Below are 112,174 nucleotides of genomic sequence, written 5' to 3'. Positions count from 1 at the left end.
CGACTGGAATACAAGGCTAACTGAACATTACTATAATCAGAGAACATCAAGGAACCATAAAAAAATCAATGAAATACAAAGAAACATAAATTGTCAAAATTACAAACAGTTGAGGCTGACCTCAAGCCAGCTTCGAACCCATGTGAAAAGGGAATGCTGGATGATACACTCAGTCTGTTTAACCATGCAGCAGGCTGGGAAATAGGTGAACACATTAGGAACTTAACTAAGGAATACTAGCAGAACACAGAGCAGGCTGGCCAATGGCCAAACAGGGAAATGACAGACAAGGCTGGGATAGATCCTGACAATGAGATTCTTCCGGTCATGCAATTAATTCAAAAGGCCAGTTGTTACCATATAGTGAAATTCATGAAAAATGTCAAATACACATTAAGCCAAAGGAATACACTGTGGTGTTTGATGTAATTCCCAGAGGCATATTGTCCTTTTTGACCAATTCCACTTTGTCTGATTTATATTTGTATTGCATTTTTGAATCTTTATTGGGAACAAGGATAGCAAAAGTTAATGATAAAGTTATTAGAAATATTCTTTGCTATGTCACACTCCCTGCAGCAAGGTTTTTTGGTCAGCCTTATTTGGTGATGTTCAATGGAAAAAAAGCATGGGATATCCAAAATAAATACTACATCAATAACATATAAAGTGTTACACAGAATTTTCTCAGTGAAACAAATTTTAAAAAGATGTAACTTAGATGCTATATTTAAAACACCTGTGCTTTTTGTGGGATTGAAGGACAAGATGTTGAAGACTTCAAACAATATATAAATGCTATACAAATGTCCAAAAACAAGAAAGCACAAAAGACATATAAAATCATGAGTTTCATCCATCTATCCATCCATTTTTTATGACCGCTTGTCCTGTTCTTTTCTGTGACACTTCTTTCTGAGTACTCAGAAAGTGAGGCTATTCTTCCAACATGACGTGATGTCGTGCAATATAATGCGCTTGCTGCAAATCGGGTAGCGTCGTAAAACACAATGATGTGCGCACGCGCACAACGGTGCACACTTGCGCGCTGCAAATCAGGCAGCAGCCGCGCGCGGGTTTAATTGTGGAAAAGCTCTGCAGTCTTTTCATGTTGCATGATGTCGGTGGTCCCTGAACCCGATTTACCCACAAATCTTGCGTGCCTTAAAGTAAGTCTGACAGAAGTGTTCAGCTAGCTTTTATGTGTGAAGTGTTTAAATTGTCATCTGATTTTGCGTTGCTATGCTAGTAGCTGGATTATGTTTGAGGTTCAGGACGATGTGGGTTGATAATGATTTATAACAAAATTGTAATTCATCTACGAGAAGGTACCCTGTAGCGTTTTTGCATATTGACAGTTTGCGCAGTTACCTTTTTGTACCATTTTATACCAATTTTATTTTTTGTGCTCTGTTGTGTTCCACTCAGCTGTTGTTTTAGTCCGGTTGTGTCGTTCCAGCCAGTCGATGCCCTACTCCGCTGTCCTGTCTGTTTTGACTACATGAATGTTACTATAATGAATAATAATAAAATGATTAATTTTATTGTGATTTTCTTTTTTGTTGCTGCGTTGCTGTTCTGACCCGCATTGCCGGTTCAGCCCGTCGATGCCCTACTCCGCTGTCCTGTCTGTTTTGACTATACGAATATTGCAATGATGACCAAGTGCTCTCATAACTGTAAGTCATGGTACTGATTGCTCTGTTCACCTTTTTTCTTGTCATTGTGAAACCAAATTACTAACTAGGTAGTTACTGTATAAATATTTCAGATGGAAATTGTACTCTACGGTCTACCTATATTTGAGTTTTTTTTAAGTTTGAAGTAAACCGGTTGTAAAGTACAGTTTGCATTAAGTCACTAATTGTTTCTAAAATGTGTTATGCCTTGGTTTCAGTTTGTTCTCTGTGCATAAGGAAGTTCCTCTCATACAAGCCGCAGTGTCCTGTGTGTAATTCTGTAAGTATACTTGTGTTCAGCATCCATATATTGATAATACATTATGATGTTTCTAATGAGCACTGTGTCATTCTCTTGAACAAACACTACTGAGTTTATTTTGGTATTTTTTTTAGTGGCTAGCTGTTTTTATTTATAGAGCTGCTATATTTGTGTATATATATGTTGCATATTTCCTTGCATAAATATGCCATGAGTAACTTAATGGATGAGAGCTATTGAAGTAGTTTAAAGGAAAGGTTTACATATTAAGATTTAAGAATATGTTTATTCAACTAATGCAACAGATGTCTATTTTAAGCGTATGAGTGCATGTATAATTTCTGTCCCTCTTTTAATAAGAGATGCTAATTTTTATTAAGAGACTGCCTCCCACACCTGCTGTTCTGAGGCATACTGCCATCCAACCTTATTTTGAAAAGGAAAATCCATAAGCCCTCAGTAGGTTTGAGGTAGGGGGTGATGATGGCCTCTCTCTTTATCCCTATAGCATCCAAGGAGTCAATGGTGTCCTTAGCAGCATATAATCATGCATTGTCCTGCATGAACATCATTTTATTTTGGAAGCTGAAGGGCAGATTTATGCACAGCTGCCAGCCTCTGGACCAGGGGTGTCCAACTCCGGTCCTGGAGAGCTACTATCAAATGCCAGGAAGGAGAGAGAACCCACTGGATAGTGGCTCTCCAGCACGGAAGTTGGAGACCCCTGTTGTGGAGGATCCTGCATCGGGGTGTTCTTGGGAATTTCAGGGACTCCAGCACTTTCAAAGATCTCTTTGCCACTTAATAGTGGATTTTTAAATATTTTTTTTACAGCGTTCCTTTTTGATGAGATTAATTTTTCTGACTGAAAATTCCCATGATGCTTCTTAATCTCCTTAATCTTACTTTGCCTGGACTCCAAATTGCTTACACATTTTTGTACTTCTGTTGATCTCAAAGTTTGTCTGTTTCATACCTATTACAAGATGTTACACTTTTTCATGCTTTTCAGCAGCAGAAAGATCTTTCTTCCTTCCAGTACTTAATGAGAACTGTGACTTGCATAATAACGTGGGATATGACTCTATGCAACTGCTTTTGAGTAGGTTTACTAATAAATTTTGACAGTCTCTGGGATTGGTGCAGTTTATTTAAAGATGCAAGAAAATGAACCAGCAACCAAAAGATCGCAGTATGTTTGTATTTTGCTGAAAGGGTTACTAATATGCCTCTTGCATAACACTTTGCAAGGCAGCCCCTGTTCCTTTTTTGTGCAAAACTAAGTTTTCTTTAGGGATTAAAGTACATCCCTCCATCCAATATTTTTTATTTTGGGGGAAATGCTAATTGTGATCTGTTTGTCTTTTAGACTGCAACAGAGTCAGATCTGAGAAACAATCGGATTTTGGATGATCTGGTCAAAAGTTTCAAAGATGCAAGGTATAGCACAAACTGGACCTTCTCTCACTTTGTGTTTCTTTTACCTCTGTATGCTTAAATTCTGTTGCTTTAGGTCCTTCCTTCTAAAGAACATGGCATGAAAGTGCCAAGGAATGGGTCAGGTCTATGAATGTTTGTCTACTGATTTGGCTCATAACATCACATATAGCAGAGGTGTCAAGTAACCGTATTTACAACCAACAGATCTGCGGGCCGACCAGGGCTTATTTAGTTGATAACAGTATGACCCAAACTTTGTAGTTATTTATTTGGTTAAAATCTTTAGCATATGTAAGTAATAATTACACATGTGAACTTTGAGGTAAACGTTATTCCTGAAAACTGTCTTTTTTAAATACAACTTATTAATGGTATACAAAAATCTCTCTGAAGATGTAACATTAAATCAAATGTGTCCATGGGCTTAAATGATTATCTGCTTTAATCTGACATTCACTGGATCCTTCTAAATGAAAAATAGGCTGAATTTAGTCCCAAAAAATCAAAACAACCAGGTTACAACTAGAATGATATGCTGAATTTTATGCTTAATTGCTGCTGTTGAACTTGGCAGTGAGATAGCTTCAGTTAGATTTTGTTATTTAGAAATGTCAATGCTAGAGACATTGTCTTTGGTTTACAATGGTTCCTAATTGGGTTTAATTTAGCAGTTTTTTTTAATTAATAATTTCAAAACAAATTCAGTTTTCCTCTTGTGTACTGTTTATAACAATGCATTATGTAATAACACTGCATTATGTAACAACTTGACAAAGTATAATACATTTATAGCTTACATTATAATTTTATTTTGCAGCTTTAACCTGATTATGATCTTCATCATTATAGTTATTATTACATTTAAGGCTGCCACTAATGACTGTTTTTCTATCAATAATCTATTGACTATTTTACTGATTCATCGAATAATCTAAACAAATTTATTCCTGCAAATAAAATCGACCATTTCTTTTAAGCAAATTTTGTTTTGACAAGAACAAACTAATTCTCATTGCAGGGCTTTAGATAACGGTCGCTGGCTTTTTGGCATTATACGTACCTTACTTGCGCCCACAATTCAATAAGGAGATTAGTAGTACAGTGGAACCTCGGATTACGAGTGTTCCGCAAGACGAGCAAAGATTTTTAATAAATTTTGACTTGGAAACCAAGCAAGTCCTGGTTTACAAGCACCAAGTATCATCAAAAATCTTATGGCACACATGCGCTCCTTGTTTTTCTTGTTTTTACGTGCGCTTGGCTTCAAAACAGGAACGCGCGGGGAAATGAGTCATGCGGCACGTCTTTCAGCGGAAACAAAGGGTAAAGCTTCAGTCTCAGCCTAGCATTCGCTGTGATAGCATTGTGCATGTTTACATTAGCTGAATACATACAGTATATTTAGACAGTAAACATACATTTAGACAATGATAGACAGTAACAGTAATTATTATTATATAATAAAATACATATAAAAATAAAGATTTATTTTTATATTAATAATAAACCATTAATACATTTAATTATAATAATATTGTCGTGCCGAGCGGGGACGGAACGGAGACAAAGGCGCAGAGGACAGGGTATCGGGGAATACGGGGTTTAATTACAGATAAGGCAGGCAAAACGCAGACAGACAATACAATGACCGGATTGGGGAAACAAACTGAGACGCAGACGAAATACAGAGGGCTAATAAAAACAACCAGAAACAGCTGATCACACGTGGATTCCACACGGGGTTAACGAGGGGGTGTGGCACACGGAAGGCGTGGACGATCGGGGAAGGACACGTTTTTTTTTTTTTTTTTTACACATTGTTTGGATACATTTATTTTCTTACTTTACAAATTACTGTTTTGATAAATGTGCTTAGATGTGTTTAGTAGAGTATATGCTTTTCTTGTTTTATCCGGTTCATTTTGTGTTTAAATGCTAAAAAAAACATATTTAGGTGTAATTTTTTGGGGCTGAGAACCAATTAATTGGTTCCTTTATTTATTCATTTCCTTTTATTTCTTATGGAGAAAATTCGATCAGAACTCTAACTTTTTAGGATTCGATCTGGAGTTCTGAACGGATTAAGTTCGAGTTCTGATATATCACTGTATTCTGAAGTCCTAATATGCGTCAATAGAATTCATTTTGTCTAATTGCTGCTCATAAAATGATTTTAATGCTGCACTTTGGTTGTATTTATTAAATGTGACATTTCTTACTCACCTGTCTGCTTTTCTTCTTCTGTTAAACCTAGGCATAAATTGACACAGACAACTTTTGAATCCCCACCTATTTCCCCGAAGACCCCCGTCTCTTCTGTAAGACGGAATGCCATGAAGCCAGGGCTCTCGAAAGTGGGCGGCACCATTCTGAACCACTTTTTCCAAAAAAGATCTCCCACCGGCTCAGAACAATCAAGAACACCCAAAGTCCAAAAGGACAGCAGGCAGGGTCAGCAGAATAGTGCAGCGTTGGTTATGAGTGTGAAGGAGGAGCAGGTGGAGGTGTCTGCTGGGGGACCCATGTCAAGCTCAGCCTTTCCCTCAAGTTCAGCCTCCCCTAACCAGAAACCTGCGGTCAAAGGTGACATTTACCTCTGGATTTGTACTTTGTAGAAATGTTGTCCTTGGCTAAGAAGTAAATTGTTAAAATTAATTTCCATATTCTTGCCAAAACATTTTCAAGGTTTAAATAGAACCTGACAAGTAAATAAAACAAACTTGTGTGTTTTTTAGTGGAGTGTCCAGTGTGTAACGTGGGTGTTCCAGAACAGTTTATTAATAAACACTTGGACAGCTGTTTGAGCAGAGATGAGAAGAGGGAGAGCTTGAGAAGGTACGGTTTATTGTATTCCTTGGACTCTGGGAAATATGTATGGTTTTGGGGCTGATTCACTGCCATGGATGTTTTGCTTAAGACAATTGCTCAAAAACGATCTGAAGGATCTGTTTCAAACTTTGCAGAGGCCTTGTATTGTTGCTGCACTGCAATTGATTAAATTGTGAGACAGGTCGCCCTAAAATTGAAGCAACACCATTTAGTGGCATCAAAGGGAAGGGTGAAAGCAGACATTTGAACTTGTGAATGTGATAAGTCAAAAAGTATTTAATGGATCTTATTACTGCTTCACAGAAACATTATATGGATGAAGATCTATGCCTGGTTTCAATTTCAGACAGATTGCCCCAAAATGAAGCAGCAGTGCTTTATGTCAGCAAAGGAAGGAAACAGAAGCTGTAGAAGATACTTGGTCTTATGAACACAGTAACTCTAAAAGTATTGCATGGATTTTTCTGAAACTTTGCAGGCACATTGTAGGGATGACGTTCTGGAAGAGGTCAAACTTTGAGACAAATCGACACAAAACTGAAGCCACACCATTTAGAACTGGAGCTGTTCAACGTTTGAGAACTGTTCAAGTTTGTCACTTAGGGTCAGCAAATGGAAGGGTGAACTAAGAAGAAATGTGACTTTTGAACATAACTCAATAAGTATGTATTGAATCATATTAGCACTTCACAGAAATATTTAAGTTCTTGAATCTGGTGGTCAGTGTTCTGATGCTTCTAAATGACCTACTGGACTGCAGGAGGTTTGTGGCTGGGGGTGGTCTTGAATTATAGATTGAATCTTAGTATGGCAATAGTTAAGGTACAGCTGGTCAGTGGGCGATAGTTCAGTACCTGTGGTCATCTACCGATGGCCTGCACTGTGCCTGGTGCCTTACTGTTGTGCTTTCAGGATGGTCTGTGCTCTACATGACACAATCCAAGCATGTTTTCGGTTGACAACATGACGAACACCTGAAACTTCTAGCCAGAAATGATTTTGCGTTAGTCTAGAGCTGTAGCCTTATATTTTCACTTGCTTGCTGTTGTTTGGATTTAGTGATGGTTATATTGGTCTTACAACATTTTAGGTCTTAATTTGTTAAAACCTTTTACTTGTTCACTGTGGAACAAACTGCAGTAAACTTGCAAACCAAAGATTTTAAACAAGCTTGTTGCTGTTTTAGTGGCTGGCTAAGGTCACACATGAGAAGTATGTAGACCTCATTGGTTATGGACTCCTTCAGAGCTGCATGTTTGTGTTATTGGTTAAAGCAACAACTTTGGTCAGCGCGGGGAGCGGTTTTTTAATTAAGGCTGGAGCGGTCGCTCTGTCTCGCTCCCATTTCACTCCGATACCGCTCACACTGCGATTCTGAGGCGTGCCCAAATCTACTCTGTTGTTGCCTATATGTTGCTTAAAAATAAATATTTCCTGTTCTGACTGGCAATGTTGCCGTTGCTCATATTTCTTTATGACATAAGGCTTCGGTTTAAGGTGACATTTGTTAGGCATGCAGATTATTTGTCCCTCTTTTAAATTGGAGCGAGCGGGGAGCGATTTGACTGGAGCGGGAGGAAATTTTAGTGGAGCGAGGAGCGATGTTGAGCGGAGCGGCGTAGTGCGAATTAGAGCGGAGGAGTGGGCGGAGCCAACAGTCTCGTGAGCGAGGAGCGGAAATTCTCACCGCTCCGCTCCGCTCACATGCTCTGCTTTGGACTGCCTTGACCAAGGAGTTAACATTCTGTAATGTTGAAAATCTTGCTTACATGGGCTATGTATTCACTTACCCTAATGCAAAGTGGTGCATGAATGGTTTAAAACGAATAAATGAATATGAAGGATAATGCATTTGTTTTGACTGAATAGCAGAAGTATTTGGGAACCACGATGATAAAAAGTATATAAATGGGTCAAGTAAGACTGCAAGTAGATGTCCCAGTTAATGATGATGTGGTATATTTTCAGTTCCATCGTCAAGAGGAAGCCGTTGCCGAAGTTAGTATACCACCTGCTGTCCAGTCAGGAGCTGAAGAAGAGGCTGCGAGAGCTGCACCTCTCTACCCAGGGCCCCCGGGTGCAGCTGGAGCGGAGGCACCAGGAGTTTGTGCACATATACAACTCCCAGTGTGACTCCCTGAGCCCACAGTCAGGTAACAGCCAGTGTCACCATGCTGCAAGCAGACCAGTGTGCCTCATCCATTTTAATAACTTACCATTAAACATTTGCCATTATCATTTCACCAAGTGTTTTTTGTTGGTCAGATCTGCTTTTCCTGCATTTCTAAGCTGTAGAAAAACTGAGACAAATTCCAAAAATCAAGTTTTGGGTTTTTTAATCAGGCATTTTTTGGGGTAGTTTAGTGTAGGCTTGGTGTGTCCCCATGTCTGAAAGGGAAAGCCATGTAGCTGCAATATTACAAAAGTTACAGGTCAGATGCAAACACTAATATTTATTTATTTAGCTATCCCTGGTGTAGGAAAGGTACAATATCTCAACAGGAATTAAAAAAAAAAAAACACTTCTGAGCAGAATGTGTAATTCACACGCCAAATTTCATATTCAAAAATGATGGTGCCAAAGTCATTTGAGTTAAAATGGAATGACTCAATTTAAAGCTCTGTTAGGACTCGGCAGTCACAGAAATTAAATATGTATTTTGCGTTGTTTGCAAGTGCTATCCTGGGTATATTTATAAAACAAACTTGTATCTGACCCATGTTTCTTCAGAACTGTTCCTGTACCAAACATGCAAGTCTTTCCTAAAATCCAACCGTCATCTTTGACATTACAAACATGCATTTTTAACACTGCAGGCTTCTTAAGATTCTCTCCATGTAAAATGCAGAATCGTATATCAATGTGGCCAGTGACGTCACTGTTAACGCCTTTGCTTGGCACGCTTTGTCATATGTGGTGATGCCACACTACCTGCAGGAACGCGGGCATTTTGGGGCTCTGTAATGTGCGTCCTGAGTGGCCAAAGGCAAGAGAGGAAAGACAAATCCCTGCTACAGAAAGGAGGAATTGCTGGGGCTGCCCGTGAAGGACGCCGAGCACTTAGCATAACACTCTGCTTAACACTAATGGGTGTAGATGCCAAAGACTGCATGCAGTACAAGTATCCGCTGGGTTTTGGGGAACTATGATTCTAAGAAGAGATTTTTCTGTACTCTGAGGAGGTACACTGCTGCTTTTACACTAACCTGTTTTGATATCCATCAACAGTGGAAGACATAGCGAAGGAAGTAGAGAGGGATGAGAAGCTCAGGAATCAACCGGAACTGAAACATCCTCCTGTACGTTCTTAAATATTACTTACAGACCTGAGTGTCATCTTTTGAATTCTGTATTTTGTTATGAATTTACAATTACTCTAATTGGCAAAAATGATAAAAAAAAAACACTTTTTATACCATAACCATTTATTAACTTCCTTTCTAGGCAATGGTTTTTTCAAAAACTCAAACTGAAGAAGAAATAGAAGAAATCCATGCAAATTACCGTAAGTTAAAAGGCCGGAAAATGCAGTGTTGACCTTGAATGTTAAGAGCAGTGAATGTTTGAAATTGATTGTGTTCCGAATTATGATTCTTCAATGTGGCGATTTTAATATCGCTGTGAGAGTTAAATTGATTTCTAAACCTCAGTTTAAGCATGGGTTACTGATTGTTGTTCACATTTGGTACTGCTAATATACAGTACTTGCCCAGTTGCCCACAGCTTGATTTGTTAAGGAACTGACATGCAGAACTTCGGCACAGTGCCATCTCTTTTCCAGCACCATCTTAATTTAAAGCCACGACTAACCGCAAGTGTGTAAAATGTAAAATTCCGTTGAATGTACCTCTTCCATGAACACAGTTTCTAAACAATTTGAATTATTTATACCTTTTCTTAACCCTTTCAGGCTCAAATTAAGTTTTAGTAACGACAGGACAACCAAGTCCTGCAGTGGTACTTCTGAGTAAAAAAAATGTATGTGGGGTAATAAGGTAGTTAGTTTTTAACTGTTGCAAATCAGCAACACCTGCCTTGAGAGGGTTAAAATCCTTCTCTGGGTTTCACCTCACCCTGTGTGATTGCCTGTAGCTCATCATCGCACTCATTACCAGTCACAACACTTTTCACACCTACAGGGTTTGAAGTCACTGAGACGTCCAAATATTTTGCCTGCTAGATATCTGATGGGCGTCTGCAATGCCTTCACGACTGTCCAGTTGCATCTTTGAACTAATAGTGATCAAGTGCCAATCAACACCTCTTATCTGGGATCTATCTAATCTTTTTGTTTGTCGAAAAGCAGACGGACGCCTATAGGACTCATGGTGTTCATGTGTTTCTATTAATGACAGCAGTCAATATAACAATTGAACTAAATATCAGAACATTTATTTTTATGACAATAATCCACAGTGTGCAGCTTTTGTCACTGCAGTGTATCTTTCTGGGCTTCTGGAATAACATTTCCAGAACCTCTTGATATGGGAAGTCAGAAACATCTGGCCCATTTATTGAGATCCGCATGCAGGCTGCAAGATGGTCTTGCAGTCTGTTGCGGATGTTTGTCTTGACCTGCAAATACATTAACTGTTAGACTTTAAAAGTGATAGCTGATAGCTTAAAATAGTGGTAGTTTAAAGCAGAAAATCCCAGAAACTCTGGCTGTTACTTGCAGGAGAGTGAGTATTGCCATCATCACCGCCCTGGGAGCATTTAAAAAAGCACAGATATTTTTGTCTGCTTTTCAGGTGGTTGACGCAACATATTTTCCGACGCGCACTCACTTGTGTGTGTGCACACACGTGTCTGTGTGTGCGCATCGGGGCATAACTCCACCATTTGTGATACAGAGAGCAGAGGAGAATTGTAAATCGCGACCGTGTAGAGAGAGACATGACAAGCTGTTGTGTAAATAAGATAAATAACATAAGGTAACATAAATAACATAAAGTTTGTTTAATAAAAGGACAATATATAGACCTGTTCTATAGGAAAGGTAACCTTAAATGAATTCTGTTGTGATCTGGAGCTATATAGAAAATAAAATTAACTTGACCTTCAAGGGGGGGGCGGGAGGTGCTGTTGGGGGGGCGGTGTTGGTAGAATTTGAGTTGACACAAATGTGGAATTAGTTTGCTTTATGCAGTGAGTAAAGGTTATTTTGCGATTGCTGTTTACCTGTGGTTGCTTTGCATATTCTAATTCTATGCCTGTGTATATGTTGCATCTTCCCAAACTGAAAACGTCGCAAAGGCAGAAAGATAACATTGGACTCTGCAGTAAAAATTGCATGCAGCTTTATGGCAGAATTTTCTTTCTGCTATAAATATGATTTGATTATATAGTATGTGGAAATAATTGCAAATAACTTTAAAAACCAATTTCTCCCTTATAAATTAAATGTTTAACATGAGCTTGTTTTTCACTGGCTCGATTTCAACTTGCGCCTTTTTCTTTTGGTCTGACAGGTAAACAGCACAGTGCTGAATTTTCCCGCCTGATTTCCCAGGTTAAAGGTCGCTGGAAATCATCCAAGACAGCAAAGGTAAAAGAGGAGACGCAGGACGGAGAGGAAGCGAGAGGAGAGCATTCCCCAGGTACGGACGCATTCACTTGTAAAGTCATTATTTAACTACTACTAGCATTTATCTCAGGCTCATTGGGTACCTGGTTTAACAGAGTCTTGGTACTCGTGATAATGTCTGTGTGTCATTCAACAGTAGGGTTGCAAAGAGAGAGAAAATTTCCAGCAAATTTCCATGGAAATTTTAACATGGGAATTTTAACATCAGCTGCCTCCTGCATGCAATAAAGAATTGAATCTTGAATTCCACAGACTGAACAGAGTCTGACTTTCATCATCAAACCTCTCGCCATGTGTTTGTGGTCAGTAATGCTAGCAAGGCAATTGTATTCATGGTCAATAAAGTATAGAGTTAAATGTAAATGTCTTGAACATGTTTTTAATTACTCACTTCTTGTGTTTTTATTACTTAGTTCTTGTGTGTTTCACAACTGTAAATGCACTGAAAATTCACGGAATTTGCTTACCAATTCTATAGTTAAATTCTGTGAAAAGTTTGCTAGTGTCAGCATTCTTTTTTCTAATTGAAATGATTGATGATATGTTTTTCTTTTCCACAGCTCTGAATACAGAGTGTCTGAATGACTTAGGGTCGTGCTCATTGGTGACAGCAGAAGCTGCTGTGATGTCAGAGGTCCCTCCCAGGTCCCCCAGTCCTGCCCTCAGCAGCATCTCCATCAGCAGGTAGCATTACTGAGAAAAATGGCTCTTTGTTGTGCCAGCAGCCCAAACCCTTCAAGCTGTGTGGTGAGCAGTGCAGCCATGGAAACGGGAATCTCTACAAGGATTAAAATTGCCTGCAAGGGTCTGAGTAGCTTGTCACGGGGACCTTCTCCCTTACTGGGAACATGTATTGGGCATTGAACCCATCAGTGTTACCTTAGTCTCCACAACAAACAAGGTTTGTTTTATTTCCAGCTCCATTTCAGATGTGTTCAGCCCAGAGCCAAAAAGAAAGCACGAGTAAGTTCTTCGAAGTTCTCCATCTTTCTTAAACATGACAAGTGCTTGGTGCCCTTTTTCAGGGTCTGTTTTTCTGAAGCCTCAAACGTCTTTATAAAGCTCCAGATAGGATTGTTATTGTTTTCAAAATATTTTTTTTCTGTGATAGTTTATTTTAAGATGCACCGATTGCAATTTTCTTGGCCGATCCTGATTACCGATTTTTTTTTTTTTTTTTGGCACGTGCGATCAGTGCAATCAATACCGATTTTTGCTCTGAGAACAGCAAATACAAAAATCACATTTTCTTCACCTCAAAATTTTATTTTCATGACAAACTCTTATTAAACTTTACAAATTCAAATAAATTAAACTAAAACACATAAATAAAACCCCAACTACAACTAAACATTAAGATATTCTTTAAAATAATAATAGGTGCAGCAAGTAAACGTGTGTGACATGACACTAAACAACTCCGGTAGCTTGCCGTCCAAAAAGTAACGCCTACTCGGTATTCTATATTTTGGCCTGAGGTAATTTATCAGATTTCTGAAGCCTCTATCCTCAACTACAGAAAACAGCTGGTCATCCAGTGCCATGAATTCCATAATTTTCCTCCTAATTTCTTTGCTCTTTTCACTGCTTATACCAACGAAAGAGAGCACAGACTGCTGGCTCATAGATGGCTTCGAGCATGCTTTGCTAGCAGCTTTCGCTTTGCTAGCTTGTTCAAACTGAGCGTTTTCACTGGGGTGATATGTCTTTAAGTGTCTAATTAAATTTGTTGTGTTAAATGTCTTTGTATTGGTTCCCCCACGGTGTACCTGGTCCTTACACTTGCTGCAGATAGCGAATTTTGCGTCCGCTTGCCTCACGCAGAAGAATTTCCAATTTATGGACATTGTTGCTTGTCTTAAAGTGCGTGCGACTGCACATATGATTTTTTTTGTGCATGCGCAAGATCGGTTCGTAATCGGAAATATGGCTACGTTCACACTGCCATGCTGAAGTGACTCAAATCGGATTTTTTGCTTTAATGTGACACAGATCTGATCTTTTTAGGGCTGTGTGGACACGCAAATCTGATCTTTTCAAATCAGATTTGTGTCACTTTCGTATATGGTACTAAATCTCATACGTATCCGATTCGCGACCATGTGACCTGAATGTGAATGCTCAGATCGGAATTCATGTGGCTTTTTGCTTGGTGCATGTGTATAGCATCATCAGTCTGCACTGGCAGCGCGGGAAGGTAAAAATGGGGGAGAGCTGCGATAACAGCCAGTGGAAGGATGGAGAAGTTGGGGATTTAATTGATATTTGGGGAAATGAATCTGTTCAAGTTAAATTGAAAGGAACCTATTGTAATAGAATAGTAATTAAAATAATTGCCAAAGAAATGGCACAGCGCAGACACAAACGAATGTGGCTACAGTGCCAAAGAAAAATAAAGAGCCTGAAGTCAAAGTTTAAGAAGGCAAAAGACTCGAATCAGCGCAGCGGTCATGGCTGCACAACGTGCCAATTTTACGACCAGCTTTTCCCCCATGTGAAAACGTATCATTGTGCGCATGCGTGACATTTCGGAGGACCGATGTGTTCACATTACAGTCGGATACAGGTCACTTGTGGTTATGAATGTGAACCGTCAAGATAGGCTACGTTCACACTGATCAGATTTGTCTATGTGACACTGATCGGCCGATCACTGATCAGGCTGAATATCGGCCCATTCTGATCGCTGGCCGATCGATCGGTGCATCCCTAGTTTATTTTAAACTACTACAAGGATTATCACTGTCATACCATCTAATCCAGGGGTGGCCAATCTTATCCGCAAAGGGCCGGTGTGTTTGCGGTTTTCGCTGCAACTCCCTAATTAGATTGGCTGAAGAGTCCTCACACCTGGGTTTGAACAGCTGACCTACAGGTTATCCCAAAAACCTGTATACACACCGGCCCTTTGCGGATAAGATTGGCCACCCCTGATCTAATCACTGGCTGTGGTTCTGCTTTAACTAAATCTGTTATTCAGACACAGAACAGTGTTTGTAATGACCAGTATTAACAAGTCACAGATAATATTAGTTGTGAAATACAGAATACCATGTTACCATGAAACCATGATATTTTCTGAGATGGTTATCATACCATGAAAATCTCATACCTTGGCAACTCTAGTTTCTTCAGGGTCTAGTCCTGTTAACTGAGCAGGCTGAGGTGGATTTTTAACAGGGTTTAAGAAAAAGGTTCACACTTGCTCTTTGCATTTATTTATGCATTAAAAGAAAAACACTCTGTTCCTCTGAATCTGTGGCTCTTCCAGGATGCGGGAGAGTACTCCCAGCAGGAAGCGCACGGCGTCCAGCCCCCAGGATGCAGACCTGGCTCCGCTCTCCACTTCGGATAAACGGGCACGTTGGCACTGAAGGGGCCGCAACAGAAACTCACGTTTTTCAATTAACTTTGGTGGCACAGCTGGCAAAAGGCGACTGAAATCTGTTTCTTAATCTGTACTATCATTAAAGCTTTTTGTTTTATGTATATTTTACACAAGTTTTCATTCTTGTAACTCATTGGCAAAGGTGACAAACCTGTCGGACGCTTTTGAAGTCCTTGCACATTTGTGGAACATTATCAGGCACGAATGGATAGGACAGCTCTCTTCAATACCTGCTAAATCCAGTGTAACACCTGCCTTGCGCTGCCTGCGTCCAAGTGCTTTACTGTATAAAGTTTGAAAGTATTAGTTTGAACAGGCACGGCTGAAATATCTTTGTAACAGTGAAATGAAATGTTTTTCATTTAATTGTCGTAAGGTGTGTTTTGTTTTAGAGAACTGCAGTGCTTTGGCAAATTCTTTTAAAGTTGTGTGTTGAGCGTTGTATTTTGACAGCACTCTCAAAAGCCATATACTGTGGTATAACATGGGGAGTGTGACTAAATGAAAAGGTAAATACAGTGGTACCTCAGTTCTCGAACTCATTATAACTCGAATTTCTTCAGTTGAACCAATCAATTAGAAAAAAAATTACCTAGAACTCGATCTGAATCTCAGAAGTCAAACCATGAACGCCGACCTAAGATAACTTGTACCCACGGGGAAATGAGTCACGCAGCGGAAACAAATGGTAAAGCTTCAGTCTCAGCCTCGCATTCGCTGTGATAGCATCGTGCACATTTACACTAGCTGAATACATATATTTGACAGTAAAAATACATTTAGACAATGATAGACAGTAACAGTAATTATTATATAATAAAATACATTTAAAAATAAAAATTTCTTATTTTAATATTAATAATAAACCATTAATACATTTAATTATAATAATATTGTTGGGCCGAGCGGGGATGGAACGGAGGCGCAGACATCAGGGTATAGGGGAATATGGGGTTTAATTACAGGTAAGGCAGGCACAACGCAGACGGACAATACAATGACCGGACTGGGAAAACAAACTGAAACGCAGACTAAATACAGAGGACTAATGACAACAACCAGAAACAGCTGATCACACGTGGATTCCACACGGGGTTAACGAGGGGGCGTGGCACACGGACGGAGCGGACGTTCGGGGCAGGACACATTGTTTTTTTTAACTTTACACATTGTTTGGATACATTTATTTTCTTGCTTTACAAATTACTGTTTTGATAAATGTGCTTAGATGTGTTTAGTACAGTATATGCTCTTGTTTTATCCGGTTTATTTTGTGTTTAAATGCTTAAAAACAAAAAAAAAAACGTTAGATGTGATTTTTTTGCGGCCGGGAACCAAATAATTGGTTTTCCATTATTTCTTACGGGGAAAATTCAATCACAACTCTAACTTTTTAGGATTCGATTTCGATCTGGAGTTCTGAACGGATTAAATTCGAGTTCTGAGGTACCACTGTACTTTGAGAAATTGGTTGAGGGTTTGCATACCCCACCATGTTCTCCACATACAGGTGAAAGCAAGCTTGAGGTCAAAGCACAGGATCAGCCATCAGCTCTGGTTGGTGCTAGGGGCCTTGGTCAAGGGCCCAATGCTGATATCACTCCAGAAGCCACAGGATTTGAACAAGCAGCCTTCTGATCACGGGCACAGCCCTAAACTACAGAGCCACACTGTTCCTGTTAGCGTTGCTGGTTGAACCCTCTTTGTGATTGTTGTCTTCCTTACCAGGAAAATATCCCTTTGTGGATAAGATTGGCCACCACTGATATAGAGGATCAGTTCAGTTATTGTTTGTTCATTTTCTAGTGCCTGAACCTTGTGGTTATGGGAGTCTGCTTATGTGATTGAAGGTTACTGTAAACGTTAGGAAGACCTGTGATATTTTCTGTTAGACTAGGCACAGTGGTGGGATAACATTTACTTTTAATTGAGAAATGCACCAACGGAGCTCTTGAGTTGCATTATTATTGTGTATATTGGTTACCCAGAAGAGAGAATGTCCTGTGGCACTTTGTTAAATAGTAAAATGGATCAATCATGTACGATGTATGAATCTGTGAAAGCAGTCAGCAGTTGGGGTCCTGGACCTGAGGGTTATTCTTTATATTTACATAGAGGTACTGGGGTGGTGCTCGGTGATCCTGGAAGGCTGCTCCGAGCCCACCGTGCACGCTCTACACCTCCTTGTGCAGAGTCATTTTGATGCTGCTGAAGATCTTTCCCATAGCTTCACAGGGCGGGTCGCAGAAGGTGTGGATGCAGAGTCCATAAACACGGCTGAGGCACTGTGTCTCAATCAAGTAGCTCTTAATACAGGGCACAACGGCCCAGATGTGGCAGAAGGAGATGCAGGCGAACAGGAAGCCCCACAGCAGGGACATGGGGATGCCGAAGACAGCAGAGAGCAGCCGGTAGCACCAGTACTTGGAGACGGTGAAGGTGGTGTAGCTGGCCTTCCACACAGTATCCAGGCTGTGGCTGCCATCTGGCTCAGCAATCACATCCTCAAATTCCACCTGGGCAGCAAAGAGGTGTTTATATCATACAGAAGCACATATCACTACCTTGGGAATGACAGGAGTTTCTGACAATGGCCAGGTTTCCATTTGAATAATTAATATCTGAACACTAGTAAAGACGTATAGTAGTTTAGTATATTCTTGGCAAACCTTCAGTGACCCTCATTTCTCTTAGAAATGACTTAGCTGCTGCTAAGGATGCAATGTTCACATAAAAAATATACTGCTACTTGCTACTCTGACTCAGTAGATGGCAGTATGATGCAGGACATGAACTCTGCCGGCTATGTATGGTGTTACGTTGTACACCCCCTCACCCCCCCAGAGCGATATGTTTGAGCAGGATGGATGCCCTCATTTGGCAAATTGGGAAACGGATAAGGTCCATTACAAATAAATGTGAAAGGCAGTTTTATAAGTAAATACTAATTTTTGAAAAGTATGTGAAAGTATATTCCCATATCAAAAGCTGGTGTGAAATTAGTTCACTGCTGACAGATGAACAATTCAAATCAGCATGAAAGAACAAGAAGGTCTGCTGGGTGACACTGTCACCTTACACCTTTAGGATTACGGGCTTAAATCCCACTTCAGCTGTTTGTGGGCCGATAGGTAACACCGTCACTTTATACCTTTTGGATTATGGGTTTGAATCCCACTTCAGCTCTTTTTGGGCTGATAGGTGACACTCACCTTACACCAGGGGTGGACAGTCTTATCCGCAAAGGGCCGGTGTGTATGCAGGTTTTCACTGCAACTCCCTAATTAGGTCACTAATTAGAGGACTGATCGGCTGAAGAGTCCTCACACCTAAGAACATAAGAAATTTACAAACAAGAGGGGGCCATTCGGCCCATCATGCTCATTTGGGGAGAACTTAACTAATAGCTCAGAGTTGTTAAAATCTCATCTAGCTCTGATTTAAAGGAACCCAGGGTTTTAGCTTCGGCTACACTAGAAGGAAGACTCTTCCATACTCTAACTATACGCTGTGTAAAGAAGTGCTTCCTCAAATTTGTTTTAAAATGTTCTCCCACTAATTTCCACTTATGGCCACGAGTTCTAGTGTTTAAACTAATATTGAAATAGCCATTTGGCTGAACAGCATCCAGATCCATTAGAATCTTATAGACCTGGATCATGTCCCCCCTTAGTCTCCTTTGCTCAAGGCTAAACAGATTCAGCTCAGCTAACCTCTCCTCATAAGACATTCCTCTAAACCAGGAATCATTCTCGTAGCCCTCCGTTGCACCTTTTCTAAGGCAGCAATGTCCTTCTTAAGGTATGGTGACCAAACCTGCACACAATATTCTAGGTGGGGTCTTACCAAGGAATTATATAAATATAACATCACCTCCCTTGACTTAAACTCCACACACCTAGAGATATAACCCAACATTCTATTGGCCTTTTTTATTGCTTCCCAACACTGGCGAGAATGGGACATGGAAGCATCAACATACACACCGAGATCTTTCTCGTAATCAGTTACCTTTATTTCAGTGGAACCCATAAAATATCTGTACTTTATATTTCTGCTCCCTGCATGGATTACCTTACATTTATCTGTGTTAAATTTCATCTGCCAAGTATCAGCCCAGTCGCTAATTAAATCCAGATCCTGTTGTAGCCTCTCTGCTGCTAGATCAGTATCTGCTACACCACCCACCGTGGTGTCGTCTGCAGATTTAACCGGTTTACTGTATGTATTGGTGTCAATATCATTAATGTAAATTAGGAACAATAGTGGTCCTAAAATTGAACCCTGCGGTACCCCACTATGAACGAAGGCCCACTGTGACATTGTGCCTCTAATAACTACTCACTGCTTCCTGTCAGTTAACCAATTTTCTATCCAAGCTGCCACAGTTCCTAAAATCCCTGCAGCTTTGAGCTTTAGCAAGAGCTGTTTGTGGGGGACAACATCAAAGGCCTTCTGGAAATCTAAGTAGATCACATCGTAGGCCTTTTTGTGATAAATTTCACTTGTAGCTTCCTCAAAGAACTCAAGTAGATTCGTTAAACAGGATCTACCTCTCCTAAATTCATGTTGGCTATCCCTCAGAATGTTATTTGCATCCAGGTAATCTACAATTTTCCTGGGTTTGAACAGCTGACCTACAGGTTATCCCAAAAACCTGCATACACACCGGCCCTATGCGGATAAGATTGGCCACCCCTGCCTTACACCTTTAGGATTACGAGCTTGAATCCGGCCTCTGCTCTGAGTGTGGTCTGGGGGATGGCACTCATTTTGCACCTTTAGGATTATGGGTTTGAATCCCACTTCAGCTCTTTGTGGGCTGATAGGTGACACTGTTGCCTTACACCTTTAGGATTATGGGTTTGAATCCAGCCTCTGCTCTGAGTGTGGTCTGGGGGGTGGCATTCATTTTACACCTTTAGGATTATGGGTTTGAATCCAAGTTCCCCACTCTGTGTGATCTGGTGGATGATAATGTTACCTAATGTGTTTAGGATTACGGGTTTGAATTCCACCTCCACTTTGTGTATTGTGCGAGCTTCCTTCCTAAGTCCAATGACATGCATTCATTTTGATTGACATCTATAAGTTGCCCATAGTGTCAGGGTGTATGTGCAAGCCCTGTCAGTCTGTCTATAATAAGCAGCTACAATACCAGTTGCACAAACTTAAATCTCTAGATTCATCTAGTAAATGTTTTTAATAGAAGATTATACCTATTATACTGAATGTACATTTTACAATATCGTTAACATTTGCAGTGCTGTAGTCACTACTGTCACTTGTTCTCTGGTATTCTATAGACATTTTATGATGATAATGGTGCCACAGGTTTTACAGTTAATATGCTGTTTTATCTCAAAACATTTTTTTCTGGCATCACTGTATTCAAAAAGTGTAAGTGCTCCCTAGTAGTTTGTGTTCAAATTAAAAAAAAAAAGTTTTGTAACTACCTCTGAGGATCTGCAAATGCAAGTTCCTGCCAAAATTTCCTGGTTCTGGAAAAACTTTCTGGGTTGGGTTATTGGGTTACCAATTCACCTAACCACTAAATTGCCCATTGTGCATGACAGTGTGTACCCTGTGATGGACTAGTGTCCTGTCCAGGGTGTCCTTTGCTTCCAGAGTCCAGGTTTTCTATGGCTTTTTACCATCGAAATATTTAGGGAAGATGGATAGATAAGTTGCAGTAGGCTAATTGTTGAAATGTTCAGTTTAATTTAACGGGTAAATATTAAAATGATTAATGCTGTGCAGTTAGTGCTAAGAAGTCATTTGTTCTATATGCTTAATACATTGGTTTGTGGAAAAGAGCATTAAAACAGTTTAACAGCTGCTCCCATGATGAAACTTATCAGATCTCTTCCTACGTTTATGTGAAGAATAGTCATTTGCTGTAGTTAGATCAGGCAGGATCATATGGTTAGTTGCGGGTGCTTCAGACGGTGATTTAACGTGATCAACTCGGGTCAGCTGGAGCAGACTTTTTAAATTACACGCTGTGTTCTCCTCCTGTGTCATAATGATACTTAATGAGCATTGCTTTATACATTTACATATAGTAAATGATTATAGTGGAAAAACTTGGGTATAGTTTATGTAATTTTAAGATTTTTATGTTTTAGCGTCTTGGTTTTTGTGGAATTTCCTCTTTTGGAATTTTTTTTCCTTTAGTCCGTCAAGTGTGGTTTAACATAATGAAAGTGATGAATTTCTGATCCTGACACCTGCTCAGACTTGGTTTGTTGAAGATGATATTGCAGTATTCTGAAGTCCTAATGTGCATCAATAGGATTATTTTTGTTTAATTGCTGCTCATAAAATGGTTTTAATACTGCACTTTGGTTGTATTTATTAAATGTGACATTTCTTACTCACCTGTCTGCTTTTCATCTTCTGTTAAACCTAGGCATAAATTGACGCAGACAACTTTTGAATCCCCACCTATTTCCCCGAAGACCCCCGTCTCTTCTGTAAGACGGAATGCCATGAAGCCAGGGCTCTCGAAAGTGGGCGGCACCATTCTGAACCACTTTTTCCAAAAAAGATCTCCCACCGGCTCAGAACAATCAAGAACACCCAAAGTCCAAAAGGACAGCAGGCAGGGTCAGCAGAATAGTGCAGCGTTGGTTATGAGTGTGAAGGAGGAGCAGGTGGAGGTGTCTGCTGGGGGACCCATGTCAAGCTCAGCCTTTCCCTCAAGTTCAGCCTCCCCTAACCAGAAACCTGTGGTCAAAGGTGACATTTACCTCTGGATTTGTACTTGGTAGAAATGTTGTCCTTGGCTAGGAAGTAAATTGTTAAAATTAATTTCCATATTCTTGCCAAAACATTTTCAAGGTTTTTTTTATGGCTGGGTAGGGCTATAATAGTGTGTTTTGCTACATCATTTGAGTTTAAATTGCAAATGCTTTATATTGTGATTTACAAAAGTATTAATCAAACAAGCTGATTTATGTTGCTGTGTCCTCGTATATTTATTGTTGCCAGTTGTAAAACAGGCTGAATAGGACAAAATGGAACCTGACAAGTAAATAAAACAAACTTGTGTGTTCTTTAGTGGAGTGTCCAGTGTGTAACGTGGGCGTTCCAGAACAGTATATTAATAAACACTTGGACAGCTGTCTGACCAGAGATGAGAAGAAGAAGAGCTTGAGAAGGTATGGTTTATTGTATTCCTTGGACTCTGGGAAATATATGGTTTTGGGACTGGTTCACTGCCACGGATGTTTTGCTTAAGACAATTGTTGAAAAATGATCTGAAGGATCTGTTTGTAACTTTGCAGAGGCTTTGTATTGTTGCTGCCTCTGCAACTGATTAAATTGAGAAACAGATCGCCCTTAAAATTTAAGCAACACCACATAGTGGCATCAAAGGGAAGGCTGAAAGCAGACAACATTTGAACTTGTGAATGTGATAAGTCAAAAACTATTTAATGGTTCTTATTACTGCTTCACAGAAATATTATATGGATGTAGATCTATGTCTGGTTTCATTTTCAGACAGAAGGTATAGAAGATACTTGGTCTTATGAACACAGTAACTCTAAAAGTATTGCATGGATTTTTCTTAAACTTTGCAGGCACATTGTAGTGGTGACGTTCTGGAAGAGAAAACTTTGAGACAAATCGCCTCAAACCTGAAGCCACACCATTTAGAACTGGAGCTGTTCAACTTTTGAGAACTGTTCAAATTTTGAAACAATGTCACTTAGTGTCAGCAAAGGGAAGGGTGAACTCAGAAGAAATGTGACACTTGAACTTGATAACTCAATAAGTATGTATTGTATTATATTAGCACTTCACAGAAATATATAAGTTCTTGAATCTGGTTATCAGTGTTCTGATGCTTCTAAACGACCTACTGGACTGCAGGAGGTTTGTGGCTGGGGGAGGTCCTGAATTATAGATTGAATTTTGGTATGGCAACAGCTAAAGTACAGCTGGTCAGTGGGCGATAGTTTAGTACCTGTGGTCATCTACCGATGGCCTGCACTGTGCCTGGTGCCTTACTGTTGTGCTTTCAGGATGGTCTGTGTTCTACATGATTCAAGCATGTTTTCGGTTGACAACATGACGAACACCTGAAACTTCTAGCCAGAAATGATTTTGCGTTAGTCTAGAGCTGTAACCTTATATTTTCACTTGCTTGCTGTTGTTTGGATTTAGTGGTGGTTATATTGGTCTTACAACATTTTAGGTCTTACATTTCTTAAAACCTTTTACTTGTTCACTGTGCAACAAACTTGCAAACCAAAGATTTTAAACAAGCATGTTGCTGTTTTAGTGGCTGGCTAAGGTCACACATGAGAAGTATGTAGACCTCATTGGTTATGGACTCCTTCAGAGCTGCATGTTTGTGATATTGGTTAAAGCAACAACTTTGGACTGCCTTGACCAAGGAGTTAACATTCTGTAATGTTGAAAATCTTGCTTACATGGGCTATGTATTCACTTACCCTAATGCAAAGTGGTGCATGAATTGTTTAAAATGAATATGATGGATAATGCATTTCTTTTGACTGAATAGCAGAAATATTTGGGAACCACGATGATAAAAAGTATATAAATGGGTCAAGTAAGACTGCAAGTAGATGTCCCAGTTAATGATGATGTGGTATATTTTTCAGTTCCATCGTCAAGAGGAAGCCGTTGCCGAAGTTAGTATACCACCTGCTGTCCAGTCAGGAGCTGAAGAAGAGGCTGCGAGAGCTGCACCTCTCTACCCAGGGCCCCCGGGTGCAGCTGGAGCGGAGGCACCAGGAGTTTGTGCACATATACAACTCCCAGTGTGACTCCCTGAGCCCACAGTCAGGTAACAGCCAGTGTCACCATGCTGCAAGCAGACCAGTGTGCCTCATTCATTTTAATAACTTACCATTAAACATTTGCCATTATCATTTCACCAAGTGTTTTTTGTTGGTCAGATCTGCTTTTCCTGCATTTCTAAGCTGTAGAAAAACTGAGACAAATTCCAAAAATCAAGTTTTGGGTTTTTTAATCAGGCATTTTTTGGGGTAGTTTAGTGGAGGCTTGGTGTGTCCCCATGTCTGGAAGGGAAAGCCATGTAGCTGCAATATTACAAATGTTACAGGTCAGATGCAAACACTAATATTTATTTATTTAGCTATCCCTGGTGTAGGAAAGGTACAATATCTCAACAGGAATTAAAAAAAAAAACACTTCTGAGCAGAATGTGTAATTCACACGCCAAATTTCATATTCAAAAATGGTGGTGCCAAAGCCATTTGAGTTAAAATGGAATGACTCAATTTAAAGCTCTGTTAGAACTCAGCAGTCACAGAAATTAAATATGTATTTTGCGTTGTTTGCAAGTGCTATCCTGGGTATATTTATGAAACAAACTTGTATCTGACCCATGTTTCTTCAGTACTGTTCCTGTACCAAACATGCAAGTCTTTCCTAAAATCCAACCGTCATCTTTGACATTACAAACATGCATTTTTAACACTGCAGGCTTCTTAAGATTCTCTCCATGTAAAATGCAGAATCGTATATCGATGTGGCCAGTGACGTCACCGCTAATGCCTTTGATTGGCACGCTTTGTCACTTTGTGGAACGCGGGCATTTTGGGGCTCTGTAATGTGCGTCCTGAGTGGCCAAAGGCAAAAGAGGAAAGACAAATCCCCGCTACAGAAAGGAGGAGGAATTGCTGGGGCTGCCCGTGAAGGACGCCGAGCACTTAGCGTAACACTCTGCTTAACACTGATGGGTGTAGATGCCAAAGACTGCATGCAGTACAAGTATCCGCTGGGTATTGGGGAACTATGATTCTAAGAAGAGATTTTTCTGTACTCTGAGGAGGTACACTGCTGCTTTTACACTAACCTGTTTTGTTATCCATCAACAGTGGAAGACATAGCGAAGGAAGTAGAGAGGGATGAGAAGCTCAGGAATCAACCGGAACTGAAACAGCCGCCTGTACGTTCTTAAATATTACTTACAGACCTGAGTGTCATCTTTTGAATTCTGTATTTTGTTATGAATTTACAATTACTCAATAGGCAAAAGTGATTAAAAAAAACACTTTTTATACCATAACCATTTATTAACTTCCTTTCTAGGCAATGGTTTTTTCAAAAACTCAAACTGAAGAAGAAATAGAAGAAATCCATGCAAATTACCGTAAGTTAAAAGGCCGGAAAATGCAGTGTTGACCTTGAATGTTAAGAGCAGTGAATGTTTGAAATTGATTGTGTTCCGAATTATGATTCTTCAATGTGGCGATTTTAATATCGCTGTGAGAGTTAAATTGATTTCTAAACCTCAGTTTAAGCATGGGTTACTGATTGTTGTTCACATTTGGTACTGCTAATATACAGTACTTGCCCAGTTGCCCACAGCTTGATTTGTTAAGGAACTGACATGCAGAACTTCGGCACAGTGCCATCTCTTTTCCAGCACCATCTTAATTTAAAGCCACGACTAACCGCAAGTGTGTAAAATGTAAAATTCCATTGAATGTACCTCTTCCATGAACACAGTTTCTGAACAATTTGAATTATTTATACCTTTTCTTAAAATTCTTCTTTGGGTTTCACCTCATTCCCAGATTTTGCTTACCAATTCTATAGTTAAATTCTATGAAAAGTTTTATAATATCAACATTCTTTTTTCTAATTGAAATGATTGATGATATGTTTTTCTTTTCCACAGCTCTGAATACAGAGTGTCTGAATGACTTAGGGTCGTGCTTATTGGTGACAGCAGAAGCTGCTGTGATGTCAAAGGTCCCTCCCAGGTCCCCCAGTCCTGCCCTCAGCAGCATCTCCATCAGCAGGTAGCATTACTGAGAAAAATGGCTCTTTGTTGTGCCAGCAGCCCAAACCCTTCAAGCTGTGTGGTGAGCAGTGCAGCCATGGAAACGGGAATCTCTACAAGGATAAAAATTGCCTGCAAGGGTCTGAGTAGCTTGTCACGGGGACACCTGGTGCAGTGTCACAGCAGTGACTGTGTCCTGTATGCTCTAACCTGTGAACATCTGAGACCTTCTCCCTTACTGGGAATATGTATTGGGATTTGAACCCATTAGTGTTACCTTTGTCTCCATGACTTACAAGGTTTGTTTGATTTCCAGCTCAATTTCAGATGTGTTCAGCCCAGAGCCAAAAAGAAAGCATGAGTAAGTTCTTCGAAGTTCTCCATCTTTCTTATTCATGAGCAGTGCTTGGTGCCCCTTTTTGGGGGCTGTTTTTCTGAAGCCTTAGACATCTTAATAAAGCTTCAGAGAGGATTGTTATTGTTCTCAAAATGTTTTTTTCTGTGACTGTTTATTTTAAACTACTATAAGATCTGTTATTCAGTCCCAGAACAGTGTTTGTAATGACCAATATTAACAAGTGAAACGCAGACACAGATCATATTCCCAGTGGTAACATTTTTGTGTTTCTGTCACCCTGCACCTGAAAAGCTGTGTGAAGTTCTTTGAAAGTGAACAAGCACACAAGTGAACATATACTGTGTAATATCACGGCATTCAGAATACAAGGCACTCCTAAGACTTCATTTTTTCTTCATTACATGAGAAAGCAGAATGTCTAATGCATGATTTTCTCAGGGTCTGTTGGAAGAGATGGTAACAATGTAGTTAATTTTTTACATGTTTATTAGACTGCTGCTGAACTAAATATAAATTAGTAATGTTTTATGGATTATATCCATATATTTAGCTTGATAAGAATTGTTTCATTGGCATGTTTTATTAGACTAATAATGTATATTTAGCTTGATAGTGTAATTTTTATTAAAGATCCTGATCCTTTTTTCCTCCTAATTTCTTTTGTTCAAATTTGAGGTTTACAGCTTTCCAATTTATTTGCTTTTGTTTGTTTGGTTTGTTTGTTTAGTTATTTTCAAAAGGGACACTTTTTACATATACTTCCATTAAAAAATGTTTTAAGTTTCAGCTATAATGAAGCATTTGTTCAGCCAAAATAACCCTTGTGTTAATTCCTGTCATGGTCACTGTCACTGATATTAGTTTACCATATTACCATGAAACCATGATATTTTCTCAGATGGTTATACAGTACCATGAAAATCTCATACCTTGGCAACCCTAGTTTATTCACGGTCTAGTTCTGTTAACTGAACAGGCTGAGGTGGATTTTTAACCGGATCTAAGAAAAAGGTTCTCACTTGCTCTTTGCATTTATTTATGCATTAAAAGAAAAACACTCTGTTCCTCTGAACCAGTGGCTCTTCCAGGATGCGGGAGAGTACTCCCAGCAGGAAGCACATGGCGTCCAGCCCCCAGGATGCAGACCTGGCTCCGCTCTCCACTTCGGATAAACGGGCACGTTGGCACTGAAGGGGCCGCAACAGAAACTCACGTTTTTCATTTAACTTTGGTGGCACAGCTGGCAAAAGGCGACTGAAATCTGTTATTCCAGCTGTTTCTTAATCTAAGCTTTTTGTTTTACGTATATTTTACACAAGTTTTCATTCTTGTAACTCATCGGCAAAGGTGACAAACCTGTCGGATGCTTTTGAAGTCCTTGCACATTTGTGGAACATTATCAGGCACGAATGGATAGGACAGCTCTCTTCAATACCTGCTAAATCCAGTGTAACACCTGCCTTGCACTGCCTGCATCCAAGTGCTTTTCTGTATAAAGTTTGTAAGTATAAGTTTGAACAGGCAAGGCTGAAATATATCTTTGTAACAGTGAAATGAAATGTTTTTCATTTAATTGTCGTAAGGTGTGTTTTGTTTTAGAGAACTGCAATGCTTTGGCAAATTCTTTTAAAATTGTGTGTTGAGCGTTGTATTTTGACAGCACTATCAAAAGCCGTATACTGTGGTATAACATGGGGAGTGTGACTGAATAAAAAGGTAAATACTTTGAGAAATTGGTTTAGGGTTTGCATACCCCACCGTGTTCTCCACATACAGGTGAAAGCAAGCTTGAGGTCAAAGCACAGGGTCAGCCGGCTCTGGTTGGTGCTAGGGGCCTGGGTCAAGGGCCCAATGCTGATATCACTCCAGAGGCCACAGGATTTGAACCAGCAGCCTTCTGATCACGGGCACAGCCCTAAACTACAGAGCCACACTGTTCCTGTAAGCGTTGCTGATTGAACCCTCTTTGTGATTGTTGTCTTCCTTACCAGGAAAATATAGTATCCCATCTAATGAAGCCTTCTCTGAATACGGATTCCGTTTTGTGTTTTGTATGTAGTGGATAAGCTATAGTTCTCATTTGCTGGTAGAGATGAAGGTATATCAACATATAGAGGATCAGTTCAGTTATTGTTTGTTCATTTTCTAGTGCCTGAACCTTGTGGTTATGGGAGTCTGCTTATGTGATTGAAGGTTACTGTAAATGTTAGGAAGACTTGTGATATTTTCTGTTAGACTAGGCACAGTGGTGGGATAACATTTACTTTTAATTGAGAAATGCACCAACGGAGCTCTTGAGTTGCATTATTATTGTGTACAGTATATTGGTTACCCAGAAAAGAGAATGTCCTGTGGCACTTTGTTAAATAGTAAAATGGATCAATCATGTAGGATGTATGAATCTGTGAAAGCAGTCAGCAGTTGGGGTCCTGGACCTGAGGGTTATTCTTTATATTTACATAGAGGTACTGGGGTGGTGCTCGGTGATCCTGGAAGGCTGCTCCGAGCCCACCGTGCACGCTCTACACCTCCTTGCGCAGAGTCATTTTGATGCTGCTGAAGATCTTTCCCATAGCTTCACAGAGCGGGTCGCAGAAGGTGTGGATGCAGAGTCCATAAACACGGCTGAGGCACTGTGTCTCAATCAAGTAGCTCTTAATACAGGGCACAACGGCCCAGATGTGGCAGAAGGAGATGCAGGCGAACAGGAAGCCCCACAGCAGGGACATGGGGATGCCGAAGACAGCAGAGAGCAGCCGGTAGCACCAGTACTTGGAGACGGTGAAGGTGGTGTAGCTGGCCTTCCACACAGTATCCAGGCTGTGGCTGCCATCTGGCTCAGCAATCACATCCTCAAATTCCACCTGGGCAGCAAAGAGGTGCTTATATCATACAGAAGCACATATCACTACCTTGGGAATGACAGGAGTTTCTGAAAATGGCCAGGTTTCCATTTGAATAATTAATATCTGAACACTAGTAAAGACGTGTAGTAGTTTAGTATATTCTTGGCAAACCTTCAGTGACCCTCATTTCTCTTAGAAATGACTTAGCTGCTGCTAAGGATGCAATGTTCACATAAAAAATATACTGCTACTTGCTACTCTGACTCAGTAGATGGCAGTATGATGCAGGACATGAACTCTGCCGGCTATGTATGGTGTTACGTTGTACACCCCCTCACCCCCCCAGAGCGATATGTTTGAGCAGGATGGATGCCCTCATTTGGCAAATTGGGAAACGGGTAAGGTCCATTACAAATAAATGTCTGAGAATAGAGAAAGACAATCTGAGTATTATAAGTCAATACTCATTCTTTAATAGTATGTGAAAGTATATTCACATATCAAAAGCTGGTGTGAAATTAGTTCCCCGCTGACAGATGAAGCCAAATCAGCATAAAAGAGCAAGAAGGAAGAAAAAAATGTGGTGTGGTGGTCTGCTGGGTGACACTGTGACCTTGCGCCTTTAGGATTACCGGTTTGGATCTCACTTCAGGTCTTTGTCGGCAGATAGGTGACACTTTTAGGATTATGGGCTTGAATCCCACTTCAGTTGTTTGTGGGCCGATAGGTAACACTGTCATTTTACACCTTAAGGATTATGGGTTTGAATCCAAGTTCCTCACTCTGTGTGATCTGGTGGATGATAATGTTACCTAATGTCTTTAGGATTACGGGTTTGAATTCCACCTCCACTTTGTGTATGGGGTGTTTGCATGTTCTCTCTGTCTTGTGCGAGCTTCCTTCCTAAGTCCAATGACATGCATTCATTTTGATTGGCATCTATAAGTTGCCCATAGTGTCAGGGTGTATGTACAAGCCACCCTGTCACTCTGTCTGTAATAAGCAGCCACAATAGCAGTTGCACAACTAATGTGGAATTTTCTCCAATAGTCATATTAGTAAATCAGTCATGTTCCATTTCATTGTTATTTTGGCACATTAGTAAAACTTTTAATCATTATAATGATAAATGAATAATGTTCTCTTTAATGGTTAGACTGGTAACTCAGTAACGTGTGATGATACCACATAAAAGCTGAGTATACATTCACTGACCACGTAATTAGGTACACCTACAGTATGTAACTGCTCATTGACGCAAATATCAGCCAATCATATGTCAGCAGCACTATGTATAAAATCATGCCAATACAGGTCAGGAACTTCAGTTAATGTTCACATCAAACACCAGGATGGGGAAGAAAGAAGATTTTAGTGACTTTGAACCTGGCATGGTTGTTGGTGCCAGACAGGCTGGTATGAGTATTTCAGATACTGCTGATGTACTAGGATTTTCACACACTTTCCGGTTAACCAATAATGGGCTGAAAAAGAAATAACATCCAGTGAGCCTTGGTTCTTTGGGTGAAAATGCCGTGTTGATGGTAGAGGTCAGAAGAATGGCCAGACTGGTTCAAGCTGATAGAAAGATGACAACAACTGAAATAAGCACTCGTGGAGGATATTTTGCTGCCACACTTTAAGCCCCTTACTTTCAGCTGAACATTGTTAAAATGCCACAGCCTACCTGAGCATTGCTGCTGTCCATGTCCACTTTGTGCAGGATAACCTGCCGTGTCTCTAAGCTCATAACATGTCACACTGCTTTCTTCAACATGACAATAAGTTTACAGTCCCTTTAGGATGTGGTGGGGTGGGAGATTCGCATCGTGAAGATGCAGCTGACAAATCGGCAGCAGCTGTGTGACACCATCATGTCGACATGAACCAAAGTCTCTGACGAATGTTTCAACTGTCTTGTTGAATCTATACCATGAGGAATTAAAGCAATTCTGAAGGCAAGAGGGGGTCCAGCCCGGAACTAGCATGGTATACTTCATAAAGTGGCCTGTGAGGGTATGATGCTGTTAATGGCTTATACAACACAGATAAAACATGCCAATTTGACAGAATGAAAAAAGCTCAAATGATTTCCTATTCAGTTATTCACTCTTTCAGTGTTTCCCTCATTATAAACTGTATAGACTGCTCAGCCATTGAAAATGGGAAAGTCCTTCAATAACATTAGCCATACAGAATTACAGTAAAACCGGTCTAAGTCGACACTCGCGGGACCAGCTTAAAAGTGACAACTTAGAGAATTGACGAGATATACCTAAGTCGACACTTTGGGATGTCTATCTCGCCGTTTTGTCGACTAGTAAATATAACTCGCCGTTTTGCCGACTTATAAAGTCGACACTTCGACGACTTATGTCTATCTCGCCGTTTTGCCGACTAGTAAATATAACACCATACCTCTACTACACCGCACTATACACGCGAGACTTAAGACCAGGGAGCGACTAGTGCGATAGGTGGGGATTCCCCGTTTCTACATTGCCGTGGTGACAAGCAGGCGGTGTGAAACAGGCGGCGGGAATGCAGCGATTGGGGTGTCGACTTACAGGTAGGAAAATCCATTCATTTGTGTTCTTCGGGACCGGTGTTCCGGGCAATTCGGTTTCTATGGCGTTAAATTAGTGCCAAAACTCGCGCGCATAAAAACCAAGCGCGCGTATGCGCTCGCGAGCAGAAAACTACGCTGGCCCCTAGAGACAAAACACATACAAAAGAAAAAGCAGAAACAAAATGAAAATGCGCAGCAAATTAAAAAAACACACAAAAGAAAAAGCAGAAACAAAATGAAAATGCGCAGCAAATTAAAAAAACACACGCAAAAGAAAAAGCAGAAACAAAATGAAAATGCGCAGCAAATTAAAAAAACACACACAAAAGAAAAAGCAGAAACAAAATGAAAATGCGCAGCAAATTAAAAAAACACACGCAAAAGAAAAAGCAGAAACAAAATGAAAATGCGCAGCAAATTAAAAAAACACACAAAAGAAAAAGCAGAAACAAAATGAAAATGCGCAGCAAGTAGACAATCCCAAACCGGAAGTGCTCCACCACGCTAGGGGGCGCGGTGAGCTCATGTGGCACAGTCGCTACACAGTAGTGATGGGAAGTTCGACTGAATTAACTGATTTGATTCTTTCGAGCTGTCCGTTGTAATGAATCGATTCTAAAATCGATTCTGTGATTCACTTTTTTTCCGTCTTTTTTGCGCCTGACCGTATGAGTCAACGAATCATGGGATCGGATAATAAATCAAACGGTGTCTCAAGGTTACGTTATTTGACTGAAAGATGGGGCTGGTGTTAAACAAAAATGTTCGGCTTGACTATTCACAATAAAAAAAACAATATATAAAAAGCAGAAAGGGTGTCGATGCTGAATAAACACGCGTGTATATATAGTTCTTATTTTCTTGACTTTAGCCAAATTCATGTGCATGAGTATCAAGGACTACATCACAGTTAACAACTGCAATATTACCAATACAATCACACACACATACAATGAGCATGAGTAAACTTGCATACGTTGTTGTGTAAACGTCAAAGTTAATAAATATCTTTGGTTTTTGATGAAAGACATATGGTTTTATTATGCAGAAATGCAATAATTTACTGTTGTGAACGCCGCAATGGCTCTTGGGATCGGTTAGCAAACCATCCGTTTGAGTCGCCGACGGAGTGTCCGAGAGTCCGTTCGATGAACAAATCGAACTTACGGTTTTCGGACACTCGGTCGGTGACTAAAACGAATGGTTTGCGAACCGATCCCAAGAGCCCTCGCCGCCTCGCGGCATTTGCTGCGGAAATGCAGTTACGCTGTTGAAAGGAATAAAATTAACGCAGCTGTTCACAGGGCTGTCAACTTTGGTCAGCCGGTTGGCCAGAGATTTTCCATTTCAGACAAGTCCGCACACGCATTTACACCTTTGTGACAGTTTTATTCCCTTGTAAATGGTCTGTAGGGTTTGCAAACTACCCCAACGCTTTTGCTGCAGCTAATTTTAGGTTTATAATGTAATAATATAAATTTGCAGTAAGATTTCTTGCACGAGCGTGAGAATCCGAAAGCGTGAGTGTCACGCCAGATGCGTGAGAGTTGGCAGCCCTGTGTTCATTTATCACAACAGTAAATTATTGCATTTCTGCATAATAAAACCATATGTCTTTCATCAAAAACCAAAGATATTTATTAACTTTGACGTTTACACAACAACGTATGCAAGTTTACTCATGCTCATTGTATGTGTGTGTGATTGTATTGGTAATATTGCAGTTGTTAACTGTGATGTAGTCCTTGATACTCATGCACATGAATTTGGCTAAAGTCAAGAAAATAAGAACTATATATACACGCGTGTTTATTCAGCATCGACACCCTTTCTGCTTTTTATATATTGTTTTTTTTATTGTGAATAGTCAAGCTGAACATTTTTGTTTAACACCAGCCCCATCTTTCAGTCAAATAACGTAACCTTGAGACACCGTTTGATTTATTATCCGATCCCATGATTCGTTGACTCATACGGTCAGGCGCAAAAAAGACGGAAAAAAAGTGAATCACAGAATCGATTTTAGAATCGATTCATTACAACGGACAGCTCGAAAGAATCAAATCAGTTAATTCAGTCGAACTTCCCATCACTACTGTGTAGCGACTGTGCCACATGAGCTCACCGCGCCCCCTAGCGTGGTGGAGCACTTCCGGTTTGGGATTGTCTACTTGCTGCGCATTTTCATTTTGTTTCTGCTTTTTCTTTTGCGTGTGTTTTTTTAACTTGCTGCGCATTTTCATTTTGTTTCTGCTTTTTCTTTTGTGTGTTTTTTTAATTTGCTGCGCATTTTCATTTTGTTTCTGCTTTTTCTTTTGCGTGTGTTTTTTTAATTTGCTGCGCATTTTCATTTTGTTTCTGCTTTTTCTTTTGTGTGTGTTTTTTTAATTTGCTGCGCATTTTCATTTTGTTTCTGCTTTTTCTTTTGTGTGTGTTTTTTTAATTTGCTGCGCATTTTCATTTTGTTTCTGCTTTTTCTTTTGCGTGTGTTTTTTTAATTTGCTGCGCATTTTCATTTTGTTTCTGCTTTTTCTTTTGTATGTGTTTTGTCTCTAGGGGCCACCGTAGAAAACCCATGCTCTCTACGCGCTCGCGTTTGCACAGCACTCGCTCGCTCGCTCGGCGTTGCCAAAAGTCGAACCACGCGCGCGTGTGCGCTCGCGAGCTGAAAACCTATCCGCTCTACGCGCTCGCGTTCGCTGGACCCTATCTACGCGCTCGCGTCTGCACAGCACTCGCTCGCTTGACAGGATGAATTTTGACACTTTGGAGGCGGGAACAGTGGCTAATATCTCCGCTCATTTGATTGGTTTTTTAAAATTTTGACTAAGATTGGCCATTTGCTTTGGTAGAAGATGAAGATAACTTGTCACTGACCGCGGTTAAGTTAGCCTCATATTCGATATTCAGTTTTATGGCTTTAATAACTTTTAACGGAAGGTTGGGCGTTTTTAATGACAGAATCGTGATGTCCAGTACATAGGCAACGATGCACACCGATTATTTTTGCACTTCAAACCATTTCGTGATTTGTGCAAAATCGTGTTAATAGCTAATATTATATGTTCTTTCAGCTGTAATTACATGGTGGTTAGCATTTTGGGCTCATATGGCGACTGTTGCACACCCCTTTGTTTCCCATATTGCTTTACGTACGAATTTTAATTAATTTCTTAATGTTCGAATGTATCCGTATAATGTGCAATGGGACAATAGATGAATGGGTTAGTAACTTTAAAACTAGACAAGACAGGCACATCTAGTGGAGTGTGCTTTGATCAGTGGACTACAGGGAACAATGCACACCCCTTGGATTTTCAGAATACCTTTCTCTCTAACAGTTATTAACACACTGTATGCATATTACATGCCATTGCTCAATTTCATCCATATTAACAGTTAATTGATAACACAAATTAATCCATAAATAAGTTGTAAAGTGTGATTTAGGCAGTGCACCGTGGGACAAAGCAAATGTACCGCAGTTGAATTGTTTGATTACGTGTTTCGTCACATTTAAAGTGATCTTGAAAATCCAAGGGGTCACTCAGAGTCCACTGATGAAAGCATACTCCATATGACATGGCTGTCCCATTTTGTTTTAGAACTATTAACCCCTTAGTTGTTGTTCCATTGCACTTTAAGTGGATGCAATATAATAATTAGTAACTATTACAGACAAAAATAATCGGTCAGTGACAAGTTATCTTCATCTTCTACCAAAGCAAATTGCCAATCGTAGTCAACATTTTAAAAAACCAATCAAAGGTCAAAATTCATCCTGTCGAGCGAGCGAGTGCTGTGCAGACGCCAGCGCGTACATAGGGTCCAGCGAACGCGAGCGCATAGAGAGGATGGGTTTTCAGCTCGCGAGCGCACGCGCGCGCCTGGTTTGACTTTTGGCATTAATTTAACGCCGAGCGAGCGAGCGAGCGAGTGCTGTGCAAACGCGAGCGCGTAGAGAGCATGGGTTTTCTGCTCGCGAGCGCATACGCGCGTGAGTTTTGGCACTAATTTAACGCCATAGGTTTCCATTTGTTTCTCCTGTCGCGCGCTGATTTGTACACGGTTTCACTGTTGTTTTCATGTCTTTCTACGAAGCTTTTGAGGTAAACAAGCCATATATTTTAAAACATCACATGTTTTTTGTTTTTACAGATAATAAATGAAAGTATTTTATTCGCTGGATAGAGATATTTCTTGATGGAAACGGTATAGTATTGCTTATAAGACTATATTATGCGTGACGATCTACTGTATTCACACATGTATGTAATAATGTACCTGAGTGATTTTCAGACATCTCACATACATATTTGCCTAAATATTAGGAGAAACATTATTTCCTGACACCCAGGACATTTGGTTCCCCCCTGTTAAAACAGGTATACAGTAACTCTGGGCCTCGGTACTAATAACAATACAGTATTCACATGTAATAATGTACTTGAGTGATTTTCAGACATTTCACATACCTCTTTGCTTTAATATTAGGGGAAACATTATTTCCTGATAGACAGGGGAAACATAGGGAAACCGAATTGCCCGGAACACCGGGATTTAGGTGACGACTAAGGGAATTTGACGACTTAAAAGCGGCGATTTACACAAGGAATTTTAAAGGAAACATCATTAGGAAAAATCGGAACTTTTGCTTGAGCGTCGACTTGTGCAAGCCGGCGATTTAGACCAGTTTTACTGTATGTTATAAAAAGAAACATGTACATGTATATACTGTGCAAACTGCATTTTAGGACCAATAACACCACCTAAACCCACTGTTTGTTACACCCATTTCCCTCCTAGAATTAGGCTCAGAAAGTCTTGCTGTTGTAGGAGGGGAGGCTGCTGGCTATTTTGAGAAACTGCTACTGCAGAACTATATTGGATGCAGGTCTGAAGTTTCCAAAATGCCACTCTTACAGTCCTACAGCATGCATGCTCTTAAAGCACACAGCCCCCTCACTAGCATTCAGAGGTACCACCTACCCTGACAACATCTTCATTTATCTGTTTGGGGTCCCGGTTGATTAGGTCGATCTCCTTGGTGTTGCTGTCCTCCACCAGCTTCTCCTCCATGGCATTGTACTTCTCAACCATGGTATCACCAGAGACCTACTTCAGCTTGAGGAACAGAAGGAGCGGAGCACTACAGTGCAACACTAGGAGACTGGAGTCTGGACTTTCTTAATTGTCTGTTCCTAGACTGACGCCAGGATTAAAATACTATCCGACAGCTGCTGTAGCCTTCATTTCAGTCACACATGGGGTGGGGTCACATAAACAGCCAACCCACGTGGGCAATCAATCACACCAAAAGTTGAAAGGTATTTCTTAAAGGGCAATCCGGGCTTGAGTCCCCACCAATCGCACTATGGCTGGAATTATTAACACCACATGGACGATTTCTGCTTATAATTCCTGTCCAGACCAAACGAAACACTGGAAAATAATCTTTCATTTGAGTGAAAAATAAGGCTTCTGGAGATAAAAGCCTTTACCTTTAAGTTTGCATATACAGTATCTCATCATGTATGAAATTGTTCTAGTAGCAATAATTTAATAGTGTGTGTGAAAAGGATTAGTCTCTGTGGATTAAAACTCCTCACCTGACAGTCTCCATAACCAATATAACTCAACTCCTCTGCTTTTACTAGGCACACACTGTACACCACACATACAGATGTTTGCATATTTGCCATGATTTTTCAGTGGTGAGTGGAAGAAGTCAGAGGAAGCAAAGATAATTGCTGATCAAGGGATATTTAGTTGTAAAGCTTTACGTTGAGAAAGTACTCAAATATATATTTTTAGAGATTCAAAAAAGATTTCACAAAAAATATTATGGAAAGATTTAGAACTTTGTATACATTTTTAAAACCAAACAAAATACTGAGAGTCACGGTGGCAATAGCTTGAGGAAGAAACTATCCACTGATGAACCTTATCACTTAACACTTCATCCTGTCAGCTTCCCGCTACCCAATAAAATCTGATCCATGGCCAGAAATAAACTTTATATTTACCTCCTGTTTCATAATTATGGTTCAGCTCACTTTATGGGCAATTTAAATTTGTTTATTTATATTCTCAGTTAAGCAACTAAAACGTTTTAAAATTCCATATACAAAAAAACATTGTTTTATTGTTACTTAAATAATTCCTTTTAATTAATCCCTTGATAATACAGTAGATAATTAATTGACAAGTCCAGGCATCACCCGTGCTCCCCAGTACAATGAAGCTCTGTAAACAAACTGCTCTAATGAGGAAGGATGAAGCCGTTCTCCAAAACACCTCAGAAAGCCACCTTAACCGTAAACTCCCATAGCAGGTAAAAAGACAGCACTCACTTTAGTAGTAGGTGTTGGTGAACAGTGGCTTGTGGTACCATAGCGATTATGCACCATTCCTTGTTGACATAAATGCACAACCCCCCGTGACTCTTACTGGATTCTGATGTTTCTTTGATCATGTGGAAGGTGCTCAGACCATGTATCTGAATGGCAGGCTATGTTTTTGTAAAAATAAAAATGTAGCAATTCCTCATCTACTTCTAGTCCGTTGAACTGCACTGCATTCCAGCAACCTCCACAGGAGAGAGTACACATAGTCCTCCCTCTGTACATCTGACTGTGCCTCTAATTCAATCAAGTCTCTTCAGTAGCATTTTTCTGAATTAGATTTGGTGAACTTTATTGATCCCAGTAGGAAATTCTTGTGCATACAGCATGTAGAAACCAGACGAACATACATGGATCAGTACTTCCATGTTGTTTATGCCAAATTTAGACCTGAATGTTGCAGCAAAAATTGAGACTCATCTGACCAGGCAAATGGTTTTCCAGTCTTCCATTGTCCAATTTTGGTGACCATTGCCCACTGTAGTTTTGACAGAAGTAGCACCTGGTGTGGTCTTCTGCTGCTGTAACCCATCGGCTTCGATGTGTTGCGTGTTCAGAGATTAAAGCAGATTGTTATACAGTGATATTAGGATTATGAGCAATAAAAATGATGTGTCTACCGGGGATGCAGTGGGACATTGTTGCTGGCTCTTCTGAAAATGAACTTGAGATGGTGGAATTAGTACAGGATTGTTTTTTTACTCAGTTTGTTAACACCCCTACCAGGGGAGATGCCATTCTTGATCTTGTTTTGTCTAATAACCAGGACAGGATTGGTAAATTAGATGTTTTAGAACCACTTGACAGTAGCGATCATAACATGGTTAAATTTGAGGTTCAGTTTAGTGCCCGAAGAGCAAAGTCCAAATCAAAAATATATAATGTTAGGAAGGCTAACTTCAATTGTATGAGATTAAAACTAGAAACTGTGAACTGGATGGAGTTAATTAACAAAACTGTTGAAGAGGCATGGGAATTTTTTAAAAGCACATTATTGCAAGTACAAGAGGACTTCATACCTGTTTCTAGCAAGAATAAATCTAGGAAATTGCAACCTAGGTGGTTTAATAGGGACATAAAGTATAAAGTAAGGAGGAAAAGGGCTTTGTTCCAGAGATGGAAAATAACTGATGATGACATAATAAAGCAAGAGTATCTAAATCTACAGGCTGAATTAAAAAATGACATTAGACGAGCTAAAAGGAATGTCGAAAGGAAGATCGCATTGGAGGCTAAGGATGACGTTAAAAGTTTCTTCCAGTATTTTAACTCTAAAAGAGCTCTAAAAGCTGAAATTACTAATCTGCAGGATAGTAAGGGTCTTATAATTGAAAACGACATTGACATAGTAAATGAGTTCAATGATAGTTTTGCACGGGTATTCACTGTCGAGGACACTAGTAACTTACCAGTTCTTATTACTAATCCAACATCATCTATAACTAATATATATATAACTGAAGCTGATGTTTTGCAAAGCCTAGCTAAGCTCAAAATAAATAAATCACAGGGCCCTGATGGCATCTTACCTATAGTGTTAAAAGAGATGAGGGATATTATTTGCCGACCCTTAACATTACTGTTTCAAAAATCCTTATCTGAAGGTGTGGTACCTTCTGATTGGAAGCATGCCAACATAACGCCCATTTTCAAAAAAGGGGATAGAAGTAATTTGTCAAACTATAGGCCAATCAGTCTAACTTGTATAACTGGTAAAGTTATGGAGGCTATAATCAAAGAGAAAATGGTAGATTACCTGGACTCAAATAACATTTTGAGGGATAGCCAGCATGGATTTAGGAGAGGTAGATCCTGTTTAACAAATCTGTTGGAGTTTTTTGAGGAAGCTACTCAGGAAGTTGATGATAAGAAGGCCTATGATGTCATCTATTTAGATTTCCAAAAGGCTTTTGATGTTATTCCCCACAAGAGGCTCTCACTTAAACTCAAAGCGACAGGTATTTTAGGAACTGTAGCGACTTGGATTGATAACTGGTTAACGGATAGGAAGCAGCGAGTAGTTATAAGAGGCTCGATGTCACAGTGGGCCTGCGTTCATAGTGGGGTACCGCAGGGTTCAATTTTAGGACCACTTTTGTTCCTAATTTACATAAATGATATACAGTAGACACCAATATATACAGTAAACTGGGGAAATTTGCAGATGACACCAAGGTGGGTGGTGTAGCAGATACTGAACTAGCGGCTCAGCAGCTACAGCGGGATCTTAATTTAATTAGTGACTGGGCTGACACCTGGCAGATGAAATTTAACATAGACAAATGTAAGGTACTCCATGTAGGGAGCAGAAATATAAAGTACAGGTATTTTATGGGACCTACTGAAATAAAGGTAGCTGATTATGAGAAAGACCTTGGTGTGTATGTTGATGCTTCCATGTCTCATTCTCGCCAGTGCGGGGAAGCAATAAAAAAGGCCAATAGGATGTTGGGGTATATCTCCAGGTGTGTGGAGTTTAAGTCAAGGGAGGTAATGCTAAGATTATACAATTCCTTGGTGAGACCTCACCTAGAATATTGTGTACAGGTTTGGTCACCATATCTTAAAAAGGACATAGCGGCCTTAGAAAAGGTGCAGCGTAGGGCCACAAGAATGATTCCTGGTCTTAGAGGAATGTCATACGAGGAAAGGTTATTTGAGCTAAATCTGTTCAGCCTCAAGCAAAGGAGACTGAGGGGGGACATGATCCAGGTCTATAAGATTCTAACAGGTTTGGATGCTGTTCAACCGAATAGTTACTTCAGCATTAGTTCAAATACAAGAACTCGTGGCCATAGGTGGAAATTAGCGGGAGAACATTTCAAACTGGATTTAAGGAAGCACTTCTTTACACAGCGTGTAGTCAGAGTATGGAATAGTCTTCCGGATAACGTAGTGCAAGCTGAATCCTTGGGTTCCTTTAAATCAGAGCTAGATAAGATTTTAACAACTCTGAGCTATTAGTTAAGTTCTCCCCAAGCGAGCTCGATGGGCCGAATGGCCTCCTCTCGTTTGTATATTTCTTATGTTCTTATGTTCTTATGTTCTTAACTCCTGTGTACCTTGGTTGTAATATGAGGATGTTGGTTAAATTGGGCAACATTATGAACAAGTCTGCCCATCCCCTCCAGGGAGTGCTACTTTGGGGCACCTTTAGCCTGCAGCTCACCCCACCACAGTGTACTAATAAGCACTATTGGGGTTATTTCTGCTTGCTGCCATCAGGTACTACAGCACCTCCTCCTGACGTATCACCCCTGAGGGAGTGCTCATTGCATTAATAAATCATGATGCATCTTTTATCTCAAGTAGCTATAATATTTGTTCATGATTTGTGCTTCAGGAGTTACTACTAGATATTTGTGCCCTCTCAAGTAAAGTATTACCAAATCATTACTACCGAACGTGCCCAAAGCAAATATAAATAAATTAAAATGAAGGTGTAACTAGCTAATCACATTTGCTAGATCATTAAATCCATTATTCTATTGCAATATATAGATGGCATGGTATATCCTGTCTAAGGCATATATACACTTCCAGTAATTCTTTAATTTGCCATTCACTGCAGTTAGCACATGTAATGTTAATGATAAATTACATTGCATGGTGACAGACTAGCTACCTGTGTCACCTACTTGACACATGAAGCTAAATGTTGCTTTTGATTAAACATATCTTTTACTGCTTATATCATTCCATGTGTCAAAATGAGTCTGGTTGCTTGCATTAGGAACATTCCAGAAAGAGTGTGTATTATACAACGTTTCAATAAATATATAGGAAATTTTCACGTTACTGATAGTAATTTCAATATGGTAGAACAATATGGTAATTTCAATATGGTAGAACAATTGTCTGTGGCAATATGCTATTTACATGACATTCAGTCTCATGTTTGTGAGTTTTTTGAGAGTATTGTCTTTTTTTGATTGACATGCATTAAATTAAGAGATGCTGACTAAACCTCTTACTCAATTTCATGAGCTGTTTAAGGTGAGAGGTTGTTTTAAAGTGCATTTTTGGGCAGATTATTGTAGTTATTAACAACAGAGCATGTTTGTCGTTAGAAAGATAGGTGAACACTTTGAAGATGAACACAGCAAAGCTTTCCCAGGTGAGCAAGGACTCCTTATGGTATAATCATTCTGTAGTAATGTCATCTAGATATATATAAATAAGATATACTGTATATATAAATAAGGCAAGTAATATATCATTATAGTAATGGCACATGCATTCAGCTTTACAGTACTCCATACTTCTTGTACGTGTGATTTGTTTGTACGACCCCTGCAGATTGTAAAATGACATTAGTCTAAGTGCAGAATAGTGTTTTGCTAAATGTTGCAAAGTAAGAATACAGCAAAAGCAAGGCAATGTGATGGAATGAACATCGAAATGTGGTAATTATAAATCAGACATTTCAGTTTACTTAATGATATTTGCTTTAGCTGGCAGGAATGTTCCTTTGAACCATATGCCAATAAAAGGAAAGAAGAAGAAGAAAGTAAACTAATCAAGAACCAATAGCTGGGGCTATAAAAAGGACTGGGTTATCCATGAGTGGGGCTATCCATAGGCTGGGTTATCCATGGGTGGGGCTATCCATGGACTGGGTTAACCATGAGTGGGGCTATCCATAGGCTGGGCTATCCATGGGTGGGGCTATCCATGGGCGGGGCTATCCATGAGTGGGTCTATCCATAGGCTGGGCTATCCATGGATGGGGCTATCCATAGGCTGGGCTATCCATCTGTATGCAGTTTTCATGCTGGATTCCTCTGGGTACTCACAGTGTCTATCCCACAGGCCAGAGACCTGCAGTTAGGGGAGGTGTACAGTATGTGTGTGTGTGTATCTATATCTGTATCTGTATCTGTGCTTGTCTATGTGTGCTCTCCCCAGGTTGGTGGTGGTTCAATTCAGTCCAGCACAGAACAAAGAGCAATGGGTGTCTTATTAATCCTAACTATTTTCAAAATTATTTTATAATTAGGAGAATAACAATGCACACATTTATTTGTGACATATTACTTCTTTATTTACTGATTTGTCACTCATTCATCCATTTTTTATAATAAAATAAGCCAAACACAATAAATAAATGTACCATTGTGTAAATGCTTTTAATGTTGTGTATGACATTTCTTTTTCTATTTTATATTGTATCTATATTGTGGTAAAAACATTTAAGCTTTATCTTAAACATTTAAGATAAAATGAGGGGGAAATACATAGAAGCTGTTTAAAATTAATGTGTAATAAATTACATTGCAACCCTGACCTGGAGAAGTGGTATTTAAGATGAATATAATAAATTATACATAGTAAAAGTAATATGCAAGTTAGGTTTTGAAACATAAAAGTTTTACAAGGCAAATGCTTTCAGAAAATACATAATTTCCCTCAAAACTCTTCAGACCTTTATTATAAAGTAGTAAAATATAATTTTTAATAACAATAATGATGTCTGTGTAATAAATTGTTTTAAAATTATTACTAGTACTGTTAAACTTAAAGCATGCTTAGATATAAGTTTTTAAGACTGAGTTTTTATTTGACACCCCAAATATACAAAATAATATTATATATCTATACCTTTGGAAAATATCTGAGGGGTGGTTTTCAGGATGAAATATTTATTTGCATATCTGGGTCATTTGATTAATCCATAACAGTACCAGATGTCAATTTTTATATTCAGAAAAAGGAGAATAATTAACTTGATTCAAAATAACTTTTCAAATTTCCCAAGTCAGGTCCGTCAGTCTTCAGATCAGATTGCATGACTCAGGTGAACTCTGAATGAGATGAACAGTCCCATTGATTTTCCGATATCATGAAATAATCGATTCATTTTCACAGCTACCAAACACAGAGGCAGTCAGAGCTGGACACGCACAGGCAGTTATATGGAACAGTGCTTTGGAAGCATGCGGGGTAGTTCAACTGTGGAATGTAACACTTAAGCCTTGATCCAGTATTAATGAATAATGTATTGCAATTACAAATTTCAAATACAGTATGTCCATAAGTGGATGACAAGCCAAAATGTGAGCAATGCAATCCAAAAGAGCTGCATTTCTAATCAAAGTCTTCTGGGATCTGTCCAGGGATTCGGACTTCCTGGTGCACAATATTCCTGGGGCTGGAGTTCACGCAGATGGAGCGCGCATCTGTGGTGGTCCGTTGGAGGAACTGCAGGAAGTTTTCCTGGGCTGAGCCCTCGTGACTGGAGCCCCCCAGGTCTGCAGGGCGTGTGGCATAGCACCTGCGCAGCTTACCGAGCTCCTCGCGGATCTGCCGGTTGAGGAGGCCGTAGAAGAAGGGGTTCATAGCAAAGGAAGAGTATGCCAGCCAGGTGACTGCCTCTTCCAGGTCCTCTGGACTCTTCAGCGATGTGTTGAGTGACAGGTGCAGGTGGAAAGAGAAATAAGGCAGCCAGCAGACAACAAACTGTCCCACAATGAGCACAAGGGTGAGAGCTGCCTTACTGCCCCCAAATATCCGCTCTGGGGTCAGTCTCGGCGCTAGGGTCCGAGCAGCTATGATAGTGGTCTGGCTGTTGATGGAGTCTGAGCGCTGCTTCGGGTTTGTGGCCCAGGAAGGCATGGGCACATGCTGAAGGGCAGCCAACCTCGCCACCTTATACACATTGCAGTACACAGCAACGATCACAATGGATGGTACCAGGAAACACAACACACTGAAGATGATGGCAAAGACCTTCCTAAGATTGCTGTGGCTCCAGTGGAGGGAGCAGTGGGCCGCACTAATGGAGCTCTGGTTTCCATATGCTGGCCAGCCAAACAAAGTGATCAGGGCCAATAAAATAGACTTGATCCATATGAAAATCATCACAGCGATGGCAAGGTTGAGTGTCATTTTCACCTCATACCTCATGGGGTGTATTATGTAGTAATACCTCTCGATGCTGATGGCGGTGATGGTGAGGATGGAGGCACAGATCAGAAACACATTGAGAAAGATGTAGACCTGACACTCCAGTACGGTGAAGACCACGGAGCTGAAGAAGGGGGAGCCGGAAACGATGCCCAGGGGCATCAGCAGCACAGCGCACAGGATGTCTACAACGCACAGGTGACAGACAAAGGCAAACTTCCGCAAATGAGGCGCTTTGACGATGGCCACCATCACGGCCACGTTGGCCACAAGAGCCACAGCGTTCAGGGTCACCATGAACGATATCCCAAGCAGGTCTTTGAGGTGGGACTGCGCACTGGGAAAAACTCCGAGCTGCACGCTGGGAGCTGTGGGGTGGCCATGCAGCCCGGGGCTGTTCACTGCTGAACGGTTGGCTGCCGGACTCAACACTGGACCCAACTTTTCCATGGCTCAGGGTAGATACTTTGAAACTATAATTCAGGAATTTCCCATGCTTCTGAGTTCTTTCTTTGGAAGGTTAACCCAATTGTCAAGAATACCACTGTGGAAAAAGTAAGGGAAGAGATAGAAATGACAAAACTATCAAAATGGTTAACTCTTGCCCAGGAAATTCAAGAAGCCATATTCACCATTCATTCTAAAGCAGTGTGGCAAGAAAATGCGATTAGGTCTGTAATGGGTATAACCAATGCACAGCAGGGTTGATTGAGTTAGTGGGGCACGCCACATGCTGCTGTTTTGGTAATATGGAAGAGATAAGCACACCCTCAGAAGGAGCTTCAAGTGTTGGTGAAGAACGCGACGGCTCAGCAGCCACAACATCTTTTGAAAAAGGAGATAATAAGGACGAACAAGGTACAGCAATGTTGGTGATGTGGCAGTACTTTTTGCAGATTAACACACAACACACTGGTCCTGTGTACTGTAAACTCTGTCGAAAACTTGGGGCAGGTAAACTGTAGATAAAGCAAACTTATTTCCCCACTTGAAGCATTGCCAACCGGTAGAACAAACAGAATGCAAGTGCTTACACTCACAAACACCAGCAATTGGGCTTTCCATTTTCAAATGAAATAAATATGAACATAAGAACATAAGAAATTTACAAACGAGAGGAGGCCTTTCGGCCCATCAAGCTCGTTTGGGGAGAACTTAACTAATAGCTCAGAGTTGTTAAAATCTTATCCAGCTCTGATTTAAAGGAACCCATGGTTTTAGCTTCCGCTACACTAGCAGGAAGACTATTCCATACTCTAACTACATGCTGTGTAAAGAAGTGCTTCCTCAAATTTGTTTTAAAATGTTCTCCCGCTAATTTCCACTTATGGCCACGAGTTCTAGTATTTAGACTAATATTGAAATAGTCATTTGGCTGAACAGCATCCAGACCCGTTAGAATCTTATAGACCTGAATCATATCCCCCCTTAGTCTCCTTTGGGATAAATCATGTCCCGTATCAGTTAAAAACAGGACACAGCATTCTATTTTCACTGTGGTGTGGGGACGACTCTGCCAGTAATGTCAAATTAGCCCCCTGGAATGAGCAGCGAGGCAGTCAGAAAAAGAACCCAGCAACAAACCGTACTGGCAGCATTTCCTAGTGTTATTCCCTATGACAAAAAACTTACTTTTGTATGATATATTTATAAACATTTTATTTCAGTTTGCAGTCCCTTCAATTTTGTCATGTTCTGAATCTGCTTAGGGGAAATTTGAAGGGAATTTTAAATAAAAGTGATTATTACTGTTATGGAAAAAAATATTGTAATAATACTTTTGACATATTGCCCAGCCCTATGAATCACCCCCCCCCCCCCCCCCCCCCGACCACTGCCCCCACCTACTGAAATCTAACTGGAGGGAAAAATCATAAATCATGAATAGCCGGGCCATGTGGTTGGAAGGGTTGAGAAACTCTGCTATGAACCATTTAGTATGATACTTCAAGTGCAAATGTAGCATTGTTTTGACTAATCTGTCTGTGGGCATCTTACACTGAAAAAGAGAGAGAGAGGGAGAGAGAGAGAGCTGTCCTGCATTCTTTACTGCTCCATGACAGGAATGGATTGATCAATTATTATTGTCTGGATCATTGTTGTTGTCATGCAGTTAATAAATATCTAAATGAGACAAAAATGCATTTGAATTTTGCCTGACTTTTTCTGAATGCTTGAATGGAATCTCATTTTTGATGTTAGTGTATAATATAACTGCAATGATTTTATTTATAACCTTTCATTATATAAAGGATGTGCACATTAAAGTGGTTTGAAAAAGGCAGATCAGAGGTGAATCACTATGGCTTTGTGTTTGCCCAGCCCCTCGCAGCCCAGGGGCCCTCCTGTGTGCTGTAGATAAGGGAGAGAAAAGGCACTTTGTCCATGCCAGATCATTTTCTTAAAGCGACCTCCAGTGAACTGGCATTTTCGTGCTCTTTTTGGCCTGCTGCTAGCCTGTATTGCCGATACATGCTGCCAATGGTCTTTCAGGCTTTCATACTCACTACTCACTAGATGCTCCTTGGCCTTAGCATGTAAAATGCTGCTAACAGTGTTTACAGGAGATTGTAAGAAGTCCCCTAGGCACATTCAAACAACTCTACTGCTTCATCTTCAGCAGTCGATGAAAGATTTTAATTGTACACTTAAATGTAACATTATAATCTTCAAATTTTAAGTACATCATGTGACAAAAGAAGTCAGAACAGCTCACAGCCTGCTCAAAACCCTCTGTTCCAGTGACTGACTCTCTCATTTTCACCCTTTTCAGAAAATTGTTTTCACACTAATGGGTTATATACCATTTGTCATTGGTCAGGTTTTGAGTCACTTCTGCTGGACTACCAGCTGTCACTGAAATTGGCTGCCTGCCACTTCCACTGTAGAGCAAGACCTTAATCAATGAACAATGTCTTTACTCAACAAGAAAGTCTCCAAAAACTAGAATATATTTTTTCGTAGCTAGTGTTTCAAACTTGTGTGCTTGACATTGCAAAAAACCTATATATGTTAAAAATATTACACGAGTCTTACACAATGCACAATATCAGACCACATCAGTAGTTTATCTTAAAAGCACTAGCTGGGATGTTAAGGATGTGTGTTTTTCATCACACCTCGCCTGCCTGGACATCCCACAGTGCTTCTATAGCATCAGTAATCGACTCACTGAGCTTGTCATCTTAAAATCTGGCATGTGTGTCCTTCTCTCAGCAAAATAACAATAATATCACAAGACATGTATATTGCAGTTGGTCTTAAATTAAAAGCAGAAATGAAGGTACACCTCACCTCAGAAATGCCATATCTGGGTGCATCTGAATAGCTCTGGGTCCATTTTGTGTTCTTCCCTTCTGGCATTATGTGGACCTTGTGTCTGTCGTGGTGGAGGTGGTCCTAGGTGCCCTGGTGGAAGGGTGACGGTCCTGGGTGGTCCAGCAGCCGAAACTCAGTCCTGCTTTATGAGGTGCACAGCCAGCCTGGACGAGTGGCAGCCCTGACATACAGATGGGGGGAAGCAGCCCCACACCTGTCCAGTGCTGGCTGGGGTGCACTTGTGGATTCTGCTGCTGGGCGTAGCAGGAGCGAAGCTGAGCTGTCTCGGAGAGGGTGCCCCCCCCCCCCCCCCCCCCGCCCTCTGTGTGCCCGTTGCTGTGTATGGCACTGACTGTCACACATTGTGTGTAGTGATGTTTTTTTTTTCTTTTAAAACACACACGCTCTGTCCAGCAGTACAGCGGGCATCCCCTTGGTCCCAATAAGCACAGTTTTAAAGACCCAGTGTTTCTACTGCAAAAAACACACATGTAAAACATTTATGGTATGCATTTTTCATATATCAAAATATTCTACATTTTAAGTATTCTAAGTTTGTTTTGTGAAAAGCAAAGGTTTTTTTTTGTTTACTATAGCTTGCTTGTTTCTGTAAAACCTTGTCAGGTGACCAAGGGTGTTTAGGCCCTGACCAGCAAAAGCAGATGGATGGATGGATTGATTCAAAGAGAATGATGGACTTTATGAAGTACCAGTGGTTTGTGCTAGTGGTTTGTGTTCACATAATGGATTCCATACTGTTTTAGTTTTTGAGTATGTCTTTCAGGTAGTATCTGTGTAATGTATACGTGTAATACTTGTACAATGCAGGCTTGGGTGGGTCTGCAGTCTATCCTGGAAGCGGTGGGCACAAGGTAGGGAATAACCCTGGACAGGCCGTCGTCCCAGGGTGAATTTTTGCAGCATGGCTTTTTATAATGTCAAATAGCAGATGTTTTTATCCAAAGTGATGTACAGTCCATAAAGTAAGGTCAGACAGTCCCTGACACAGCTGGGAGTAAGGGCCTTGCTCAGGGGCCAAATGGTGACATCACTCTACTGGGCATGTGATCTGAACTAGCGCTTCTGATCCAGGGCACAGACAGTCCTGACCTGTTCAGCCACACATGACCCCAACTCCACATCAGGCCTGCTTTTTCTCCATTTGTTGTTTCCTCCATTTCTGAATTGATTCCTAGCCATTGCAATTGTTGTATACAAAAAGTTACCAAGACACAAAAAGCAGAACATTCTATATTAATTTACAGCTGGCATCCTATTCAAAGGAGTCAAGTCAAGTCAAGTTTATTTATATAGCACATATAACACAGAGACTGTCCTAACAGTAGTGCAGCCAAGCGTGCCATCGCATTGACAAACGGGTTTTTTTTTATTATTATTTAATTTCTTAACCTACTGTTTACTTTTGGAGCTATAATTTGTCTAAATAAGTATTGTGTGTAATTGTAAATGGTTTTATTTGGTGCGTTGTGATACAATTACTGGTTGAGGAGGACCCTATTGTTATGTTGACGCATACGTTGTTGCCTGCCACATAAAGCAAGATCTTTCCTTTTCTTTTCCTTTTTTCTTGATTATTCAATGCCAGAGAGGAATGGCTGAGTTATTTATTATTTTGCAAAATAAAGTTTGCTGTGTTTCTATTTAAACAATGTCTGTTGAAGGGTTTCTGTAAATAGATTTAATAAGGGGGCTCAGAACGGTGATAGCCAGAGAACCCAGGTCAGCTCATTACGTTAAAGTACGTAGAGAAGGGTTACATGTGCAACAACGTCAAACCGATCATCCATCTGTGTGTCCGAATCTGGCAGGATATGCTTTGCCACATACTCCTCTGCTTCTTTCAGCAGCTCTTGGATTTTCTCATCCTTGAACTCCACAAGTGTTTCCACAGACAGTGGAGCTGAGAAAACATGCAGCTGTTGGAAGGGGAGAGAGTTATCCTCATCTGGATCCAAAAAGCAGCCAAAGCACCGATTCATACTGGCTTTCATTTTTTGGACAAGGGTAGCTAGATGTCTGTATTTTGCTGTCTGTGCAAGTTCATCTAGGTGGCTGACCAAATCAAGGAGGTCAGGGACATCAAGGGGCAAAGACATGGTGACAGTCTGGAATATTTTTGCATGTTCTGCATGTGGCAGCAGCAAGTCAAGCCTTAAGCTTTTGCCACTCCCTGGGAAGCAGACTGTCCCATCCCATGTTGTCAGCAATTTTGCTGAGTGGCTCTTTCACTTCAAAGACGTGTACTATCATCTTGAATGTGCTTGACCAACATGTGGGACAGTCATTGAGAACAACCAAGCCCCGCTGATGGAGCATCTTTTGAGTTGCCACGGAGGACTTTCTGAAGAGCTTCACCACTGACCTGATTTTGTGAAAGTCTCTGAACACTTGCCTCCTTGTTGACAATACTCACTACAAGCTGCGGGGTGTGAACCATGCAGGGCGTCCAGCCCATTTCCAAGGCACCAATCCTAAAAATGCATAAATTAATTAATTATAAAGGCAAGCATACAATGGGTTGTTTTTTGCATTTACAATTACAATTATTATCTATAGATAGTGTGGGAGCCGTTTATAACTTTGGAGTGTGTTATGTATTTTGGCCACTGGGGGGTGTATGTGGTCACGTGAGGACAGGTGGGCATGAATGGGTGTTTTTCCGCTTGGACGGGGGGATGGCGGAGGGAACACGGTTCTTACCGTTGCACCTGTAAGACAGCATGTTACAAACAGCACACCGCCAGCACATTATTCAGCACAAGTGTATGTTAAAGCTAAAAGTCCCTTTTTATGTGAACTGAAGATTTGTAATAAACAAGAACATCACCCAACTGCAGAGACTGCTTGGACATTAGTCATTAAAAGCTATGCGTTGAGAACACTTGGCCATCCATTCTGAGACTTACAGGAAAGCCTCTACAGATATTTGAGAACAGCAGGCAAAAGGAGCCAGTCTATAGTTAAGTAACACAGAACATAGCTGATGGCTCAAGTTACTATTCATGCACTGCATATTCCTTTTACAGGAAAGCATTAACATCAATCAATCAATCATTTATTTATATAGCGCTTTTCAACACTAAAAATGACCAAGGCACTTCACAATTAAAACTATAATATAAAAATAAGAAGTAAAATAAAACTTGGTGAAATTAAAATAGAATGAGGAGTCACAAATACACTACAACAAATATGAACAAACACAATACATAAAACACAATAGAATGTCGTGGGGTACATGAAACAGTAAAATGTCAGCCCCAACTAAATATTAAAAGCTTTCCGAAATAAATAAGTCTTGAGTTTCAATTTGAAATGGTTGTAGTCAGAAATGGTACGAATCTCTGGGGGTAGTTTGTTCCAGAGACTGGGTGCAGCTACGGAGAATGCTCTATCTCCCCATTGTTTGCATTTAGACCTTGGAACTTCTAAAAGAAGTTGGTCAGCTGATCGTAGGGTTCTGCTGTGTCTCCTGACGGTTAATAATTCAGATAGATACGGTGGAGCAGTGCCATTTAGAGATTTAAAAACAAACATTAAGAGCTTAAAATCAATTCTAGAATGTACAGGGAGCCAGTGAAGTGACATCAATACTGCCGTAATGTATGCGCGCTTAGGATTATTAGTTAAAAACTGTGCAGCAGCGTTCTGTACAAGTTGGACACAATTTATAGAGATTGAGAAACGCCAAAATAAAGGGTATTGCAATAATCAAGTCTGGAGCTGATAAAAGCATGAACAGCTTTCTCCAGATCAAAGCGATTTAAGAAAGGTTTAACCCTAGACAAGAGGTGAAAAAAGCCTGTCTTAACCACCATATTTATCTGTTTGTCAAATTTTAGACTGCTGTCAAACATCACCCCAAGATTCCTCACAGCTTGGTTAGATACTTGATGTGTTAACCTCCGTGATGCAATCAAGCAGTTGAGTTTGTGATTTTGTGCAATCTGGTTTCATGGGTAGATAGATCTGGATGTCATCAGCATAACAATGAAACGTGACATTATGCTTATGTATTACAGAGCCAAGTGGAAGCACGTATAGCGAAAATAATAAAGGGCCAAGAAGAGAACCCTGAGGGACCCCACAAGAAAGGGGAGCTTTAGAGGAGGACATGTCACCAATCATAACAGAAAAAGTTCTGTTAGTCAAATATGAAGTGAACCAGTCCAGTGCAGCACCCCGGATGCCAACATAATTGTACATAGAAGTACGAAGTGATCTAAAGTGTCAAATGCTGCTGTAAAATCTAACAGCGCAAGAACAACAGGATTTGGTATCCATAGACCGTGCTATATCATTGTGGACCCTTAAGACTGCAGACTGGATGCCTGGATCTGAAACCAGATTGAAACTTCTCAAAAATCGAATTTAAGTTTAAAAATGACTGCAATTGAATAAAATTTCTAAAACTTTTTATAAAAAAGGTAGATGGGAAACAGGTCTAAAATTTGATAAAGTGGATGGGTCAAGATTAGGTTTTTTTAAGAGGGGCCTAATCACAGCATGTTTAAAAGTTGCTGGAAAAACTCCTGTGATAAGACAGGTATTTATAAAAGACAGGAGATAAGGCCCGACCACATTAAAAGCCTCTCAACAATTTAGAGGGGATAACATTTGAAGGACAGTTTGTAGGCTTCATTTGAGTGACTAGTTCAGAGAGTGTCGTGAGGGTGATTGGCATAGTCTGATCAAGGATAGTGTTGTGGAGTGGGGTAGAAGCTATGTCCATGATACATCCATGGGTTAATGATCTGACAGATGCTATTTTATCAATGAAGAAGTGGAGAAAGTCCTCTCAGATGGAGGTTGAGGCTTCAGTCAACACAGGAATGCTCGGAGCAACAACAGACTTAATAGTAGAAAATAGCACCCGGGGAGAATGACTATTAGTATAAATAATGTTAGACAGATATTGGCATTTAGCTTCCTTCACTGCTCGTAGGTAGTCAGCAAGGCCAGGGACACCTGGAGCTTGTCTTTCTTCCATCTTCGTTCTGCCTGTCTGTAGCGTTGCCTGATGGAGTGAGTGGTGTCGTTTTGCCAAGGATCTGGGCGTGGCTTGGAAGTTTTGATTCGAATAGGGGCAATAGAATTGAAAATTTCGGTACAAGTAGTGTGGAAGGTAGACAGCATATCATCCGGGTTAAGGGTGGTAACAAAACCTTGCTGAGTTGTGAGTCCATAACAGCGGCTGTAAATTGATTCAGTGTTAAAGAAGTAAGTGAGTGAGACCAAAGTCTGAAAGTACAGATCTGAACTCAGTGGCTAAGTGATCAGAGGGGCAACAAACATGAATATTAAAATCTCCACAGATCAAGATGTTATCTAACTTAGGAGAACAATCCGCTAAAAACTCTGAAAACTCTGAAATAAAATGCCTATTGTATATTGGTGGGCGATAAACAATAGCAAAACAAATGACGAATATATGTTGGTGGGTAGAGGACCCAGCTCATAATTCACAGAAATAACCATTATGCAGAAATCCTAATCTGATTGAACATTACTTGAATATAGATTGGTATAGCATAATATATAAAAATAATCATAAGCATTTGTCAAAGATCATTTGCTATGTTTTACTCAATTGAAATTTCCTTAAGAACATAAGAAATTTACAAACGAGAGAAGACAATTTGGCCCATCAAGCTTGTTTGGGGAGAACTTAACTAATAGCTCAGAGTTCTTAAAATTTTATCTAGCTCTGATTTAAAGGAACCCAGGGATTTAGCTTTCACTACACTAGCAGGAAGACTATTCCATACTCTAACTACACGCTGTGTAAAAAAGTGCTTCCTCAAATTCATTTTAAAACGTCCTCCCGCTAATTTCCACATAAGGCCACAAGTTCTAGTATTTAAACTAATATTAAAGTAGCCATTTGGCTGAACAGCATCCAGACCTGTTAGAATCATATATACCTGGATCATGTCCCCCCCTTAGTCTCCTTTGCTCGGGGCTAAACAGATTCAGCTCAGCTAACCTCTCCTCATAAGACATTCCTCTAAGACCAGGAATCATTCTTGTAGCCTTATATTGCACTCTTTCCGGGGCAGCAATGTCCTTCTTAAGATATGGTGACCAAACCTACACACAATAATCTAGGTGGGGTCTTACCAAGGAATTATAAAATGGTAGCATCACCTCCCTTGACTTAAACGCCACACACCTAGAGATGTAACCCAGCATCCTATTGGCCTTTTTTATTGATTCCCCAAACTGGCAAGAGTGGGACCTGAATTTTGTTTCTAATACTCCTATAGTGTTTAAATACAGACCGCAAAGGGTAGGTCTTTTACAGTGCCCACTTTTAATATTAATTGGGGTTTTCTGTCTCCCTCCACCTATATTCTTAACTACCCTCCCTGCCCCCCCAGTCCCTAGTTTATACATTCCACAACTACTCTACTTTCTATTCTATTGAATCCCCTATTAGCACGACCTCCCTGCTCCTGGGGGTAGGCAGCTCCTTGGTGCCCAAGGGCCCACCTGCCTCCCCAGTCTCTTCTGACTCTAAAGCTGGAAGCACCTGAAAGCGGTTAGACACCATCACTTCAGGTGATGCTGCCTCTGTAAACTGTGTACGCCCTTTTCTACGTCTGTGACCTATGTTCACCCAGCTCTCTCAACCTCTCTGTTCTCCATTCTCCCCCCTCCCCGCTTGTGATGTACACACTGTCTCCCTAAAAGGCATATTAACTCTCTCCTCTAACTCCTTGTTGTGTTGGATGAGAGCCAGTTGCTCCTCGAGGTCACAAACCTTGACCATGAGTGAGTCCACTAACTTACATTGCTTGCAGATGAAGTCCGAGTGGATGCAAACACCACGTAGCTATTTAACCACCCTGGCCACCTCAGGCCAAGTGATAGGCAAGTCCACTCCAGCCCCTCCGGCTCCGTGCCCTCAGATGTCTCAAAAGCTGTGTATGTAGATGTAACTGAGGCAGGGTTGAGGAGGTCCTCAGAGTATTCTTTCTACCTCCGGGTGATGTCCCCAGGTGAGGTCAACAGCACCCCTTCCCCACTATAAATAGTAGGACCTAGGACTGTACGGCAAAAACGGTATACAATATAAATTTAGCCAACGGGAGAGATTTTGATTATACCGCTCTACCGCAGAAATTTCCACTCCTCGCCTGCAAAAATGACATAATCAAGTTGCGTCAAATAATAAATAATTTATTATTTATATGATTTATATGAAAATTATTTACATGATTATTGCTGCACCTGGCAGCAGAGTCCTGCGTGGGTCTGATTTTGACAAACTACACCTGCCTGTACCCGTCATACTTTAACCCGTATCCGAACCGTTATCCGACAGAAATAAAATAAAATTCCGCACCCGATCCGACCAACTATAAATAACTACCGACACCCGACCCACACCCGAATGACAATCAGTCAGATAGCCAAAATTAAAGACAAAAGTTTATTGCCACAACAAACGACCAGTGACATGTGCAACATCAGTTGAAAAGGCATAGCCAAATGTAAACGTTGTTTAATAACAGCCTAATAATAATAATAGTAGCCTACCTTCAAACTCAAATAATGTTTGATATTGCCATACCCATACATAGCCTTACCAGCTTACAAGCAAATGTGTTAATAAAACTAAAATTATATAAAATGTACATTAGGCTACCCTGCATATTATTAGGTTTTATAGGCTACCTACGTGCACTGTCCATTTTCCTTTGATCACCCGATTGGAATTCATATGTGAAGGCATAGACTAGTGTTTGGTGTGGTGCTTTATATTACTGTGTAAAAAAGGATATCGTTCACAGTTGATGGCCTCAGCTGACTCCTTCGCTCCCGGATGACATATCCGGCACATGAGAAATCTCACTCACTTGTGGCGCTGGATGCCGGGATAGTGAGAATAGATCTGAATATGAGCAATATTGAAAAACAAACGCTCATGCTCTCTCCACCAAGACAAGACGTCAAAAGAGTTTCGTTATCTGAGATAACTCCGAAATTCTCCCACACGTCGAACTTTAAACTCTCCACTTGCTAATTTTCTTTTCAACTCCTCAGCATCCATTTCGAACAGCTGCAGGAGATCGCATGCTTTTTTTAAGAATGAAAGTGAGAGAGATTTCCGGGAATGCGCGTGATGCATAAACTGATGTGGATTTTACGTTTTATCACCTTGAATGCAGGGATTTTTTGTGTGTCACTAAAACATAGCCATAGGGTATTTTCTGTTGGCACATGATGTTTCGAAAACCACAATTTAGACCCGCACTCTCCTGTGTCTGACCCGACCCGAACCCGTATCCGACACAGTAGAATATTTTTCACCAGTTTCATCAAAATTTGCGGGTCACCCGTCGGGAACCCGAACCTGTGCAGGACTCTGCCTGGCAGGACCTTTATGGGAGAGATGGTCATTCTAATATAGATGGAGTTATGACACTAGTCTAATTGTATTACTTTTGTAGCTTTTGTTTCCTGCTTACCTACAGTTTACAAAACTAACCTGTGTTTTTAAAATAAAATAAAACCAGGGAAGTTACTTGAAATGCCTTAATATTTTTTCCACAATTGCAGATTTGCACAATAAATATTCTACGTTCACGACTTCTTCAAAATGTGTTAACAGTTTACTATACAACTTCCTGCTGCAATGCCTTTGCTATGGACATATGTTACCGTTTCAAAAACACTTCTTTTGAAATTTACAGATCAAATTATACGGCAACATGAATTTTATGCCATATCGCACAGCCCTAGTAGGAACCAGGAGCTGCTTCCCTTTCCTGATATTCCGGATGGTTTGCTAGAACCTTCTTGAGGCCAACCGAAAGTCACTTTTCATGGCCTCAATAGACTCCTCCCATGCCAGGATTTTTGCTCCCGCAACCGCCCAAGCTGCGTTCCGCCTGGCTTACTGGTATCTGTCAGCTGCCTCTGGAGACCCCCAGAGTAATAATTCCCGGTAGGCCACCTTCTTCAGCTTGACAGCCCTCCTCACCTCTGGTGTCCACCATCGGGTACGAGGGTTTCCATCACGACTGGCATCGACCACCCTGCAGCCACAGCTCCGTACAGCCGCTTCTACAATGGAGGTCTGGAACAGTGTCCATTCAGACTCAATGTCTCCAAGCTCCCCCAGTATGCAGTTGCAGTTCTGCCGGAGGTGCGAGTTCAAGATCTGACGAACAGGAGCCTCTGCCAGACGTTCCCAGCAGACCCTCACTATGCGCTTGGGCCTACCAGATCTGACAGGCCTCCTCCCCTGCCACCTGAGCCAACTGATCAGTTGACAACTCTGCCACTCTCTTCACCTGAGTGTTCAAGACAGAAGGCCACAGATCAGATGATACAATTATGAAATCGATCATCGACCTGTAGCCCCGGACATGTTCGTACCATGTCCACTTACGGATACCTTTATACTCGAACATGGTGTTCTTTATGGACAAACCATGCATCGCACGGAAGTCCAATAACTGAACACCACTCGGGTTCAGATCAGGGAGTCTATTCCTCCCAATCACCCCCCTCCAGGCCACACTGTCATTGCCCACATGAGCGTTGAAGTCCCCCAGCACAACGATGGAAACCATGGAGTCAAAGATGGCCGGGTACTTCAAACCATCATTCAGCGCATAAGCACAGATGACAGTCAGAGACCTCTCCCCAACCCGAAGGCGGCGGGAGACAGCCCTCTTGTTCACCGGGGTAAACTCTGTTGTTAATGCATCGAGCTGTGGGGCCACCAGTAGCTCCACCCCAGCCTGGCGTCGCTCACCCACCACAACTCCAGAAGAAAAGAGCAAGGGTATAAAGGGGGTGTATGGGTGTTGGTGGTCCAGTGGTTAGGCTGCTTGCCTCTAGACCAAGAGATTGTGGGTTCAAGTCCCACCTGGCACTACCATCAATGGGTCATTGAGCAAGATCCCAACTTGCTCCATGGGGTGTCTGCTAAATGCTGTAAACGTAAAAAATGTAAACATTCAGCCTGTCTCCAGGAGATTGGCTCCAGAACCCACACAATGTGTTGAGGTGAGCTCCTCCTTGGATTGCCACCTTATTGTGGTGGAGGGGTTTGCATGCCTCAGTGACACTGGTGGATGTGTTGTCAGACAAAAAGCAATCCAAAAAAGAATATTTCCCTTGCCCAGACTAGGGTCACCAGGGCCCATCCTAGAGCTGTTGGAAGGGCCTGTTGTTGAGTGCCTGGTAGCTGGGTCTTGGTCTGTGGCCAGGTGGTCCCATTGCATTGTGGATCAGGTGGCAGCCAAGGTAGGTTCTGGTGGACCAAGAACTGGCTGTAAATTCAGCTGTGACAGCAAAACCCATTTAGGAAGACCTATTTTAATGCATCAGTTTGAGTTTCATATTTCACTTTATGACTAATTATACACAGTTTTAATAACATACTTCATTTATTCCATGACATAGAACTTTTATCAGAATATGTATATTCACAGATCAGGCACATATTGGTGTATGACTCATTTCATTGGGAGTCCTCCTCTTCTGAGCTGGGTTCTTCCTCCTTAACCGTGGCATGTTTGAATGCTGCAACCATGTTACGTCCATTATCAGCTGTCACAGTAAGGATCTTCTCAGCTTGGTATATGCCACTTATGCATGCATTTATCCACACATTTTTTTATTGGAGTCTGCAGTGTGTGGGTGCTCAATTTCTTCAAGAGCCTACAGAATACAGGTATGTTCAGCTTTATTCTTCGTGACATAGAAGTAACATGCATGTGCAGCCAGAAATGTTGCTCACAGTCCTATTTTTGTCCAGATATCAAGAAATATGGACACCCACCAAGCTGCATTTAATTGGCTTCAGAGTTTTTCTTTTCTTCATACTGTTTATCAATTAGATTGTTTATTTCTGTTTTCTTGGGTACAATAAATTTCTTATCCATTATCGCTATCATCCAAACAAAACCATCCTCTATAGTTCTGACTGGTAACCCGGGCTTCCAGTCCATCTGGCTATAGCCTCCGCCTTTTTCTGTTGCTCTTTCGAGTCACTTTTATCACTTCAAACCATATTTTGTTGTGATGGTTACGGTTGGACTGCACTTAGTGTTGCCTTGTCTGTCGATGTATTTGCTATCTACAGTGCTGAGGCAGAATAACTAATAGTAACAGCTATGTCATTTGACAATTCAAATTGATAGCTCCCTGTCTAACGTACTAGCAGCTAGGGATGTCACATTTTTCACACATTATCGTGTCATCTGAAGTTATTTGTATATTAATTTGCGGTTACGCAAGAGCGCAGTACCAACCTTACTACCAGGGTATCGACACTTGTGACATCCCAACTCGCAGCACACCTAAAATAAACTGCACTTGACTCAATATTAGCAGGGTGAATGAGAGCCATAGGTAACGATATTGGCAATGGGCAAGTCGCCACCCAGATGACGTTACATACCTTGGCATGAATCCCAAGATGGCGCCCCTCTGGATGCCTCTTCAGGTGTGTGGTGTTCTTTCCTGTGACTTTCATTCCACATGGCTTACACTGGGTTTTATTTTCATCAGCGTTGTAATTAAAGTTGGTCCATATGACTGATGGCTTTTTTACGCCGGAGAATCATGTTGGCTGACATAGCGAAGCAGAGTGGAGCAGGATTCTGCCTGATGTGATGATCTCCTGATGGTGCCCAAATTAGTGTTATCCAATTACAAGCGTGCATACAAGTTTTTAAAATTGTACCACTGCATTCATGCCCGTTATTTGTTGGTGGACCGTGTCATGTGTAGAGATGTACGTGCAAAGGGCTTCACATTGCACATTGTCCAGTCGTGTGTCTGTAACATTTGTACATTTTTGTTGGTTTATTTTTTGTCATCAATGCTTTTAAAAACATTCGTCTTAGTTTTCGTCATTAAAGGCGCATTTTAGTTTTTGTTTCATTTTCATCACAGAAAAAAATGTTCTTGACGAGTATTTTTCGTCTTAGTTTTAATAACAAAATTAACACTGCCGAACGCCACTTTTACTCAACATACTCAGCTGCAAACTGCCCCAGTGCCTGCTGCAGGTCACAGCCTGATGAACCCAACAAGACCACATCATCTGCAAAAAGCAATGACGTGATCCTAAGGTCACTGAACTGAACCTCCTCCACCCCATGGCTGTTCCACTGTCCATAAATTTATGATCAGAATCGGTGGCAAAGGGCAACCCTGGTAGAGTCCAACTTAAATAAGTCTTTCTTACTGCTGCCATTGCAAACCAAGCTCTCAGTTCAGTAATACAGGGACTGAATGGCCTATAACAACAAACCCTGTACGTACTCCATACTCCTGAAGCACCCTTCACAGGACCCCTTGAGGGACATGGTCTTGTTGTGCAAACTCCTACAAACCCTCCAGTATCCTGGTGAGAGTGAAGGCTGGTCTAGCGTTCAATGACCAGGATTGAATCCACATTGTTCCTCCTGAATCTGAAGTTCATCAATGGATGGCCCCTCCTCTCCAGTACCCTGGCATAGACTTTTCCACTGAGGCTGAGGGGTGTGATCCCCCGGAAGGTGGAACACATCTTTTGGTCCATTTTCTTAAAGATTGGGACCACCACCCCATTCTGCCAATCCAAAGGGCACTGTCACTATCCGGTGCTGACAAGGCATGTTAGCTAAGATATCCCAACAACATCAAGAGCTTTCAGAAACTCAGGGGGAATCTCACACACCCCCTGAGGCTTACTAAAAAAGAGTTTTTTGACTACTTCAGTGACCTCAGCCCTGGTGATGGGTCAGTCCTCCTCTGAGCCTTCCAGCTCTTCTTCCTCCAAGTAAAGTATGTTAGTGAGATTCAGGAGGTCCTCAAAATATTCCTTCCACTGCATCTTCCATGACCTCCCTAAATTCCTCCCACACCAGAGTGTTTGCTTTTGCAGCCACCAAAGCTGCATTCCACTTAGCCTGCCTCCTTCTTCAGCCTGACAGCTCCCTTTACCGCTGGTGTCCACCACCAGGTTTGGGAATTGCCGCTGTGACAGGCCCCACAATGCTGCCTCAGCAATGAAGGCCCAGAACATCGTCCATTGAGGCTCAATGTCTCCAGCCTCCCTTAGGATGCAAGAAAAGATTTGCCGGAGGTGCATGTTGAAGATCTCTGGGACAGGGGCCTCCGCCAGATGCTCCCAGAACACCCTCACTATGCATTTGGGTCTAACCGGTATAGCCAGCATTTCCCCCGCCATCTGATCCAACTCACCACCAGGTGGTGATCAGTTAACAGTTCAGCTCCTCTCTTCACTCAAGTGTCCAAAATGCACATCCAATGATACAATTACAAAGTCAATCATTGAACTGTGGCCGGTGTGCTCTGGTGCCAGGTGAACTTATGAACACCCTAAAGTTCGAACATGGTGTTTGTTATGGATAAACTATGGTTAGTGTATAAGTCCAATAACATCGCACTGGTCGGGAAGAGATCAGGCAGGCCATTCCTCCTAATTACACCCTTCAAAGTTTCACTGTTGTTACCCACGTGAGCATTAACCCCCCCCCCACCACCACCACAATAGAACTATACAGTCCCCAGAGAGGGTGCCATCCAGCACCCCATCCGAGGTCTCCAAGGAGGCTGGATACTCTGAACTGGTGTTTGGTGCATAAGCACAGACAACAGTCAGAGTCCATCACCATGTATTTGTTATTTGGGTGTGTCTAAACTAGTGGTCACATATAGCAAACAATCCACCGATATCCCAGAAAGCCGGTTAACATGACGGAAACCTGCAGAGCACAAAGAGAACATGCAAACTCCACAAACAGCGGGGGTAGGATTTAAAGCTGCCCTTGATGATGAAAACCTTTATTGCTGTTGCAATACACCATGTCACTAGTCACAAGTACCAGCGAAAAACTGGCCATCAACCCGACCATACATATACAAACATCACATTATAGGGGGTAGACAGGTCTGGAAGATATAGGAAGAAGAACAGAGAAAACAGAATTACATGAGGAGAGAGGAGGAGAATAAAAAAACAGCCCCCAGACTGTACTCCAGTAGGGAGTATAATGTAGGAACAGAAAAAAATACCTCAGCAACATAAGCACATAGTCACTACACCTTACAACATAAAAAGTCGTGACTTGCAACAGGGGAGGGAAATGGGGAGATGGAGGTTGTCCAGCATAGACAAACAGCCATTCGGTCCTGCAGCCATCTGGTCACAGACCCGCCTGTTCACAGACCTGCCTGTTCACGCTGGGGGTATGAAGTGGCGAGGCCGTGGGAGGGGGGGAGGGTGCGGTGAGTGCGTATCTGTACATATGTATATACACTCACCTAAAGGATTATTAGGAACACCATACTAATACGGTGTTTCACCCCCTTTCGCCTTCAGAACTGCCTTAATTCTACATGGCATTGATTCAACAAGATGCTGAAAGCATTCTTTAGAAATGTTGGCCCATATTGATAGGATAGCATCTTGCAGTTGATGGAGATTTGTGGGATGCACATCCAGGGCACGAAGCTCCCGTTCCACCACATCCCAAAGATGCTCTATTGGGTTGAGATCTGGTGACTGTGGGGGCCATTGTAGTACAGTGAACTCATTGTCATGTTCAAGAAACCAATTTGAAATGATTCGAGCTTTGTGACATGGTGCATTATCCTGCTGGAAGTAGCCATCAGAGGATGGGTACATGGTGGTCATAAAGGGATGGACATGGTCAGAAACAATGCTCAGGTAGGCCATGGCATTTAAACGATGCCCAATTGGCACTAAGGGGCCTAAAGTGTGCCAAGAAAACATCCCCCATACCATTACACCACCACCACCAGCCTGCACAGTGGTAACAAGGCATGATGGATCCATGTTCTCATTCTGTTTACGCCAAATTCTGACTCTACCATTGGAATGTCTCAACAGAAATCGAGACTCATCAGACCAGGCAACATTTTTCCAGTCTTCAACTGTCCAATTTTGGTGAGCTCGTGCAAATTGTAGCCTCTTTTTCCTATTTGTAGTGGAGATGAGTGGTACCCGGTGGGGTCTTCTGCTGTTGTAGCCCATCCGCCTCAAGGTTGTGCGTGTTGTGGCTTCACAAATGCTTTGCTGCATACTGTACCTCGGTTGTAACGAGTGGTTATTTCAGTCAAAGTTGCTCTTCTATCAGCTTGAATCAGTCGGCCCATTCTCCTCTGACCTCTAGCATCAACAAGGCATTTTCGCCCACAGGACTGCCGCATACTGGATGTTTTTCCCTTTGCACACCATTCTTTGTAAACCCTAGAAATGGTTGTGCGTGAAAATCCCAGTAACTGAGCAGATTGTGAAATACACGTACTCAGACCGGCCCGTCTGGCACCAACAACCATGCCACGCTCAAAATTGCTTAAATCACCTTTCTTTCCCATTCTGACATTCAGTTTGGAGTTCAGGAGATTGTCTTGACCAGGACCACACCCCTAAATGCATTGAAGCAACTGCCATGTGATTGGTTGATTAGATAATTGCATTAATGAGAAATTGAACAGGTGTTCCTAATAATCCTTTAAGTGAGTGTATGTGTGTGTGTATCCAGGTGTCCCCCTCCTGGAGCCGACACCTTATCGTGGTGGAGGGGTTTGCGTGTTCCAGTGATCCCAGGAGCTAAGTTGCCCGGGGCTTTATGCCCCTGGTAGGGTCACCCAAGGCAAACAGGTCCGGGGTGAGGAACCAGACAAAGTTCGGCTCAAAAGACCCCATATGATGAAAAAGATTTTGGAAACACGTTTTCCCTTGCCCGGACGCGGGTCACCGGGGCCCCCCCCTGGAGCCAGGCCTGGGGTTGGGGCTCGATGGCGAGCGCCTGGTGGCCAGGCCTATACCCATGGGGCCTGGTCGGGCACAGCCCGAACAAGGCACGTGGGTCCCCCTTCCAATGGGCTCACCACCCGTAGGAGGGGCCATAGGGGTCGGGTGCATTGTGAGCTGGGCAGTGGCCAAAGGCGGGGACCTTGGCGGTCCGATCCTCGGCTGCAGAAGCTAGCTCTTGGGACATGGAATGTCACCTCTCTGATGGGGAAGGAGCCTGAGCTGGTGCGCGAGGTTGTGAAATTCCGGCTAGATATAGTCGGGCTCACCTCGACGCACGGCTTGGGCTCTGGAACCAGTCTCCTTGAAGGGGGTTGGACCCTTTTCCACTCTGGAGTTGCCTGCGGGGAGAGGCGCCGAGCGGGGGTGGGCATACTTATTGCCCCCTGGCTGGGCGCCTGTACATTGGGGTTTACCGCGGTGGACAAGAGGGTAGCCTCCCTTCGCCTTCGGGTGGGGGGACGGGTTCTGACTGTTGTTTGCGCTTATGCGCCGAGCGGCAGTTCAGAGTACCCACCCTTTTTAGAGTCTCTGGAAGGGGTGTTGGAGAGCATTCCTTCTGGGGACTCTCTTGTTCTGCTAGGGGACTTCAATGCTCACGTGGGCAATGACAGTGAGACCTGGAGTGGCGTGATTGGGAGGAACGGCCCCCCCGATCTGAACCCGAGTGGTGTTCTGTTGTTGGACTTCTGCGCTCGCCACGGATTGTCCATAATGAACACCATGTTCAGGCATAAGGGTGTTCATATGTGCACTTGGCACCAGGACACCCTAGGCCGCAGTTCGATGATCGACTTTGTAGTCGTGTCGTCGGACTTGCGGCCGCATGTCTTGGACACTCGGGTGAAGAGAGGGGCGGAGCTGTCAACTGATCACTACCTGGTGGTGGGTTGGCTCCGCTGGTGGGGGAGGAAGCCGGCCAGGCCTGGCAGGCCCAAGCGTATAGTGAGGGTCTGCTGGGAACGTCTGGCTGAATCCCCTGTCAGGAGGAGTTTCAACTCCTACCTCCGGCAGAACTTTTCCCATGTCCCGGGGGAGGCGGGGGACATTGAGTCCGAATGGGCCATGTTCCGTGCCTCCATTGTGGAGGCGGCTGACCGGAGCTGTGGCCGTAAGGTAGTCGGTGCCTGTCGCGGCGGCAATCCGCGAACCCGCTGGTGGACACCAGTGGTGAGGGATGCCGTCAAGCTGAAGAAGGAGTCCTATCGGGCCTATTTAGCCTGTGGGACTCCAGAGGCAGCTGACGGGTACCGGCAGGCCAAGCGGGATGCGGCTTCGGCGGTCGCTGAGGCAAAAACTCGGGTTTGGGAGGAGTTTGGTGAGGCCATGGAAAACGACTTCCGGACGGCTTCGAGGCGATTCTGGTCCACCATCCGGCGGCTCTGGGTGGGAAAGCGGTGCAACATCAACACTGTTTATGGTGGGGATGGGGTGCTGCTGACCTCAACCCGGGACGTTTTGGGTCGGTGGAAGGAATACTTCGAAGACCTCCTCAATCCCACCGACACGCCTTCCGATGTGGAAGCAGAGTATGGGGACTTGGGTGTGGACTCCCCTATCTCGGGGGCGGAGGTCGCTGAGGTGGTTAAAAAGCTCCTCGGTGGCCGAGCCCCGGGGGTGGATGAGATCCGCCCAGAGTTCCTGAAGGCTCTGGATGCTGTAGGGCAGTCTTGGTTGACACGCATCTGCAGCATCGCGTGGACATCGGGGGCAGTGCCTCTGGACTGGCAGACCGGGGTGGTGGTCCCCCTCTTCAAGAAAGGGGACCAGAGGGTGTGCTCCAACTATAGGGGGATCACACTCCTCAGCCTCCCTGGTAAGGTCTATTCGGGGGTTCTGGAGAGGAGGGTCCGCCGGATTGTCGAACCTCGGATTCAGGAGGAGCAGTGTGGTTTTCGCCCCGGCCGTGGAACAGTGGACCAGCTCTATACTCTCCGCAGGGTTCTGGAGGGTTCATGGGAGTTTGCCCAACCAGTCTACATTTGTTTTGTGGACTTGGAGAAGGCATTCGACCGTGTCCCTCGGGCAGTCCTGTGGGGGGTGCTCCGGGAGTATGGGGTGCCGGGCTTCCTTTTAAGGGCTGTTCGGTCCCTGTATGACCGGTGCCAGAGTCTGGTCCGCATGAGCGGCAATAAGTCGGACTTGTTTCCGGTGAGGGTTGGACTCCGTCAGGGCTGTCCTTTGTCACCGATTCTGTTCATAACTTTTATGGACAGAATTTCTAGGCGCAGCCAGGGCGTTGAGGGTGTCCGGTTTGGTGACCTCAGGATTAGGTCTCTGCTTTTTGCAGATGATGTGGTCCTGTTGGCCTCATCAGACCGTGACCTTCGGCTCTCGCTGGGACAGTTCGCAGCCGAGTGTGAAGCGGCTGGGATGAGAATCAGCACCTCCAAATCCGAGACCATGGTCCTCAGCCGGAAAAGGGTAGAATGCTCTCTCCGGGTCGGGGATGGGATCCTTCCCCAAGTGGAGGAGTTTAAGTATCTCGGGGTCTTGTTCACGAGTGGGGGGACGATGGAGCGGGAGGTCGACAGGCGGATCGGTGCGGCGTCCGCAGTGATGCGGGCGCTGCATCGGTCTGTCATGGTGAAGAAGGAGCTGAGCCAAAAGGCGAAGCTCTCGATTTACCAGTCGATCTACGTTCCTACCCTCACCTATGGTCACGAGCTGTGGGTAGTGACCGAAAGAACGAGATCGCGAGTGCAAGCGGCCGAAATGAGTTTCCTCCGCAGGGTGGCTGGGCTCTCCCTTAGACATAGGGTGAGGAGCTCGGTCATTCGGGAGGGACTCAGAGTAGAGCCACTGCTCCTCCGCATTGAGAGGAGTCAGATGAGGTGGCTCGGGCATCTGATTAGGATGCCTCCTGGGCGCCTCCCTGGTGAGGTGATCCGGGTATGTCCCACTGGGAGGAGGCCCCGGGGAAGACCCAGGACACGCTGGAGGGACTATGTCTCTCGGCTGGCCTGGGAACGCCTCGGGATTCCCCCAGAGGAGCTGGAGGAAGTGGCCGGGGAGAGGGAAGTCTGGGTTTCCCTGCTGAGACTGCTGCCCCCGCGACCCGACCTCGGATAAGCGGGAGAAAATGGATGGATGGATGGATGGATGGATATCCAGGTGTCCTTGGGATTGGGGGAGAGGAATGCAAGAGAGTCTCACTGCCTTGTTCTTCCGGGGGAGTTGTTAATTCAGCAGCGGCCTTGTCCGATGCCAATGCTGATTAGGGGGGAGCCCAATCAGATAGGATAGGGTTGTTTGGGTTTTCAGGTGAGAAGCTGTAATTTCGCAGCTCCTCTAATGTCCACGCTGGTCTCCGACATCCAAAACTCTTTGCAAAGCCGTGAGCTTCTCCGTGATGTTATCCGATTTGCGCTCAATAGTCACAGTGATGTTATCCAATTTGCAATCTATAGTCACCAGGGCAATGCCTAATCCAATCAGCATAAGGCCTGTAATCATGGTTCCGAATAGGTAGATATATTTGATGTCCTCCACGGAAAGAGCTACCAGACACACGACCCTCCACTTCTCCCATCCGTCCATCGTGTAGCCAGCTGTGTACGTTCCTGCAGGACAGTCAGGTTCCCCCGAACCTGAGCTTCTCGTTGAGAAGATGGTGTCAATTGTGTTGATCAAATCCATGATTTTTCACAGGCATCAGTGCTGCATGGCTAATGCTCATTCACACCTAAGTATGGTTGTAATGATATATCGAATTTCGCAATAAAAAAAATGACTCGGGACTGTGATGATATCTGGCAGTATATTACATAGTTATTTCGCTAGTACAACTGAGTTATATTATCTGTCGAATATTGCACTGTTTTTGTTTGAATACCAGAGGGCGCAATCATACTAAAATTACAGACGTTCTGCTGAGTTTTCTTACAAGATTCAGCTGCTGAAATAATATATTATCTTTATTATTTTATAAAAGGACTGCTACTTCTGACTGCTGCAAATGATTAGTTGTTTAGATAAGTGCATGAATAAGCAATGTACAGGCGTGGGCCTTGAACTAGCAGCATTCCCATCACAGGCACAGTAGCTTAACCTGCTGAGCCACATACCACCCCTTGAATTGTACACCACTCACCATGTTAGGGAAGATGAAGCTAAAATTTCTTTCAGAAAGAACAACCTTAAGGCAAAGACCAGAAATAATGGATTGTGCTCAGGACATTCCAGCTCTGTGGAGTACTGCAGAGCATCTTTAACTTGAGCCTCAGTTTGAAGAAGGTGCAGGTACTGTGGAAACATCCTGTCTAGTTCCTGAACTGCATGTCCCAGTGCTCCATCTGATTACAGATCAGTGGCACATAACAGGAAGACCTTTGAGAGACCTGGTTATGTCATCATTTGATCCCCCTCAGTTCGCCAGTGAGGTCCCAGATTAGTGTGGATAATGCCATCATCTGCCTGCTACATTGTACCTGCTCCCACTGGGACAGGCCAGGAGGTACTATGAGGACCATGTTCTTGAGGCCTTCAAAACCCTTGAGCCAGTCCTGCTTGGGAGTAAACTGTCAGTCATGAAAGTGGAAGCTCCCCTGGTGGTCTGGATCACATCTGACCAGATATCTGCAGTACATTCTTCTGCAGGATGGTGTGTCTGGGAATGGGTTGAGCAGCATTGGAGCTCCTCAGAGGACAGTTGTGTCTCTCTTTCTCTTCACCCTTTACACCACTGACTACAAGCTAAACACAGAGTCTTGCCATATGCAGAAATGTTCTGCAGGAGTCGGTTGTATCAGGCATAGAGACATAGAGTACAAAAGGGTGGTGTACAACTTTGTTGACTGATGTGACAGGAACCACCTCCAACTGAACATTGGGAAGACAAAAGAGTTGGTAGTGGACAGGAGAACATCAAGGTCTCCAGTTACCTCCCTGTCCATTTGGAGTGATGTGGTAGAGACTGTACAGAACTATAAATACCTGGGTGTCCAGCTTAACAGCAAACTGGATTGATCAAAAACTGCACTGCCCTCTACGAGAAGGGCCAGAGCAGGTTATCTTTCCTACGAGGGCTCAGGTCCATCAGAGTCTGCAACACAATGCTGCAGATTTTCTAGGAGTCAGTGGTAGCCAGCGCCTTCTTCTGCACCATTGTGTTCTGGGGCAGCAGGGTGAAGGTGGCAGATGCCAACAGACTCAACAAATGATCAGAAGGGCTATTGATACTTGGTGAAGAGGAGGATGCTGTCCAGACTTTGCTCGATTATGGACAATTTTGTCACCTGCTTCATAGTGTTGTGGTTAGACAGAAGAGCACTTTCAGCTGCAGACTGATCAACATAAAAAGCACTACAGAACGCCTATAGAAATCAATCCTTCCAGCGGACACAATTGGTACATCAATCATCCAGGACGTGAAATAATATCTACAATAGTACCTTCACATTTATCAATATCTATTTATTATATTTCAAGTTCAATATTTACCATACTTACTATTATAATCACCAACCTACTTCTTTATCATCTCTAGATGTCATTTTTATACAAAGATTGTTGCATGTGGTTCTGTCTCTTTTTGTCTTGCATGGTTGTGTAATGGGCAGTGTAACAAAAAAAATCCTTCAGGATAATAAAAGTATTCTGATTCTGATTGATTCTGATTCATTTATTGAGATCAAAGGGGTTCTTAGTACATTGCCTAATAAGAACCAGGATCATCTCAAGCCACTCAATTCACAGCACATAGATATAATCAGTTGATTATAAAAAGCAGGGGGCTATATAGTGAATTTGAAGACGGTAACCATCAGATGACTAAATTAATGTCTTCTGTGACATATAATGTCCATCCATCCATCCATCCATCTGTTTATCCAATCAGACTCTCATAAATCACAAGGCCTCAAACCACGGTCCAAGCAAAAGAATCTTAGATGTTATATACATGAGACTCAGGCTTGCTACAATCATGCAGTAAAACTAAAGGGAACATTTGAAATAAAAGAATTGATAACGGTGATGTTTTGCATATGAAGATGTGCTGTGCTGCCTATGTGGAAATTCTGAATGCTTCCTAAGATGAGCCCTGTAGTGCAATTTTGTAGAAGCAGCCTAAATGCTGAGCAGAGGCACCATCTAGTCTAAGGTCCGTAGATTTGGTTTATAGCTTTATTGGTTTATAGCTTTATGGGTGCAGGTTTATATACCAAGAGAGCTTCCACTGTTAAATACAGTTAAGTACCTAAATGAGAATTATTCACTGAAATTGGGATAAATAAATAAGTCAATTTAGGAAACTGGAACTGGTGAAACAATATACTACTTTAAAAACCAGAAAACCAAAACAAGATTAGGATGGAGAAAATCAAGTGTTCAAGAACAGAAAAAAACATGATGAACATGATTACAAACATCTAAAATGTTCTCTTGACAAATCTTGCTTGATGTGCCTAATATGGGAATTTGAGCTCGAGAAGGTATCTGATCCGGCACTGACTTTCCTTGTAGATGAGATATTCGCTGTTGTCAAAGTAACTGTTTTTAAACTCTGGCTGGTCTAGTGGTGCACCCTGAGGAACCGTCACACTCTTGCCATCAAGGGTGATAGAGATATCCTTGGAGGCATCTGGAATGTAGGAGAATCTTCATGAAGTTCATAAACAGATTTATTTGTAAAGTGGGTCAGATGTCTTATGCTAATTTGTTCTTATATAAATTAACATGGAATGAAAAATACCCATCTGACTATGCTTTCAGGATCTGAATATAAACAACTTCAGTTGAGCTTCAGATCAGCACAAGTGCAACTATATTATAGTAACCTAGATTTGGAAAATGTCCTCTGTGAGAACCAGCATTTGGATGCCTGTGCCAATAATATGTGATGTAATTACACTGTCCGGCCAAAAAAAAAGTCACCATTTGAATTTTGCATTAGACTGCCTTTAGCTTTGATTATGGCGTACATTTTTCATGGCATTGTTTCCATAAGTTTATGCAACTATCTCTGCATTTACTTTCATCCATATTTGCTGCCATTTCTCACTGAGATCTTGTATTGACAAAGTGAGTTGAATCACTCCATGAAGTCGTCTTCAACACATCTCAAAGATTTTCAATGGGGTTAAGGTCAAGACTCTGTGCCGGCCAATTCATGTGTGAAAATGATTCCTCATGCTACTGAACCAATCTTTGAAAATTCGAGCCTGATGAATCGTGGCTTTCTTGCCCTGGAATATGCCCATGACATCAGGAAAGAAAAAATCCATTCATGATGGATGGAGGAGTAACCTGGCCAGTCAGTAGATTCAGGTACTCAGCTGACTTCACTGTATTGCTGAATAAAGTTGCTGAGCTGTAATAATGGCTTTTTAAATATTTGCCGATTTAAATTCAAATGGTGACTTTTTTTTTGGCCGGCCAGTGTATAATACCTCAGGATCAGTGATAATCTGACAATGTATTCAGCAGAGAGTAGAATTTTCACTACAAGGCAATTGAGCTAGTGCAGTAAAAAAAAAAGTGATCTGAAATGCATTTTTTTACTAAGCAGTGGGCTAGTGCTCACTTTTTTGTACACGCCCTTCATCTCAATGGCTATGTGATTGGGCGCAAAAATTGGGTGTGCAAATTTCATTTTCAGCCTTGCGCGTGGCCAAAGTCAGCCGGAACCACATACCTGGCTCCATTCTTCCACGAGCCACCACGCTGTCATATCTAGCAGGGGGGCATGTGAGCCTGGAGTTATCCTGCTGGATGGTGTGCTCCCTCCCCAGACACACCTCATTGAGGAACATCACTCCAGTGCCTCTGGAAGGACGGACTTGGGCAGAAACACCACAGCTGTTACTTAAACACTTAAAAAATGGAAAATGCACAGCGGCTCACTCTGCTCACCGTAGCACGCAGACTTTCTGTTCTCTGATGCGAAGTAGATCCCCCTGCCGACGCGGCCCCCGGACTGGGGCATAATCCGCAGGCCGCTTTTCAGGATGGCTGCCACCACGGCCACGTTGGTGCCGTGCCATAGGAGGCGCCGGTTCCCCAGCGCATCGTGTTCTTGGAATCGCTCCGCCTCAATAAGGCAGCACATTGCATGACATCATTAAAAGCAGAATCTTTGGTCTTATAGTCATATCAAGCATAATACAGAAATTCTGTACCTTCTAAGGCTCATTTCCACAAAATGCCACATTCAGTAATAATAATCTTTTTCATTACCTCCTTGTCTCTGTCTACTTTCCAGACATCAATCAGTTGTAAGAGGTTTGATTCGCCTGTTGACATCAAGTATGTTTCAATTATCTGAAAAGAATAGTACATGTCTATTAATTTTTATACAAAGCCTTTCCCAATCAGTGACAGATCCTGGCAAGGACAACTGCCCAAGATGGCATCTTCTGAGGAGGCGCTGACCATGGGTGTTAAACCTGGAGAAGCTTGGAGTTTAACTGCTGCTCTTCCCAATACAATTGTCCCAAAGTGCAAGAAGAATCAATTACTGACATACAATAGTCTGAGACAACAATAGTAAAAATCAATAGTGAATGAAAAACACTGTAGAGTTTAAAAGTCATTTAAAAGAAATAAAATAATGCATTATGGTACCTTATATTCCTTGGTATCTTTTCCCAGTAGACTGAGGTTACAGTTGAGTGACAAATAATTCTGGTCAGCTGGGTGAGGGACATCCTCTACTGCCTCTTCCTTGGCTTTCTCAGTCTCAGCCTTGAGACCCTGAGCAATTTCAATATCTGCCAAAACCTACAGGATGTAACATAAGGGATAAAAGGTCTGTTTTCTGAAATAGTGACGATAGATAATGAAATTGTAGAAGCAGTCCTAAGAATGACTGTAGGCACACTAAATAATACAGCCACCTGAAAGATCAACAATGCTGACGTTCTATCTCACCAGCAGCATTTCTTTCTTCTTCTCCAAAATGTCAGAGGTATCGATGACAGGAGGCTTCTGTCGGCCAAAGTTGTGTGGGATGATTGTATAGAATTTTGAGGACAGCTCTTCCATGACAGTCTTCCTGCTCTTTTTCTTCAAGGCCTCTTCCAGCTCTTCCAGAACCTCAAACCCTTTGGCAATCTGTGCTTTGCTCAGCTTCCCAAGAGGCATCTTCTTTATGTCTGTGAACCAGGGCCGATGAGCATGCTTTATCAGTGCCATTGTTGATTCATAACATAACAAAACAGAGCGTACGGTATACTATGAACTTAGAACTTAAATTTTTGCCAGCTCTGTTAAAATTTCAAGGACATAAAACAAAATATTATACAGCACACAAATTTCTCCAGAATCTATTACTAGTGATGGGGATGAAAATAGGTATATCAAGTCTGATTCAAGACCAAGACTTTGTGGAGATCAAGCCCAGAAAAAAGTGTGTGTGTGTGTGTGTGAGAGAGCGTGCGTATGCCTGTGTGTGTGTGAGCGTGCGTATGCGTGTGTGTGTGTGTGCGAGCGGGTTTACCTATCCTTATGGGGACATAATGTCCCCATAACGTGATAAATATCCGTTTTTTTCCCTTATGGGGACCGGTTTCCTGGTCCCCATAAGGGAAAACTCTATTTTATAAAAATCGGTGACTGCTATGAAAAAACTAAAAATGCAAAAACTATTGTATTGTATTTTGTTAGGTTACTTATGGTTATGGTTAGGGCAGGGTAGGGGTTAAGGTTGTCATAGTTAGCGTTAGCATTTTTTCCATTGAAATGAATGAGCGGTCCCCATAAGGATATGTTTATATGTTTACCCTACATGTGTGTGTGTGTGTGTGTGTGTGTGTTTGTTTGTTTGTTTGTGTGTGTGCGCGCGCACGCCTAGCGATGGCACCCTGTCCTGGGTTATTCCCTGTCTTGTGCCCAAAGCTTCCAGGATAATGTCTGGACCTAATGTCATAGAAAATGGATGGATGGACCGACGGATAAAATAATGGGATAACACTGATATAAAAAAAATGATGTGGATCAGTGCCACCCTGTGTCGTCAGAGCAGCACTAGTCCTTCTCAGAGTAAGGTCATACACGTCCTGAATTGTGTGTAATGGTAAATGCATCTTTCTTGTAGTAGACAAGCCTCTGGAACTATGAGGAATGAAGATGGAAATCTACTTCACACTATGTTCAAAGAAGTTTGGATCTGGTAAATGGGCAGGTCATAGAAGACATTTGAATTCATCCTTGTATTAATGAACCAACTCCTGAATTTGTTTTGCCATGTGTACAGAAACATCAAGAAGAAATTGTATTTGCTTATAAAGTTTGCAGTTTGTACAATATAATGTCCTGGTCCTGAAAAATGTTCCTTATTTATTTGTGTTGTGTGGGATCAAGTCAGCTTCTTTACTTTTACTGTCTTTTATTTAGGGCACTAGAATTGATAATGTTCATCTATAAATCCGTATTTGGACTGTTCATTACAGAGCCTCAGGGGGCATGGAGCCTCATCTAGCAGTAGAGGACTCAAGACAGAGGTACAGCCTGAATCGGATGCCAATCCATCGCAGGGCACAAAGTTATCTTTTGGGGGAAAATGTACAGTACTGCACAAAAATTTTAGACAATCAGAAGAAATGTTTAAAGCTATTTATCTGGGTATACTTACTGTAAGTGCACTTTTGCTCAGAAAAAAAAAAACAAAACAAAAAAAGTAGTGCATGCTCCCCAATCTGACCTGACCTTATAAAAACTAATAAGAGTTTCTTCTGTTCTCCAAAAAGTTAATGAAATCTAGCTGGAGGGCTAGATGAACACTGCTTCAGTTCCTAAATCTCTCCTCAGGAGCATTTATTTATTACATTTCACTGCCAGCTCACTTAATTAATTAATTTAATTACTTAAAAAAGTCAATGAGATATTGATTAGCCACATGAGGTATGCTAGGGATCGAGTCAAAAATACCTTGGTGTAATGCATGGTTGCTACAAATACTGGGGTGATTTTAGCAGAAGTTTTGAAATTGCTAAGCTAACACACTTTGACAGGAATAACAGCATAGATTTTCACCAACATGAAGAGCATTAAAATATAATTTTCTTTTGCTGCCTAAGACTTTTGTATATTACTGTATATCACATTCTGATTATTTACAGCTCAATAAAATGAAAGGCACAGACTCAACCGGGAAGATGTCCATCTCAAGCTTAGGTTACATCGAATGAATTAAGTAATTAGTAGACATACACACCTAAGTTCATGCACTCCATAGCTTCTGTGAACATGTCATTGCTGAAGATCAGCTCAATGAGTCTCTGCGTGGACTTGTCCAAGGTACATGGTAGAATGTTCTTTACGACCCTCCCACCGGCCTCATCCACCACGTCCATCTACAAAAGGGACATGGACAGTATCACTACTCAATGAAGCACCATGTGTTTTTGTACAGGTCTGACAGGAAGGCCTACTTGTGTAGGTCACTATAAAGGGGAGTTCCACTGAAACTCACTTATCTGGCTAATCATACTTCCCTTTTTTTGGATATTTAATCTGCAGGGACACAACAGAAAGACAGTCCTGTGTCTTGAACTGATATATTTATTGTTTCCTTCCCTGCAGTGTATATTATAGGCAGTGCTCGAGAGCTTCATAACATTTGGTAATAATATAGATATGTACTGTAAGGATTCATGGGAAACTGTTAAAATGAAAAACCTCTAAATCATTAATATCACTATTCCCTATTTTATTAATATTTTAAACTGGCACTACATGCTTTCAGCTACAGACATCAAAGACACTCAGACATAAATATAGTATATTTGTTAAGAGTTATGGGGCTAATTACAGAGATGAGTTCTGAATACATGCACCACCCAGTGGGTAGTGGTGGCTTAATGGTTAGGGAAGTGCTTTTGTAATTGAAAGGTTGCTGGTTTGAATCCCAGACTAGCAAGGTACCACCCCCATGCACTGCTCCTTGGGTGCTGAATTAGCTGCCCTTTGCTATGTCATGTATGGGTTAAATGCAGAGGACACATTATGTTGTTGTGTGCTGTGGTATGGCAATTAATTACTTCACCCATCAGCTTGAAATTTGTGAGGCACTGTAACACAGGTAACACTGTTTATACATGCATGATAACATCTGGTGATAATCTAAAGGCAGCATTACATCACATTTGGGTAAAATTCACATGAGGGTAACTACTACAATATTTCTACTAAGTTATACTGTAGATGAGAGATTTCTCACCTTCACCTCCGCATCCTGGTCTCCATCCACTTCAATCAGCGTGTATTTCCCTGGGTGAGAGACAAACCTTTCCCTGTCACCCCACTTGTTTTTTGTCTTGTCTTTAAACTTCTTCTCAAATATTTCAATAGCTTCTTTAGGACTGGAGAATCCACCGAAAGCTGCGGAGGCGCCGATCTCTCCCTAAAGGAACGTGAAGAGAAATCTCAAGCCTCTGGCCAAAATCAGTGCTCACTCTCACAGGCTTACAAAGGCGATAGCCTCCAAACACAATGTACTCAAGGGTGTCACATTTAAAATCAGCTGAAGTGGATCAATGTTGAGTGGACTTACCACTCTGCCCCACCTTGTCCAACAATAGAATTCTCCATGTCCCGTTTGTAAAACTTGAATAACATAAAATTTGTTGTTGTTCTGGCCAATGTTGGTTTGATTAAGCATGCAGTCATAGTCTCCATATACCTGGTGGGTGGAAAAAATATGAAACCTAACCCACAAAAATCAAATGCAATACAGGGTCACTTCTGTCTGTCACTCTATTTCCATCATTTCATCTACCCACCCATTTTTTAGCTGCTTAACTAATACAAACAAAATGTCTCTGAATTACAACATGTATAACAAAACGTGATACAATGATTCATGATACTGTACATGCTTTTTGACTACTTTTAGTCAATGTGTAGTAGGGTGTTCACAATATGAATGAAATAAATTTAAATTTATCATCTAATTTCTATTACGGGAGATTTTGAGATAGGTCTGCCAGATCATATGTCTGTAAGCAATGGACACATATCAAATAGCACACAGGTATGAGATGTGAACCCTCAACAATGTTCCCTGTCAGCCACCAGTGTTAGTATTATGATGATGATTATGAAAGTCATTTTATTCAGACACACTAAAACAATGTGTGGTGGATTCATTTGGTCAAATCAAATCATATTTTAACATCACTTACATATATTTATTTAGATGTCTTTCCAATAGGGAAGAAAAGCCCCAGTAACACTGGGAGAGGTTATACCCATGCATACTTTGGACTCCCCCACACAACTGTTAACACTACACCTTGCTGAGTGCACTGCTGCTATTTCCTGATCATTGTTCTCAACTGTGAGTCATCAACTATCTGGCTGTTTAAACCCCAATGTCTTCCCTTTAGTTGTTAAGTCTTTTGTTTAGCGTTCAGTCCCGGCAATAGGTGTGGGCTAGAATTCTTTTATGTATTTACTTTATTTAGCTAAAGTTTTTTTTCCCCCTCAAAGCAATGGACATGTGAGGCAAATAGCACATTACAAACATGTGTGCTTTTAAAGAGTTGAGTAGGCATAAGTGCAGCTAGGCTGAGCTTCCAATAAATTGCCTTATGGTTCTGGATTATCCTTTAATAATTTGTTTGTCATTAATCATCATGGGTTTTGGAATTAAACAACATTCTGGATTATTATTCTTTGGAGCCTGTACTGTGTTATAAAAAGACTCAAACTCAATTCAAAGAACTGGGGATGAATTCAAACCTACAACCACGTTATGGTGGTGAGACAAGAAGTGTAAGGCACCTTGATGCTCTGAATCTTAAGACATTCACATAAATATGGAGAAATGACACTGAGTAAAAACCCTAATAAAATGTAATATGCCATATACACACATATTCCTCAAAAGCTACAAACATGTAGCTGAAAAGCAGTAAACAGATAGAAACACATCAGTTTCTTAGAGTGATAAGAAGCAATGATTGATTATTTGATTTACTGATTGATGGAATGATTGATTTGTGCGGGAATATTGTGGACCAGTGGACTAACCTGGGCTGACATGTGCTCACGTTCAAAATGCGTATCTGCCTTTCTCTGGCTCTTCTCCTGTGGTGCTGCTGCCATTAGGGCCTCCTTGGCTGTCCTAAAAGCATCCTTTGGTGCGCTGGACTCCTCCTTCACCTTCTTTCCACCTGCTTTTGTGGCTGAGGCTGCCTTTCTCTTTGGTGCCATTTCTCAAGAGTTCTTCTCCTTGTAAAACTACACACAGTATTTATTATTGTTAATATATAGCCACCTGTCACTCATGCCTATACACAGGTGATTCCTAAAGTATTGCTTTTAAAAGGGTTCATTATAAAATAATTCCAACAAAGGCTATAGTGATCTTGTAATAAAACAGATTAAAATCCCAGAATCAGATGATGACCTCTCCTATTTATATGTTTATATATACATCTTTTTATATATATTTATTACACACTCTGCCAGGCTGATGTTGAGCAAAATAATGCAACGCAATTTCGTTCTGTTGTGCACTAACCCGTGTATCTCTGAATGACAATAAAGTAACTATTCTATTCTATTCTATTCTATTCTATTCTATTCTATGTCTGTGTTCTTTAGAAACTTATGGAATCTTTTACTTAATTTAATATAAACTTAATTTATCATTGGAAACTGTTATATTCTATAGCGAATACTGTGCCCATTATTATTATTGTTTTGTAGTTTACAGTTTCAATAATTTACAGTACAGATATGAGGCCACAAACAATGTAAGGCGTTGTAGTATAAGGAGGGCAATGACTACAATCTGTCTAGATCTGCTCTCCTTCCATCTTACTTCTAGAAGTCTTCTAGAAACCTTAAATACATCGATATCCCTGATGTAAAACATCATTCGAACGGATTCGTAAAAGCCTATTGGTATAATAGCTTCAAAATAAACGCAGTGAAACCTCTGTTTATATTTCGCTTTATTCTTCCTGATTGAAATGACAGATGAACTGGCCAATAATGGGCAAATTGAAAAAAGCCCGATGGTAAAAAACACATATCACACATATAAGCAACAAATCAAAGGTAATATTCTTGAGAAGAGATTGATAATGCATTTAATTACCTTAAGTTTGTAGAATCAATGACTTCAGAAAACTGCAACTATAGCAGTGCGCAGTTACCTCGCTGAAATCATGTGTGTGTTGTCATCGCTGTCACTGTCCCTACCCCGTTTGCAGCGCGCATGTGCACCATTTTCGCGCATGCACCACAATGTATTTTATGTCCCGGTACCGTTTACTTTGATTGTGTGTTTATCCATTTCAGTTAACGGTGATGCAGGGACGTCCTTAAGTGAATTAACAACTAACTAAGCAAACCACAAACTGTAAAGGCCGCCATATTCAGGGTTACCAGCTTCGGTCAGCCGGTCAAGTGAGATTTTTAATTCGAGATGAGTCTGCACACACATGCACACGCATTTACAAGTACGTAACAGATTTATAATTGTAAACAGTCTGTAGTGTGTTCAAACTACCCCATTTATCGCCCCCCATCCATCATAACCGCTTATCCCGGTCGCAGTTCAGTTCTTACTCAACATGACTGAAACAGTTTACTGATACAGACAATATATTTTACAGGTAGGCATTTACACTGCAGCAAATAAAATACACAGTAATATGGCACATGGAGTAGAGTATAACTTCTATTTGAAGATTTGGTGCCCCAGTCAACTCCAGCATTTAACTTCGATTAACTGCTGTTGTCTTTTTAGTTGTCTTACACTTTTCATGTTTTTTTTGATGATAATTATCTGAGCATTTAGCAAGACATACTACTTTATATATTATAATATACCATAATAATAACGATAACAAAAATAATAAAGTAGTTATGCAAAATGGATGCAAGCGTAATTAAGTAATTCTCTGTGGAACTGAAATTTCCGCAGTATGTTTCTCCGTTTTAATTCTTGATACACATACTTCCGGTTTAGAGCCGTCTCACCCAATTACATTTCAACAATTCTAGTTTCCGGCTGAGCGTTCAATAGAAATATTCGATACGTTAAGAAGGTGGGCTTCCAGTGCTTACGCGAACATTTTTACAGCATATTAGAATCATTTATCTCGTGTGGGCGTGGTTAGACCTTCGCACGTGGGAAAGGTTGCTTGTGCGATAAGCACATCCTGATTCGGTTAGTGTAATGAGAATTTGGTAGGAATATCTAAGTATTATTTGAAGTGGTATTATACAGTATGTCGTCTTTCTTTATAAAAAAAAAGGGGAACACCAAAGTTTCTCGAACAGATGAAGAGTCTGGCAGGAAAAGAAAGGTGGGTTCGAATGTTCAGCTTTTCCATTTTATCTTGCTTTGAATGTCGGGTTTTTCATGTAGCTTTTCGCCACATGTTGAACCACGTTTAGATATAAAGTTTGACAGGAACATCTTTAGATTTTTAACTAATTGTCAGCCGAAGTTCAGTCACAGTTATGGTGTTTTCAGGGTGATGGTGATGCTAAAATTAAAGGAACCCTAAGGAAACTTAAATCCAGAAGGCTGAACGAAGAAATCTCAAGTGATTCAGAAACAGAAAGGTAAGCTGATACCAAACAGGCTTTTTACTTTATCAAAGTAGACTCTTTTTTTTTCTCTAAATGTGGTCTTTATTGCGTTTATTTTATTGTTTTTTTTTATAGTCCACAAGTCAGTAAGAAAAAAGACGTTGAGGAGGAACGGTTCGATGAGACCGCTCAGGAAAAGAAGCTCCGTCTGGCCAAACTTTACCTCGACCAACTACGGGAAGAGGGTGAGCAAACATGTGGAATGACTTTGCATTTCTGCCATACAGTATGTTTTTCATGTGTGGGATCGCGAAAATTAAGACGGCAATTTATGCACAGTAACAACACATGGCTTTCAGGTGGTGACGCTAACAGTCTCTGTAGTCTCATATTAAAGGTCACTGCAAAAGACAAATTTATTCACACTATTAATACAGAAGTAGTCTGTTTCCATTTATTAAACTAAACTTGCTCACGAACAGCCCCATAACAAAACATTTTATTTTTCAGAGGAGAAGGCAGCTGAAGACAAGTCTTACGAGGCAGCTGTGATTGCTGGAAGACTTCAGGAGGAAGTGGTAATTTCCATCACTATACAGTCCTTAACAGAGAAACACCTGTCATTTTTAAATTGCTCATGGACAAACAAGTTATGTCATTCCTTTCCTTTAGCTTGAACAGAAAGGAAAACTTCAGCGGTTCGTTGCAAGAAATGTAAGTCCTATGAGGTTTGCTTGTATGTATATGTTTTTGGTGTTTTTGTAGGGAAGACTGATCGTTGCTTTTTGTGATGTTTTGCAGTACCTGGTTCCAGATCCTGTTGACTTTCGTCTTTTAAGAGGCCATAAGCTTCCGGTTACCTGCCTGGTTATTTCACCAGATGACAAGTTCATCTTCTCTGCGTCCAAGGACTGTTCAATTATCAAATGTCAGTTACTGTCAAGCAAAGTGCTGTCTTTTCTACCTTGATTTTGTAGATGCTTATAGACACTTTAATATCCATGAATATTCATAGATGCTTTATTATAGAGGCCTGTATTGTACTTGAGTGCTTGTTGCTTAGTTAAAATGGCCTCTGTTTGTGCTCTGATCTTGTCATGCATTCTTGGCTGTTCAAATTGTGTTTTATTAATACAGGGGATGTAATGAGTGGTCAGAAATTACACACTGTACCTGGAGGAAGGAAGGGGACTGAGGATCGCCATGTGGGCCATACTGCTCACATCCTCTGCATGGCAATATCATCCGATGGCAAATACCTGGTGAGGCTGCACACTTACCTCAGTGTTAGACTCCTCTAGCCAAAATGACAGATGCAGTTTGAAGTGTTTTTATTAGCAGCTGAAAATAATAAATGCACTGGCACATTTGTAGTACTTTGCCTGCAAATTTGAAATTTACACAGGAAGTTGGAGTGTAATACAGTACTTGTATAAAAAAAAAAAATCAAGAAATTTTGCAAGGAATTCAATTCAGTCATTTCATATGTAAATATTTTTGCAGGCTACTGGTGACATGAATAAGTTGATCATGATTTGGGATGGAGCGACATGTAAACACCTCCAGAAGTTAACGGGGCACAGAGATGCTATTTCGGTGAGCTTTCAGACTGGTCTTTTGTTTGCAATTTAGAGTTTAGCAGCCTGTTTGATGGTCTTTGCCTGTGTTTTATGTCCAGGGACTCTCCTTTAGGAAGGGCACTCATGACTTGTATAGTGCATCTAAGGACCGAGCAATCAAGGTGTGGAATGTGGATGAGAATGCATATGTAGAAACACTGTAAGTATTGTCATGTTAGAAAAGTCCTTGAAGTAGCGCGTTTACCATTCTGATTGGATAGCCTGACCCCCATAATATATAAAAACTGGCTGTGAGTCTGCATCAGCAAAGAGTGATCTGAGTTTCCCTCTCTAGTTTTGGTCACCAGGATGCGATCACGGGCTTGGACAGCCTGGGCCGGGAGCGGTGCGTGACGGCGGGGGGCCGAGACGGCACTGTCCGGGTGTGGAAGATTGCAGAGGAGTCGCAGCTGGTGTTCCACGGCCATGAGTGCGTGAGACTGTCAGTCTGAGAGTGACAGCCGCTTCTCCTATGTGAAGAGTGGAGCAAAGGGCTGGTCTCGTCACACCTGGACTAAAAGCGTTATCTGATAAACAATAACATTTCTTCTGTTTCTAAATGTACCTTAACGCTGTGGCTGTGCCTTTGACTGTTTACTTCTTGTATATTAATGTAGATGTGTTACAATGCGTTATATAATAACACCGCATTATATAATCACTTAACAAAATGTAACAAATTTATAGACTATTATAATTTTATATTGCAACCCTACTGATGATGATGATGATGTTATCGTCATTCAATTTGTTGCATCTTGCCGAGTTATTACATAATGCTATAAGAGCTACAAGATGCTAGATGAAGGCAGGGAATCGCTCTGCTTTGAGTTCTGGCCTTGCCTGCTGTGCAATCTAAACGTGCAGGTTTGATACTTAACACTTAACCATTTGCATTAAGCCCGTTTGTTATAGAGTCTGTGTCCTTATGTGGATTTCGGATTTTTTTAAATCTACATCCATCTCTGATTGTCTTTTGTATTGTGCATTTTCAGCCGTTTCAAATCACAGTGATGGCAAAAGGATTTTTTTTTATTTTTTATGCTTTAGAGGTTCCATTGACTGCATCCAACTCATAAATGAAGAACATATGATAACAGGAGCAGATGATGGGTAAGCAGGATCACTGAGTGCCTGTGGTGATGATGATGATGATGATGATGGGTAAGCAGGATCACTGAGTGCCTGTGGTGATGATGGTGGCGATTCGGCTTACCTATAATCACCTTGTACACATGTGGTGTCAATGATTGTAGTAGCGCTGGTGATTATGGGTAAGCCGTGTGCACACACGGGATGGTGGTGATGGTGATTAAGCCTGATCACCGTGTGTGCATGTGATAATGATGATGATGGTTGTGCTGTGGATGATGGGTAAGCTGCGTGCACACATGCTCCCTGCCTTTCGTTCATGACGACGATGAGCTGCACTGGGACTGATGGCTGGCCTCCTTCCCCAGGTCTTTGGCCTTATGGAGCGTCAACAAAAAAAAGCCGCTTTGTACAGTGAAGCAGGTGCATGGTGTCCATGGAGACAGTGGCCTGGAGCAGCCCCATTGGATCTGTGCTGTGGCTGCTCTGCACAACACTGATCTGGTGGCCTCAGGTACGAGCCGCCCTACTGCTCTTGGAGTGACATGCTGTGTCACTTCTTCATTTATTAATTTCTGCACCGTCATGGTTTTTTAATTCATAAAATCTGTAGTGATTGGGTCTGGAAGTGAGGCCAGCCCAGTGAGCGTTTAGGGCACAGCTGACGGCAGCGGGTCGGGCCTGGATATTTAGGGATTTAGGGATTAGATCTAATCCCACTGAGGTGGGACTGTGCTGCAGTCCAGCACAAAATAACTGCATTCAGGCTCCTTTGAATCTCATTGATACGGTTTTGTGAACAGTAATCTGTAATTGGTTTAGTATTTTTCTGAATGATTCTTCTATATTACACATGGTCTTATTTGCTGGATCATGAGGATATCACTGTATGTATGTTGCTGTCTGATCTGGAGACGTCAGACTGGCTGCAGATCAGTTTCTGCCGCTGTGAGCTTGAGCGTGGTGGCTAACCATGCTGTAATTGCACAGGTTCCCATGATTCCCAGGTGCGGCTGTGGCAGTGTGGCGACGGCTACCGTAACCTGCAGGCTCTCTTCAGCATTCCTGTGGTAGGCCCCCCCCCTCTCTCTCACTCATCAGCCCTGCTAACTGGAATGAGAGGCTTTCTCCATGGAATAAATCAGGAGTTGTCCTACCAGTTAGGTGCTGTTAAGGTGTGATAAGGATACTTTATCAACTCTGTCCATCTACCGTGAGTACATTGACAGGTGCCTAGATCCTAGCCAGAGAGCATAAGGCCTAACTCAGGGGTCTGTCTTAGATGGGATGCTAGTCCATCACTGGGAAAATACATTCAGGCATTGTAGGTGATTTAGAGAAGTTTGATTGTCCAGAGAGGGGACAGGTGCATGGGGGAAACAAACAGCAGTGCAGCAGAAGAATAAATAATACATAAGGAATAAAAAGGTCATGTAATATCCTCCTGAGACCCCACCCATTAATTTATGTCCATTGTAGTTTACATTTTGTTTTTGCATCTTTTCACTGATGTAAGGAAACATATTTATTCCTGTTGTACACTAAAGAGGGCATGCTGTGAAATTAAAAATAAAAACACATTTGAAAAAATTTCCTCCAAAGACATAGAAAATCACAATTAACCTAAAACTGAAGGACACTTTTTTCCTTGGGTCTCAGGAGGATTTGGGGATAAGGAGGTAACACTTGGGCTAAGTGGAATACAGGAGGTAATCTGTACGATTTAAAAAGAAAAAAGCCAAATTCCCCACACACAGCAGATTTGTTACCGACTCAAAGCCTCCATCCTGCAGATTTGCTGTGATAGGGCTGCCCACTGGGCCTCAAGATACACCCTTAAATGTGCTAAATGCCAAACCTTTCCAGTACAATGCCAGACAGTGTGAAACCCCAGCAGAGCCCTGCTGAGGACAGAACAGGGGGGGAGTAAATGTTTGCACACCATGTTCAGTCTGCCATCTTTCATCTGGCAGGAAGGTTTCGTGAACAGTCTGAAATTTTCAAACTCTGGAAATTTTCTGGTGGCTGGAGTTGGCCAGGAACACAGGTAAATATGTACCTTTATAATTACTGTGTGCAAGCAATATCAGCATTAAATTACTACAATGGAAGGAAGGCAAAGGTGGCAGTGAGTGAAGGATTTTCTTTGTCATTATCAAATAGATTCAATGACATGTTAGGATGGATTTTCCCATGCATCTGGTTGCTCTGAGTATCAGTAATTTGTGCCTGAATGATGGAGTTATGCAAAATGAAAAAGTATGCAGAATTTTTTTTTAAAATATGCACTTCAGAAGACACTTTGACAGAGAAGAGATTTGTCATTATCCATCTTGACAAACCTGTACACAGTATAAGAATTTATGTTGTATGAAATTAGCAGTAGATCTGTAAGTAATTCTTGCTGCATTGTGTTTGATAGTTTATTGATATTTTACATTGTAATACCACCCTCTCCAGAGACAACATTTAAAATGCCCTTGTTTGAGAAACATGTGGCACTTGTAGTCAATTGTATGCTATTGGAAGATTGGACAGTAGGTGGCAGTGTCACCTGAGCTTTTTCTCTGGAGCAGCCTATACAAAACTGATTTAGGGAATGTTTTGTTTTTTTTTTCTTTTTTCGGCCACTGTTAACAAGCTCTCTGTGTGACAGGCTGGGCAGATGGTGGAGAATTAAGGAAGCAAAAAATGGAATTTATATCATTCCACTGAAGAAACAAGACTCAGGCAAATGATGGGAAAAACATGTATGAATATAAAAGCTTCAGCAGGCTGACATGTTAACTGTACACTTTTTATTGATTAAATAACTTGAATTGCTATAATTTGTGCCGTGCATCTGTTGCATATACACACTGATGAGGAAAAACATTATGACCACCCCCACGTAAAGCAAATAATGTTGTCTAGCTAGTGAAAAGGGGGCCTGTCAAGGTCTGGGATATATTAGACAGTTGGCTAACCTTCAGTACTCTTAGTTGACATGATGAATACAGAAATAGGCAAAGATAAAGATCTGAGTGACTTTGACAAGGGTCAAATCATGGGTGGATGACTGGGTCAGGCTTGTGAGGTTCTCATGGTCTGCCATGGTGAGTACATCAGTGAGTGGTCCGAGGAAAATGAAAAACCTCAATCTGCCGACATGGTCTTGGGCAGCCAGGATTAATCGATGTGAAATGTGAACGAAGGCTGTCCCGCCTGGTACAAACCATAAATTTGATGATGATTATGGGATAATGTGTCAAGCCCTGTTATGTATGGGACTGTAGCCTTAAGCCAATCAGAGTGCTATGTTCCGACACACACAAGAGTCAGGACTGGACCTTGGACCAATTAAGGTCACCTGGACCGATGACTGACGAGTTCGATTGACGTCCACATAGCCCCATACACGGCAAGGCTTCTTGACCCATGTTAATCCTGTGATTGAGATTATCTGCCATTTGGCGACTGGAGCCCTCCTGTTGGATGGTACCACACAGGATAGCCCTAATAAATTGATTTCCAGAAATAAATAGCAGCTGTTAAGGAAACACGCAGTTCATTTTTTTATTATATATTTATTTTGTGAAATGTAATGACAAAATGTCTTTGTGTACCGTGATAAGTATAGGTACTCGCTCATTAAAGAGAACTCGTTTCCAATGCAACATAAACTGTTTCTAATTTATTTTGAACCAAGATAATATAATAAATACTAAATGGTCAAACAGCTGTAATTTTTAATATAATTAAGAACACATTTTATTTACATAAGAAAGCACAAACTGGTTCACCAAAATCTACATTAAAACATTTTCCTTGATACATTGTAAAGCTTTACTGACTCAAATAAAAAGGTTTCTTTAATGTAGAAGAAGGTGTATATTGAAATTTGTTTTATTGTAGCTACTGGTCAGGGAATGGGATAACAGAACATTGTATTCACAGCACTTGACAACAAAAGACATCCTATATCTGCGACACTTGGCATTTTCCTTATTATTGTTACTTAACTATCAAGTGTAAGTAATTGGCGTATTTGGGAGGTGGTATAGGTGCCCGTTTCTCACAAGGAGGACGTTGTGGAGTCCAGCACCTCTCGACCGTTACACACCGTCGGCACGAAATTGGAGGCAGAGGCTGCAAATGTAGGATTTTAGGTTAAACATCCTGAGTGGCTCCTATTGCTGCTGCCATTGAATTTGCACTTACATTTGTTTCATGTTAGCAGATGCTTTTGTCCAAAGTGACGTACAAATGAAGCAAATTACAAACACATGTGCTGTCGGTGAGTCAACTAGGCATAAGTGCGGCTAGGCTGAGCTTCCAACTAATGCCCAGAGCTTCCAACTAATGCCCAGGTACAAGTGTAAGAAGCTTCGGAGCAAGAGTTACACAATGTCTTCCAATCAAAGGAAGAATCTATTAAAACAACCGTTCAATGACCAAAAAGTGCAACATTAAGAATGTTCAGATTCAGTTCACTTTTGTGGAAAATAAATACCTGGAAAAAATGTCAGTGTTTATGTTTCAAATCTAACGGAAACTAATGCTTTAATTTGTGTACATATAGCCCTGAGTCAGCATTGCTGGGCTGGTCACACAGTGGTTTGAGGTGAAATTATTATTACTATTTCAAAGCAGAATACACGTCATTTAATTCAGAAGTGAAATCTTCCTTTATGGAAAAAACACTTTATTTGCAATTCTACATTGAATTGTTATTCCAGAAGCCAGTATTCAGCCAATTAATAAACCTGCATGAATAATCACATTTTAATAGCCTTAGAATTATGCCGCTGATCTTTAGAAGTTAGTAGGGTGTCATGTAACTATGAGCCTACATTGGATAAAGTCATGGAAAATGAATGTTGGTGTATGTTGCCTCTTGCTGATGAGTGATCAGGACCATAGCACAGTAACCGTGCCGACGGCGAACTACGTACTTTGGGAGTGGCTGGACGGGGGGCCTGTGGTTACGCTGAAGCGAGCGGTCGGCGCTCTCAGTGTGGTCACGTTCTTCTGAGGCTGGAAGAGGATGATGTGTGTCTTGGGGGCGAAGAGGCAGCCCAGGACCACAGAACCGCTGAGGCTGACTGAGATGCACATGGTGGTGGTCTGTACCTGGGGGGGGGGCACCAAGGGGGAGGAGGGGCAGAAAGTTCAACTTAGCATCCTGTGGTTACTTTGCATGATGTATCATCTGTCACAAACTCATCGTAAACTACCGACAAGGAAACATAGAACTGCAGCAAAAAAAAAAAACCTGAGATGAGCTGAACTAAAACATCATTACCTTCCCAAAAACAGAACAAATCATGTCTGATTTTCAAAATGCCCAAAAATGTAAGTGCACGCTGTTAGTATGATTAGTAATGAATGATTGATTGAATAAATGACCATTAATGAAGCAGAGTTGTGTTTGCATGTGTACTGTGACTGCTACACCTTCAAAAAGTCTAAAAACTAATAACTATTACTGGTCAACAAATTCTTGAGGACAAATTATGCTCATAAAACTGTAGTTAAAAGCAAGCATATTATGTATTCTAGTTGCAGCTCTGAAATATGTTGCTTTTAATGGGTAAACAACTCAGCTGACCTTGACAGCACAGATGTCAGCGCTGTACCTTTCATGTTCAGGAATATTTTGGGCTTTAACAGTTGTTAATATGCCAAATGATGGTTAATAATTAATATGTTTGGTTTGTCAGATTTGATTCTGTTTCACGATACCATCCAGACCTGTGGGAATTAAATAATTTTGTTTGTATCATATTTGATAGAAGGAAAGTGCAAATGCTACTACCTTTCACAACAGAAATTGTATTCAGAACTGATTGTGGTAACTCCTATAGTATACAAGAGCTGATTTTAATGCATGTGTTTAATTATTTAGCCTGTGATGCAAGTATCTAAATGAAAACATGAAGAAGCAGGACTTCTAAAGTGGTAATGTGAGGGCCTTTCTTCAAAAGAAGAGGAAGGAGATGGTGGCAAATGTGATTTTTGAGTTCAATGGCTACTTTGCATAGCCATAAATGTTGAATACAGATGCTCCTCTACTTACGAATGAGTTACGTTCTGAACGGCCGTTCGTAACTTGAAATGTTCGTAAGTTGTTATTCAACATCATTTAAGGGTATACGCAAGTACAAAGAACTAGTATGCTGGGAGTACGCTACGCTACGCAGTGGGAGTAGCAGCCAGAAGTCGTACTAGGTGGAATTGCTGCACAGAAATTATTTTTTTGATGTTGTGGACAGGAAACGGGAGCCCAAGGAACACAATCTGAACTTTCGTTCATATGCCTGAAAGCTTGTAAGTTGAAAATTCGTAAGTATAGTAGCGTCTGTACTGTGTTCTTTGTTTAACAAAGACAACGTAAGCCTGCAACGCTATGTTGTAGATAGATGGATTCATTACATGTGCAAATATACTTTTATAAAGATTGATCATTACTGAAGTAATATTAAGCATTTCATTAATCTGTACAGCAAGTCTCCCTTGTGAATTTTAAACCTGATTCCTCCGATAGCACCAGGTGCATAGGTAACTGCATGCCCCAAGACACTAAAATATGTTTTGAAGAACAACTTCAAAGCGATTTTGTGACAACCTTAGGTTGACGGGCACAATGCTAAAGGCTGCAGCGTGAGTAGTATCAGTGCTGTTATGAAGGCCTCAGGTGGCCGGACACAGAGCATCATCTGGCACATGTAGGTCGAGTCCGTCATCGTCGCCGCCACTGGGACACAGCTGCCTTTCAGCCTCTGACATTAGTTTACACTCCATTCCACACAGCAACACATTCCTATAGTCTTGATCAAGGCCCAAGGTGGGCCACAGCCCATTTTGTGCCCCTGGGCGAGCTTCCCTGCCAGGGCAATTGCCCTTTATTTCACTTAACTGCATGTCTTGTCTGGATCCAGAGGGTTAGGATTATGGCTATGGTTATGGTTAGGGTTACTGTTAGGGGGTTATGGTTATGGTTAGGGTTACTGTTAGGGGGTTATGGTTATGGTTAGGGGTAGGGTTACTGTTAGGGGGTTATGGTTATGGGTAGGGTTACTGTTAGGGGGTTATGGTTATGGGTAGGGTTACTGTTAGGGGGTTATGGTTATGGGTAGGGTTACTGTTAGGGGGTTATGGTTATGGGTAGGGTTACTGTTAGGGGGTTATGGTTATGGGTAGGGTTACTGTTAGGGGGTTATGGTTATGGTTAGGGTTACTGTTAGGGGGTTATGGTTATGGTTATGGTTAGGGTTACTGTTAGGGGGTTATGGTTATGGTTAGGGTTACTGTTAGGGGGTTATGGTTATGGTTAGGGTTAGGGGGTTATGGTTATGGTTATGGGTAGGGTTACTGTTAAGGGGTTATGGGTAGGGTTACTGTTAGGGGGTTATGGTTATGGTTAGGGTTACTGTTAGGGGGTTATGGTTATGGGTAGGGTTACTGTTAGGGGGTTATGGTTATGGTTAGGGGGTTATGGTTATGGTTAGGGGTACTGTTAGGGGGTTATGGTTAGGGTTAGGGTTACTGTTAGGGGGTTATGGTTAGGGTTAGGGTTACTGTTAGGGGGTTATGGTTAGGGTTAGGGTTACTATTAGGGGGTTATGTTTATGGTTAGGGGTAGGGTTACTGTTAGGGTTACGCACTTTACTCTGCCATTTACTCTCTGCTCTCTATGAATGTCTTTGCCCAGAAAAAGCTTGACATGTCACAATAAGATTATTACATTACGTTTTGAGCCTGTCACAGGTAAATTGTTGGTATGAGTGTTATACCACCTATGTGAAAGTACTGTTTTTATGCGTACATAGTTTTAATTTTCTTTAAGCTGTCAGTCGATAGAATAGTCGATCAAACTCAATGTACACTGGAAAATGATTGTACATCTATCCTGGTATTTACAACTGCAATACAAGTATAATAAGATAAATGTAAGCATTTAACTAAGTAAAATATCCCAAGTTTTATTTATTTATTTATTTATTATTTTGATGTTTGGTGAGGTTTTCCTACTAAATAATTACCATGCATCTTAAAAATCTAGTCTTGAGATCTAGTCACAAGTAACCCAAAAGGTTGTCAATAAAAGATGCATTTTAATGTGTTCCTTTGGTCTGAATCATCTCTTTATTCTTTAGTGCAGCAGATTTTGCTCCTTTTAGCTGCCTTAAAGAAAGATAATGCAAAGAGTTTGCTTTTATCTGTCAGATCTGCATGTAAAACCGAGATAAGAACATACGATCTGCCAAAAAGGCAAACGACTTCAGTATCACTTCTTTGTCGGAACAGTTCATGCTGATATGGAGAATCACAACTACCGGGCAGCTTCCTGCATACCTTTTTTAATGAAGTATGTCTTCAGTGCTGAGATATTCCGTACAGATCAGGGCTGCCAACTCTCACACATCTGATGTGACAGTCACGTTTTCAAACTCTCATGCTCATGCAAGAAATCTTGCAGCAAATCTATATTATTGTATTATAAACAAGGTAATAAAACTGTTACATATATGTAAATGCGTGTGCATGTGTGTGCAGACTTGTCTCAAATTGAAAATCTCATGCCACTCAGCTGACTGAAGTTGGCAACCCTGGTACAGACATAGGTGACAAAAAAGTTGCTTACCCTGTAGTCACTGGCGGTGACATAGAATATGGGCTGGAAGGCCAGCCAGATGATGCAGGTGGTGTACATGGTGAAACCGATGAACTTGGCCTCGTTGAAGTTCTCTGGGCACTTCCTGGTCTTGAAAGCGTAGACGGTGCAGAGCACGATGAGCAGGCAGTCGTAGGTGAGGGACAGAAGCATGCTGGAGTCCTTGCTGTTGCACTTCAGGATGACGATGTCCCGCCGATCCGGCTTCACCTCTTTGCGCACATCCGGCACCTCCACCAGCAGCCAGACCAGCAGCGCCACCAGCTGGCAGGAGATGAGTGCTGAGCAGATGGCCACCTGCGAGGCAGGACTGATGAAGCGCGGCCTCTGGGCACCATCCCGTACGCCGCCGAAGATGCGTGCGATGCGGTTGGTCTTGGTGAGCAGGGCGGAGTAGCAGATGGCGAAGGAGGTGCCCAGGCCCAAGCGGCGGAGGGCGCACACGGTGGCGGACGGCTTGGCCACATACACGAAGGTCACGCTGTAGCACATGAGCACGCCCAGCAGCAGGATGTAGGAGAGCTCGCGGCCGCTCGCTTTCACCAGTGGCGTGTCGATATTCTTTGCAAATACGCCGATCACAAAGAGCGTGCAGATTATGCCGAGACAAGCGATGGTGACGGGCCCCACGGCCCAGGCGTCCCCCCACTGGATGTACTCCTCCGGCAGCTCGTAGCAGCCCGTCAGGTTCTCCAGGGGCCACTGGCCCAACATGCAGTCCGTGCAGTGGAACTCGTCCAGCAGGTACTGGTGCGGCTGGCAAGGAATGCAGATCCAGCAGCACACATCCCCAGGCTGCATGCTCTTTACCTCATTCTTCCTGCAGGGGTCACTGCACTGTGATGTTGGAAGTGCCTGTTGGTCCCACAGGATGTGACTTGTATTCAGCACCAGGCCCTGTGCCCAGTAGCCCACTTTGGTGTAGACGTATTTTCCGTCGTCCTCGTGATAATGGAATATGTTGTAGCGGCCGAGGCTGTCCCCGTTGGCGTCGAAGCTAACAACATTCTCCGTGTCTGCTGGACGGAACGGCGCTTCAGAGAGTGAGAAATCAAGAGAATGGTCAGGTCACTGAACTTCCATTGAATAAAAATCAACTAGATATCACTGTTACACCAAGTTCAAAATGTATACCAGCTGTTTTATAAGTCTCTTTTTGGAATCACCATCCTCTGCCAAAGATGTTTTCCCCCTTTGGATCAATAAATTTATATCTCATTATAATATATATCATTTTATTTCATCGTCTATTAGTATATGAATAAGACTGGAGGTAGTATAGGGAACAGGTGCAAAAGATGCATTCTGCTCAGGTTTAGACCTCCTGTGTTACAGGCTTCTCCCTTTGAAACACAAGACCACTCCTGCATGTCTCTCTCTCTCGCTCATCTCAGGCTGCTGTGCAATGCATCCTGTTTGTGATGGGGCTTATGAAATATATTATAAAATGAATGAGCATAAGGGAAGATGTTGACCCCCCCCTTAAAGGTGTGATTCCCATGAATGCCACATAACACATTTGCAAGAATACCCTCTCCTGATATTTCTCCTTTTATTTATTGAATATTTATAAATGATCTTATATAGATATTTGTGTATCTGATACTGCAGGGCTTACAATTGCAAATATCACCATCACTATTCATTTGCAAAATATAACAACAGATAAGAACCTGAGCTAAATAATTCACACTGAAATAATTTGTCAAACATTGGCCTTCCTTTTTCAAAATAATCTGTTCTAATAGAGAACACAGATGCTCCGTAAAGTGTCAGAAGAGAATATTGGAACAACGTTGACCCTGCTATTCCTCCCATTACAGCTGTCGACACATTCTAGGAACATGACCTTTTTGCTCACCATCAAACCTGGTCTTCAAGACATAGTCCTTGTACAGTTTCTTTCCGGTGCCTGGCTTCATGGCATCGCAGATCTTGGTGGAGTTGGGACACACTGCCAGCCTCATGTTGTGCAGAGCGTGGGCCATGGCATAAACAGCATTAATCACGAACATAATTTTGGACTCCTGCTCAAAATTGCCATCACTCAGGGAATACTGCCCGCAGCTGAGCTCCTGAAGACTGCACTGGAAGCGATGTTCCCAGAATTCCCGGAACCAGGGGTTGCGTGTATTGTTGTATGGATCCAGCTTGGTGAAGTACTGAGTGAAGTCCTTGATGGGGTAAGAAGCTAGCTCGATAGTGAAGGCCCCGTTGGCCACCGGCTCGCTCCCACGCACCACGCTCTCCTGTGCCCCCCAGCCGTCACTGGCCACCCAAATGAAGGTGGCGTTCATGCGGGCAGCTGCCACCAGCAGCTCCCGCGCGTCCTCGCTCCGTGTGAACAGGATCACCACCTTGGCGTTGGCTTTCTGCTGCAGGGCGCGAATGACTGCATCGTAACTCCAGCGGCTCATCGAGCGGCTGACCTTGGCGGACGTGGCGATGCAGATGTGGCGAGCCCGGGCCTCCTGCTGGAAGGCATCGATGCCGGTCTCTCCATAATCCCCCTCCGAGGCTACGGTGGATACGTAGGTCCAATTGAAATAGCGGAGGATCTCTGCCATAGCTTTTGCCTGGTAAAAGTCTGGTGGGACGGTGCGGGCAAAGTAGTCATAGCGCGTCTTATCGCTCAGCTTGGCGCTGGTGGAGGCGTAGCTGATCTGAGGGATTTGGAACAGACGGAGTAGATTGGCTACCTGTAATATAAGGATTTGGGTCAGGAGCCAGGAGAGATGGGCTAGAGCAGATGTGTGCAATAACAGCAATAAAATGCAGCAATAACATTTTAGGAAGCACCAATTAAATTAAAAGCTCTGAGGGTGGAGAAACATCACAGCTTCTGTTTATACTTTTGTGATTTGGAAAGACGGATATCCGCAGTTCTGCTGGAGGCATTTCATTACATTCAGTGAATACCATTCACCTGCCATAACTAATACCGACCGACCAAACACATGAGTTACTTTGTTTTGGGAGAGTAAGTTATTGCCATGGCCTCCCAGGATCTTAAGCCAAGCCATAATCGGTGAAGCCATCAGCCAGAGTGTGCCTCTGACCTTTGACCTCTGACCCTCACCACTTCCCCTTTGTAATAATAAATGTTGTCAGAAATCATTATTACCAGTATTTGCACTACCTTAACATTCACAGTTCAAGCACTGATGAATCGCAAAGCCACAAGATAATAGCATTTTTCTTCTGAGCTGCTTCTTCCTGCACACAATCAGCATTCACAAGATGCCTCAGAATGGTCTCCAAACCTTTTGAAACCTTTTTTTTTTTTTTGTTATTTCTGGGAAATAATGATCCCTTCCTGAAAAAGTGCTGATATATTTTTAATGTCACCCACATGTGGTTAGTTTGGTTAGATTAGTTTACTATGGATACCGAAACCATGTGCGATGTAACATTGTGAATTTAAAGTGTTCATCGTGTCAGTGTAACTAACCCTCGTCCTTCAGAAAAATCTGGACCCAGCATATTGATTGAACTGCCTTAGCAGGAGCCATGGACCACCTTGTGTTCCTACATCACGATGCACCATTAAAATCATTTAGAATAACTTGTCTACCTACCCATTTGTCATGTAAGAGGCATTCTCTCTTATCTTGTATTGTTATTTGAACAGTCGATGACATCACTTTCATATATGTTACCATAGAAACCAGTAAGACAGAGAAGAAAATTCATTTGGAAAGTGGGTAGTTAATATTAGAGGTTATTTCCCCTGTGACTGCTTGGTGTCAGATTTTTTTTTGTACTGCGGAGTACAACATTTTTTTGTACTTTATTATGTTTTACACCACCCTGGAAAAAAAGGAAAATGTACATGAAGCTTATTGAAACGTAAATATTTTTGAGTTATTTTGACTTACTCATTAAAACATTTTTCCATAAAAGCATTGATAAAACATGGATAGCCATTTTAAACTTTCCTGTCATGACAGAATTCCTCAAAATACAATGAAACATAAGCATCAGACAGAACTGGCAGATGTGCATATGAATGCTATAGCAAACAGACCTCGTGTGCCAAATCTGGTGCCCCCAACAAAAGCTCACCCCTATGCACCCCATCCATCCATCCATCCATCCATCCACCACTTATCTGGGGTCGGATCCTGGAGGCAGCAATCTAAGCAGGGATGCCCAGACCTCCCTCTCCCCAGCCACCTCCTCCAGCTCCTTCAGGGGAATACCAAGGTGTTCCCAGGCCAGCTCAGAGATATAATCTGTCCAGCATTCCTTAGGGCCTCCTCCTGGTTGGATATGCCCAAAACATCTCTGGAGGGTGCCGTCCCAGAGGCATCCTAGATACAGTAGATGCCCAAACCATTTCAACTGGCTCAAATGCGGAGGAGCAGCATCTCTACTTCGAGTCCCTCCTAAATGTCTGAGCTCCTCACCATATCTCTAAGGCTAAGCCTAAAGACACCCTGCAAAGGAAACTCATTTCTGCCCCTTGTATCCACAATCTCATTCTTTTGGTCACTACCCAGAACTCGTAACCATGCGGGTAGGAATGTAGATTGACCAGGAAATCAATAGCTTTGCCTTCTGGCTCAGCTCTTTCTTTACCACGATGGAATGCTTCTCCGCTGGAGATCCACACATCCACATGCACAGTCACATCCTTTCAACCCTTGAAATCGCTTGTAGGACCACTGGCTTCATAATGCTCACAGAGTTTCATTTAGAGACATTCTTAGTCCAGAGAGACACTAAGTGACATGTATGCACAAAGACACAGACGCACAAAGTGAACTGTGTGCACATACAAAGACATTGAGGTACACTAAGTGACATGTGTGCACATACAAAGACACAGAGATGCACAAAGTGACATGTGTGCACATACAAAGACATAGAGGTACACTAAGTGACATGTGTGCACATACAAAGACACAGAGATGCACAAAGTGACATGTGTGCACATACAAAGACATAGAGGTACACTAAGTGACATGTGTGCACATACAAAGACACAGAGATGCACAAAGTGACATATGTGCACAGACAAAGACATAGAGGTACACTAAGTGACATGTGTGCACATACAAAGACATAGAGGTACACAAAGTGACATGTGTGCACATACAAAGACATTGAGGTACACTAAGTGACATGTGTGCACATACAAAGACACAGAGATGCACAAAGTGACATATGTGCACAGACAAAGACATAGAGGTACACAAAGTGACATGTGTGCACCTACAAAGACATAGAGGTACACAAAGTGACATGTGTGCACCTACAAAGACACAGAGATGCACAAAGTGACATGTGTGCACATACAAAGACATAGAGGTACACTAAGTGACATGTGTGCACAGACAAAGACACAGAGATGCACAAAGTGACATGTGTGCACATACAAATACACAGAGATGCACAAAGTGACATGTGTGCACCTACAAAGACACAGAGATGCACAAAGTGATATGTGTGCACCTACAAAGACATAGAGGTACACAAAGTGACATGTGTGCACCTACAAAGACATAGAGGCACGCAAAGTGACATGTGTGCACCTACAAAGACATAGAGGTACACAAAGTGATATGTGTGCACATACAAAGACATAGAGGCACGCAAAGTGACATGTGTGCACAGACAAAGACACAGAGGTACACTAAGTGACATGTGTGCACATACAAAGACACAGAGATGCACAAAGTGACATGTGTGCACATACAAAGACACAGAGATGCACAAAGTGACATGTGTGCACATACAAAGACATAGAGGTACACAAAGTGACATGTGTGCACCTACAAAGACATAGAGGTACAGTACACAAAGTGACATGTGTGCACATACAAAGACACAGAGATGCACAAAGTGACATGTATGCACATACAAAGACATAGAGGCACGCAAAGTGACATGTGTGCACAGACAAAGACATAGAGACACATACAGAGACATTTGTATACAGACAGAAATACATAGAAACACAAAGTAATGTGTACATACACAGTATTTGGCATTCCAGGTTCAGAAACTATAAATCCAGACCAACATATTGTTTCTACCAACCAGTTGAGCATAAAGAGTCACAGTCAGAGTACTCACCAGGTTGGTAGAAACAAAATCTTGCTCTGGATTTGTAATTTCTGGACCTGAAATGTCCAATACTGCACATACACACGGAAACAAGTATGCACTTCTTTACACAGCGTGTAGTTAGAGTATGGAATAGTCTTCCTGCTAGTGTAGTGGAAGCTAAAACCATGGGTTCCTTTAAATCAGAGCTTGATAAGATTTTAACAACTCTGATCTATTAGTTAAGTTCTCCCCAAACGAGCTTGATGGGCCGAATGGCCTCCTCTCGTTTGTAAATTTCTTATGTTCTTATGCAGGTACAAGGACATAAAGACACATTTAGAGATATACAGTATGTGTGCGGATACAAAGACAAAGAGAGACACAGAGATATGTGTGCACTTTCAGAAACAGAGATACACGCAGAGACAAGTGGCAGCAGAGTTGTTGACTCAGTATGTGATGTAGCTGTGTACAGGCTCCAAGCTTCTAGAAACACGCTCTGCATTGGATAACTTGTTACTGAAAATAGATGGATGGAATTTTACTATGTCCACACAATATGTTTTATTCACTGTCTTGGATTTAAAGCCAAAAATACCTACACATTCTTCTGTGACATTCTGCCAATGAACTCAAGTATTAATGAGGTAGAAAGGCAAAATATAATTTAGTTACTTTCTTGGATAAGCAAGCCGATAAATGCTGCATGGCCTCCATACCTGGATAGAGACATCACTGTAGGAGCCACCAATGACTCCAGAGATAGCTAGGGGTAAGTCGTCATGAATGGCGTAGGAACCGTCAGGGCAGATGTACTCTGTCTCGTCCACCTTGGTGAGAGAGGCACGGACAAACTCCAGGGACTGCTCCAGTGCGTACGTGTCCTTGGAGCAGGAGTCCAGGATGTGGGCACCTAGCCTGAGGCCTGGCAGGATGTGCTCATCATGGTTAATCTCATCCAGTGCCAGCAGCATGGCCTCCAGCCTCTGGATGCCACGCTGTTCGTTAACTGTGCCACAATCCTCTGTTCCTTCACCCTTGTGGTGCACAGGGAAGAGGCCCCCAATCACCAAATCCCCCTCGACCAAGATCTCTCGCTTGGCACCTGTGCTATAGCTGGATGTAGCCAGAGTCTCTGGGACCAGTAGCAGGAGGAGCGGCAGCAGAAGACAGGAGGGAATCCACGCTTTGAGCCAGAAGCACGCAGAAGTCATGGCCATGGGAGAGACAGGTCACTTTAGTCCTCGGTTTTGGACTGGAACAAAGATGGGCTCTTAACGCACATTAAATCATCATGATGTTCTGTTCCAACTTTAGGTGTTTTGTTTCAGCTGCAAAGATCTACAGAAAAAAACAGAGGAAGTGTCAAACTTGATTTTAAAATACAGCAGTACCACACTTTATACTAATGTGCACAGACCAGCAGATACTTTGTGGTGGCTGTATGGCTCAGTAGGTTAGGGTGCTGTGCATGTGACTGAAAGTTGCCTGTTCAGCTTCCAGGGTCTGCAGAATGATGTCACCTTAGGGGGCCTGAGAAAGGTCCTAAACCTTCAGTTGCTCCAGGGACTTGCTGACCCTGCTCTCACAAAAATGTGTCACTTTGGATAAAAGAGTAAGAAAAAAATTGTATATTTTATTATTCATATATCTTGAGTTTTTTTTTATTGTCTTTTGTTGCAGTTTTTACAGTCATTTTCACAATATCATGTCTACTGAATCAAAACTCTTCACAAGTAAGCTTTACAAATCACCAGAGGCTGGGACTTTAGTCACTGACTCACATCTCAACTCAGACTCAAGTCATTTTATGACTTGTGACTTGACTCAGCAAAACTGATGGAAAGACTTGGACTCGACTTGCGCTTGAGGGCAGATGACTTGTGACTTGGACCTGACTTGGACCCTATGACTTGAAAAGACTTGAGGTCATAGCCCCCCCTCTGGATACCATAACATTAATTTTATAATTTCAGTATATATTAATTCTCTGCTGTCTGCATTTTCATTTGACTGAATGCAAGGTCTCCTGAGATCCTGCATATACAGACGTAAAAACTGTGTGAGGACAACCATGACAAAGTGGATACTCTCTTTTTAACCTATCTCTGCTTATGAAGGACTTTGGTACAACATGCTATGGTGGATTTTTGCTGCAACAATTTTTAGCCTCTAAAAAATAATTTAAAAAATAGATACAGGTGGAGACACAAGTTACATGGCTAACAACTCGACTCGGACTTGAATCACAAATTTGTTGACTTGTGACTCGACACCAAAAATGATGGATAGACTCGGACTCGAGGCCACATGACTTGAGACTTGACTCAGACTTGCAATGTTTTGACTTGAGGCTTGACTTGGACTCGCCAAGAAGTGACTTGTTCCCATTCCTGGAAAACACACCTGAGTACATCAATTAACCTGTGCTGCAAAGTGCACAACCTCCGAAACATTTCATACTTCACCCAAAAGTGATTCATGCTGCCATAACTATAGCATATGCTCTCTTCCAAAAGACTGCTGTGTCACTGATTGTATAATCAACTAAAAAAACACAAACAAATTGAAGCATCACAGAATACACACGTGTTTCCATGTCCCCTACTTTTGCATAGTGGTGCCTTGTAAAATAAAAGAAAACATATACAGACATACAGTAGTAACAGTGGAAATATCTCTTCAGCAACAACTACTTCACTATATACATGCACATTCCAATGGAAATTTTACCACTTTTGTACAGATACAAAAATGCAAACTAAAAAACTGAATAAACTTTTGCTAAAATCAGAATAATCAGTCTTATTTCAACTTTGACTAGCACTTAATGTCTGTCAAAATGCAGCATATTTCCATCTACAGTGATCAAAATTTTGTCTGGTTTTGAGATGAAAGTTACCTGTTTTGGTCGGTATCTAAATGTCTGAAAAATTTGCTGTAGTTGTACATAATTTTGCTGCTGTTCAAAACTGATGGAGAGAGGTATTCATGAATTTTGGAGGAAGTAGTGGTTGAATACATTTTGTATCAAAGCAATGCAAAACTAAACATAGTTTAGTTCACACAGTCTACTGATATGGTGCATGTGTTAAGTGTTTTGAAAACGGGGACATTGTATTGAGAAAAGTCTGACAACAATTGTAAAAAACTGCAAATTAATTCACCTTTCAATGAAAGGTTAGACTGAAACTGAAAGTTGTCCTGGACTCTTAATAATAGGAAGAAGCATGATGTATGAAATGATATCTTTAAAATTAGTAGCCCATGACATACAGAATATTGTCTCATTGGTTTGCATGAGTTGAATAAAGTCCCAAATGATAATTTCTCAGCTTATTTAAACAACTGTGACTTTTTTTCTCGATGAGCCCAGAAACATTCAGTGCTGTATGATGGACCTGGACTCCCATCCAGTAAGATTTTTTTATTCTTTCCTGTTCCCACCAAAGTTCTCACTTCAAGAATTCATTAGCTTAGTCATTATTCTGTCCCTCAATTTATCGAGCTTTCGCAGACAGAAAAAGAATCTCATAACCATTAAATCAGTAAACCTATGTGACAGCTTTCAGAAGTTTACATATTCAAATTGCACCAAGATATTAGATCCATTTTTTTTAAATTAGATTTTATTTTAATACTATTTTAAAATGTTTCTTTTCAGCTTAGTTTTTGATTGCAATAACGCATTTTGAACCTCGATCCTGACACCTGGGGGTCTGGATAAGTGGCTGACCTTGTGCTCAGACCCCAAGATTTACTCATAGGGGAATAAGATGAGATATGTGTAAAGAAACGATCCCCCATGTATTTTTACAAATAGCAAATAAAGTAGCAACAACATGATGGAGTTAGTTAAACCAGGTAACCCATTTTTCAGGGATCAAGAACCCTTTTTAAATATGATGCATCTGTTCTAATCAGTTATTCCAATCAGAAGCCCCCACACACACTGCCAATGGAAACTGTTCTTTGAGAGCCAAGTCATTAATGAAAGTTACAATTTCTCTTGATTGCTCCGGTACATTTCATGAAACATTCTCAAGACTATAATAGCATTTCTCAAAATAGCATATAGCACAACACTATGGTTTAGCTGCAAACGCCTTTACCTTACAAAAAACATTTAACTCAAGTTTTGGGTGTAAAATTTTTACAATGGGAAACTACACAATTGTGCCAAATGATGACAAGTGTACAAAGCATTTGCATATACGTACTAAGACATTTGGATGCTTGTGTGAAGAAATGAGAAATTATGTTCCGCTATGCAGAAGTGACATTATGGTGTGGGAATTATACTTCTTGTTTTGCAAATATTAATTGTCATTTGAGAAATGCTCCAAAACAATTGAGAAAAACTATATTACACCAATGCACAAATGGTCTTGTACAACTGTGCAAAGATTATGTAGCTTCCTAAAACTATATATATGTATGTGATCATCGTGTTAGTCACCACATGCAAACAAGCTTTCAAAATGATTTAAAAATATATTCCATAAATTGCAGCGATACAGTATTGTTGTGTTTTTGGTTCCCATGGTACATGATTTTGTTGTCCTCTTGTTGTTCTTGTACTGCCACTTTGCTGTGTGACCTTTTTGTTTGCTATTATACTGTGTCTTGAGATCTGAAGAAGTTACATGTGTACGCGAGTGCTTTCTCTCGCCAGTGAACTTTACATACTGTAATGTAGAGCCTTGTGTGAAACTGGTGTCTTTGGATACATCCAAGGCCAATCTGAAGGTACGGAGCCCCCTAGTGTCTCCCCAGGATACCCTCATCAACACTTTCCAAAAAAATGTTTTGAGGGCAGAAGGAAAAATTGGTTCAGATAGATAAGTGTAGAGGAGGTGGGACCAACCAATCAGATGTCTTAGTCCCACTTCCACTACTTGCTTGGAACCAATCATTTTTCCTTCTGCCCTGAGAACATTTTTGTGTAAGTAAAACTCCCACAAGCTCATCAACAATGAACTGCAGAATGCTGCAATATGCATTTACAGTTACTGTTGTGTTTTTTCCATTAACTATGGTGTCTGCATTTCACCAAGTGGCATAATGCAAATGATGCAGCTGCTACCAGCTACCTAAACATTTAGGTGACTGAGCCTTTCCATCACCATCTGAACACTAGATGGCAGACAAACGAGAGGAGGATGCTTCATACTCCTGGTTCACTCCTCAACAGCATTAACACAGCAGGAGTATGCGTCTTGGAGAGAAAGTCGTTTTCACAGAGAACACTGCATTTCTAGCTGCTCTGTCCACAAACTTATCGTCTTCCCACATTCAGCTGGGAGAGAAGTCGGGACAAGTATACTAATTCATAAAGACTAAAAATTTTCTACTCCACTGAAATCTCTTCACTTGGTCCTTCTGGAATCTCTGTTCCTGCTTTTGTTTAGTAATTCATTAGAAGCTTCAGCTAGCTGTACTTCTATGATGTCCTTTCTGCCTTACCTTTCCACTTTGAAAAAACCATTTGATTATGAAATGAAAAAGTAATCTGTGTGAAACCTGCTCTGGTGTGCTCTCTGCTGTATAGACATAATGTGTGTCAGACTAACAAAGCACTTTCAATCTGGTGATGAAGCTTTTCATCCCACCTAATCCAAAATATCACCAATTTATAGTCTTCTTCTAAGTGAAACATTTTGGTTATCGGTTCAGAAACAAGGAGAATGATTTACTGAGCACTCTCCCAATCTCAATCTCCTAACCCCACTTTGCACAATAACCTGGCAAAAACTCTCTTTAATATATACCAACTAAGCAGTGGTTCTCTCCAATTTCACTGTTCACTGGATTGGACACAAGTTTACCTTCAGGGCCCTGGCAAAAAGTAGCAACGGGCAGTCCCCAGGATACGAATGAGATCCGTTACCTAAGTCTGTATTAAGTCAAAATTGTAGGTAAGTGGGAACAAGTGCGTATGGGTTTTATTTATTGTCAGTCAGATGTTTGTATTAGTATATATTTTACCTTTATAATGCATATAAAACTCTTACAAAACACTTCCAAGTACACTAAAACTTAAACTTAGTAATAAAGTACACAATAATATTAATAATTCAGTAATAATAAAAGTACTGTACTGTAACTGTACTGTACCTCCAATCTGTTGTAATATTGTGTTGAAGATGCATAAATGCTAATGCTTGCTTTGTGTCGGCCATGTTTATTAAGCAAAAGTGGCATAATGAAAATGATTCTGTTAAATACTTCACGGAGTCCTGCCGACGAACCACTGAAGCTGCAAAATGTTTTCATGAATGTCACAAAGTAGTGTGTGCATTTGTTATTATGAACCACAGCAATTAATTCGAAATTTTAATATAATAGATTTTATGGCGATCCGTTTATAAGTATGAGCTCTCCATAAGTCGAATGTTCTTAACCCAAAGACTGCCTGTATATGCAATATATGGTCAGAAGTATTGGGACACACCTCTTAATCATTGAGTTTGCGTGTTTTATTGAGACCCCTTGGCACATGTGTATAAAATCAAGCACCTAGCCATGCAGTCAGGTTTACAAACATTTGTGAAAGAATAGATCATTCTAAAGTGCTCAATGAATGCAAGTGTGGTACTGTCATAGGATGCAAGTTTGTGAAATTTCTTCCTTGCTAGATATTCCACAGTAAATTGTAAGTGGTATTATTGCAAAGTGGAATGGTTTAGGAACAACAGAAATTCAGCCAGAAGTGGCAGACCATGTAAAGTGACAGAGTGGGGTGACTGAGGGCTGAGACACAAAGTGTGTAAAGATAACTAATGAAGAATTAGTATTAGTATTAGTATTAGTATTATTGACCCAATAAATGCAGAGTTCCAAACTTGGGAAGAGCCTCAAAAACTGTACTCCATACACTCCCCCTGGAGAGGAGAGCCCCAGGCACTGTACTCCATACACTCCCCGTAGACAGGAGAGCCCCAGGCACTGTACTCCATACACTCCCCGTAGACAGGAGAGCCCCAGGCACTGTACTCCATACACTCCCCCCAGAGACGAGAGCCCCAGGCACTGTACTCCATACACTCCCCGTAGACAGGAGAGCCCCAGGCACTGTACTCCATACACTCCCCCCAGAGACGAGAGCCCCAGGCACTGTACTCCATACACTCCCTGTAGACAGGAGAGCCCCAAACACTGTACTCCATACACTCCCCCCAGAGGGAAGAGCTTCAAAGACTGTACTCCATACACCTTCCCTCCTCAGCGATCCTAGGGATCCTCGAAATTAGAACACCAAACATGGCTTCATGCTTTTTCTATTACGTTTCAGTCTATTTAAACTACATACATACTACATGATAATTGATATATTAACATAATGTTCATTAAAAAAACACACATTTATATTGCCCACAATACACTAACTAGATATTGCAATTTTACTATATATTGCGCATTGACTCAGTCTATGTTATATTTACTATCTCAGATAGGTTAATCGTTTAAAAGATACATTTAAGTAATTTATGCTAAATATATACTATATTAATTATAATGAAACACTTTTAAAACTATATTAAACATTATTAAATCTACATTTTATAAACAAGAATCGTTATATTTTAAACTGATGTCTTGATAAGCACGGTTTATTTCGCTGCACATGCGACCCCAACACCGGTACTGTATTTCCGGCTTTAACACGCGTTACTTATTTGCTGACGTGATGCTTGTGATGGAAATGTCCAAGGAAGTAAGAAGTTTCCTCTGTTTCTAAGAGGAAATGTGTTAAAATTATTTCTTTTAATGTTTACTGACAAGAAGCTTTCCTGTCGCATGTGTATGCAAGGTGAGAAACTGTTAGTTTTGCTTCTTGGGGGGCAGACAAAGTGCAGCAAGAATGCTTAGTCTAGATAGCATATGTGAAAGAGCTTGAATCTATGATAACACTCTAGAAGAACCAAACGTAGGCTATATACTGTACAGTAACACCCACTTCGCATTCGCAAATCATACTTGGGCTTACCTAACCTCTATATACCTAACCTCTATAACAGTCTCCTAGGCTGAACGATGACATAAAACGTCTATTTATTACTGATTTCTAAACAAACAGTACTGTACTGTGTGACCTACACTTTGCATGTCAAATTCCTTTGTCATTTCCTATCAATACCGTTTTATATAATATACCTTACAAACCATCTAAATTATGCCCATTGTGTACAGAGTAGTACTGTATGCAGAGGGAGCACTACGTTTTGGAAATTTGAATGCAAATATAACAGCATGCACGGAAAGTTTTAAAATGCGAGATTCCTCAGTGTCTCGGCTGGTTGCCGAGACAATGTTCCCAAGCCAAGATCGACTTATAATATTAAATATATAGTCTACACTTACACTTAACAAACATTAGCCTATATATTACTAATATTTTTATTTTAATATGATTTTATGTGATCTAAATCAGAATTTATACAGTATTCAGTATTGTTTTTACTCGTCGTTTGCGAGTTTCCGCGATCTTTCTGAAAGGTCCAAAAACACTTACCAACTTGGTCATCCGAAACCGCGGATGTCAAATGAGATAATCTACAAGCATTGCCACATTATGTTTTTAGATGTGTGCATGTTGAAGATCACATGTCTTATTTTGAGCTGTAAATAATTCGACTGGCAAGGAGCAGGTGTTGTACAAACACTGCAAGGAGTGTGTGATACACTCCTCTTCAAAGTAAAGAATTCCAAACAAGTTTAGCTTAAGTTTATGCTCTATGTTCAGGCAGGTTTTCACTATGCAGACAGATGTGTCCCCAATGCCTGCACTGTATTTCCAGCTTAACATACACTATTGTCAAAAGTATTGGGACACCTGCCTTTACACATACATGAAGTTTACTGACATCCCATTCTTAATGCATAGGCTTTAATATGGAGTTATTTAGTTTGTTAAACAAAACTGAACACACTAGGAACACTACAAAATAAGTGGACCGCGAGCGGTAAAAAATAAAAAGGGGAAAGACAAAGACTAATTTCAAAAGGTCGGGGCAACAAGGAGCAGGCAGGCAACAAATAACACACAGGGTAACCACAAAGACATGGAAAAACACTTTATAAGCTACAAGAAATTCTACGCTGACAAACATCAACATCACTGACATACATCAATGACTCCAGGAGGAACAGAACAGGATCAGGAACTTAAATACAAAAGGTTAACAAGGATAATACAGGACAGGCAAAAACAATTAACCAATTGCAGGGTGCAGGACAACGAGCAATCAGGGCAGAATACACAAGGGCAGGCACAAGAACAGGCAACAGGTGGAACTGATAATTAACTCAAAGAACTCAGAAACTAAACAGGGAAACTAAGAACTGACAAAGAAACAGAAACTAAACACTGGGAAAATAATGGAGGCAGGTAAAACAGAACCAAGGCAAAGCAAAAAACCCAAACTGAAAAACAATCCACAGAATTACAAGAACTAGAAAACAGATACAAATGAAACAGAAGGGAACAAAATCTATAGAAATACAAAAACAGAGGAGATGGGATTTAAAGAATGAGGGTTATACAGTTTGCTGCACACTCAGCTGATTGAGCCATGCGCCCTTCTGGGGAAAAGGGGGAAACAAACTAAAGACTGACGGGGAAGGCAGGATGGCCAGCGACACCTGCTGGCCAAACAGGGAGAAGACGAAAGACGAAAGACTCGGACAAACAGCTTCTAACCCTGACACCACTGCATTCAACTCTTTGCATTGTACTTGGTGATGTAAGGCTTGGATGCAAATTAAGATTGTCTGTTGCTCTAAGCCATGTATTTCTTACAAATGTCAGGAGGCTGTACTGGATGAGTGCATACACAAGATGGATGTGTGGATGGAGGGTGGCTTCACAGATGTTATCTTTAATGCCGTGTACATCATTTGTGTGTAAGGTGTCTACCATGACCTTTCTCTCTGATCCTGGCTCAATCAGTCGACCTTACGCGGTGAAGACATTCCAGTAACCATGGTAACCATGCCAGTGGGATGGCCTGGCAGCAGGCAGGCAGACCCTTCGTGAACTCTGTCTGTTGCTGCTCTGCTGCATCCTAGTGTGCTGGGGTGAATGCGAGGAGGCTCACGCATTCAGTTTGGCCCCAAGAGTTATGAAAGGCTGTTTGTATGCTGGGTTTCTTCATCAACTGGCCAAATTGATCCTCTAAGCCCAAAGGAGGAAAAGCACAACTGTTCAACCTATTTGCAGATTTTTTCCTTGTGGACAGAATCATATGCAACACCACAGCATCATCTATCAACAGCAATAATAAAAATTCTCCATTTCAGCCCCAGACCGGTATTATTGTCCTGTGACGTCTTGCATTAGCGTTACATCCTCCATGGTTTCTTTCTTTCGGGAAAATTTTGTGTAAATTACATAATTACATTCCAGAACACAAGGAAATATAACAGGTCAGGTTCCCTTTCTTGGATTTGATAGATTTTGTTGGCAATCATTTTTAGTCAAAAGACCAATATAAATTATGTGCCTCATTGAACATGCTATTTAGAACAGTCACAGAACATGCTGACCCATAGGAAATAACCTTCACAGTAGTAGTGATAGAAGTAGTGGTTGAAATGAAACTACAGCGCATATGATATCTGATATGGCTCCATGATAGTGCTACTGACCCATTATCTAAAATGTTGTCAATATAATAATTCTATATTTATATATAATTCAATTATAATGCAGTCAAAAAAAATAATTTTACACGTATTTCACCTTCATTCTTGCTGTGTATCTTTCTCTATTTTCATACACATGCCTCAGAATTAACAGGGATTTATGTTTTTTCATGAACAGATGATCACATGAATGCACTCAAGCCGTGGTCACAAATGATGTGGACATGAATAAGTAAACAAATGAATGCACTCAAGCTGTAGTCACTGATGATATTGACATGAATCGATGAACACATGAATACACTCAAAATGCAGTCACAGGTCATGTGGACATGAATCCATGAACACATGAATGCACTCAAACCACATGCAGTTACAGATGATGTAGACATAAATATCTGAACAGATGAATGCACTCGAACCGTGGCCATAAATGATGTAGACATAAATATATGAACACATGAATGCACTCGAACCGCGGCCATAAATGATGTGGACATGAATAAACACACAAATGCACTCACACCAATGTCACAGATGATGTGATCATGAATAAACACACAAATGCACTCACACCAATGTCACAGATGATGTGATCATGAATAAACACACAAATGCACTCACACCAATGTCACAGATGATGTGATCATGAATAAACACACAAATGCACTCACACCAATGTCACAGATGAAATCGACACAAAGTACTGGGATGAATGGGATTTTACATTTACTGACTCATTTTCAAAAAATAAAATTACATTATTCCACCCTTTGTTAGTTTTCTGAACAACATAACATGATTGATGTTTTATGTTACATTATATTTATGAATTACTATGTTCCATATTAATCTATGAAAATTTTCAAATTAAATAAAAAAAATCCTTTTAATGTATAAATGGAATTAAGATTTTCAAAATGCTTTAAAAAAGTTGAACCAAAGTAATTAGTTGTGAATTGTAGGTAAATAATGGTTAATGAATATACTGTAACTAAGACTTTTAATTACTGTCTCTAAATTTTCTCCTTTCGAGACCTATTTGTGTTTTTATTTCTGTGATGATTTGTCACAAATATCGCTGATAGTTTCAGTGTTTGTGCATTACTGTACATTTCCAGGTGTTACTGTGCTTAGTATAACAATGTTACTCCCCAGCACGGTTAACTCCTGTACAACTTTTCTGCATTTCTAAACAACATTTTGGTATTCCGTGCCGTGTCTGTAAAATAACGTTTCGGACAGAAATTGTTCTTCTACGTCTACGAAAACATTTTATTTGTGATCTGCATAATATGTCTGTATCGTGTCCATGGTTACAAAGAGACAAATGTAGGTATTTGTAGAATATATTGTAAAAAGCATCTGCTGTTAACAATAAGAATATGGTACCCTGTACCCATCACTATAAAAACAAACGCTTATTACAATGAAATTATCAGTATGTTTTATTTGCGAATATAAATTGGTTGTTAGTAATAAAATCATACATACACTGAGACATGCATATTAATTTTCATAGCTAGTTTTGAATAAACTTCTGGAGAGATCTTATCAATGAAACCAATCAAATTATTAACCAAAGCTCCATTATATGTGTGCCAGTTTGTTATTTATCCAGTTTCAGTTTATTAATTTTTAAAATTACTATTATTGTATTTTTTCTAAAGAGTCATGTTTAGTTTATCGATGCTGTGAAGACATGGGTTTAGTGATCCAGCACAATACATAAAATACATCAAATTAAGCAAGAAATATTCGCTTACCCATTTGGTCTGACGCTATGCTTCGCTTTGAGATTATTCCAAACCTTGATTTCCTGTTTCAGAATTCATTTGGTGAAGTTTGAACCTCCAGAAGACTTATACCTGTCCTTGGTGCTGCAATCGACTTGACGCGAGAGAACACCAGATTCCTTCAGTTTAAATATAATGGTAAATGGCTCTCCCTTGAAGTATTTTAAACGGAAACGTTCAGGTATCTGATGTACAACATTCAAGCGATGGTAAGCGTGTCACTAAAACAACAGCATACTGCGATTAAATAAATAGTAAGACCTCGCTTGCTTTTTGTTCCGTTATATATTTGCCATTAGTTTTATATCTTCTTAATGCACAATGCCGATTTTCCTGAAAAATGTGGAAATCCTTGTGACAGGTGGCAGAAAAGTAGCGCTTCTGGCGGCTGGATCTCTTTTATCGGTGCACAGACCGATTATTCACACAATCATGCTGCTTCGTGTATTTCTTAGCGCAAGAGATTTTGAAAGCATGAGTACTGTACATACGTTATTTCAAAATTGCAGTCGCTGTCAGTTTTCTCTCTGGGCGTCATATGACTAAAAAGCAATCAAGTTAATCAAGTTTACCTCAATCTTTTTCCCATCCAAAATAATGTTTTAATTAAAAACTAATTAATCAGCAATGTAGATGGTCTTTGGCACACATTTCGGAGCTCTGCACAGAACAAGTGAAACGTGCTATGAAAACTTGCTAAGTCGAACTCTAGAGATTCCGAAGCAGCAGTAATCCTAGGATGACGCCTTTCTATTTCTGGTTCATCTACAAGACTTGGCTTGGTCAGTTTGCTCAGGGAAAGGACGTGGTGGCTCCCGGTTGGGTTATCTGTCAGCTGGGGAGCAGACACTCAAATAAACATCTGATCTGAAGTATACCCATTCTCACCTCCAAAATGTGAGGCATCAAATCCCTTAAGATTTGCCGACTTCAAGAATTAATTATTGATAACATCTATGTAACTCTCCCGACCATTTGAGTCTATGCGTTACTTTAACTCGCCGGTAAATAATGAAATCTGCAGGAGGCGACCTAGCAAGTGCAATACATGTAGGGTATTGTAAATGTGTTAGGATTCATCTGTCTTACACATAACCTAAGGAGAGTCATCCGTCTTAATAAACTGCTGCTCCGTTTGAGTAATATAAAAAAGCTTTACTGAACAATACACTGGCAAATACTAATTTGGTTGTTTCAAAGGATATATAACGCCCCATTCTAATAAATAGGTAAAATGAATATGTAGAATATTTAGGCATAAATAGCCTACAGATATATGTGCATTTGTGACGTGGTCAAAACGCGCATAAGCATATCCCTTTTACGTTAAAACATGGAGGCTAAAACTAAAGTCGAATGTTATATTATATTATATTGTATTATATTATGTTATATCACTATACTTTCTGGGCATTTTACAAAAGAGCTTATATAGTATAAATATCTATAAGATTCAACAGAGTAGCTCTGCCAATAAAATGTGCAAAACAATCACTTTTGAAATGAGCTGTCCTAAATGATACCAGGAGATATTTTTCAAGTTTCATGTGAATTGAAATGTATTAGTAGTGGTCCCTTTCATTGTTTTCCAGGGCCAGCTCTGAGTGT

The 112,174-nt window shown here is 41.4% G+C and overlaps 6 protein-coding genes across 11 annotated transcripts; 2 read left to right on the top strand and 4 right to left on the bottom strand.

The window, feature by feature from the left end:
- Positions 1-1,014: 1,014 nt before the first annotated feature.
- Positions 1,015-27,552, top strand: rad18 (RAD18 E3 ubiquitin protein ligase). 5 transcript variants are annotated; one of them, XM_072715677.1, is made up of 20 exons: positions 1,015-1,169; positions 1,601-1,679; positions 1,898-1,959; positions 3,311-3,381; positions 5,636-5,964; positions 6,117-6,216; positions 8,179-8,363; positions 9,440-9,510; positions 9,656-9,716; positions 11,683-11,811; positions 12,359-12,482; positions 12,717-12,761; positions 21,599-21,927; positions 22,250-22,349; positions 23,820-24,004; positions 25,062-25,132; positions 25,276-25,336; positions 25,868-25,991; positions 26,289-26,333; positions 27,419-27,552. In XM_072715677.1, exons 1-20 carry the CDS (start codon positions 1,116-1,118, stop codon positions 27,519-27,521), a joined length of 2,328 nt encoding a protein of 775 aa, XP_072571778.1. In that variant the 5' UTR covers positions 1,015-1,115; the 3' UTR covers positions 27,522-27,552. The 5 variants fall into 5 exon arrangements, with proteins under 5 accessions (XP_072571778.1, XP_072571777.1, XP_072571779.1 ...); XM_072715676.1 differs by having other exon boundaries at positions 27,407-27,533; XM_072715678.1 differs by lacking the exon at positions 26,289-26,333 and having other exon boundaries at positions 27,407-27,543.
- LOC111835920 (caveolin-3-like) lies at positions 26,659-36,979 on the bottom strand. The gene is made up of 2 exons (XM_023796711.2): positions 36,735-36,979; positions 26,659-29,194 (listed from the first exon to the last, which is right to left on the bottom strand). Exons 1-2 carry the CDS (start codon positions 36,843-36,845, stop codon positions 28,853-28,855), a joined length of 453 nt encoding a protein of 150 aa, XP_023652479.1. The 5' UTR covers positions 36,846-36,979; the 3' UTR covers positions 26,659-28,852.
- A 6,173-nt stretch (positions 36,980-43,152) lies between these two features.
- On the bottom strand, positions 43,153-48,655 carry gpr61l (G protein-coupled receptor 61-like). 2 transcript variants are annotated; one of them, XM_072715675.1, is made up of 3 exons: positions 48,350-48,655; positions 45,824-45,880; positions 43,153-45,599 (listed from the first exon to the last, which is right to left on the bottom strand). In XM_072715675.1, the coding sequence occupies exon 3, from the start codon at positions 45,503-45,505 to the stop codon at positions 44,237-44,239; it is 1,269 nt and encodes a 422-aa protein (XP_072571776.1). In that variant the 5' UTR covers positions 45,506-45,599; positions 45,824-45,880; positions 48,350-48,655; the 3' UTR covers positions 43,153-44,236. The 2 variants fall into 2 exon arrangements, with proteins under 2 accessions (XP_072571776.1, XP_023652395.1); XM_023796627.2 differs by lacking the exon at positions 45,824-45,880 and having other exon boundaries at positions 48,350-48,654.
- Positions 48,656-69,816: 21,161 nt separating this feature from the next.
- On the bottom strand, positions 69,817-79,408 carry parp3 (poly (ADP-ribose) polymerase family, member 3). The gene is made up of 11 exons (XM_023796573.2): positions 79,258-79,408; positions 78,183-78,392; positions 76,702-76,830; positions 76,369-76,551; positions 75,364-75,502; positions 73,080-73,303; positions 72,774-72,929; positions 72,387-72,470; positions 72,063-72,240; positions 71,845-71,988; positions 69,817-70,791 (listed from the first exon to the last, which is right to left on the bottom strand). The coding sequence occupies exons 2-11, from the start codon at positions 78,363-78,365 to the stop codon at positions 70,616-70,618; spliced, it is 1,596 nt and encodes a 531-aa protein (XP_023652341.1). The 5' UTR covers positions 78,366-78,392; positions 79,258-79,408; the 3' UTR covers positions 69,817-70,615.
- Positions 79,409-80,231: 823 nt separating this feature from the next.
- rrp9 (ribosomal RNA processing 9, U3 small nucleolar RNA binding protein) lies at positions 80,232-86,241 on the top strand. Its single transcript, XM_023796805.2, has 15 exons — positions 80,232-80,473; positions 80,644-80,735; positions 80,838-80,947; positions 81,213-81,280; positions 81,375-81,416; positions 81,504-81,630; positions 81,840-81,964; positions 82,206-82,298; positions 82,381-82,481; positions 82,617-82,751; positions 83,372-83,434; positions 83,782-83,927; positions 84,404-84,483; positions 85,387-85,460; positions 86,070-86,241. The coding sequence occupies exons 1-15, from the start codon at positions 80,396-80,398 to the stop codon at positions 86,149-86,151; spliced, it is 1,416 nt and encodes a 471-aa protein (XP_023652573.1). The 5' UTR covers positions 80,232-80,395; the 3' UTR covers positions 86,152-86,241.
- Positions 86,242-87,124: 883 nt separating this feature from the next.
- On the bottom strand, positions 87,125-111,247 carry grm2a (glutamate receptor, metabotropic 2a). The gene is made up of 6 exons (XM_023796804.2): positions 110,537-111,247; positions 98,843-99,464; positions 93,931-94,768; positions 92,040-93,103; positions 88,348-88,525; positions 87,125-87,541 (listed from the first exon to the last, which is right to left on the bottom strand). The coding sequence occupies exons 2-6, from the start codon at positions 99,341-99,343 to the stop codon at positions 87,468-87,470; spliced, it is 2,655 nt and encodes an 884-aa protein (XP_023652572.1). The 5' UTR covers positions 99,344-99,464; positions 110,537-111,247; the 3' UTR covers positions 87,125-87,467.
- Positions 111,248-112,174: the final 927 nt, after the last annotated feature.

This window comes from Paramormyrops kingsleyae, chromosome 8 (genome assembly GCF_048594095.1).
Source record: "Paramormyrops kingsleyae isolate MSU_618 chromosome 8, PKINGS_0.4, whole genome shotgun sequence".
Lineage (NCBI taxonomy): Eukaryota > Metazoa > Chordata > Actinopteri > Osteoglossiformes > Mormyridae > Paramormyrops > Paramormyrops kingsleyae.
Note: the sequence above shows the minus strand (reverse complement) of the source record. Positions and strands in the feature narration are given on the sequence as shown.

What these genes read in the sequence shown, in the direction of transcription:
- LOC111835920 (XM_023796711.2), bottom strand. Translation starts at nt 36,845, where the DNA reads ATGGTTGAGAAGTACAATGCCATGGAGGAGAAGCTGGTGGAGGACAGC. An exon ending in TAAATGAAGATGTTGTCAGG is followed by an intron (nt 29,195 to 36,734) that starts GTAGGTGGTACC and finishes TTTGCTGCCCAG; the next exon opens with GTGGAATTTGAGGATGTGAT.
- rrp9 (XM_023796805.2), top strand. Translation starts at nt 80,396, where the DNA reads ATGTCGTCTTTCTTTATAAAAAAAAAGGGGAACACCAAAGTTTCTCGA. An exon ending in GGCACAGAGATGCTATTTCG is followed by an intron (nt 82,299 to 82,380) that starts GTGAGCTTTCAG and finishes TTTTATGTCCAG; the next exon opens with GGACTCTCCTTTAGGAAGGG. An exon ending in CACTGATCTGGTGGCCTCAG is followed by an intron (nt 83,928 to 84,403) that starts GTACGAGCCGCC and finishes GTAATTGCACAG; the next exon opens with GTTCCCATGATTCCCAGGTG.
- gpr61l (XM_072715675.1), bottom strand. Translation starts at nt 45,505, where the DNA reads ATGGAAAAGTTGGGTCCAGTGTTGAGTCCGGCAGCCAACCGTTCAGCA.
- rad18 (XM_072715676.1), top strand. Translation starts at nt 1,116, where the DNA reads ATGATGTCGGTGGTCCCTGAACCCGATTTACCCACAAATCTTGCGTGC. An exon ending in CCAGAAACCTGTGGTCAAAG is followed by an intron (nt 21,928 to 22,249) that starts GTGACATTTACC and finishes TGTGTTCTTTAG; the next exon opens with TGGAGTGTCCAGTGTGTAAC. An exon ending in AGAAATCCATGCAAATTACC is followed by an intron (nt 25,337 to 25,867) that starts GTAAGTTAAAAG and finishes TCTTTTCCACAG; the next exon opens with CTCTGAATACAGAGTGTCTG.
- parp3 (XM_023796573.2), bottom strand. Translation starts at nt 78,365, where the DNA reads ATGGCACCAAAGAGAAAGGCAGCCTCAGCCACAAAAGCAGGTGGAAAG. An exon ending in GTGAGCACATGTCAGCCCAG is followed by an intron (nt 76,831 to 78,182) that starts GTTAGTCCACTG and finishes TCCACCCACCAG; the next exon opens with GTATATGGAGACTATGACTG. An exon ending in AAGATACCAAGGAATATAAG is followed by an intron (nt 72,471 to 72,773) that starts GTACCATAATGC and finishes TATTCTTTTCAG; the next exon opens with ATAATTGAAACATACTTGAT.
- grm2a (XM_023796804.2), bottom strand. Translation starts at nt 99,343, where the DNA reads ATGGCCATGACTTCTGCGTGCTTCTGGCTCAAAGCGTGGATTCCCTCC. An exon ending in CTTGAAGACCAGGTTTGATG is followed by an intron (nt 93,104 to 93,930) that starts GTGAGCAAAAAG and finishes CACTCTCTGAAG; the next exon opens with CGCCGTTCCGTCCAGCAGAC. An exon ending in TCACCGCCAGTGACTACAGG is followed by an intron (nt 88,526 to 92,039) that starts GTAAGCAACTTT and finishes CCCCCCCCCCAG; the next exon opens with GTACAGACCACCACCATGTG.